The sequence below is a fragment of the Blennius ocellaris genome (genome assembly GCF_963422515.1).
Source record: "Blennius ocellaris genome assembly, chromosome: 3".
NCBI lineage: Eukaryota > Metazoa > Chordata > Actinopteri > Blenniiformes > Blenniidae > Blennius > Blennius ocellaris.
This window is the reverse complement of record NC_137652.1, coordinates 13,859,534-14,002,861: the sequence shown is the minus strand read 5'-3', so window position 1 is coordinate 14,002,861 and position 143,328 is coordinate 13,859,534. Positions and strand designations below refer to the sequence as shown.

The window sequence follows — 143,328 nt, the reverse complement described above, 5'->3', positions numbered from 1 at the left end:
TTGTGTACATTTTCTTGAATAGTTCCATATATTAGCAAAATTGAAGGCGACTCACTTCTTTGCAAATGAGACAAAACAGTTGGACGTGAGTGTGCAATAGCTGGTGTGGCAGGTGCGTTGTGAACTCTTATAGAAATCAATTGATAAATTCATCTCATTGAAATAACTTTAAGCTGTGAATTGTGAAATGGTATATATATAATATGATATAGTAAGAAAGTAACACTGCTGCATTGTAGCTTAGCACAATACAAGCATTTCAATGTGTGTCCTATAAAGGGTTAATTATTAGTTGATACTCTTGTGAAAACAAATTATGACTGATGTAATCCATATCTGCCAAAGAACCCCATCAGTGAATTTAGTTATCTAAGTAACAATCCTGCTTCATGATAAAGGTGACTTTTTATATTTTATTTACATTTTTTATTAACACAAAGCACATCTCATTTAATTCAATGTTTTTTTGTTTGTTTGTTTTTGGGGGGGAGGGGGCGGGAGCTTGCAAGCAAGGGTATAATTAAAAGGAGGACATATATACAGTTAGCTTTTCCAACTCTGCACACCTTTATATAAAAGAAAAGAAAAAACATCCAGATGCAGAGACTGTGAGATGTATATTTAGAATTAGAACCAAGCCACTTAGTTTGAGGTCACACTCAGGGGATTATATTAGATACAGGACAAAATGTAGCATTGTAAACTCTCACCGTCAGGTATCTTTCAGAGTCACACCAGGGTGTCAAGTACAGTGTACAGATCACACATTACTTGAATAGTTTCAAAATAATGCATTTGGAGTCTGTTATTATTAAATGGAAAAAAATAAAAAGAAGTAAGTCCCCGAGGAAAGGATGTGTAACCTCTCTGTGGTGCTCCAGCTGAGGGAGTGAAGGAAAGACGTGCACGACAGACTTCGTCTTGGTTTGAATGTCAAGACGACTCAAAAACCCACCATGTTACCGCTAGTTTACTTTTTGGTTTGTCCGTCACTTTTCTATATTTTTTTAGTGTGGTCCGTTCTGTGTAAATCGAAACATAAGGCTGTATGCATATATTTGTGTGTGTGTGCGCGTGCGCAGATGCAAGTGTTCTTCATAGTTCTGACTGTGATCAAATCCTGCACAGAAAATGAGTCCTTTTTTTTTATATGATCTCGAGAGACGTTAGTGCTCTGAAAAGTGTGTGTGCGTGTGTACATACATGCAAGAGAGCGATAGATATATGTACGTGACTTATGAGCAGATGTATGTACAGTAATAACCAATAAAACGGGCTATGAGCATCATCCTCTATCGCTCAGTGTGCCTGTTTTTATTTTTATTTGGGGTTTTTTAATACAGTATATCAAATCATGGAAGATTTATGGAAGTCCCATTGTATAAAAGTGCAAATAACATAATATTATAGTCTTTGGTATTTTAAGCATCACAATACAAATATACATATTGATTTCTGAACCCTTTAGGGTGAGATTATTTATGAGTAAATACAAATACCAATAACAAGAGGCCAAATAGGTGGAGCAACATTTCAATCTACCTACAACTGGAGGAAAATAACACACTTGCTCACAAGGCTGCAGTGCACAAGGTGATGGATTATAAAACAATTTCTAAACTAAAAGACATTGTGATCAAACATGGCAGGTTCACCTTCAGCCATCCTCCATCTTGATATACCAGTCAATCTCATACTGTTTTCCAAACCTTTCAATAAGTCCTGAAAAGGAGGCCCAACGTTCCCTCGCACTAAGAACATATCAAATAAAGGCTTTTGTCAAACTTCTTCAGTGAAACATCCTAAACTGTTTCCAAAATAGCAAGATTGACGATTGATTCTATAAAGTTCAGATGCTTTATCAAACTAGTTATAGATTCACAGATGTAAGTATATCCAGTGTTTTCCACTCATTTAACCCGATAGGACGAAAAAATACAAATAAAAAAAAAGCTGCCTTCTTGTAGGCTGTTTCTCTGTTATACGTTTTCACAACTGGTGACAGAAGTCTTTCATTGCTACCTTCTTTGTGCCAACGACAACGTGTCTGATGTTAAACTGAGGATGAAAATTCCTGACAAAACGTCCATAACAACGCTGCACCAAAACTAACATACTGGTCAGTTGAGACAGAATATTAATGAGGAGTAAAGAAAGTGGACTTCTCTAGTGTTTTGCCTTCATAACAGTGTGTTTAGTGCATGTTTAACACGACACTTCTAGTTTATTTCTGCCTCCAGTATTACACCAAGAAATAGGATTTCATGAGTTGTGACAATGTCAACCCCATGTATCTGTATTTTTAGAAGATCTTTAATGATTCTACACATAGCATGAGTTTACTTTGATTTAGATTCACTGATTCTTGTTAAAGTTATTTCATTTACAAATTGCTCAAGGTTAAAGTTGTTTGGAGGTCAACCCCACCGACACTGAAAGCTTGCAGTGTTCTCCAGGTGTGATTACACCCTGACCAAAAACAAAAGAACACACACAAAGACTTCGTCCTCTTCCGTACATCAGGAACCTCTTAATATGGAAGAAAATGATTTCGCCTCTGGTTGGGATCATTTGTTTCACCATGTACATTAACTTCATTTGTCTAAGTTCTAAATATGTTGTTGATTTCTGTCAGTAATTGTAGCAGTAATATTATTCCTAAACTGATATATTTTATTTAGGAATATTCCATTCCAGATTCTTGTTTGTTTATCTTTTGGCGACGTTAAGCCACTAGGAGGCAATGACACTCTTTCAGACATCATGTTTGGAGTCACACGTGACAAGACTTTCTGTCTGAGTAATATATTTAATTCTGAATCACTTTGATTTTACATGAACCAAATCTGACACACAAACATTTAAGCTTCACTGACTTTATTATAGCAGAAGTGTTCTTACACGCGAGCTGTTTTCATCATCGACACGTGTCCTTCGTGTCCACGGTGTTAATTCTGCTGCAACTGCTCTATAGCACTGGTGACAATTTTCATCAGGGTCTGCACTCCATTTTCACTTTTTAAAATCCTCTCCAGTTGAGTGATGTCATCTGAAGTCATACTTCCCGTCACATCAATGGCCGCTGTCTCTTGAGACAAAGTTGGATCCGGACAAAAACCTGTGAGACAGACGAGTCTGTTCAATTTATCTAGTCCAGAGGAGATGCATACTAATACTAATACTAATAGTGCAACTTGAGCATTTTCAGATAGTTTTGTTCTGTTTATTGCAGCCAACAAAATGTGTTTTACCACAGAACTGTGTGTGCTCATATACTCACTGAAATATGGCCGCTTAAGTGATGATGAGCAGCTTTTTGTGGAGATTCAGTGTGAGAAACAAAGCCGCCGTTCTTTCGATTGAGGTACAAACACTTTGGATTGCTACGAGTACAAACCTTTTTGTGGGTCCATGATTACAGGTGATGGCAGGCCCAGACACTCCACCTGCTTCTTGAAGTCTTCAAGCTGAGCAGCACTCACCAAACTCCTCCTGCCTGAGCGACACAGCAAGAGTTAGCAACAGGACCTCTGCTCTTAAAATTCGAACATAAATACAGGACTAATGTGGGACACACACCAGTGCATCTGCATTACGCGTCACTTATCACAACAAGGATTTGTGAAGACCTCTGCCACACATAAACCTATTTTCTTTCTGATTTTGGAGAAAAGCGTTTCATTCTGACATATAGACTATAAGATACTTGATGTTTATGGAAATGGGAATTTGTCATTTGAAATATGACAAGATATCCAAACTACTGACCCTGAAGTTTAAAAAAAATCAACTTAAAAACTAAGAATGAGACTAATATAGTGTTCAAATAAGATTTTGTCTTAAAACAGTTAAGACAAACATAAAACACATCTAAATATACAACTTCTTTGGCAAACTTTGAGTCAGACTCAAAGAAGAACAATGGGATATCACATTGAATTGCAGCATACTGAATGATATTTTTTTGTTTTTGCCTTACTCAGGAGCTGGACGCCTTTATATACGCTGGTTCCAAGCGTGTTGTTTGAGTAGATAACAAGGCAGTCAGGACACTGGGTGCTCAGCATGATGGCTGTTGCATAGTACGGTTTCACTGGACACACACACACACACACACACACACACACACACACACACACACACACACACACACACACACACACACGAACAAATGCATTAATATCAGCAATAAATGTCATTGCAGTGCTGACCACAAAGTCCCAAGTTTGTTTGCGGTTGTATTTGCTCGGTGTCATTGACACTCACCCATAGTTAAAGTGTTGTTGCTTAAGGTCATGTCCGTTTTCAACGTGAAGCACGTGCCCAATCTTTGATAAGAAAAAAAAAATCAACCTTGGTTTGTTTGTTTTTTCATTATTTGGACAAAATATCATCATCTATTCTAAACTGGGAAAAAAAAGGTCTGGATTGAAGAGACAACTTTAAATTCAGTGCTGAGATTACATTTTCTGATTTATGGAATTCGTGAATTTGTCACTTTCTTCAGCAGCAGTGATATTCCACCAGGCGCTCTCCACGAGAATCTTTGTGAGTGCCTTGCTTCCCGGCATGTCCGCGCTCTCTCCTATGTGCATCCATTTTCCCAGCAGCTGAAACACACAGTTCAGTAATACACCAGGGCAAACAGCAGCAAGAGCGGACTGTGTGGTAACTTTTTTTTAATGTGAAATATAAAAGTTATCGTGAGTACAGAAGGTAAAGTTATAATCTTTAAAAAATAAAACAAAGCTTTTTTTTTTTTTTTTTTTTTTTTTTCAATTGTCGAGAAAATGGATAACTCGGGAGGACGGTGTGGACTGAGATACTTGGACTCTTCTTCGTTATGGTTTCTGTTCGTTCCCTGTTCATTTTATTCAATGAAAGACAATGAGGATAGGTCCAAGGATACTGTGAAATTGTACGAGTGAAATGGTGTCTATCCATGTGTTTTCCAAATAAAAAGTTAATTGCAAAAAAATAAAAAATAAAACAAAGAAAACTACCTTACTTGATCACTTGATTGGATCTCCAGTGGTCGGGTGAGACTCTCACAGCTGCTTACAGGAGCTGAATGTCCCACAGAAAGCAGGCAGAATGCGGCCACAGCTACACAAACAATCTCCATCGTGGCTTCCCTGGTCTGAGTCTCCTCAGGCTTTGAAGTGATGCTTTATCGTCCCAAGGCTCAGCCCACATGGGGTGACTGACTTCTCAGTTGTTTACTGACTAACTGATTTTTATCAGAGTGAATGATTAAAATCATTAAGGGGTTCAAAGAGAGTTAAACAAATAATCCACACATGTTTTTGTAAGAAGCAACGTTCCTTTACTCTTTGTCCTGAATATGTACGGATTGTGTTTGTTTTGTTTTTTGTTTTGTTTTTTCAATTGGCAGAGAAAAATGCTTTATTTCATAACATTTAAGACAAGAAAGTATTTCATCAGTTGAAGAAAAATGTTTTTAGAAAAAGCACACAGAAATCATATAAAGCATTCCCCCACTACCAGGACCCGAGAAAGAATACAATACTTGAAGTGAAATATACAGAAAGTGATTTTGATGAATTACAGTGTTTTTGACACTTTATTGCAAACAAAGAAAGTCAAGATGAACTTTACTTGTCACCAGTAAAATGAAATTCTCTTTTTGAGCACGGAATTTTCTCCCTCTCCATTGTTGGTGCTCTTGTCTCACAGTGAGAAGCTTGTGGGTTCAAACACCGGCTGGGCCTTTCTGTGTGGAGTTTGCATGTGCTTGGGTTTCCTCCTACAGTCCAAAAGCATGCATGTGAGGTGAAATGCTGACCCCAAATTGCCCCTTAGGTTTGAATGTGAGTGTTTGTGCTTGTTTGAGCCTCTTTCTTTGACTTATGATGGACTGACAACCTGTCCTGAGTGCACCCTGCTCCTCCGTCCATATTCAGCTGGGATTGGTTCCATAGACCCTGGCCAGAATAAACGTATATAAAATATAGATGGGTGGACCTTCTGCGGATATTTTCGGGCAGTTTTGAGGTTTAAATAATTACACTGAGAAACTGATATATTTGTGGAGGCATGCCTGGTCAATTCTTCACTGTGAAACCTTCCAGTGAAACTGAATATTTCCTTACTGTTACATATATTTGTTTTGTTTCATTCATATGAAGTTGCATTTTAGATAGATAGACTTACTCGATGTTTCAAGCTAAAAAAAACAAAAAAAAAAGGTTGAATTATCTTCCAAAACCTTAAAAAAATTCTTGATCCAACACATTTTGTGAAAATAATCATGGATAATGCTACTAACACAGCCATACTAATTCTATTTTATCTACCATCCAAACAGATCAAAAACAGAATCCAGAAGTCTTGCAACACGGTGCCCCATCTTGTTCTCCAACAAAGAGTTGAGGGCGTCGATCCCATCAGAGTGTGGGATGTCACCAGGGCACATGTCTGTGCACATAAAGGCAAAAAAGAAAAAGAAAAAGAAAAGAAAAGACACAAACTGAGCTGAGCAGGAGCAGATAAACATGTGGGAATGAGAAGACGTGTAGAAATACTCACGCGCGTTTGGGTCAGTCATGATGGGCGAAGGCATCCGAAGACATTCAGCTTGTTTTTTCAACAGCTCCAGAGCGACGGGCAAAACAGTCCGACTCCTGCCTGGAGAGAAGATTCAGACAAAATATGAAAAGCACACTAATCAATACAAATAGAGATAAAAGACAACTTTCTTTCAAACTTTTAGATTAACAGCCTAAGAGAACGTCACACTTTTCTACATGAAAACATAAAACTCAGAGAAAATTGCATAATTCTACAAAGAATCTCTGCTTGGTATGGAGTAAATCGTAACAAACTGAGTGTTTCTTACTAAACAGAAGAAGACTGGCAAAACTGTCTTTTCCAGCAATAATTTCCTCGTACGCGACCAAACAGTCTGAGCAGTCAGTGTGGAGGTAGATTTCCTTGAGGAAGAAAGGTTCCTCTGTACAAAATACAAAGGAAATTGACAGGAAACTGCTTGTGCTTGTCAATAAATAGACCATCTTTAGCTTTTTTCTTTCTTTTTTCCCCTCCTACTCACCAATTATCATTGTGCTGTTTTCAAAGGTCACGTTGTAGGATATACTCGAACATGATCCATATCTGTCAACGAGAAAGGGAAGGCTGCAGCAGATTCTTTTCTTTCTTCCATATTTTAGCTACTTTTCTCACTATGTTGGTCTTTCCAGAAGGACACATCCACCAGACGATTCTAGTTTGTCATAAATGCCTGTTTAGTGGGTTACTGGCGACGTGATTAGTGACTTTTTCATCAAAAAGCTTGAGCAAGTAACTTCACCAGACGTTAATTTCAAGGATGAAGAGCTCATGCAGGTAATTCCCCATTGTAAAAATCATAACTGCATCTTTTAAAGCCATACCTTTTCGAACATGGTCCGGATGAAAAATCAAGATTGTTTAGAAATAAAGCCATGATCATTATAAACAAAAGAGGACTTTCTTTGATAAACTGAGGTCCTGTGATCCTCAGAAAAGGGCAGCAGCAACAGTATCTGACGTTGTCCCTACTTGATCTTCTGAGTCTGGAGGATGTGAAGGACGCTGCTCTGGCCGGTCGGGGTAAGGTCCAGAACCACACTGTTGAGCAGGCGGCCCAGCGATCGGCTCCCTGGGATGTCGGAGCTTGCTGCGACGTAGATCCACCTGCCCAAAATCTAGAGAACAGAAACAGTTTGGCACCAATATAAAGAAACAACACGTATTGATCAGTCTGTAAAGCTGTCATAAGTTAAGGCTCTGTAACGCTTGAATATTGACATAAAGGATCAAGATTAAGTGAAGTCTCCAAAGTTAACTCAAATAAAGTTAGGTACTACCTGAAATCTAACCTAACCTAAATTGGTCAGTGATAAACAGTTAATTAACTATTTTTAAGTGGATTCTAAAGTGACTGCATACATTGTAAACACAATTACTAACTTTAAAATTATAGTGATAAATTCAGAGTTATGTTTGCCTCTGATTTGACTCAACCTGCCCTACTTGAATTAGGTATGAGCTTGTATAAGTAGGTATATTAGAGCATTAGTAAGCTGTGTGTGAAAACTGGAGACTATGAACTGGTTGAGTCTGTGGTTTTGCTAAAATTATGAAGAAAAGAAAGGCGCTCCTCGATTGGTGAACTTTTTTGAACAAATTCAATAAATTGCTATGGTGCACTTTATATCTGTGTCCACTTCTACGTAAGTCCAATGTTTATTATTTGGAATGATATAGCTGCCTCTCTACCAAACCACCCTGAGGCAAATGATGTTTACTGTTCGTTCTATTCACCCACATTTTAATTCAGACTGATTACAGCAAAGGTTATTTCACATCCCTTCAAACCTACTAAATCTCGTGATATAAACACAGGATATCAATCACTTTCTCGAGTTGAACGATCACAAACTCTCTTGAGAGTTGCTTGCAATGCAAAGTGAGGCAGTGGAGGACTTACTTCTTCTTTGCTGACGGCTATTGGCTGTAACAAACTCTCACAGCTGCTGAGAGGAGCCGAGTGTCCCAGAGAGAGAAGACTCAGCAACACAAAAACACACTTCATCCTCGAGATGTCTCTCTTCTCCTTTACGCAAAAGGTCTCTATGCTTTCCTCCTCTCCGGTCCGTGTTTGGTCTTCACATCACCACCCTGCTCCCTGGAAGGAGTAAATATATATATATATATATGTGTGCATTCATGACACTGAGAGCTGATGTAAGAAAAGTACACAGCCCAGCAGGAGACTTTGACCCAGGGAGGAATGTTGATCCGCTCACAATCAGCAGGTGATCATGTGGAGGCCGACACACTCACACAGCAGTTAATATGTTTTTCCTAATCACTCTGATAATCCCACTTGATCAGTAATAGACACTAAAGCCAAACGGGGGAATAATCTGTCATTTCCATGTTTCAATCCTCATTTAGAACCACCTACTTTTGTGTTTATTATTGTTTATAACAGTGTGCAACTTGTTATAAATACTGCTGTGTACATTTGTATCTCTCATTCATAAATGTTCAGAAAAAGAAAAGAGTCCCCCAGTTCATTAATTATACATCAGCAAGTGCTGCCTATATCACACTTGCGACCTCCTCAATATACCTCAAAATGGTCCCTATTTCACCACTTCAGCTGTTATTTCAATTATCAAGGGATAAAATGTATCGCCTCAGTATTCATGCTACTCCACAATAGCATGTAATACCATTAAAAAACAAATCCATGTTATTTAAAAAAAAAAAAAAAAAATACAAGCAAAGCTGTAACCTCTCACACACTTACTGTTTTATAACTGAAATATCTCACTCATGCTGTGCTTTTTAAGAAACTGTTATTTTGAACCCTTTCATTGCTATCCTGTCACTGTTGACCAGATTGAGTGTGAATCTGATTCACCAGTGTCACACATGTGTTACACGAGATTCTCAGTGACATCAAAAACACACACCAATATTAAGGTATTGAAAAGAAGTTATCATGGAATAAGAGATAGAGACATTAACTTGTTTTATATTGTTCTGAAATTCTACACATATAAAGTCAAAAATAGATATGGTAGTTGACGTGGAATCTAATTGTAATACTGCAAACTGACGTATTTCTCATGGATTTTGCATGATTTAGGAAGAATTAAATTGAATTTGGTAGAATGAAGTTTGTTGATGTTTTTATAAAACTGTTGTGTATTTATTGCTCTCATGTCCCCCTGTCCAGCCTTGTTTTTCTTTGTTTTATAAGAGATTATTGTGCCAGGACACTCAATGGGTGAGAATGTTAGCACAGTTGTAAAAACATGGTCAAAGAGCCTTTGTTACAAGACCTGTACAAAAGGTTTGCTTTTATCTACACCACATTGGGTTGAAAATCATTTCAGTATCAATATATTGCTTGGAAATTATCCCCAAAAAGGACTTAGTAACAGTATAAGGCTGCAAACCACAGATAGGACATTCAATCTTTCATTGACTTTATTAATTGATGCGGCACAGCTGTGTAGTGGTTTGCACTCTCAATTCAGTTTTCTGGTTCGAGTCCAGGTTGGGACTGGGAGCCTGAGTATGTATGCATAGAATAGATTTTACAGTTTCCTCCCGAGGCCTAGGAGGTGATTCGTATATAGGTTTGCCCTGTGCAGGGATGGCACTTTTGTTTTATTTTTAAATCATTCATGCACTGGTCATTTTCAAAAAGAGTGATCTCTTGGACAAGAAAAAGGCTTAAAAAATTAAGGGAAGAAAAAAATGACTAGAATTTCTAAATTGAGGGCTTTAAAATGAGTAAAAAAGCTCAGAATAAAGTGGTTAAAATTGCTAAAAATGTCCTTCCTTCCTGTGGCCATGAGACTCTATAAGTCCTCTCTGTAATTAGTGTTTGCCCCGTTTTGGTTAATTCCATCCTTTTTGTGCTTACATTAGTCACTATTTATCCTTGTACATATTCTAAATTATTTCATTTTTATCTTGTCTTATTTGGTATTCAACTTTCTTTCCATCTATTCTGTAGAGCAATGCTGAAAGGTATCTCCCTCTTTGATTAAAAGTATTTTTTATTCTAAAACATTATATTGTCCAAAAAATGCTGGGGGGGGGGGGGGGGGGACCTCTAAAACCAGGTAGGAAACAGCTGAAAATGTGATGAAATTTTCACCATCCCAAATAACATTCCGTTTCTGGCACTTTAGAATCTCTCAGCCTCATTTTAAAGTCGTTAAATTTGATTTAGTAGAAAAATCACCAAATTGGCTCTTTTGGTCCTAAGGTTTGCAGACCCCTGATTTAAAGTGTCAATGATAAAGTTTGTATCTCTGCAGATTAATACATGTAGAAACTTACTGATTTATGACACAAAAAGGAGACAAAAAAAGTTATCAAAAGTGTGTTTTTAATCAAACTTAACTGACACTTTCTATAGATGTCTTCATCAACAAAAGGGACAGCAAACAAATGACAGAAGAAGAAAGAGCAAACTACTTTGACATGTGACTTAATGGTCTTGGGGGGGGGGTCCTGTGGTCAAAAACAGACAGAAAGATGGATGAGGAAGACGACCATGCTTCACTTTCACCTCCTTTTCTCTGGAGTGATGGTGAGGATGAGCGACGGCGGGCTGGAGGAAAATGGAGAGTGACGAGGCGCATCGATCACTCGTTGACGTGCTGGTTTTGTTGGTCTCCGGCTCGTTTCCTCTCATTCCGGTCAGCGCGGTGACCGACGGACAGAAGGACAGAGGACAGACGGGGGGGGGGGGGGGGGGGGGGGGGGTCTCGTCACTACTCCATGGGCTCCTGGTTCTCAGGGTCCCCACCGATCTCGCTGGCCTCTTTGCCCTCCTTGCTCCTCTTGCTCTTCTTGTGTTTATGCCTCCGGTGGCTGTCGCCCTCCTCGCTGTCGTGCCTCCGCCTGCTACTGCTGCTAATGGGAGGAGAAGGTTGAGAGTGAGAAAAGGGCAGAGGAGGTGACGGGAGGGGAAATTCAGGGACGAAGGTGAGAAAGAGGAGACGGATGAAGAGGGACGGAAAGATCGATACGGAATAAAAGAAGAGAAATGAGAAGAAACAAAAGGACGAGGAGTGGAGGCGGGACGGTGGTGAATTGGAAAGAGGAGTGAAGAGAGAAGAGGCGTTGACGAAGACCGAGAGAAACAATGTGCACTCAAACATTTTGGGGAAACAGTCGCACAAAGACAGTACTTCCACTCTTCATGATCGAATTTACTGACAACAGCAGATACAAGTCTGAAAATATCACAGAAAACCTTCACTGCATCTGAGAAGACAATATCTCTCGCTGCAAATGAGAAACGATCTCCTCCTCCCTTCATGAGGCAAGTGGAAGTGAAGTGGCAGCAGCAGATACATTTTTAATGAAGCATGTACGTTCGTAGATTCAGGCTGATGAAGGTCTCTGCAGTATCTAAACTTCAAACGTCTTCAAATATATTTAAAAGAATTCTTTAGGACTGATAAGCTTTATAATAAATGCCATGTCATGAGTTCATCTGAGAATCTCAGAGTCCATTGACACCAGCTTGAAAGGTTTCTCTCTCAACAGCTCTGAGGCTTCCAGACCCCCAGAGACCAACGGCAGGAGAGGAGCTTCAAAACAGGAGAAAAAGAACTTAAATATTTCCCTTTCTCAGTTTTTTTATCACTGGTTTTTTTGTGTTTTTACGATTATTATTGTCGTATATTTCTGCAATTGAAGCGCAGTACATATGAAGCATATAATATCGTCAAACTTGTAATTTCACACCAGTCCCATTTGTCTTGACAGCTTTTTAGTTTTTGAGATGATAATATAGTCAAATCCAGAAATATTTAACAGAGATTTTGGGGGGTTTTTATAATCCGACTCCAACGTTCTGAACAGCCTGATACATCTTGGATTTCAGAAACGTGATGGACGCAGTACAGAAATCCTGCAAAGCGATCCATAAACAGCCTGAGAAGTCGCCATCGAAACAACCGGCACGTGACAAACGTCATATAAATACCTGCGGGAGGACTTGTGGCGGCCCTCCTCCTTCTCTCGGTGCCGCCTCTCTCGGTGCCGCTCCTCCTTCTCCCTGCTCGACCGGTCACGGTGGCGTTCTACGTAGCCGCGCTCCTGATACTCACGGTACCGATACCGCTCCTCGTCACTAAGGCGGCACGGAGAACAAATACATTTCGTGACAATCGCGTTCTGCGCACACGGCAAACGGCCCCTTTGTGTTACTGCAGTGGTTTCACAGAATATATACGAACAAGCTACTGTGTTTTACTGGGCTCGTTTAAGATAAGAGCACAGGGAGCTTTTCAAGAGACAGTTGAGGAGCATAAATATTAACATTTTCACCACCCCCCCTCGCCACTTTCTTAAAAGTGCCACAATTCTAACAAAGAATGAGAAGAGAACTCTCACCTGGTGTAACCCATCCCTGGAGGGCTGTGCTCCCTCTCTCTCTCCCGCTCGTGTGTCCTCTCTCTGGGCCGCTCTCTCTCCTTCTCCCTCTTGTCGTCTCGACGGGGATAGTAATCCCAGGGTTTGGTGTTGTCCATCATCGGTGGCCATGGGGGAGGCACACTTCCAGCCATAGGTGGAGGATAAGCACCTGGAAAAGACAAAAACAAAGCTCAGATGTCAGACTTACAAGTAACATGTTGATTCTAGCGACGCGTGTTGTTTAGCACGTCAGACTCTTGCTCTCGTGCACCACGTTTACACCTCGAACGGTGAAAATGGTTTGTAGTTTCACCGACATTTGAATATGAGACATGTGGCTTTATACCTTGGGGGAAAGGGTAAGGAGGAGCAGAGCGTCCATCATAGCCTCCAGGGTGACCGCTGTGGGAGCAAAGGGAAGACGGCTTAGAGTATGGAGACAAAGTACACACGCGTGTTGTACTTCCATCATCGCAGCGACCACAATGAGATGGGAGAAGACGTGTTGATGTCGTAGCAGCAAGAGTTCTCTCTACAATTAGATCAGAGGGTTAAAATATATCAACTCGCATGATGATTTGAAAGACCTTTAGAATTCATAACCGTTTACACATTAGGTGAAGAGTGACATGGACTAATAGCAACTGGGTTTAAGTCTGAGCATGGGTCACGTTCAAATGGCTTTTAGTGTGGAACTACACAAGGTCAAAAGATAATATTTACCCAGTGATTGAATCAATAAAGGGATTTGTGTTTGCAATTCAGGTTCATAGGGAAAAACAAATCCGTCAAGCCTGAATAAAATCCTTAGATTCATAAGAAAGAGAAAAACTATTCCGCATAAAGTTTTGTTTGATATCTGTCAAAAAAAACTGTAGTTCATTCTGAAACAAACAGGTGCTCTGATGTGACTTAGAGGCTTTTGCAGTATTGAGAGTGTGTTACTGCACCAACTGGACTTTTGGCCCTGCTCGGACATCATGACACAATCACTGCAACGTGCACATGCAGAAACAGAACTTCAAACAGTAACGTGCTTTTTGAGGAGCTGAATCAAACAAGTAGAGGAGCTCCAGCTAAAGTCGTGCTGCAGCATATTTGAAATTAGATTTGTTATTACATGTTTTCATCATAATTGTAGGGGAATATTAGGAACATGTTGCTTAGTCACTTGTATTTCCTGGAGAAATGATTGAATTTGAACAACTGTTTTCTCCTAACTCAAGTTTCCTTCTGCTGGTGTGTTTGTTTGAGTGCGTATGCAGCCGAGTTACCCGTCCAGAGTGGGAATAATAGACGGAGGAGGCCCACTGGGTGGAGGAGGAAAACCCGGCGGCGGGACAGTGATGGGCAACCCTACGAGGGAGAAGAAAGAGCAGACCCAACAAAGGAATTGACGGTAAAACAGACTCAAGCGGACACAGAGTGAGAGCGGAAGGTGAACTTACTGAGTGAACTGGGTGGAGGGATGAGTGGGGGCGCGGTGCTGACGTTTGGCGGCGGGGGCAGAAATGGCGGCGGCGGTATGTTTGGGGGAATTGGCCCAGGTGGGAAGAAGGGGGGGATTTTCGCGGGAGTTGGTTCAGACTCTGAGGTCGAGTGTTCAGAAATCACCTGCACAGCGAGAGAAAGAAGCGATGAAGAAGAGCAAGTGTAGATGTTTCCACCGCTCAGGGAGAATTCACATTCCCTCTCGCATACCTGGATGTTGTTGCCCTCAAGATTGTGTCTGCGCCGCCCTTCGACCCTGCTGATGGTGGCCAGTTGTCCACCAATCACATCTATGGTGCCACTTGGCTTCCTGTAATTGGAAATCGGAAAAAAAGAACGACAACAAAAAAAAACTGATGAAGTTGTTGAGCAGGATAAGTTCAATTAGAATATCACTGGTTAGCCAGAGTTTGAAGACATCAATGTGAACCTGTCACTTCACTGTCACCATCAAACGAGTTGTCCGACGTTATTTTCAAAGAATTTCACAACTGCTTCTCTATTCATGGAAGAAAATTCATTTTCTTCAAACACAAAATAAAAACAAACTCTAAAGAAATTACAAAACAAATTGCTTCAAAATAGAAGACTTTTTTTTTTTTTTTTTTACAAAGACCTTATGCAAGACTGCAGTTTAGAAAAGATAGTGGAATAAAACTGTGACAAGGAATTTGTTTTTTCAAGACTAAAACAAAAACAAAATCCAATGAAACCACCCCAATATGGCACAACCATAAATACTGAATCAAAAAAACATGTAAGAAGTTTCAATTCCCTTTCCGCAGCCGTTCTTTTTCCAGACGCATTGTTGGTTTATCGACTCGACAGCAGATGTTTGTTTCCGGATTTTTGGAGGCGGCATATAAAGCAGAAGTGTTACCTGGGGATCTGACCGACGGCAGACTTGTACAGGTTGATGGGAGATGTGAAGTCTGGTTTGGAGGTGTGAACGGGCAAAATGGACAGGTCCTTTTCGTTCCCCGTCCGGCCCTGCTGAACCTGGAAAACAGTCAAAACAAGCTCAGGAACACTGCAGACGTCTGTCCCAGTGGCGATATACTAACCGTTTTTAAGAGCATCTTGAGAATACAGTGAAAAAGTTCATTTACACCAAATACACCAAGACATTTCAAATATTTTTCTGTTTAAATATCATTACTTTAGTAATAAAGTCATGAAAATCACCGACAGATCGTCTAGTTTCCAAGTATTAAGGAGATTTAACATGTTTACAGTGTGACAACTAACTTTTTCCCAAATGAGCAATAAGGGCCAGAATTAATTTACATTTCTGGTAAATAAATCTGTGTTTTCCGATCTGAACTATTACAATACCTTTAGTAGAGGGTGCATTGATGGGCCTCTACTCACATGAAATGCTGCAGAATTTCATATTATTATAATTAAATATGCTGTTTTGGCTTCAGTGGCTGTTATTAGCTTTTAGGATTGATTGTTTCTGGAGCATTCCGGAGCCTTCAACCTCATACGTTCCTGAATGTTCGTACTCTCAGGTCCTCTGAAGCTGTACTTCTCAAATTACCTTCAATAAAACATTAATAAAAGTTTGGTGTTATGCTCTTGTGGCTTGGAACGAACTGCCTGCTCACATGAGAGAAGCATTTTCTTGAGACCATTTTATGAAACGGCTGAATTTGTCTTTTTATGTCTTTTCCTTTAATGAGCCTTCTGGTTTTAATGTTGCCTTCTGCTTGGTTTCCATTGTCTGCATCTGGATGTTTGCTTTTTAAATTACTTTTTATAATTTTTATTTTTTTTATTACCATCTTCAGTCTTTCTTTTGATGATTACGGCTTGTGTTTTACTGTTAGCTTTTTAAATTACTTTTTTCATCATTTCTTAATCTCATAGCTTCATTTGAGACATCGTTTTCTCATTTTATATGGAGTCCTTTATGATGTACTTCTTTTTCTTTAGGATGTATGAGAGGTGCTATGTATTACATATTGATAACTGCAATAATGTACAAAATTATAAGATAAAGAAAACTAAATCCTTAACATTGCATGCAGGTTTTAGAGGGTCTGCAGTATTGAGAGCAGGGTGGTAAAGAAACAACACAAAGGAAGTGGAAAAGCAGAGGGGAGATGAAGGAAAGAAGCCAAACAGTCTTCAGGGTTCGGGGGTGTCTTACAGTGATTTTACTCGTCACGGAGCCAACCGTCGAGACCTCCAGGCCCATCCGCAGCCTCTTCTGTTTTTCACAGTAAGCCTTCCACGTGTCCTCATTGAAGCCATAGTTGAAGTAGTCGGAGAGATCCGCCCCTGCAGACAAACACAGACACCTTTTGTGAAATATCGGGGTCGTCAGAGGTTACCGATTCGCGTTGATCATGGAAGACGTAGTTCATCAATGTTCAAAGAAATCCCAACAGAGACTTATAGGGCATGAAGAACTAGGCAGTCGCTCGGAGTCTTGACAGTTATATTGGGTTTTTTTGCATTTCACTGCTTTCAATCAGAAAGTGAAAGGTGAAGGTAGTGGACGCCACGTCTGATTGGGTCAGGTTGTTTTGGCGGTGAAAGGAAGACCAACACAATATCAGGCAGGTGGTCATAATTTTGAGGCCAGCTGTTTTTCACCCCCCCCCCTTTTTTTTTTTTTAAATAAAGTAGATCAAAGTATTAGCACGTGGTATAAAAGGTGTCAAAATATAAGATTACCGCAGCTGTTAATTGTAATGTAACCATGTAAAGCTAATAACATTTTCAGGAAATGAAAAACCTGAAAGAAAACAAAAACAAACAAAAAAAAAAAATGCAGAGTGACAAACTTTTAAAAGTTGGTTCTGGGTTGAGGCACATAAAAACAAACGCATACCTGGTTTCCTCCAGGGCTTCTCTTCAAATGACTCCATGTCCACCTCCAGCACTGGAACGCCATTAATGTTTCCAGGAGCATCGAGGTCGACTCCCTTCAGTTTTGCAGCTATTGACAAAATTGACAACTGATGTTAGTGGATGGTTTCACAACAAAGCAATGCAGCCGACGTGACTGTGCACTCCTTTTAAAAACATAGTGAGGGAACAAAACAGAACAAGTAAAATTATTCGAGACGCACCTTGTCCATAAGGTCTAGAGCCTGTCGATTTTATGTTGAGGTTGACGGGTGGAGCTCCATAAGATCTGAGAAAATATATAACACAAGTTCAGTTATCATTTTAAGAAACAAGTTTTGTTCAATGTCCTATTATTTCAGAATAGCTTAACAGTTATTAGTGTTATTAGTTATCAAGACTTCACAAAGGAGCTTCTTTACTTTAAGTTGCAAGGCATATATTGATGAGGCAAAGGCATTTTTTTATCAACTAAAAACTAAATAAACAATTAAGTGTGTTATGAGTGACAGAAACATGCTAAAAATGTAACTTGACTAAATCCTTTTCCTATGATTTGGGAAAGTGAATTACAACTTAAGTGTGAACCCAGCTTCAAAACAGTGAAAAGGAGCGTATAAAATATGTTGAAGGAAAAAGTCTCCAACGCAAATCCAAGATAAAATCTCCACTAAAAGCTTCGTTTGATATCATCCATTCAAAAAACAAATTGACGGAGACGTACGTGTATTGAGGTGCTCCGGTTTTGATGTCGCCGATGGTGACGCGGACGTCGTCGTCGTCGTCATCGCTGTCAGAGTCGCTGTCCCCATCCTCACCTGCAGCTTCACCTGTTGGCTGGAAAACCAGAGAACGCAGTAAGACACGTCGTCGTCGGAAAACCCCCAGGACGACAAGTGTGACAGAAAGCAACAGAGAAGCACGAAGGCACACAAACAAAAACAAAGCCGGTGAGAAAGCAAATGTCAAAATACATCAGGGCTGTGTGCAGTTCCATGTCCTACCTCTGCAGCCACCCCATTCCCTGTCGCGTGTGCAGCTGCATCGTCTGTCGAAGTATCGGCAGGTGCACTGCACAGGGGAGACAACATTTATGCTATGTGCAAATACAAGCCAAATAAAAAGAAGAAACACTCAGCTTTAATTGGAAAGTTTCAAAACTATGGAAATACAATGTGATCAAAAATTAAACAACTGTCTTCAAATATTTAGATCCTTCCAGGGGCCAGTGTAGTTTTATTGACCTGTTTTTAACACATAACATTTTTAATGTTATGATTAACATAATGTGTAGTGTGTGATGGCGTCTGATGTCTCTGATTTACAAATTACAGGTAAAACTGTGCTCGCATCACACTTGTCATGCAGAATTAAGCCCTATTGTAGTACTTCAGTCTTCATGACAAATGTGATATGCTTCACAGACACCTGAAATTATACAGACAATAGCTAAATTAAAACACACAATAGCTGATAAACTCTAGCACAATGGAAAACAATGTTTACAAAAAAGTACATTTAAATAACTAAAATATTTGCATGTTACTGTGACCATGCATAGTTGTGCAGATAAACATTTATCTGCTTATTATCAACTATGACTATCAGTGGAAGAATGCATCCATTACATATGCATCAATATTTTGACATTTTGGAGGGAAAATGATAGGAGTTCGGGTCAAATAAACATTTTTATAATGCAATGTCAAAAGACGACAGGCAGAGTGGTTCAGAGCAGGTATTTCTGTGTGGAGATTGGGTGCTCTACCCATAGAGAAACGTGCATTTGAGGGTTCAGCTCTCGTGTCCCGCTGCTCTGAACAGGAAAAAGCGGTATAGAAGATGGATGGACGAATAAACATGATGACTGATTCATATCATGTCTGATATTATCATTAGACTAGTAGAAACATTGTTTAACTATTAATGTGTATGTACAGCAAGAACACAAAATAAAAAATTACCAAAAGTGGAGCATAAAACCAGAGACATAGTCTGATTTAAACAGAGATTTATGTATATGGGTTCTGTTGAAACTCTAACAGTATTGAATTTACAATTTAACAATTGAATTTTGTGTTCATCAGGTTATTGCTACCTAAATGACTCATGAAGAGCGACTTATCACCGGAACAAATATTTCAGGGATGTAACCAGATGTCTTTGTTCCATATTTAATGTTAAATCTAAGGTGTCCAGGTGAGGATGGATGTGTTGTTTACCTGACTGCAGCGTTCAGCTTGGCTTCTTCGTCTTCTTCTTTGCTCTCCGATTCATCTGAAACAATTCAGAGTACGCTGTATCCACCTTATTTAGCATTATGGACGACCAACATATATTTGAGGAGGTGAATCCAGAAGACAACATTAAAACACGTCATGCGGCTGAAGGCCGACAGAAGCAAAGAGGCGCAGCTAGCTTAGCTGTGAGCTAATTCTACCCTCCTCTAATAGCAGGCGGTAGAAACTAAAAGTTATTAGTTCACTAGCAGGTAGCTGATATGCAGGCTCACGTCTCCACCAGTTCATGAGACGGTGGTTGAGGGATGTTTTACCTCCATACAGCCATTCTTCCTCCTCGTCTCCGGCGCTAGCATCACCGGTGGTGGCTTTCTCCGCTTCCTCCGCAGACATGTTGACTGAGACAGAGCTTCACCACCTCAAAGCCCAACAGAGAGCTTCAGCACAGCTTACAGACGCAAATCCAGCAGCACAGGGACTTCCTTTAGCGGAGAAACGGAGTTTGGGACATAAATTATAACTTCATAGATTCATTTCAGACATCTGCGAGTCAATTTGACCCAGGAAGCGACCGTTAGTACCGCAGCGGTCAAAGTGTTGGTCCTGCGAGCGGCGCGCCCCCTGGTGGACCGGATGACTTTCCTCTGTTCAGGTACTGCAGGCTGAGTCAGGAGTATTGTTATTTAGGGGTCTGTTACCATTTGTTTAACTGTTAACTAAATATAGATAAACAACCTTTTTACTAACTGCTTTGTTTTTGTGTTACAGCTCCTGTTTTTAATTGAACTTTATTCCGTTTTATTCATATAGTGCTAAATACAACCATCAGTCGTCTCAAGGCACAGTGGAAAAGACAGACAATTCCACATGAGCAAGCAGTAGAAAGGAAAAACTTATTTTTGACAGGAAGAAACAGAGGTTGCGTCTTTCTGAAGTTCTAATTGAGGTTAAAGGGATCGAAAAAAGAAAGAAAGAAAGACAGGAAGGAAGGAAGGAAGGAAGAACACTATACAACAAAAATTAAAAAAAATATATACTCCTCAAACACTCACAAAAATATGCAATGCAAGCTCAAAATGATACAAAAAGTGGACACAAAGAGTACATAGAGAACATAAGTGACCATAGGGTGATGGGAAATGACCACACAGTACCAACAAAAGAAAAGGTCAGGATGAAGTAGGACATCCTGCTTCATCCTGCTCATGGTTACAGTGCCAATCTGACCTATACCATAATGGCATGGCTCACCATGGACAGGTCACTTCACAGACAAAATGAACACAGAAATGCCAAATGACCTAAAAAGAAAAAAAAAAAAAAGTTACAATCATGATTAAAACACGTTGAAAATAGACATGACCAGAAAATAAAACAGACCCCAAACCATTGCAAATCACCCTCATGGTCCACAATCATCCCAAAGACCCAAAACGGACAGAAAGACACTGTCAAACACACACGAGTGTCTCCAATCTGCAGCTTGAGAGACTCTCTTCAGACCCCCATCCGAATTTAACCGGAACCATGGAATTGATCAGCTGGTCTCTCAATGCGATCAACCAAATTTTTACGACACGAAGATCGGGCGAAGGAGAGCCCACATGTCCCGATGGGACGTTTGCAGCCGGATACATGCTGGATTCCTGGGGTTCCTGGAGGTCCCTGTGTTTGGCCTTTCTTTCCATCGAGGATGTGGAGGACCTCTACATATTGGGATTCATGATAGCAGGTATGCTGCTGATTGGAGCTGGCGGCTTTCTGATCTATCGCAAAGTTGAGAAGACGCAAGCTGCTGCATTGGGAAGGCTGCCTATCGTCACTGAAGGACTGTGCCGAGCTTTGAACGCTCAGACTCATGTGATAAACGAACTCAAGAGTACGACTCTTGAACGTTTACGCGAAATTGGATCGATCTTGGAGGATATTCGAACTCGGTTGGGAAGCTAAAATCTTGCCACAATTGGAGCAGCATTGGAGACCAGAGACACTCAAGGTCGAAAGATAAAGCTGAATCGCCTGAACGAAAACAAACCAAATCTACATTTCGGACTCCCAGACACCTAGTCGCCAAGGCTGTGTTTTGTCTTCAACTCTCCTGGATGTGACTGTGGAATGAAGGCTCTGCCCCCCCCCCCCAAAAAAAAAAAACTTTCTATGCAATTTCGTTGTACCTGTTACAATGACAATAAAGCTTCTGATTGATTGATTGATTGATTGATTGATTGATTGATTGATTGATTGATTGATTGATTGATTGTAGGAGGGGGAATACTGATCACTATCGTATCGACTCTAAATCCAAAAGGAAAGGTTGTTTGGGGAGGTGAGGCTCACATCAATCGTATTGACACAAAACAAATGGATCCACCTCATGTTAGATCACATCGTGCTCGACGAGTGAATCACCAGGAGCCTCGTGATTCCCGAGAAGTGACTGTTAACGTCTTTAAAGCAATCCTTTCACAAGAAATTCTGACTTTATTTGATTGCAAATAGCCCTGAGGCAAGCAAAGTCTAACCGCATGTAAGTTACTTTGAATTCAAAGGAAGGCAGAACGTGTTCAACGGTATGTTGACATGCAAATATGAGGCAGGGTGGCTGATTCAGCACGACAAACAATCAGCTGATGGCCAATGAAGGTGCAGCTTTGGTTTTTTTCTTGAGCACCATTATGAAGACTGCAGCTGCTCTGAGCAGCAGTAAGTTCACAGCGACAGCCTGTTTTCATTTTTTGTGGTTTCATTAAGCTGCTTATACATCCTCCCTCCTTCCATATCGCTTTGGTGGAGTTGAACATGTACAGCGTGCTCTCGCAAACCATAACTACGGCAACGTTAGAGGAGTGCATTTATAAATGAGGAAGTTGCAGAGTTAGATTACAGGGCTGTCAAGAACCAGCCACAATTAGCTGCAGACAACGATAAGGCTGACTCTCTTGACTTTATTTTGTACTGTATGAGCTGTAACTCTACTCATGACAATGATGGGAAGTAACACTAATTATGGATAAATGCTGTTTGTTAATTTCAGTTATTACTCAATTTCACATTTCTACTCATCTACAATTATCTGACTTCTTTTGACACTTCTGTTTTTTGTATGCTGCACATTGGATACATTGCCACATTATACTGCAATGTATTCAAACCAGTACAAAAGATTATATAGTGATTGTACTTATTCAGTATCTGTTGTACCAGTTGCAACAAAACATGGCTGACACCCTGATGAGTCTGAACTGTTCCGTGAATACATCAAATATCTCATTCTCGGGCCCATTATAAATACCTTTTGCATTCTCCAGCAGTATTTCTGTATTTTCCACCACTTATGTGCTCTGTGTAGATACAAAGCTGTGCATTACTGTGAACAATTGACAAAGATTACACACCACGTGATCGATGGGAGGCACATAATACATTGATAATGTGTGTGTGGTTTCAAAAATGGCAGTCTATAAGCCAGAACAACAAAAGCATGATCAGCTTTAGTTCCAAATCCAGACTTAGGAGCTGTGAAAAGAGCTTTTTCCACTGACCTTAATGTGTACTTTTTTCATGTATCGGCTTAGTGGATCTCGGAGTTTGGACTCTGTCCTTTTAATGCCTGAAAAGCGATTCACAATTTTTTTTTTCCTCTGAAAAACAATATTGACATGCCTCATCATTTTTTACACTTTCTCCGACATTTCCGTATCATATCGATCACGTTTCTGTTTACGATTCCTGCTGGTTAAAGACAACATCCCCAGCATCACTTCAAGCCACGCTGTTGTTTTTAAAAACCCATTCATCTCTCTGAGGGCTTCACTCCATCTTTAAAAAAAAAAAAAAAGTTGTTGACGAATAGCTGCTTAAAGGCTCATCACCAACTCACTGGCTCTCCTGATTGCTGTTGTGGTTGTGTTTCCACAAGAAGTTGCCTGTTAATGCAAAGAGGATTGTTAATGCATTTATGGCCTTTGACCAGTTGAGTGGGGCCACTTTAGCTTCGTCACTGAACGACGTGGGAATCAGTGGATTCTCTCGCTCGCTCTTCCCAACACCAATTTGGCTGTCATCACTCCTTCACTGGTGATTACAGCGAGGTGTGGACGGCATTCACACTCTGTTGCCGAGATGAAATAAATTTGGAAACAGTCGTGGTATATGCTCGACCCTCACAGTGAGAAAATATACGCGCACAAGAGAGAGGGAGGTAATATTACAGAGATGGGTACATTGATTTTTTTTTTTTTTTTTATAACTCATTTTCTGTGAGATCCACACAGGGGTTCATATCACAAGCATCTGCCGTATCAAATCATACATGTGAGCTTCTGTGCTTCGCTTTGTCAGTTCACAGCACACTTACACACCAACACCGTGTGAGAGCGGGAGGGATGTAATGGTGTTTCAGTTAAATTGATCATGGAAATTACATTTATTTCATTCACTGTCTCCCCCTCAACTCATCTGTCTTCCAGTCTGTGTAAAGCCTCCTTCTGATTGCAATCCCTTCTTTCTTTCCCGCCTGGTTACTTTCTTGTCTGATGCAATTTTGCTGCATTTCTATGTTTCTTCCTTTTCCCACAGACAAAGTTTGAACATTTAATTAAATATTTATACTTTGACTTTAAGAAGGGAAAATCTATTTTAACCACGTAATTTCAATTGTGAATGCTCTTTAATTACAATATGAAATCAAAATAGTTATAGAAGTGCTTGTTCATACTTTGGACACCTGGATAACATTGTTTTGGTCCTCACAATGATACAAGTCACCCAAAATGAAAAGAGATGAAAAGACTGGATGTACTAAACTGATTCAAAGTGGAGCACAAAGACAAGACCTCCTTTGGATCTCTACCTAAAACACTTATTCAATCAATTTACTAGCTATGTCATGTGTTATCTAATATTCTCTTTCTATAGTTTTAAATTGTCATTTTATTGATTCTGTTTTCTTTTGCTGAGAAACACTTTGTCACTCGGTTTGAACATGCATCTGTTCATAATACCGATGTCTTCAAGATGGATTTCAGTTTCCGGAGTTCTTTAGATATCCTGCAGGCTGTGATCTGTTCTGATGTACCATCCTGTTTCTATTCAACTGTTTCTCCATGACTATTCCTTGTGCCTCCCTCCTCCTCCTCCTCCTCTTCCTCTTCCTCCTCCTCTTCCGGCTCCTTCATATTCTAAAATACACTTCTTTTGCACCATTTATCTTTATTTCCCCTCTCTCATTGGTCTCTCCTTCACCCACTGTCACCCCCCTCAGTCAGTGTGTGTGTGTGTGTGTGTGTGTGTGTGTGTGTGTGTGTGTGTGTGTGTGTGTGTGTGTGTGTGTGTGTGTGTGTGTGTGTGTGTGTGTGTGCGTGTGTGTGTGTGTGTGTGTGTGTGTGTGTGTGTGTCTTGTTGGCTCCACACCCCCGCCTCCCTGGGTCCATCCCTCTCTCCTTACGGTGGATTAGGGCGGCTTACCGCCGAGTCGATGCTAATCAGGTTTATCCAGACAGAGGGCGATCATTGGGCTATCAGTAATTACAAACACTGATATGAGCTTCCTCAGATGTGTGCCCGGGCACATTTTCAATCCACGTCATCTCTTTGGATCAAACATATGCTTGTTTCAACTGTATGATGCCACAAGAGCTTAGCATGTCAGTTTCTACTACATTGTTTTGCAAAACAAAGATCCATCTGTTGTGAAAATAAACATTTATCTCAGACAAAAGATGCTTACAGAAACTGACATTTTGCTAACGCTGTGTAATTGAGGTTTTATATTTGAAATAATTGATTTTACAGTGATTCATTTTGCACCAGAACATCAGCGCCAAAGCAATTTACACACTGCACAATGGAGCTGCAGTGGGCATTTTTTTCAAAATGAGATAACTCATTTTTAACCTTTTTTGTCACAAACAAAATATATGTAAAGGATTCCTTCGCTGTCGATGAGCATCTTTGTAGAAAAAGCCGGAGCCAGTCTGAATCAAACAAACCAATCAGAGTTAGCTTGCATGCATCCAGCCAATGTCAGCGTCTCAGCGGACGAGCGAGCGATCTGGTTTCTATGTGTCTTGGTTTCCTCTCTTCCTCCCTGTCAGGCAGCACACAGCCCTCTTGACTTCACACTCTCTTACATTGGAGTGAGACAAAAATGGTCTAACAGGTGTTAGTTTAAAAAAACACAGTTAATGTTACACTTCCAAGTCCAGAAAAAGACACACTTCTGTTTGATGCCTCAATGATTCTATGAGTTCATGAATCTGTATATTCAACATGTGTACTGCAAGAGTTTTACATTTCAACCAGGGGTTGATTTCAATCCTAAGGCTTGGGTTTTGTTCATGAAGTACATCTAAGAAAGGTGATTTCTCGCAGAGACACAAACTCCATCATGCTGATTGTTGTCACATGTCCTTCTCAGAGCTATCCGAAACGTCCCAGTTTCCCACTTGGAAGTTCTGACTTTGAAAGTGTTGTGAAGAATTTTATCACTCTGAAGCTGGAACTTGCAAACCCCTTCAGAGGTATGTGGAATTTAGTGAACCAAAACTATATCTGATGTCAACATTTACATGGTAGATTGCTTTCAGCAGGTATGTGGCATGCTTGTGCTTAAAAAGCAGCTCCCAGACTGGAAATCATAAATAATAATTTACATTTAATACTTGATTTCAGTTGGATCACTCAGGATTGAAAGATTTGTGATTTTACCAGGATATAAACAGCTAATTTGTGGGTGAAGATTCCTGGTTTGAATCAATCCAAGCTTTCATCAGCCTCCAAACACCAACATTCAGTTCCACATGTAGAAGCCAACATTTTTTCCTGGCAACTGGGCTACAACAAAACACCTAGAAGAATTTCCAGACCTCACTCATGAACACGTAGTTATTCTGATTGGTACATTTTGCATTTTGATCAAGTACAAAGCTAAATTTTGCAATTATGAAAAGGCTTATTTTTCTCGGATTCACAAAGGTTACTTGATGACTTGTTAAGACTCTATAAAGGTGCTCTGTCTGCCCCCCCCCCCCCCCCCCCACCCCCCCAAAAAATAAGAAAAAAGAAAACGAGTGGTATTTACTCATTCATATCTCTCTGACTAGCATTGAACACCAGGTTCAGGCAAAATAGAATCATATTTATTCTGAACCACACTGTACGTTGTTAGCAGGAAACAGTGTAAGATTATGTATTTCTTTAGATTTATTCAAAATATCACATCTTATGTTATTACCGGTACCCGTAAAATCAGGGTTTAAATTGGTTATAATATTTGATCCAGGGTTTGAATGATTGTCAGGAAGCAAAGCTGCATGTAACATAGTTATTGAAATTAACCCTTCTATTTTTACCTTGAATAAGAGACTGAAGGATGGAATTTATTTGAACTATGATAATTATAAAATTTTTTAAAATAGTGTCATGATGAGAGAATTTTTCTGCTGTTTAAAAAAAAAAAAAAAGATTCAGTTTGTGACATCTCTTGCAGTTCATTCTATTCACCAGGTCATAGTTGATATGAAACACCACAATTGAACAAAGGATGGACACTTAACAACCACACAGCCAAGTTTTAAAAAAAACAACAACAACAAAAAAAACATCATTACACTGACTTTATTAAAGAAGCACAAAGACAAATGGACACAGATATCAGGTTTATAATGCTCAGTCAGCAGGAGACGAGTATTGGATTGCATCTCCCAAAAAGGGGTAATGCTGAGCTTTTAGCCCAACATTAGCTCGGTGAAAAACTAGGTGAAATAATGAGGTACTCTACACGCTGAACTGTGTGTGTGTGTGTGTGTGTGTGTGTGTGTGTGTGTGTGTGTGTGTGTGTGTGTGTGTGGCTGTCTTTCTGCCCGTCTTGTGGGATTTTTTGCACCAGTGGGAAAAGAAGCTGCATATATGTGCTTGCCTGAGGGTGTGAAGATAGCTCCATTTGCTGGTGATTTAGTTAGTGTGCGTGTGCCTATGCGTGTGCGTCACTAAAATGAGGAAGGAAGTGAGGGAGAGGGGGGAAAAGGAGAAGGTGAAAGAGAGCAAGAGAGAAGGGAAGGGGGGGGTGGGGGTGAGGAGGAGGCCGTGGAATGTTATTTCATTACGTAATCTAATCTAAGTGGCTATTTTTCTTGTATAAAACCTCTGTTGCCCTCAGTGAGACCGCTGTCCTCATCTGTCTAAAAGCACTGAGTGAGTCACACACACGCACACACACACACACACACACACACACACACACACACACACACACACACACACACACACACACACACACACACAGACACACACACACACACACACACACTGACGCACACGAGTCACGGTGAGTCAGCCCAGATCTGTTAGACACTCACCTCTACGATGAATAATGGAATAGGGAAAGCCATATAAACTGCTCAAATGACACGTGAACTCGGTGGACAGCAGACATATGGATGATCCTGATGAGACAGACACGCAGCGACATCTTCATGGAACATATGAGCAGCTGGACTGTGGGCAGGTGAACAGGTGGATTGTACGGCGACACACCCTGAGATGTGGGTTTTGTTAAAGAGTACCCATATTTATCTATATAATAAAACACTGAATCTGTCTTTGTCACGAAAGTTCAACATTTCGGTGTAATACTTTAATCATCTTGTGGTCTGCGGTTTGAGAGTCTATAATGACAAGCTGTCACTGTCTGTTAGCTTGTAAAAAGACAGTAAACGGCAGGGAACACCAGTTCCAGCTGTAAACCTGAAAACGTATTTATTGGCGTGCATGAATATAAAAATCTCCATCTCAGGCGACACCGTCCTCAAAATCATTCTTCTCAAGCACTTTCATGGCCTCGTGACCCCGCTCATTACCAGGCCTATGGCTAAAAATCCTCCCACCTCCTTTCTACCATCGCCTTTCCCCAGAGGTGAAGGTCTGAGAGTGATCATTACTAATCCTCACTTTAAAGTCCCTTCACACACAACCTGAGCCAACAAGGTGAGGCCGAGACTGTTGTTCCGCAACCACAAACAGCTTAGTGAGCGAGCGGCTCACCCCGCTTTTCTGTACAAGTGATAGAGAGAAACAGGGCACATATAGCTAAAGGGTTTTTCAGACAGTTATTTATCTGCCTCGACGATTTTAAACTGGGACCACCGTCACTAGTCACATTTTTCCAGAAAATTCTTCCACAAACAAATTATGGTTAAAACATCTCCATGGAATGATTTTTCTACTTCCGTTCTAGTTTCTGCAATCATGTGCTGAGGAAGGCATGAACAGCTCGAGGGTGATACAGTGAGGGTTAGAGAGCGATCTCGAGTGAGTGAGAAAGAAAAGAAACAACAACTCCCACTGTATTCCTTTCTCATATTTTCGGAAGCGTGGACGCACGCAGCCCAAAGATAAAAGCACACATGAAAAACTGTCTCGCACGCACACACACACACACACACACACACACACACACACACACACACACACACACACAAAGGCATGAAGCAAATTATGTAGCAACTTTGGGTGTTTCACAACGGGACCAAAAAATTATTTCATTATGCAAATGTACGAAATATAGTTGCATCCTGTATTAAAATGGACAATATGGCTGCTGTTTATGAATATAACATTTAGAAATTACTGATTACTGTTTTACATTTATTTATTTACATAAAGATACCGCCCAGAACAGTACAATTGAGCTTGAGATTTTGTTTTTGTTTTGTTTTTTAAAGTGTGCAGAGTTTTCTAATTTGCAAACACCTGTCTTTCAGGTTTTTAACGCACAAGAAAACAAAAGTGGAAAACTAACATTTTAGACCTATAACATATGAGAGTTTGGACTCTCATTAATTTGTAATTATAAATAGTGATAGAATGATGGAGGCCAATCTGCTGTGGAGGCGTGTTTCCTTGGCCTTAATCCAAGAACAAGTTCCCTAAGGGGACAATAAAGTGTGTTGTATTGTACTGTATCATATACATTTGTAACGGGATATAAATAATTGTGGCACTGTCACCAACAGAAGGCAAAAAAACAACATTTGGTGAATAAAGCGTTATATGAATGTTGCCTAAAGGATGTCAGAGAAGTGCTTTTGGTTTGATTATTTTATCTATCTTTTGATCAAAATATGTAATTTTTGTTATTAATTATAACAAGTCTTTTGTAAAATATATGTTTTAAGTCTATGTTAAAACAATCAGCTTATACTACTCTACTATATTCAGGTGTCATGGGGTAACAGTGGCTGTCAACACTCATCTGTTATATTCCTTGATCCAACAATTTCAGGACAAATGCAGAGGGAAAAAATTGCTCGCACATTTTTGACTGTTTGTAGAAAAACTAAGTATGCAGGGGGAATAAAAAACATATGCATGAGAGAATATGCAAACTCCACGCTCCACGCAAAAAAGTCTGAATTTTGGACTCTAACCCAAAACGTTCTTCGGATGAGGCGAGACATTATTGTCATTATTAGTGTACATAGGGAAATGGAACTGGTTTGGAGTTTGTCTGTTCTCCAGGCCAGAGGCAACATTTTCCTCCATCTTCATTCTTCCTGCCACAATCCAGATTAGTCTTTAGTTATGACTGATTGGTGATCTTAAACTGGACATATTTGTGAGTGTGTGATCTTGTGCTCTGACAAGATAATGTAATGGATTCAAATATTTGATTATGTTAAATTTACTAATGCCAAAAATAAAGTTTTTATACAAGGAGACATGACTGAAGACAATCTTGAACAGAAAGTCCCACTTTGTATTTCCCTGGATCACGTTCCATCTGAACCACATCAATATTAAAAATATACTTGTATATATTTGAAAAATTGAGAAGACTTTATATCTGTTTGATACAGGGGGTCAAATATATAGGCCTTCTCCCTGCACAGTTCCGTCCATCTCAGAGTTGTGAAGTGCTGGATCAGACCTGACCACGGGCAAACACAAAGAGACAAACATAAGTGATTAAGAGTCAACTCAAATGCACATTATTTGGAATATTGGAGGAAACCTGAGTACCTGAAGAAAATATATCATTGGTCCTGCAAAATAAACACATTCTTCCTATGTAGGTGTGTGAATGTCTGTCTGTTTGTGATGGACTTGTCAGTTCCTTCACTTATGACCCTAAACTGGATAAAGCTTGAAACCTACTTCTGAAAAATGTACATCCTGCTCATCACTACATTTTGAGGGTTTATTACCTCATGCTAAGACACTGAGTTGATTAAATCTGGGAAAAGTGAGACCTCTATAATGCTGATTACAGCTGGAAACCTGAGACTGAAGTGCATCACAGCCTGAATGAGCCTCTGCAAGGAAACTCCTGCCTTAAAGGAGAGAGGGAGCTGTCATAACCTCTGCAGGACACACGTGTCCAGAAGTGTGAGATCTGCTATTATCACTCTTCACTGAGATATTTGTGGTAGCTATAGATCCACCATCCGACGACACAACGGGGCACGTTTTCATATATATTTAACTATTAGTCAGCAGTTTCGTTTCTGAAGACTCTCTTTACATTACTTTTGTCGCAATGACTGCGTAAGAAACGATGAGGTTGGCTTGGAATGAAGCTTTTTTGTTTCCCGGTAATAACAGACTCATCGTGCTGGCCAGTGTCCAGCCAATGCGGGACACAGAAAGGAGTGGCAAGGATCCAGGGGAGGGCGGAGAGGCGCTGCACTGTGTCTTTAAGCTCCAGTGAGCTCCGTCAGGGGGAGTCGCAGCCTGCAGGATCGCCGGGTTTGTGCGCTCATTACGCTGGAGGCGCTGTGGCGTCGCCGTGGATGGGGTCTGCTGTCTCTGGCCACAGGATGGTTATTTCTACACTGGAAACGCATGGAGTAGAGTAAAAGACTTCCCCTTCCAAAAAAAATAAAATAATAATAACTGGCTGATCATGAGGTCCCGGTGGGCTGTTTGGGCATCATATTTTATTTTGCTGCCACTTGCAGGTAAGAAATCCACTTGTTTAATTATTGCTGGGCATGATGATGGACGTGTACTCACTTTATTGTGAGCTATTCTTTATCTTTTATTTCAGTTGAGTGGTTAATTATCGTTATCGTGTATTGTCATGATATGAGCGGGGAAAGTTTATTTTTACCATTTTTTGCGCGTTACGTTTTTTGGGGGGGAGTCTTATGTATTGACTTTTAAAGTGCTTTTTTTTTCACTCCTATGCTGTATATTCTCTGGCTTGCCAATAGTAAATGCCATTTCGCATTCAATTAATGTAAACAGCCGAGCATGGAGATAAAATGCGCGTTTTTGCAGTGCGTTTCCTGTCCCCTGACTTCACTTGGTCTGTGAAAAAAACGTGGCTGTCAAGAACTTGAAGTGAAGTTTAACGGTGCAGGAACATCCAGGTCCGCTCAGTTCCGCTGATTATATCCGGGCTCATTTGCATAACCACAGTTTGGTGGAGATGCCTCTGTCCTGCCTCAGCCTGCAACAGGTCTGTGTGTGTGTGTGTGTGTGTGTGTGTGTGTGTGTGTGTGTGTGTGTGTGTGTGTGTGTGTGTGTGTGTGTGTGTGCGTGCGTGCGTGTGCGTGTGCGTGTGCGTGTGTGTGTGTGCCCCAGGTGTGACTACTGTGTGCCTGTGCTGGTGGTGTGTTTTTGTGTGAAGATGATCAATTATTTACTCCTGCAAAATAGGGAGTAGGTCTTACCAAGGCAGCAGAAGGAACAAAAAGAGAAACTGCACACACACACACACACACACACACACACACACACACACACACACACACACACACACACACACACACACACACGCACACAATGCAGCACCCTGACATCGAACAGCTCTCTGTGCTGTGATGAAAACATTTGTTTACAGCCTCAGGTTTTTGTGCTGAACCTTCAACTCATTCCAGTGACACTCACTCTTGACTGCCAAATATCCTCAGTAAGTCTGCACAAACACAGATATTGATGTTTCGGGAGGGGGAGCATCCACATGCTTCCCTTCTTTGCCCTCTGAGCTGCTCTTGGAGCCCCAAGGCACAACAGTCACATGATAATCCTGTTCTTGAAGAAGGCCTCATCATGTGGGAAGAACAGTGCAAAAGAAGAGTTGGAGGGTTGCTGGGGGATTAAACTGGTGCAAAAATCTTTATTTGAGTTTACTCATCTTAAAGGAATAGATATAGGGGCTTTAATGCATGATTACTCAGCGGCTGGTCAGCTCATATCTATTGATTGTTCAATTGAGCTGTGGTGGTTAGATAGCACTCTCTCTTGAGAGGCTGTGCACCAATCATAACATCCTATTTAACCATCACACATATGCTGTATTCTGTTCACTTTTATCAACCTATAAACCTGAAATTAATAATCAATTAAATGGTTTGTCAGTTAAATAGAAAATAGGTACTATTGTAATTTTTCCATCATCTTCCACTCAAAATACCAACAGCTTTTGTTTTTCAGATGCTTTTTTGTCTTATGTGTTTTTATTTTGCTGATTTTAAGTGTTACAGTAGTATCTATAGAGTGACCTCAACTGTCAGTGTGTGTGTGCGTGTGTGTGTGTGTGTGTGTGTGTGTGTGTGTGTGTGTGTGTGTGTGTGTGTGTGTGTGTGTGTGTGTGTGTGTGTGTGTGTGTGCGTGCGTGTGTGTGTGTGTGTGTGCGTGCTTTGTCTCTGCGTTTGAAGCTGTGATGAACTACTGATTTGAAGGTAAAACTTGACTTTCATGGATGGATGGATGGATGGATGGAGCCCGGATCAGACATGTAAAACAAATTATAAAATGAGAATTGTCATGAAAGTAATTTGAACACACACTTGTAATCCAAAGAATATTTTGTCTCAGAAGTACCTTTCATCTTTATCTGTTTTTACTGTTCTTATTACTGCCATAGAAGGCAGCCGTAGGTGTATTCGTTTTTGGCCTGCATATTTACCCGGACCGAACCCATCTCAGCCGTCATAACCATCATACGTCAGCCTTACTGTTTCTCCTCTTCCAGTGTGGGCGGAGCCAGTTATCTCCCCCAGGGGGCCTCACATTGTGGTTCCCAAGAGAGGCAAGCTGGAGCTGCGTTGCTATGACAACAGCACCACGTCTGGATCCCCGTCCAGGTTGAGGTGGCAGAAGGAGAAGGCTCGCAGACTGGAGGGAGAGGTGGAGGAGGGCGGGGTGGCCTATGTCAAGGTGTCCATGGTGCAGCCGTACCACATGGGACGCTATGTGTGTGTCAACAACGGCACGCTGGAACACAGCTCCATCTACGTCTATGTGAAAGGTGGGCCGGCGTGCAGACGTGCGGGCGTGTCAGTCACACCGTCAGTTTACTCACATTATGTTTTTAATCTCACTAGACCCCCAGAATCCTTTCCAGCGCACCATGGTGAACATCATTCTAGTGCGGGAGGGTGAAAGCGGCATCATTCCCTGTCTTGTGACTGACCCTGGGGTCACGATGCTGAGTTTGGAGACGTGTGACGGACACCCCTTGCCCCCTGGTATGAGTTATCGCAGCAGCCCTCAGAGAGGGATCATCATCAACAGTGCCAGAAAAGAATATGAGGGCTGTTACATGTGTGTGGGACAGCTCGGTGGAGTCAAAGTGACGTCTAGCCTGTACACCGTGGATGTTCGACTTGGTAAGTAAGATGGAACAGAGACACCTGTGGTTTTCGTGTGTTCACAAACTTTGGTAGATGTTTGGAAAAAATGCTTTCAGGTGAATATAACATACGGCATCGTTGAAATAAATTGTGATGAAGACAAAAGGAGTAAATGCTCGATGCCATTGGCAGGAAAGAGTCATCTCTATATTACTTATATAGCTAACTTTAACACTTCAACACTATATTTCTTCTATACGATCAGTGTCACTCAGTCATTCACACACACAGTCACACATTCATTCAAACACTCCCACTCATGTAGTGATGGCATCAGTGCAACCTGCCATTCAGTGTTTTAGCCAAAAAACACTTTAACCCATAGAGAAGTGGAGATCAAACCATAAAAAAAAAAAAAAAAATTCAGATTGGGAAACAACTTATTCAAAAAGTTGGTAAAGTTCCACATTTTCAAAAGTAAATGTCCACCAAGCATCAGAAATCTTTAGTCAGATCAGCATCCTTTGTTGCTGCCTTGGATGATAAAGGGACACTCTTGATTTTGCATTTATTTTGTTACATCTATCGTCTATCATTGATGTTTTGACTGCATTGAAAATTGAACAGTTCCACGTTAATATTACAGTTGCTTCGTAAAACTCAAACGTTCAATATAGTATAATTCCTCTTTTGGGCTCCGAAATGTTTCATGGTGATATATCATGTATCAATAATACATCAGGTTGAGGATTGACCACAGTTGCCATCTGTTGAAGAGTTTTTATGCTACAAAATTGACATACAGGTCTATACAAGCCCTCAGTGATCAGGGATGCAAAGTCCAGTCCTCTTAAGAACTATATGTTGTCAATAAAATATAGCATACGAGCCCGTCGAAGCAATGTTAGTGGAAAGTGTTGGCGTTTCTGTTGTCTGCACTACATCAGCATTTTCATGCTAGTCTGCAGTGGAAGACGAGACTCTCTGCAATGTCCTCTGGGCTGATGGAGGGAGTGAGAAGAGAAAGAGGCACAAGGGAGGGGGAGGTAGGATGGAGCGAGGGAGGAGCTGAGGGATTTCAGTTTCATACAGAACAAAGCTTTGTAACAGAGCATGAAGCCTGTGTTTGGGTTAAATAGAATTACCGCAGCACAAACACAGCAGTTGAAGTGACGTCTGCAGGCCACTAATGCTGGAGATTAATCATGTAGTTGATGTGCAGGCCAATATCTGCATATGTACATACTGTATGTTTGTGCACAGCCCTGTGTGTATAAACATGCATCAGGGTGTTTGCACAGTGAAGCATTTCCTCCCCCCCCCCCCTTTCATTTGTAAATTAGCTTTTGTATTTGAGATAAAATCTTGCTTCGCTTTTGTTTTTGTGAGAATTAACTGGTCACTGCTGGAAACCGACTTCATGTTTCAGACATCCAGAACACGCTGTGAAAAACAATGAAGTGATCTCAGACTCATAAATGACACGCAGTGAGAAGAGTCTCTGCTGTGATATGTTGGAGTAGTCGATGACCTCATCAATATACCCCCTGTAATAATTTTGCTTTTGCATCTTCGATCCAGTGCCAGAGAGGCCTCCGGTGATCACGCTATCCAGGAAAGACACCATCATCCTGAAGAAAGGAGAGCACTTTGAGCTAACCTGCAGCTCCACCAACGTGAACCCGGACTTTAGTCTCACGTGGGATTTCCCTTCAACAGCGGTGAGACGATTGATGCCAGGATCTATTTGTAGTTCTTTGTGCAATTGTCAGTTTATACATGTCCAACACTCCACTCTGCCTTTTGTCTTTCTGAGGAAACTTTAGAGTCAATATTTAGATTGTCATTGGCCATGGAAAAAAAACACAAACAACTTTGACGCCATTGGGAAGAATATTTCCCACAAGTCATCACTCACCTCTGCTGTTGCTTGACAGCATCCCAAGGAATCGCAGCACTCACACATACTGGCTGGTTCCCGCGGTTATCATCGTTCCACGTCGCTCACGATCGTATCTGTCAACCAATCAGACTCGGGCGCGTACCGCTGCTACGCCCACAATGAGCGAGGCCGCAGTGAGGCAGAGATTCAGCTGGACGTGCACGGTAAATGTTACAGATCGTTTGCATGACAGTCCTATAGGTAAGATTACTAACCACCAGGGCTGCACAGTATAATACATTTGCAATACGGTTTCATTGTCATAGAAAAGAAGTTGTATGGGGAAAAAAATCAAGAAAAAATGACCAAGAACAGCAAATTTGACAAACCACTTTGTTTTTTTAATCAAAGTGGTTTGGTGGGAAATACAGTAACTATGATGGAGGGATGCACATGCTCAGAAATTGTCACTCAGGTAGTGACAGTAATATTTTTGCAGCCTTCATAATGATCAAAATGGTAGATTTCTGCCCCAGGAAAGTATCATCAATCAATGGTTTATGCAGAAGAATTAAGTGATAAATCAAAAAAAATGGTCTGCTCTTTTCAGATAAGGGGTTCATCAGCATGTCAGGGGTTCCGGGTCCAGTCCAGGCAGAGGTTAAAGAAGGGGAGAGTCTGAGCCTCAAGGTACAGTTCGAGGCCTATCCTTCTCCGAGCTCCATATCCTGGTCTTACAACGGCAAACGTCTCCTCAACACGTCAGAGCACGTTATCACCATCCATCACCACAAATACAGGTAGGGCAAGTTTACTGCACAGTCACTGTATCATCAGATCTTTTTTTTTTTTGTTTCACAAATGTCTATTTGTTTTATCAGATACAACAGTGAGCTCAGGCTTGTGAGGGTTCTTGGCTCAGAGGGTGGGATCTATAACTTCTCTGCAAGCCATGACGATGTTTCTGTTATTCATTCCTTCTGCGTGTATGTCAACAGTAAGTACTTCTCACCATGTTTGCATTACTACCTTGTGGAAAATCAGTTGTGTGGTTAGTTACATTATATCTGTAATTATATGCATGCCTGTATTTATTCTGAGTTCCTGACTGTAGAATTGTCAGAAAACATGTGTGATGATTGAATTCTTTATCCTCCTTTCTCAAACGAACTTCAACTTTGATTATCTGGCAAATCTTCAGAATTACTGTATGTTTTGGATTCTTTATGTTACACATGCATGGCAGGCGAGTGAAAGTTGTCTTCGTTTGGACGGTTGTTTTGTATATTTTCCTGGAACCACCATAATGACTCGTATATAGTCACTTCATACTGATTGTAGCTTGTTTTTGCACATTAATATTACTAATGTCAGTCTATTGTCTCTCTCTGCAAGGCAAGCCGGTTATTGTTGCACAAGAAGGGCCTGTGGACGGACAGGTGAGATGCATCGCTGCAGGTTTCCCTGTCCCAAAGATCAGCTGGTACTTCTGTGAGCTGCCGCACACGAGGTACGTCACATGACTTTGATCAGGAACGAATCCTCCTCCTTGGAGTTTAATTACATTTTGGTGACAGGACATAAGCCATGATGAATTGTTGCTTTTAGTGTCTTTTTATTGTGACTCATATTTAAAATGGAGCTTTGTTGTTTCAACATTATCTGTCTGTATTTAGTGATTTATTTTTTTACTGTGGGATTATGTCATTCTAATGAATTATCAATGAGTACAATAATTGATAAGGTTGTGCTGATAAAGAGTAATAACTATCTATGAAACTTTTAAAATCGGGTTGATGTTATAGATTACTGCACTGTCTTGATTAATATTCCTGTTTGTCAAATTTACTTGTAACAATCAAAGTCAGTGAAGAAAACAGTTCTTCCCATTTTCCTAGTTTCCTTATTTCCTGTTGGTTCGTCACTTTTTTCTTTTCATTTTTATGTCTGTTTTAAAACAAAAAAACAAAACAAAACCCAACGCTGTTAAATATGGAAATTGATACGCTGGCCATCTGACGACAAGACCATTTTTCGTGCGCTGATCTCAAACATGACTCATTTTCAGCTGTTTCGTCTCGCAGTTCTTCTGAGAGCAGGGCGATGCTCTAAGGAACAAACTGAACAAGTCCATTAACAGGTTTATGGACTCATTGGTATTCAGACAAACAAACCAGAGCCTGTTTTGACAGTTGGTCACTCTAAAGAAAAAACAATGCAGAGGCATTGAAGGCTGAACACAAAGGAATTTATAGTAACCATTTTCTTCAAGATCACAAGCAGATTGTGATATATTTTCATTTTACGATGCACAATGACAAGGTATAATCTGATGATAAGATACTCTTCTCATGGAAACACATGTTTGAATAATGTATAATAACATCTGCTATATCAACGAAAAGTAGGAACAACCAATTGGAACAGAACAACACCTTTGGGATTTAAAACCATTAAAGAGAGACAAGCACATTAATGCTTTATAGGGCACTCATCAAAACAATTAGGAATTAAAGAGTGTAATTAAATGGTATTTGAAGACTTTTGGACCACCCTTATGTGCCATTATATAAAATAAAGACTCTTGAAAATCATTGAAGTTGCCGCCAATATACAAATGATGATTTCTGCTGGATACACTCTATTGAGCACCTTGTACCATGATAATAACAAATGATCCTAGAAACGAGTGTCGAGAAAATGCCACATTTTTTATTTATTTATTTTCCATGTTTTTACTGTGTAAAAAGGTACACTTGAGACCCCTTTTAGTGCCAAAGCATGGGTTTTTATGTTCTTTTATATTTCCAGTATAATGCATCAATCGAGTGCAGACTGGGAGGAAGTACAGCTTGTTTCACCAAATGCAATGGGTCAAAACATTACAGCAGCATCTGTCCCAGTGCTTAGGACAACCATTTAATCACATTGTCTTTGATTGTCGTGCATTGACAGTTATTATTTGGACGAAACACAAGAGATCCTGGAGTTGCCGAATATAGTCACTCACTCAATAAAGGCTGAGGTCTGAAGACCAAATAACAGCATCAGGCACAGACAAAAAAAAAATAACCTCTACAAAATATCAATATTTATAAATATGGATGGAGAAGATGGCTAAGAGGAGAAAATTAAATCAACCAATATGAAGAAAAATGTTCCTCTGAATATTCGGATTCTGTCAGCTCATCTCTCTTTTTGATGTCTTAGAATTGAGACCTGCCCAGTGCATGCTTTAAAATACTTGGTTGATCTTTTGAATATTTTGAGAAAATATTTCTGAAAAGCGACTTGTCAACAGGTGTTCCCACCTTCCCAATGCCACCCAGTGGGAGAGCCCAGAGGTGGCCATGCTGACGGAGTCTCCCTTTGGGAAGAGCGAGGTGGAGAGTCGACTGAACGTCAGCAAGGAGCACGCTCACTTCCACACTCTGGAGTGTGTGGCCTCTACGGAGGGGGAAGAGGCCTACAAACTGTTCTCTATCAGTGGTATGAAACACATACACACACACACACACACATACAGTATAGAATATATACCCCCACAGACAGGGCTAATTCTTCGTGTCTGTCGAGGGGGGTTTATCTCTTACACTATACCATAAACACGTTGCATTAGTACACACAGACATACAAACCCATTGACCCTCGGTCTACTGAGGCCAGGTGTGTGGTAACTGGGTACAGCTTGAATGAGATTAGAGCATGCTGACGATGCAGGGTGGGATTATATGGCGTAGACTTGCTAATCCCTGTCACACAAACAAACACCACTGCTGCAGATGTCTGTCTTGATTGTGAAAGCAGGGGAAATGGCCGTTTCTGTCAGTGCGTGCATGCGGAAATGTTTGTGTAACTACCAGAGAAAACCTGCTTATACTCCAATTCTCCAAGTCATTTCTCAGTATGGGTTTGTTGTGTGTGCGTCTGTTTGCAGAACGCATCGTCCCCCATAAACTCTTCACGCCTCTTCTCATCGGGATGGTGGCGACTGGCGCTATACTCAGTCTCACTCTGATGGTGCTGATTTATAAATACATGCAGGTAAGATAGAGAAGACAAAAAAAACACACATGCTATACAATTACTGTTATTTTAATGGCCATAAATCTCACATAGGTTGTATAATTCTACGGCCGTCAATTTCTTTGAAACCTATGGATTACCTTTAAAACTCAAGACATAAATATTGGATCAAGTTCATGGAACGGCATTGATATCCAATTTGCATCATGGAAAAGCGAATGGATGCACTTGTTTCTGGCCAAGAGCCCATTCTCATTTACTAATGACTCATGCCTCCGTCCTGTTAACAGCAAGGTAAAGTTAGAGACACCGTTCTTTCTGCATCGACATTGTACAGAGACGAGTTAGTGTCTTTTCGATCAGCGTGAATGTGTCCTGATGAATTTGAAACGAACCAATCAACCATTCAGAGCACACTGTATTGAAAAGGCGTTTTGACACTCCGATCACGCCTCAAGCCATTAATTCACTTACATTAATTTATCCCCCCCGAGCCTGCTGCTTCACCCAGATGAGTCAGGCTCCTTGAGAACTGGTTTATGAATCTGCAGATTGATCACCAGGGGGAAAGTCTCAACATAGGCAGACAACTGACACGTGCAGGGTGATATATATAATGGGATAAACAAGACACGAGAAAATGCCATAGATATGAATTATACAATAAATTGTCACAATTTAGGGAAGTGTAAATCTGTCCTGTCGTCTTCCATATCTTCAACAGAAACCAAAGTTTCAAATCCAGTGGAAGGTCATCGAGAGTATTCATGGGAACAACTACACGTACATCGATACCAGCCAGCTGCCGTACGACTCCAAGTGGGAGTTTTCCAGGCAGAAGCTACGTTTTGGTATGACGGATTCCACGTGTAGCTATACGAGCAACTTGTATGAATGTTTCACTGACAAACCAGTCCTGTCGGTCTATTTCAAGGTAAAACTCTTGGCTCAGGAGCATTTGGGAAGGTTGTGAGGGCCACAGCGTACGGACTGTGCTCTGCAGACACTGTTACAACCGTTGCTGTTAAGATGCTGAAACGTAAGTTAACTTTGTTGCACCATGTAATGTGTAAGTTTACAGCACTAGGCTACTCTATCATTACACTTTCATGTTTTATTTTTCTTAGCCAAATATGACTACACTGTATTATTAAAGGTTTAGAATTGAATAACGATGCTTCGAGGCCAAACTAGTCACTTTTTGGTCAGTCAAAATGCTGAGGTTGAATTAAAAACCTCAATTGGAAGAGAAAAATAAAGATTATATTGTCTTCTTTCTAAGCCCATTATTCCACTCACAGGGCAACTGGTTTATCTTGTGACAGTGTATCGGGCTCAGGACAAGGTTAAAGCAAGTGACTGAAAACTAATTAGCTGAATATGCCTGAATGTGGTGTAGTGGTTAGAACTGCCCCTCATATAGGGAGAATGTTTTCCTCCAGGTATTAAATGGGCCGTGTATTCAAATCACACTGTCTCTAAATGTTTGTATTGTGGTGGAATGGTGCAGATGTACTCTGTCTTCACCTAGATCCAGCTTGTTTTAAGCCATACAGAGATTGGATGGATGTTTGAACATTTATTGACGTGTAACACCTTGCAATGATTCAAAGTTTTCAAAGTTGGTCTACTAAGAAACACAGAGCTACTGATCATGAGATAATTGGAAGTTATAGTTTAACATCAATTGACCAGAATGAACAAATGTAGCCATTAAAAGGCACAGATTTATGTGTGTAATAATGACATCAATAAAGCGTTAGGGATAATTAAAGAGGTGATGAATCCAACAAATATCAGCAAGCTGTTTTATTCTTGACGATTTTGTTTTCTTTTTTTGTAATGACAAATCAAACAATTATCTGTTGTGACAATCCCTACCACTATCTGCTAGGTTGGACATTTGGCATGTGTTCAAAAGGATATTCTGTGTGCTATTTTGAAATGGTTGTATTTTTGACCGGTTTTGTCACTGAGAGTGTTTATGTTGTGACTCCAGCCAACGCTCACTCCACGGAGAAGGAGGCGCTCATGTCAGAGCTGAAGGTCCTCATCTATCTGGGAAACCACATGAACACTGTGAACCTGCTGGGAGCGTGCACCATCGGAGGTGAGGGCTGTGAAAACATGATGTGTTTTTGATTGGATTTCTACTCTCAGTTGAGAGGTTTGGACCGCCTCGCATCAGCACTCTGATGTCATCTAATCTGTTATTGGTCATATTTACTGATTGACTGTTTTTAGTATTATCTGCGAGACTGACAAGCAACAGTAGACACAAATATGCTCATGTGCTGACTTGCTGCTTTGCACAATCAATACAGGCCATTTATTAAAAGCCAGATATTGGACAATCGGTACCATCCGACTCTGGACGTAAGACAGTTTGTCTTGTCAAAGTTTTACAGCACTGTCAATCAATATTATCTGTCTGTCTAGACCTCGGTATTGACGATAATGCAGCATTTTGATTGGATTCAACACAAATGTATGTGAGAATGTCTTTAACAGGCAAACACTTTCCCACTTGGTGATTGTTTTGTTGCTACAAGGCATGACAAATCCTTATTCACAGCTTTCAGAGACTGATTGATTTGTTCAGCAAGTAGCAGCAATAGTATTGATGAGCCTTGAAACAGCAGCGATAACCAAGCAAAGTGAATCTCTATCACACCTTCTTCCTTGTGTTGAAGATAGTTGTTAAAAATCAATTGTTTCCGTCGTCCTTTCAGCGCAGCTCAGCAGATACAGTACTGTCATGTTTTGTGTCATATCTCATTGTTAGATGCTGTCATTATTTGAAAAACCCAGTGCCTGAGGGTTTTTTTTGTGTGTATTTTTTTTTCTCTGCATCCTGCCAGGCCCGATTTTGGTGATCACCGAGTACTGTTGCTATGGCGACCTCCTCAACTTCCTGCGAAGAAAACGAGAGTCCTTCCTAAAGTCCCAGGTTGGAGATGGTTACTATCGCAACGTCCTGAACCAAACGGAGAATGCAAGGTGTGTGCACATGCTGAACCCGTGATGGCAGCTGAACGTAGCCCCTTTCATTACTTACGTGTGTGTGTGTGTGTGTGTGTGTGTGTGTGTGTGTGTGTGTGTGTGTGTGTGTGTGTGTGTGTGTGTGTGTGTGTGTGTGTGTGTGTGTGTGTGTGTGTGTGTGTGTGTGTGTGTGTGTGTGTGTGTGTGTGTGTGCAGCCGAGACGTGGCCGGTTCAGATTATATGCCCATGCATCCCTCTGAGAAGGAAAGGTCGTCTCATTCAGGTACATACTCTCCCACTCTGCATTTCCGAATCCCAATACATTGCATGGCAACATTAAGACGTCTATATAAACCCTGGGTTAATGTTTCACTGCTGACTGTGCAATCTTCATCTAGATGACATTGATGAGCTGTCTCTGGACCCTGAAGATCTCCTCAGTTTTTCCTACCAGGTGGCCAAAGGGATGGAGTACGTTACTTCCAGGAATGTAAGGCTTTTACACACTGTGTTAATATTTATGGAGTAGTTATAGAATAGATCTAGTATGTAAATCATGTTGTGGCTTAAAGCCAGCGTTCATGAAGAAACCCTGCAGTCAGCACATGGTATACTGTAGAAACAGCCAGTGAAGATGCATTCACTGTCACTGTCACACTCCACACAGGTGCACACTGAAAACTGCTCAATTTGATTATTTTAGAATCATAAAAATTATACTTCTGGTCAAATAGACATTAAGAGTATTAGTACAGTAACAGTTTGGGAATTCCTATAGCAGATGTGTGGCTGTTTTGTAGTTTGAATGCTCTCATCTCGTGAAAACAGGCCTGATAAACCCGCTGTGCTCTCAATGTTCATCTCCAAGCAGCCAAAGGATAAAATTAGCAACTATCTGATGAGCATAATGGAGCCTTTGGCCACGAGAGAAGAACTGGTTGAGATCCAAACAGAACTATAGTAGGAACAATACTGTGAGAATAAAGCCCATAATTTGACAATTAAACTGAAATACAATTTTAGTAACAAAGCTAAAATACTTGGATTTTAGTCATCTACAAAATGGATATCCACTTCACTCTACGAATGGAAAACATAAATCTTCTTTATAAACGGGAGGCAATTCATCAATAACCTTGAGTTCTTGTTTCTTCAGTTCAAATGTCAAAGTGAAACTTATTTCCTGTCACACTATTAAGAAAGATGCTGTCTCGTGGTGTAGTTGATGTTCACACTTTGGATTCACACTGAAAACATTCTATGTTTCTGGGGTGGGGGGGGGGGGTCACTTGCTATTGAATCAACCCTCCAGCCTGAGATTGATGAAGCAGTATAGGAGATATATGGATAGTTTCTGTTCAATGCTATAGTGGATTTGTATTAAACAATTAAATAGATATGATTCCACCTTGACTATGTGTGGAAGGCACAATACACCCTGGATAAGTCCTCGGCTCATCACAGGACAAACACACACTCATATTGAAATCTACTCCGTCATTAATTAGCCTGAAAAGCATGTTTATGGGCTGTGGAACTGTAGTTCCTCTCCATTGAATACACCCGGAGGAGCAACAGGCAAACTGCACACAGAAAGACTCCTCTGCCAAACCGCAGTCTGACACCGTCAAAGTGAAGTTGCACACACGTCAGTATTGTGTTCACATCTTACACCAAATTTCTTCGTGAAGGTTTGTAAACTTTGAAATACACCTGAAAACTTTATGGACTCCTCTCATCCTGTGATAAATTGGTACTTACATTTCTTTTATTGATCGCTGAACAAATTATGTCTAGACTGATTTCTAAGTGTTGTTTTCTTTGGCTGAAAGGACATTTTGTATATTTCCTTTCTGATTTCCATGTGAGACAGAGGGAGGCTATGCATATTATTTAACAACAGTCACCACCCCATCTAGGAAATCATGCCATATTATGACCTCGCAGCATTTTACCATGACTCCTTTTTGAAGAAAGGCATACAATCCTTGGCCGCTATGCACAGATAACAGTGCAGGAAAGCTGAATTTAACACTCAGATGAATACCTCTGATTCGCTTTCTGACCCAGTCCAGGCAAAAAAACCGACGTTGCTTTTTCCAATCGAACCAAACCAGATTTGTTTCTCACAGACACAAATGGGCGGCAGACGTAGTGAACTGTTGAGATTGTTTATTTCTTGGACAACAGCCCCTTTATTAAACAGTGTGAGAAACATCCTCAGTCACAGAGCAAAGAACAGCACACATTTATGTTTGAATCTCTTTATTTCCCTTATGAATAATAAACAAAAGCTGCTAAAATCTTTTACTTATTTAATAATTTGAAGCAGCTTACCTAATTACTACTTCCATATTATAGTTCGCTCCTGACGCTGTTCTAGAAACCATTTTAGATTGTTTTCAATGATGTTTGTATTTACTCTCTTCCTAATCCACTGCATAACACGAAAATACACAAATAAACCCAATTGGCTTCACTGCTTCATCTAATTTGTTTTTGCTTTTGTGGTCACATCCGATGTTGGTTTTTCTTCTTTTGATAAACATGTCAGTTTACTTTTTGTGTTTGTGAGTGTTTGCAGCAGCCTCCTCTTGGCTGAGTGCATTCGTACATGTGTGTGTGTGTGTGTGTGTGTCGCGAGTCGGTCATCCACTGCAGAAACCAGTTACAGTGTGTCAATACTCATTTCCATGTTTGTTTTGCTCGTGTGTGTGTGTGTGTGTGTGTGTGCGTGCGTGCGTGCGTGCTCCTGCAGTGCATCCACAGGGATATCGCAGCCAGAAACATTCTGCTGACTCACGGCAGGGTGGCGAAGATCTGTGACTTTGGCTTAGCTCGAGACATCAACACTGACGCCAGTTACGTGCTCCGCGGCAATGTGAGTCGGTCCTTTTCTCCCTTGGCTTCCCCTTCATCTCTCCGTCTTCCACCTCCCTTGCTCCCTTTGTTCAGTCCCAGTCGATTGGGGAGGGGACACACACGGCTTGTCTGCAAATTGAGAAAGTCAAACTCCCACGCATGTTTCACCTCACTGTGCCTGAACAACACTGCTCGCACCACTTAGATGCAAATAATTGCACATTCTTGCTGCTAAACTATCACAGAATAGAAGAAAATCCATTTAGTCTTGTCTTAACAGCTTCATTTAGCTTGTTTTGTCATTTCAAGTAATGTCTTTCCAATCCCAATCGACCAGAGGTGGTAAATTTGTTTTATAATGCAGTAATGAAAACTAACTTCATTACTGGCAAAATAGCATCAAATCTTTTCTATGGGGGGGGGGTCTTTCAAAACATGCATCCAGAGCGTGTGCTCAAGGAAGCTACCGTTTCAGTTCTTCAGAGAAGTACTTCATTATTTATTCACTATCAGGCTGTCTTTTAAACTGAAATTTAATGTGTCATTAAACTAAAAAGAGACAAAAAAGTAGCACATTTTCTTTTTCTTTCAAGAAAGTGAGCAGTGAGCAACAACAGAGTCCTCTATTTTACTTTGAGAGTAGCTTTATTTTTCAGAGCACTATTTGCAGAATGTCCATGTTTTTGACAATATATATCTTGTGTATTTATATGAGCACTGATTAAAGCTCTCGTTCTTGTAGGCCCGTCTGCCGGTGAAGTGGATGTCCCCCGAGAGTATTTTCGACTGCGTGTACACCTTTGAGAGTGACGTGTGGTCCTACGGCATCCTCCTCTGGGAAATCTTCTCTTTGGGTAACATTTCCCGTTAGAGATGAGCTGTTCGGTCTGTTTCACATTGTCCGAGCCGACAACATCATCCATAAGAGCTGACCGGGGCCTTTATTAGAGGCTCTGCAGCAGCATCACTTGTGAAGTGAATCATACAAAATCACATTAGGCAGCTGCAGAATCTAGTCACACTCTATGACATGTTATCCCTATATATATAAAATGTTGTTCCTTTTGTCATGTGTGTGTTGTTCAGGTAACAGCCCATATCCTGGGATGCAGGTGGATTCTGCATTTTATAAGCGGATTCAAGAAGGCTACAGGATGAGCAGACCAGAGTTTGCCCCCAATGAAATGTAAGTTTAAATACATATATAAAGTATTGCAACAAGGCACACAGAGAGTAATTTCTGCTATTCTCTTAATCAGTTAAGTGGGTGTCATGAGGGTTATTTACACCCAATGATTTAAAAAACTCACAAGGATGCAAATGTCTTAGAAAATCTAAAACCTTCATTAAGATGAAATCAGCAACATGTTGAGCTCAGAAAGTAGTGAGAATGATTTATTGGTTATAAAATACCCGTCAATTAACTTTATTCTAATTAACTAATGTAAAGACTTTTTGTGATTGCATTTGTATACTAAATAGGCCTATATCACAAAGAATTGAATTTCCATTTTTAGCCTTGGATTAGGATTTTCACCAGCTGGTTGTGTTTGTAGGGCCTTTAGTGGTCATAATTCAAAGACAATATGCATGTTACAAATGTAATATACAGAAAGTCCAAAACAGCACCTGGATGACGTGAGGATTTATAATTCACGTATGAATGTCTAAAAAAAGAAAATGAATGTGGTGAATTTGACCATTTTTGATATGTAAAACAGGACATTTGAACAACACTTGCGTGGATTCATATCTTTTTTGTGATAATAAACAAACAGCCAGTTTAATTTTAATGATCCTTAATAGAAGGCGTATCAAAAAACAAACATGTCAAAGAAATACATTCAGTCATACATTGACATTTACTGGCTTGATTTGATTGTCTTTGTTACTTTTGTGTCTCTGTTATGCGTGGATGCCCTCACATTCCCAGATATACAGACTCACGTAATGTCTCTCCTCTGTAGATATGACATAATGCTGTCCTGCTGGAACCACGATCCTCTCAAAAGGCCTTCCTTCAGAAAGCTGGTGGAGAGGACTGAACTCCTGCTGTCAGAAAACACCAAGAATGTAAGAACTACTCTGTTTTAGCAGTTTGTCAAGACAATAAGTAGTTTTTGTTCCAAGGCTTTTTAACCCCTTTTTTTTCCTGACCATATTAGTCATTACAAATGCATTAAAGTCACAAGTCTCACGCACGCCACCCTATTTTTAACGCCACTCGACTCATTGCGAGAATGTTGTGGGTTTAAATCTGGGCTGTTCCTGTCTGTGTGGAGTTTGTATGTTCTCCCTGTGTGTGCACTGGTCTCTCTGGGTACAATTTATTCCCACAGTCCAAAAACAGGAATTTAAAGTTACCAGGAGACCCTGAATTGCAGTGTGAATGTGAGTGTTTGTGTGGTTATCCGTCTCTCTTCACCCATGGCTAGCTGGGATTTTCTCCAAAGCCCTTCGACCATAAACATTGGTATAGTAGATGGATAAATGGATGAACATGTCATTCTCAGATGCTTGTTAGTAACTTTTACCCTTTAGGCTGTCACCACTGAAACAATTTGTCCAGTGTATTTTCTTATATCCATAACTTTTAGATCATTTATGACATCTAGAACATTCTAAAAGTAAAAGAAAACATAGAAAAAGATCTTTGTTGTTCCCATTCATTACAGTGGCCTCCAATAATGAATTAGATATTAAATAATTTTAACTGCTATAAAATTGAAATCTAGCAATTAAAGGGTTATTAAAAAAAAAAAAAAAGAAACAACATGCTTACAACATAAGCCTGTGTTGTTCCCCAGGTCTACCTGACCCTGAGCAATGCCCCAGGTCACCCGGAGCAGCAGAGGGTGCCGTCGAGACGCCTCAGCTCAGTCTGCAGCACAACAGCCCCCAACCAGCCTCTACTGCAGCACACAGCCGACGTCTTCCTGGACTACGTCTGACATGAGCACACTGCCACGACACAACCCACCCCTACCTCCCCGATCGTTCTCGCTGGCTGCCACACCAACACTAGATAACAACCCCCCCCCCCCTTGCCCCCCGCCAACACTCGGACTAACACCTGAAGGCCGGCCTTGCTGCATCTCTCACACAAACACGCACATAACACGAGCCTGCACCGGGCTCTCAGTCTGCATCTGCTCCTCTCATCGGCGCATTGATCTCTGTGGTAGGTATTTCAGGTGCACGTCTATATATAAAGTTGACTCTGGCTCACGATCGGCCTAAGCTAAGGTGACGTCTTTAAGATGCCTTGTGGGAAACAAAGGCTACAAGTACTTGTACATAAATGACTGAGGAGAGATTGAGGAGTGCTGCGATGACAATACTGTATTATATGTCTATTGGATTTCTTTGCTACTGTTTAAGGATGTTGACATTTTTGGAGGTGTAAACGTACATGCTGACACTCTGGTGAGAACATGCAGTGTCGTATTATTGTTCTTGTCGACCTCTCGGTGGGAATGTTTCCGAAATTGTCAAAAACGTTGTTTTGTGTTCATAACCGGATTAGTGGGCGTTTTCCCAAAAACAATCTGAAAAAAATTTGCTTTTGTAAGGCCATGAAAAAAGAATAGCTTCTGTATATGTCTTATATACATAGCTTCTGTCAAGAAGCTTAAAGTGTCTTTGAATAGAAACAAATGAGCCATAATAAAGAGGGATGCAAGGGATCATCCCTAATAAGAAAAAAACAACAACACCTATAGAGCCGTAAGTTACATAAACACTGAATCCCACCTGTGTGCTGAAGCTTTTCAAATGCTGTGACTTATCTTAGGCTAACTGGCATATTGCTGTTTGTACAGTGTGGTTTGGATACATTTGTTGTCTCGAGCAAAGCCACCATGGCCAGAGGATTAGGACTGTTAGAGCGCTTTTTACTTGATTTATGTTGGACATGTATGCAATGTAAATACAATAGAAATGTGCCTTTAGATTTTCTTTTTTGAAATATTGGATCAGTTTGTGACTGTAAATGTTGACAGGGTGTGAAGAGGAGCGCTTCTGCTCTCTGGTTTTGAGGTTCCTGCAGTTTTGATACAGTTGGTTTTGACTTGTAATAATAAAGAAAGTGCCTGTGATGGTAGAAACAACTGAAAAGTGTCTGCTTTTGCTGTCATTTTTCTCTTTTCTGTGAAACAGAAGAGGCCTACAAGTGCTAAACATACACAACAACTCCGGAGTTAAAATTCTGAAGTATTTAAAAAAAAAAAAAATAGAAATATCAGAAAAATAAACAGCAGAGGCTGGAGCGATCAGTGAGCAGTAACAACAATCGAACTGCCAAAACTTTGACAAGAGTCTCAAAGGAGCTGGACTGAAGAAAAGCTGAACACTGCAATGACTCACTACTGCCACCTAATGCATCAATGCGATTACTGAAGGTTTACACACTGCACCGTTAAAGCTTGTTTGATTAAAACCTTTGAATGTTTTGGGATCTATATGAGTGAACTCATTGGATTTTGTTTCCAATTATATTTTAAAAATGTTATTACAGACCTCTTAACAGATAATAAAGTTAAGAATTAATGAATTGTAAATAAAAACCATTAACTGCAGCCTTGGTGATTATATTGCGACGCAATGGTTCTGTAAGGAAAAACAAAAGTAGAAGCACCTTGTTGTGCAATATTTAATGTGTTTTCATTCATGCAGCAGAGACAAACACAACAAATGTCCAATTGCATGATGTATCATGGGTAAGTATATTTGCAAGATTGCTTCTCCATTTTTCAGATCAATTATTGGATGTTTGTTACATTTCATTTAACACCAAGGTGAGGATGTAGCGAGAAGGCATAGAGTTTGGGTTGGGCTGGGGGGGGGGGGGGGGGGGGTGCTTTAAACCCCACATCATCTTCATCACATGTCAGAGAGTCATTGGGCAAGATGTTACACTCTTAAGATGGTTCTGAAAGTTTAGAAAGCTCTATTCCAAACTGTGAACAGGTAAAGAAATGCACTTTGTAGTTTCTTATAAATCATGACATACGGTTTCATAGTTTGGAATTTGTGTGCACACCACAAACCACCGTGGTGACTGGAAAAGAAGCCAAATCATCTTCGATTAACCTCTGGTATAATAGCAGACATGTATAGTTTAACCCTCTTTTCTTCACAATTCACCGCAAAAACACACTTTCCATATCCCTGAAGCTCCCCTGCGCCCCCTCGAGGAGTCCTGCCCCACAAAAGATTTGAGTAAATTTACTGCATTTCAGGTTCACCACCAAACTACGGCTTTGTTCCCGAAACTATGTACATCTCACTTGCTAACATGGTTTCTACACAGCTCCGAGGCTCCAGTGCTGCCAAACAGATTGAAAATGGCACAAAAGAAAAAAAAAAACATCACAACAACTGCAGCAAATGTCACGTTTAATATTTGCAACTGTTTTTATTTTTCAAATTGACCAAGAGGGGAAGGGAGGGGGTTATAATAATAGCAAACATGTTTGCTTCAAAATATTGATTATTATGACATTTGACTTTGGGGTAGATAAAGGAGCACAGTCGAAGAGCATAAGAAGGGATTATACATACATACAGTACAGGTAAGCATAGCACCATTTTACACTGAATACTGGTGTTTTTTTTTTTTTTTTAGCTTTGTGTATGTGTACGGTATTATACTAGTACTAGGACTTTTTAGAACCAAACTGTGTAGTGGAAAGGTGATCTGTGTATCTGTGAGAGAGGGGAGGACCTCGGTGTCTTTTCAACGGCGTCCCATATCGAATGTCGAACAGTCGCCGAGCTCTTTTCCAACCAGATGTCGTCAGAAGCAAACCGATGAAGCTTGTAATGGAGAAACATGCAGGTTCTTTCATGATGTAAAGCCCATGATTACCATTGCTTTCAAGATGATTTTTTTTTTGTTTTTTCTCATGTGGATTCTTGAAGAAAAAGTCCAGTTTGTTTTCCGCCATAATAATTTCACACCCCCTCTTTTTCCTTCATCTTTCCTTCGCCTGTCAAATGTTTTCCATGATCCAACAGTTACAACATCCACGAGTCTCTTTTATAACACCTTTACATTCTTTGGGCTGGGTATCAGTGACACAAAACATTTCAACACTACCCATTATAGTGACACCTTGAACACAAACTAGTCTATACAGAGGATCTATATTCGCTATGTGACGGGTGGAAGACCTGGTTTCAAATAAAAAGACCCTCCGTGTTAAATCCCTCTACTGGTCCTGGTTTGTGGACCAAGCAGAGATGAGGATTAATCCCTGCTTTGTCACACAAATGGCCTTTCGATCTGAACTGAACGCATCTCCGAGGGTTAGTATTTGAGACATGTCTGATGCGTCGTTACTGTGATTAAATGTCCAGCGGGCTGGTGCCCGTGTTCTCTATAGCCTGACAGGTGAGCAGTGCTCCGCATTGCCTTACGTCCATCCTCTCCCAGGCACACATCTCTTTCCATATGAAAATAGAATGGGTTTCAGTGACAGCTAACACGCAACCAACTTAATTTTACACACACGCACACGCACACACACACACGCACGCACACACACACACGCACACACACACACGCACACGTATTTAGGTTGAGCCGTCCCTCAAGCGGACATGCACAATATCGGGCTCAACCAAAGAGGACGTTTCATGACAGTTACAATTATTTCTTTATACTGCAACGCAAGAACTGATTGGCTATCGCCAGGGGAAACCAACGCCGACACCTCCCCCCCCTCCCTCCCCCCGAGTGATACAAGAAGTAGGATCAAGAAAAGGAGATGCTATAATCACACTCACATTAATCCATTCACACCATCTTTACTACAAGCGAGACGAAAAAAAAACAAAAAAAAAACCCAACACATTCAAGCTGCTCCTTTGCCAACCGTTCCACTTCCTCCAATCCAAGGCTTTTCTGTTTGATATGGCTTATCACTGTAGCACACAGGCTGAGCTCAAACCCATTTCTGCTTTTGTTTTTTGTAATGAACCTGGAACCCAATCCTGGTTTCAACTGCTGTTTGAGAACTGAGATAGATGAGAGAATCGAACTGCATGAAGATTTCTGAGGCCAAGGAAGAGACGCAAGGATGACACACTGATGATACAGCAGACCACGGGGCCGTTAGTAGAAATGCACAATTGCTGGTATAATGGAGCCAGCCGACTCCAGTCAGGGGGAAAGCTAAAGGGTTTTGCCTTTTTTTTTTTTTTCCTTTTCTGCTCAGCTGTCTCAAAAACTCCCTCCACCCTTCACAGAAAAGCATATTTCTTTGCTCCCGTCAGGGAGACTCTGCTTCTATTTTGATAAAGGAAACAAGGCCTGGGGAGGAAAAAAGAAAAGAAAAAAAAATGTAGGTCAAATTTGATTCAGTCGCCACGCCCTTTCTGACACTTCTTCCCCCTGGTCCTTGCAGCATCACTGTATAATCCTTCGCAGTCTAGTTCCAGACTGAGGCAGAAGCTAAAACTTTCCACATTCCTGAGAATACAAGTACCGTCCAGCAACTTCAAACCCTTACTAAGTCAATTATTGTAAGACACGAAGGGGCAACAAACACACACACACACACACACCCGCGTACGCACGCACGCACACACACGTCAACCTCAAACGCACTCATGCATACAAAGATTGTATTCTCAAAAACTCACAGAATCACACCACGGATTACAAACAATTAGGGCTCGACAGTGATTTACTGTACACAACCACATCAAGTGCTAAAGTTTCAGGAGGTTGAGGATATACTGTTTTTTTTTTTTTACGTATAGGGCTCTCTGAGTGTTAAAAAATAATCCCTAATATATACATACGCATGATCTTCATTAGGGGTAATATCTTGTTGGAAAATATATACGCCTTTGAATAGTCTGTTTGAAATTAAAAAAAATCATAATTGACTAAGTTATTGGCACTTGGAATCACTAAACCCGTTATACATACAGTAATCATCCTGCAAATAAGTCAGTTAAACTGGTATCTACTTTCTTGCCAAATATAATTTGTGATTAAAAAGTTAAAAGAGCCATATTTGTCTCAGAGACACAGTGTTCAAAAACACAACTTCCACAGAGTAAAACCCAAGCCCAACCATATTAGTTTTTTAAAACACACGGACAGAGCTTTAAAGCCTCAAACTAGGACTTCTCTCTTTCTTTTTTCTGTTTCCAGCGTGGGGGCGGGGATGGGGTTGGCCGAGGGGAGCACGCCGTTGCTCCACCTCTGACCGGAGAACACTTGAACCAAGTAAAAATTCAATTTTCAAAAGCAACTAATAAAAGCTTACACAGTTATTCTTTCCATGCAATCATATAAAATACTACATTTCCGTTTTCTGTTAGGCTATGCTGGATATTTACATGTTGTGTTTGTTTTTTTTTGTCATTTTTTTTTATCATACAGTCAATCTGTACAAGGTCAGTCCATTTTGCCTTCAAAAAGAGTCCATTGTTATCGGGGGCAATAACAAGTTTTTTTTTTTCTTCCCAGGTTTCCACGGAGACCGGAGACCGGAGACCGGAGCTCCCCCCCCCCCCCCCCCCCCCCCCCCACGACCACGAGGATTTTAATCCATCCTGTTGCCATGGTAACAATCTTTGGTGAGTTCCTGGTGGGCTCACAGACGTTCCTCGTTCCTATGCTTCACTTCTTTCGGATGGAGGAAGGAGGGTAACGACTCTGGGGAAGAGGGAGCTTTGTGGCAGCCACACGAGCAAACAAGCCTCCGCAGTGATCCTCCTTGAAGAGTTTTAAAGGCCTAAACCCCCCCCCCGCCCCGCCGGCTTTCCTCACTTATTGTCTTCTCCTGCTGGCTTCACTGCGGCTGGCTGCTCACACTGTCAGTCCTGTGCGACGACGAGGCTTTCTGCTGTTTCTGCGGCTGCGGCTTCAGCTGCTGCTGGTGCCTCTGGTGGTGGGACTGTTGCTGTTGTCGTTGCTGCTGCTGTTGTTGTCGTTGCTGCTGCTGTTGCTGTTGTTGCTGCTGTTGTTGTTGTTGTTGTTGTTGTTGCTGCTGCTGTGGATGCGCTGCCTGCGTGAAAGTGCCCTGTTGTTGGAGTGGGAAAGCTGCCTGCAGAATCAGCTGGGTAGACTGGTTATTATGGAGAAGACGAGTGCCCTGGATGGAAAAAAAACAAAAACACAACACAATAATTAGAAAACCCGTCAACCATTTTTAAACAACCGTAAAATGTGTAAGAGAATACAGAATACCACATTTTTTAAAACTTACTGCCAGGCCAGACAATAACCCATGATTACTCACTGTTCATCGCTGAACCGTTCATGCAATTCCGGGCAAAGTTTTTGCGAAAAGTTGGTGGCATACATACAAACCAATAAATAAATAAATACAAGTGGACAAAAACATCCCCTTCGCTACCGACTTGCGTTGGCGAAGGTAATTAGACATAAAATAATCAAGCCTCCAAACTCCCTGAAGCCCCTGTCCCCTTCTGATTACCTGTAGGAATTGTTGTTGTTGCTGCTGCCCCTGCTGGCTGCTCTGCGCCACCACAGCAGTCTGGTTCTGGCCGTCAGCCTGGCCTTGGGGAGGCTGGGCAGCTTGCAGAGTCAGAGTCTGCGTCTGCCCTCCCTGCTGGAGTGACACAGAAGGTTAATAAAGAAGAAACACAAGACTATTCAACCAACCCTATTTGTAGTTTTACTTTCTCTAACCGACACAGACCAGTTTTATTACGATCCCTTCATAATGAAATCAAACTGTGATATGTGCAAATTCATTGCACACATCAAAATCATTTATTGTATGATGTGAAATTGTGGAAAATAAATGAAACGAAATGAACCTTTTTGGACTTGAGAGATCTACACAACAGAACAGCTCTGTTTTCTTTGTTCTATTTCTAAAAACTTAAACAAATTCCCAAACACTATAACCTGATTTCTTCTCATCTCGCCACATGTATCATACTTTGGCATCACATTTTTGAAAAACAATGCGATAAATCATGAGACCACATCATCTTGTCCAGGCATGCGTACCTGCTGGCCACCGAAGGGGTTGTACGCAGTAACCACCTGCCCCATGAACATGGACGTAGGAACCATGACGGCACCACACGCATGCATCGGAGCCGTCACCAGCTTGGTTACTAGCTGCTGCCCTGCTGGGAATCTAAAGAGAGTGAAATCGACATAACAAAACAACAGCAGTTCAGAAAATTGCAAGTGGACAGTTATCCTTGGTCAAAATGCACTATTTTAAAATGCCTCAACAGCCTCGCATCAGGTGCGATCGGTGTGTACTTGCCGGATCTGTCGGTCCTGTGTGAATGTTGCCACTGCAGTGCCTTGCTGTGCGTTGCTCTGTGGTAAGCTTGTGCTGATCTGCAGCACGTTTGGCTGACCGGGCTGGGAAATCATCATGGTGTTATATAGTGGACCAGATACAGAGCCCTGGGCTTGAGGCTGAGCCTGAGCAGGCTGCTGCTGCTGTTGCTGCTGCTGCTGCTGCTGCTGCTGCTGCTGCTGCTGCGGCTGCTGCTGCTGCTGTTGACGCTGCGGCTGCAAAGAAACAAGGGAGAGGAGAACGTTAATTAAAAATCCCTCTCAACAATTAAGATTATGTCACTTTGTAACAGCCCGTTGGTCTTGGACAAAGATCGCAAATCCTAGTAGAAAGTACCGTAAAAGAAAATGAACACAAGTGAAACCACTCTCAGATCATTGTGTGGTTACGACTGATACACAACAATGATGCTTTTGTTAAGCAGGCTCGTTTAAAAAAAAAAATTACATTTGTGAAATGTGAAAGTGAGTAAGGTAATAATAAGTACGGCTGGTATCCGTAACCACAGCAAACATGGTCTGTGTTGTCTTTGTATGTTTTATGATGCTTGACTACCACACAGGATTTCCTGTGGTTTGACATGATTATGAGCTCAAACCTCATGCCCTGAGGTTTTTCTCTCGCATGTGAATGGAAGTATCATCACAGTGCAGTCCCGCACTGTGGCGTTCTCTACAGAAATGCAAACTCAAGTATCGAAAGTTTGAACAAGATCAGTGTTTTCTGCAGACCTTGAATACAACTCAATTACAAATTATCATTGACACTTTTCATATTGAAGTGACAAATATGGGGGATTTCTTTCTCTCAATAAAAAAAAGTCAAAACAATTTGAACAAAACCAGGAACATAACGTGTGTTTTGTATGTTTGTGTGTCTCACCTGTGTGAGGGTGTTGGCCTGCTGCTGTAAACTCTGCTGAGGGGGAGGAACCTGCTGCTGGATGGTCAGTTGCTGGCTTCCTGAATGGACGGGGTTAATGGTGGTTTGCTGGACCTGGTTGGTCAGAGTATTTGTTTGCTGGACCGACCCAACCTGAGGGAGCTGTACGTTCATCGCTCCACCCTGCTGCTGCAGCAACATCTGTCATCACAGAGATATCAAATGTAAGACAGGTTAACCTTTGGACATTTCTCTGTCCAATCTGCTCAGTGTTCAGAGCAACAACATGAAGGCCTGCTGTGGGAAAATAAGACTCAATGGATGAATATTCAGGCCGTGAAAGTTTATTATTGCCATTTCTTCGAAATAAATAATGCATGATTCCAGTCCTGATCTAGGTCAAGCAAAATAAGTACAACACAGCAGGAAGAGACAAAGCACAATACACCTACTAGTCTTTTAAAAGGAAGAGAGGTTGCAACCTAGTTTAGTTCACTGAAGAGATTTTCTAGATCTGGAAAATACTGTTGGCACGAACCTTCATGTTTGCTGTTTTCAAACAAGAAACCTTTTAATGCTTGTTCAAAAAACGGAGCGAGCAAAAACAATCAAAGCAGAGCAAACCTTGCTGGTTTATCGATTTCTGCACCAGTATCGGAAAAGTGCAGTTTGATCCAATACAACCTTTTATAAACGAATAAAGAAAACTAATCTGTAAGAAGAAATATAGATAAAAAAGATATAACAGTCAGAGTGAAGCCTTTGACTTAATTCAATAATGAATTTATTTCTATTGCACTTGGAATAAAAAAGGAATCCAGAACTGTAAATCATAAAAGCTTTCAGACATGATAAAAAAAACAAATGCACATAAACAACTACAATCAAAATAATATTTCAAATCTATCCGGCTGCTCCTTGACTGCTTTGTCAATCTGACTGAAGTTTTTCTGATTCCAAGATCGGATTGTCTCGTTTACATAAACACTGAATAAAGTAATCGTAATGTCATCCCAGTTCATACGCACCAAGATGTGACCTGATTCATTTCAGTGGATCAATCCCATAATGCTTTGCACTGTGACATTCGCTATCTGTGACATGCACACAGAATCACACGTCTGACATTACCTGGAAGCCTGCCAGAATCAAAATCTCAATTAACTGGAGTGTGTAGGCGTTTTTTTTCTTCAAAGAAACATTCACCTCAGGCAGAGGCGAAAACCAGCCACTTTTTTGCGCGATATAGCAAGGACTACGTCTTCCTCAAAACATCAGCATGTGCACGCAGTCACATGGCAATTGCAAATGGCAATAAATAGTGGCTTATATTTCTTTACACTAGGTGCTTGTTCCTGCTACCAGGATTCAAAGAGAAGTCCTCCAGACTCAAGGACACGACTTAATGTGGAAAAAGCTCGTGCAAATAAAGAAAACATGTCAGCTCCTTTTTGAAAATACTAACATACAATGCCTGGGAAATATCAAACAGGTAACATAACATTCAATAAAGCTGCATTGGCAGGCCTTTAAGAGGAAGGCGTTGATTCATGAAATGATCTATCGGACATCAAGTAGCACATGGTCAAACTTCGTCTCCAATACTGTCATCAGAATGTGCAGAATCCCTTACAGTATAAAACAATCATTTGCTACAGACTGTTGAGTCATGCTGAACCTGCTTCTGTGTGTCCACAGCGTACCTGGATGCCTTGTCCCTGGACTCTCTGCAGCTGATCCTGGATGTGTCGGAGCTCGTCCTGCTGCCGCTGAATGTTCGCCTGGATCAATCTGGTCCTCTGCTCTAGCTGGTCCTTTAGGTGCTGCATTGCATTCACCTGCGCTGAGAACTCCATCACCGGCTGTGGGGTTGGGAGAAAAGAAGAAAGTGAAGCTTGATGCTGTCGATCAATTCATTGCCAATGATTATCATAATGTCCGAACAATAATTAAAAGGCATAGAAGTATGTCGACTTGCGCTTCTTATTAAACTAGTAATCATTATTACACCTGAAGCCTTTTTTTATTGAAAAAAGAAAAATGCGACATTGGCGAATAATTTGTTCGTTGACAAATAGATCGGTCAGCAAACCGTTAACTTATTCATCCATGACAATGTCTCACCTGAACATTAGTCTGGAGTTGCTGTGCTTGCTGTGGCTGCTGTTGAGTGATCATGCCCGGAGTCACACTCTGTCCAGTGGTCTGGGAGCTCATAGACTGCAAAAACAAAGGAAATCCAACACAGGAATTAGACCTTAAGTGCTCTAAAATGCCTTCACTGCTCAAGCCTTCTTTTAACGGCGCACCTCTACACAGATGGTATATAATCTAACACCCATTCACGTTTTTCACAATGAACTTCTCATCCCGTATGTTGACATAACAGTGCAACCCTGTTGCTGGCTTCTGGCCTACTTCGACATCATCAGCATGCCATCCCCACCCGTCTCGTGACTCAGGGTTGAAAAAGGGGACGGCACAGTAACTCACAAGCTTAGTTTTCATTTGACTTTGGGAAACAGAACAAAAAATCTTTCTGCCAGTCATTTGCTGCTCATATTTGTGATTTATTTGTTTAGCACAGTAAAAACGTTTTCTACATCATAATAACAACAACAACAAAAAAACACCCAAAAAAACCGTGGAGACATGTTGCATTGTTGAGCTCATAGGTGGGAATTGAAAAGTGACAAGAGTTTTGATATTCTGAACAAGGAAAAAAAAACACCTTTGACTGCCTGACTAGTCTTTTCTGATGCTTTCCATCAGGGCTTTGTAGTAAATTCTGTACATTTACAGAAACTCTACAAATAAGTTTTTTGTCGGTTAGACATGTTCTCTTCAGCCTACCGGGTCCTTCCCCCAAAATTACAGGTTATTTGAACTAAATCTCTATTCATGTTGCTTGTGTCTCATACAAAGGTTTCTGCAAAGTGACAAACGACAGGTTGCTATGCAACACTGTTTTTTTCCGCCGACCATGTCTCACCTGGCTGCTGATGGAGGAGCGACGCTGTGATGTCATCTCCATGGTCGAGGCCAGTGACTGTCGGGGCGGCGTGGCCGTGTCCATGTGCAGCTTGGAAGCTGTTGCTGCAGAGACGGAATCATGAACGAGTCTTTTTCAGAGCCTGCTCATCACATCGTATCCTCTTACTGCAGGACTTGGTCGTCCCAATGGACACCGAGATCGACGAGTCACTCACTCGTTTTTGTAACATAGGTTGTTGATGATGCATCAATGATGTGCATGTGCATGCAACTGTGTGTGTGTCACTTACAAGTGCAAGTGTTGTCAGAAACATGGGATGAGGACTTGCGCGAACTTCGCGAGGAAGTTGAAGGTGTTCGACTGCGATCAAATCGCTCCAGAGCCTCTTTTAGGCTGGACGTGTTCAGCTGTGACTCCGAGCCAGAGTCCTGACTCTGAAATGTAAAGACAGTATATAATTGTATCAATACTTTTACTCAGTATACATACATATGGTGGAACACAAATAAAGCAAACTGTGATTAAGCCAAAGATCCTCCAGTATAAAGCCTGTGATGGATGAACCTATGTAAACATGTCGATATACATGCTCGCCAACTGTTCAGACAGCTACGATAAATAAATAGTAAATGATGTTTTTTTTTTTTTTTTTCCCCCCCAAAGTAAATCATTGACTTTCTCCCTGATTCAAAGAAAAAAAAAACATTTCCCTGAGAATATAAAATAGAACATTTTAACATTCTTCCCTGGCTAAATGATACACAAGTAAGAAAATGGACGTCGTCAGAATCAGTGTTGGTCACATCTTGGATTGGTGGGTATTTTCACTTGGTCTTCTCCTAGTCTCAGTCTCAAAAGTCTCAAGTCTGCACACACATTCCGCTTTTTGTCTGTAGCTCAGTGAAAAGATTACCATAGGACCCTCTCAAAAAGAGTTAGTAACCCTGAAAACTTGTTCTGAAATTATTCTCGCAGCTGCATGTTACGTCCCACAGTCGCGTCTGAGAGTGAAACGCTCCTGCACACAGGGAGAGGATACTCAGCACCAGTGAACTCAGCAGTAATGCCCTTGGTTTGATAAGCCACAAAGAGGTTATTTGTAGAACAACAAGCAAGAGGAAACACTCGCAGTGTGCAAATTTGGCAGTGCGGATCTCACAGAAAAGGCTGGGGCGACTTCAATCTTTCATCAGCACATTGAAAAGAAGCATAAAGACAGGTGAACTAACAGTTCCCGTATAAATACACTGACAATAGTTTTAGGTCAAAAACTGCATTGCACTGCAGGCCTTCAAAAAGTTTTTTTATTGTGAAAGTCTGAAAACAGCGTTATATTTTACTTGCAGGGGAAATGCTCACCAGAGCAGTTAATTACTTAATATCTGCCAACTCTTTATGACTAAGTTTCCTTCGGTCTAAATCAGTAATTTTCTTTCAATTGCTTGTATTTTTCAGACACTTTGATCTCTGAGATTGAGAACTTAAAGGACAGTGAATGAGATTCACCTGCAAGTCAAATGTTTCTCAGTGCCAGGTGCTCAAAGCAGCACAGCTCAGGCCACATTTCAAGCATCAGAACAAAGATCAGCAAATAGTTTATGAGACTCTGACATTGAACTTATCTTCTCAGAATAAAACCATGACAAATGTTGAAGAGGCATCATTGTAAAACTCCACAATGCCGCAGACTCCAAGTTTCTGAAATACAACTAAGCTTTTCTTTGAATCTTCATTTCTTTTAAAACAATTAGAGCTCCCTCTTTAAAGAGTGTTTATTAACCACATGTTGTTTAGGCTTTGCATTATATAGTTTTCAATTCTTCATTAATTATTTCAAAAAGGAAAGCGTAATTGTGGATGCAACATTGTTGATGTAAGATTTATTTAAAAGCAAACTTAAATTTCAAAATCACTGATCAAACATGGCTATTTTAGATTTTCCTTTAATTCATTTATTATGGTCTTGGTCTTGTCTGGTGTGGTTGTGACTACAAAACTAGAAGAAACTAACAGGTATTTATTTATTCCTTCAAGTTGATGATACCAATTCCTAAATGTCAAATTTCAACAAATTTCTAAAATGTTTTTTTTTTTTTTTGTCAGCACTTGATGAGTTAGGTTCTTTTAATTCATAAGACATGTGATTACTAGTGAGTACATAGCTGTAACTTTCTCACCTTGTCAACAGTAACTTCTGGATTAGACTCTTCAATGCCCAGCTCTCTGCGCTGTTCAGCCCTCACCTCTGCATAGCTGCAATTCAAACAAGAACAGGGTTTTAGGGAGCGGCCGTCAGATGCAGGACTGTCGCAGATGCAACAGATACAAATTAAGTCATTGAAAGACCCGTTTTCTAATTGTACTATTGAAAGCCAAGTTCAACTCTACCTGACTACTGTGTGTGTGCAGACAATGAACTCGGGTCGCGAGTTCCACTGATGGTAGGTGATGTAGTAGTGTGTCTGCAACCAGATCCACTGTTGACCTTTCGTTAGGAAGCGGTAGTAGCATGACTTCCCTTTGCCGTACTGCATCACTACAAACAAGAAACGAAGGGAGCGGCGAAAGCAAACGTATTACACACAACAAGAACAAAAAAGGCTCCGGCCACTAAATCCGAGCTGAATTTGAAGAAGTGCGAGTACTGACAGTGTTCGTGGCATTTGGCTAGCGTCTCGAGGTCATCCACATGGTAATAATCGTACCCTGACGTTCCCAGAACCTCAAAAGGAAGGTAGCCTATGATTGGCGGTGCTCTGAAATAAAAATGAGTGGGGAAAAAGAGATGAGTTGAGTTTTTTTATTTATTACGAATCAACTGTTCCTGAAGTTAGAAGAGGCTGCATAGTATCAAAAGATGTTCGTTAAAAAGATGGAAAAGAAGCATAAATCTCCCATGAGAGTTATGCTTTGGCACCTTTTCATTCAACATGTAGATACATCACCTAATAGAGAATCTTTCGCAACGACGACCATTTAAACATGTGTATCTGTGTTTTTACCTATGGTCTAAGAAGAGGAATTTCCATTCTAAACTGTGACGAGAGGTAAATTCTTCATTGGGCTCCTCCACTGTACACATTTCCTGTAAATATAAAAGCAATAGGACCAGCTTGTAAGATGTGTTCAATCAAGTCAAATGAATGACGGAAGTGGGAGAAAATGTCGACAATACCTTGATAAACTGAGGTTTGGCCAGACGGACGGTGGCTACGAAGCACACCTGGTCATCGAAGGCAGGTTGTAGTGACCGTTGCAGCACCCCTGCCAGACCGTTCCTCGTCACGTTGGGAACTGCTCCACAAAGAGTGAAAGGACGACACAGAAGGACCACGTTATCAAAAATAAGTCCACTTACGTTTATAACCTAAGTGCAAATGCAGCTCCATTGACTTGTACATAACAGCTGGAGTGTCAGCGTGCGTTTCTGTTGCTCCCCGACAGATTGCCACAGATGAAAATAATGCCCTAATACCCTTTAAATTTAAACTTTAAAGCTTTTCATTGTTGTGGTGCAGTGTATAGGTGATGAAAATGTCTATATTTTTGCAAAACCAAACATTTAATACTGAAAATCTCAACATAAAGCCATTTTTCAAATGAAACTTTCAGTTTCAAAATACAGTGAAATAAAAAAAATAAAAAAATGTCGGTTGCTGTTGCACTATGCATGTTTTTACAAACTTCATACAAGATTTTTCCCTTTTAGGCGAGTTCTATCTTGCCGTATTAGAATTTAGCAAGAATTCTACAAGAGACAGGTTCAAGTAAATCACATTAGCGCATGACTACGAGACATACCATTGTTAAGAGACTTGAAGTTGCCGATGAATTTAACATATTCATAGACGGGAGGTTCTTTAGGGTCGATGGCCCCTCGCAGCATATGACAGCAGAACTCCATGTGATTTTTAGCTGGAGACAAAAGAAAAAAAAAAAACATGGCTTCATTACATTGCATTGTTTCTTGTTGAAGACTTGTCACGGTGCCTGTAAGGGAATCAAACCAGTGAGTGGCACTCAAGCAGGCCAGAAAATAAACACAGCATTTTCTACTGTGATAGTTTGACCAAATATTGCAGCCTTTTGTTTAGCTCCTCCGGTCTCATAAAATAAAATACCAGATGTAGGTTTTTTTTTTTTTTATTTGTTCAATTGTATTTTTGAAAAGACATCACCAACATGTTATATTAAGTAAGATTCATTGATTATTAGTTGTCTGCTTTTGTTTCCATCGCTTATGATAAGACAACCCAAATGTAGAAAAGAAAAGTGAAAAACAGAAAATCACATCGCATCATCAGATACATGAGGTAGGAACAAAAATGATGGGGTGTTACTGACTCTTCAGGTAATCAGTGCTAAGGCTCTCCGAGTCGGAGGGGTGTGTGGACAGAGCCTTATACACCTCGGAGTGTTCCCCAATGGGCAGGAAGTTTAACAAGTTCTGGTCCACCAAGTCCGCCTGTTAAGCACACACACACACAAACGTGCATGAGATCACAACACGAGTCAAGAAAAAGCCAATCCCTCTTTTGTTTGCATGTAGGTCATTCTGACATGTTTAATCTCAGCCACACACAAAAAAAAAAAAAAAAAAAAAAAAAAAAAAATCCTGCTTAAGCTTGTTGTTCTACAATGCAATGTATGACTAATACATTGATTAATTCATCCCACACAAGAAGAACAACATGAGATACTCACTGGCAGGTGTTCTAGTAGAGAGGTGACACTCTCAGAAACATAGAGGATGTTCCCATCGGTCATTATTGCTATAAAGAAGCCGTCCAGAGCCTAAGAAAGAGTGTAAATAGTGGAACATGCTATAAATCAAAGCCTTAAAATTGGATCTCACTCACAAGATTAAATGTTGAGAGTGTGTGACATATCTAACCAACCCCTTATCTAAATATATCTGTTGGGGGATAATATAACAGTAGAATCAGTAAAAAAAAAAATAAAGCAGGATTACAAACAATGACATTTCTTACCTCCAGCATGAGTTGAGTGAATTCCTCATTGCTAAGAAATGGAGGTTTCCAGTCCTGCCTGATTTCACTCGACTCTGACTGGGCTGCGATTTCTGATGAAGGAAGCAAAGAAAACGACGCAAGAAAAATGTCAGAGAAGATATAAAAGGACTTTGAGGAAAGTGTTGAGTGAACTAAATATGAACAAAGAACAGACAGGAGTTAAATTGAATAACCAGACATCAGAAGGCATCAGGAGCACCGGGGCCGAGCGGCTGATGTTTAATCATCTTGCTTGGCAACAATAACAACTTGAACCTGAGGAACGAACCTCGGCTAAGGCCTGCACAATAATTCTTTATACTTGAATAAGGTTGTATCAATAAAATGATTTTTAAATTTAGAATTCAATTAAAACAAATATTTTATCAATAGTTCAGAAAAAAAGCCCAGTAAAAATGTTCCTTTCCAATCAAACTTTCTTTTAAACATCTTCCAAAAATACTGCTGAAATAGCCACTCGACAAGGATAAAAAAAAAAAACAGGACTGTCAGTCAAGTAAGGCTGTATAATTAGTTAATAACACATTTTGTGTCCGTGAATCTTGATTAATCAAATGTGTTTTCATGTTTAAACTTCTAGCACTTAACATTTTTGAAGTAAATTTGATTAAAAATATGGGGAATTATTGCCTCCTCAAATTGGAGTTTAACAGAAAAATGGTCCCACAACAGCCTTGGCAGCAGGTAACCCAGGTATATTTTCTCATTTTCATTTGAGAAAAAGTCTCTGCCTCACTCTGTTAGCTGCTGATGATTTAGAATTTTTTTTTTTTTTTTTTTTAAAGCTGGTTTTCTTCCTCCACATGTGTGGCAGGGTGAAGTGAGGACCTGTGTGACTCGAAGGGACAAAACCTCTACTCTTGTTCAGTGGATCTAGCAGAGTACACTGCACTCTGTTGACGTCTCAGAGCGTTAGGTAAATAAGTTCCGAAGATCATGCGCACCAGAGGTTGCCAATCCACCTGATTATGAACAAAGAAACCTCGACTCTATGAGGTGATGGACATAAACACAGGAAGAGTTGTGAGGACAGTAGGGAGCCTTGACCTTTGTGTTTACACAGGAAGTCGATGCTTTTCTGTAGGATGGTGGACTTGTCCATCTTCCTGGTGTTTCCCGGCAGCATTGTGCCGAGTTCCTTGATGAGGACATTGAACTGGTCTCTCCGCTTCTTCTCTGACTTGTTACGGGACACGCTGTGAAGAAACGAGACAGTTCATCTGCTGCCAACAAAGCCAACGCTGCACTTAATTATCTTATAACATAATCCTAGCAATATAATATCAATCACATAATCTTTGCAGCAATCAGCTTCCTTAAGCAAGCCACCAAGCTACCCTGATGAACACTGATGTTAGCCACTGGCACTGATATCAATGTTGCTCACTAATAAAGTAACCTCGGTGAATAAGTGCTGTCGAGCGCCTGTTGTGGTTTGGTTTCTACACTGACAGCTGCCATGTAAACATGCGGTCAGTCACGACGACTTCTCCGAGTTCGCAACAGGGCTTAGCTAAAGCTCAATTTGACTCAAATGCACAATTTTGGATGGAGAAATGAGACCCTGGGGAAATGTGCACACTCCACAAAGAAATGCAGGGACTGGACCTGATCCCATGAAGAGTTCTAACCACGACACCACTACCTAATTCAGTTTCCACATATGTGGGTTAATATAAGTAGATATATTTTGGGCCTTCTTGTTTTATTCCTCATAATTTTACTTCATACATAAGAAAGACACAGTATCTCAAACCTAATTAGAACATTTCACATGATCAGATAGTTTTTTCTTTTTAAATCGAGGTATATGTTTCAGATATATCAGTAATTTTTCTGAGAAGTGTCAATTGAATGACAAGAAAAAAACTGAGCTCCACTGAATAGTCATGCTCTTACCGTTTTGCTTTGTCCTTTTCATCTTCTTCCATCAACCCATCAAAGATGCTACAATCATCCCTAAAAAAAAAACAACATACGCCACACACAGTCACGTTATGGTTTCCTGTGGACACCTCTCTCGACAGCACATATGCACCGTTAATAATAGCGAACGACGAATGTTGACTAATGAGAGGATTCCTACTACACATGCCAAAAGCTGGTTTATTTTTGGGTCAAGAAAAAAAACGGAGAAAAAAAAACCGTGAAACAGAAAGAACAGGAAGGAATGTATTTTGCTTGCCAAGAAGGTTAATCGTATTTGTATAACTGGGTGTGTTCGTATGCATGTTTTAGTGAATACCAAACAAACTGCTGTCATTTGTACTGAACAAGATACAAATCGATGCAATGTGAGTGTTTTAAATGTCTGAAACTGAAAGATTTGAAAGAATGCCAGAGGAATGGTAATTGTGCTACTTAATCCAACAGATACTCAAAAAAGCCTGCACAATAATTCTACTAATATTGTAGTTTACACAACTCCATAGGTCAAATCTAAAAGTGAGGTCTTTCCTTTCAAGCATTTGCAGCTTTGTAACTGATCCATTTTCACACACTACTTTTGATGTGTCTCTTTCGCCCCATCACACCTTTTTAGGCTATCAACTGATCTTTATTTTAACACCATACGCTGATACTGGTTTTTTTAACTCGTATTCCCAGATTCTCCACTGAAAGTTGGAGGCTTCCCCGAGGCGACTTCACAATCAACTTTTTTTTATATCAAAACATTGTCAAAGAAAATCTGTGAATGACACAGTAATGATAACACTTTGCGAGACCACTTCATGTTGAGGCCAAACAGCTTGTATTTATGAGTGCAGGATTATTCTACATTGGCATGACATCGTGAAGTACTGCGATCCTTTGAGAGTGTGCTGCAAGCATACCCTATGCTTGATGTCATGGTGGCTGCTGATCAGGGCTGTGGCTGCAGTGATTTGTTCTTTAGGCGTGAGGTAGGCATTTGGAAGACCACCTGGAGGGAAGGAACAGCGTGAGTTTGAGCATTAACCACCAGTTCATACTGCAGCCCAGCGGACTGAGAACACGTGCTGTCACGCAATGCACTGCAGAGAGTCAAACAAAGGTGTCTCTTTTCTATCCATATCGCTTGTAATTGACTATTTATCCCATCATGATCTGATAAATGGACAGTCAAAGGCTTTTGGTTTTATTTTTACTTTTTCTTTATGTGCAGATGCACTCCTAAACCCATTCAGCTTAAAAATCTGGAAAGCTGATTAGGATGAAGCTCAAGATTAAAGTTGCAAAGTTGGTTTAAATGTCCATGTTGACAATACAAAGCATTCATTTATGCATTTTAGAAGGTTTGCATCCGTGAAATTACAAAAAAAGACCACAAATGGATCCACTCATGCAATTACAATCAAATTAATCACGTTACAGTTCTATGTGTAACGACATGATCACTTCTCACCCCACTGCAGCTTATGCACGCGCTCAGTTGGGGTCTTCTCTCAGGGGTTGTAGAAAGGGTGTGGGGTCGACGCTGACTTGAGGGTAAAAAGTGGTGTTGAGGTCATTGAGGTCACGAGAGGGCACCGGAACACGGGAAAGACATGGTGGTGATTTGAACCTGGGGGGTGAGATCAGAGGAGAAAAATTCAGTCAGTCACAAAAAGGCGCATGGTGTCAGGACGGTCCAATGACCATCATCTCTTACATCCTCTTGTTCATGCAGAAAAGAATGAATGATTTCACCAGGAGAAGGAAAACTCCTCCAACTCCACTTGAATCAAGATGTGAAAATACAAATTATGGACATCCAAGTTCCCAAAAATAAAGTCTCTGGATTTTCTAAGGACTCTGCCCCAACATGTTTACAGTGGGACTGATCTATACCCCTGCAGCAATGGGAACCTGTTATGAAAATATTTATTATGCGAAAACCCAGTTCCATTTTTTAACTTACTTTGCGGAATGTGATTTGTCTGCCAAACGAGCTGTTTCGGGACCTGGCCTTCCAGGTGCTGACAAATCCTCATGTGCAGGCCACACCTGCCCTACAACACAAAAGACCCGGGAGTCATTCACAAACATGCCACGGGCTTCTTTTTAACGTTAACCGTGCGTGGAAATACTGTCAGCCAACACTGACGATAAATAAGTTGCTGAAGTGAAGGTCAAAATGGAAGGAATGGCAGCAAATTATTGACTGTGTAAACTGGTAAGATAAGCTGAGACCTGCTAACTTGGAAATGTTGGCATTTTTAAGCTCAAATGGAATAATGTATCTGCAACGAATATTCTGATGCCTCACAAAACTGTCCACAAAGCATCTGAACATTCAAAAAACATATTTTCTATCTTAAATAAAACTGCTATAGGTGGATTTGATTTCCAAAACTAACCTTTTAGCTGTTTATTGTGGGAAATGACAAATAACATGTACACAATGTGGGACAGTTAATTTGTTCAACAAAGATGACTTGGTGTAAATATGTTAAAACAATGAGTAAAAGAAGAAAAACAAAAGAGCTCAATTTAATGATTCTTTTGCACCTCGGATGGCTACAATCAAACTGTCAGACATCCCCAACATGTTACATTCTCCTGCGATTATGCATTACTATATTATTCAGCTTTCTGACAGGATCCACTCGTTTATAACTAATGATCACATTTCAACTATTCTGTCTTTGAAATCTCTCTCATGATGAAAAATCTTGTTTTGACAGAATCAACAATCCATAACAGAAACACACTTCATTTATCAAGAGAGATGAGGGGAAATGGAGAAAAAGAAAGCCATTCAGGAAGAGACCTACATGTACTGAGCATGTGTACAGGGCCCCCTCACCTCCAAAGGGGGCCCCATTCCTCACATGCTAATTCACACTTGGGGCACATGTTTTTAAACCACTTTTCGTTTCTCATTTATAAACCTATTCGCAATGTAAATAAACCTCTCTAAAGTATGTGCAGAGCATCATTTGGTATTCCACATATGTGGCACACTATGCAGATTATCATTTCCTCGTGGATTTGGACAATAATAAGAAAGGGAAGGAGATCCACAAGCGCAGTCTTTGCAAAGCCAAGTAAACAACCCTGCTGGAGTCTAAGATACATAATGTAAGAAATTGACCACTTAAATAATAATAACCATCAATAATGTCTGACTGATTAGTGTTGTCAATTACCATTATCTGCACAGGCTCCTATACAGCATGTGGAGACCATCAGCTCTCTCTGCTGTCTTATTATGATGATACGATGGTATTTTGGCGTGTGGGGGGTCGTGGTGGTGGTCCCGGGGCTCTAATTCGGGATGCTGACCTATAGTGGAGTATTCCTGACGGCCAATAAGTGCAGCCTCATTAGACTGAGCTCCTTCATTGGGTGAAGAAGAAGCTGTACACGCTATTGCCAATGAACATATTCTCATGTTTAGCAGTACGACCACGGTGCGGAGCCTTGCGGTCGGTCCAAATAGCCGTTTGGCCGCACGGTACCGTTTAAGAAGCCTTTTTATGACGCCACAGGTGTGAGTTATACAACCGACGGAGAGCAGCCGTGCGGCTAGCTAGCAGGCTAACTAAGCTCGCTGCCGAAAACTGCTCATTTACCTCCGGAGATTTAAGGCTCTTACTGCCCCGGTTTCCTCCCCGCTAGACTCCAGTCGGCCCCGAACGGCAGGTAAAAAAGAGGAATTTTCTCGAAAAGGAGGGGAGAAACGAGTCCCTATATCACAGCGAGCTGGCGCCGAGCCCGAAGCTGTCACGCAACAACTGACATTGAAGACAATATAATCTCTAAAATATTACCTCAAACACCGCAAGAGAGCCGGGTCGAAACATCCGAGTGGGGCAAGGTCCCGGCCGCAGCCGGCAGCGGCGTGAATGTCGGCGGCGGAGAGAAAAAGCCGAAAAGCTGCGACGATGGAAACATTTTCGCGGCAGATGTATGTGTACATACGCAACACACACACACACATCTACACACATACACTGGCAGCTGGGCACGCGCGCACACACACAGTGGCAGGGACGCGCGCACGCGCTCGCCCACTCGTACACATAGACACTGGCTGCTCTGAATGTGGGTCACTGGGCCTTGCTCTCCCTCGAGCGTGCGGAAACAGTCCCGAAGCCTGCGCTGCAGTCCGACCGCTTCCGCACGCCGAAAACACCGTCCACAAATCACCGCGGGACGCGCTCGCTTGACGATCGGCCGCCGCCACTGGCTTCGTGTGCGCATTAAAAATGGGCCTTACCTTTACGGACGATCGACGGCGCTCTCCGTCTTTTGCTTACTTGAGCGGTGCACCGAGGCGGTGGGGGCCAGGAGGACTCCGGGTTGGGGAGAAAAACAGGAGGCCGACTTCATATTACGACGTACAGTCATGCGCAATGGAGACAGTAGGGCGCACTATTTTGCAAGTACAGTAAGCAGCAGAAAAACGGAGGGAATCGCTGAGTTGATCTTCGAAAGGGGGAAATGACTGCGCATTTCTGTGGCTTCCACGGTTCAAACTATTTCAGTGGCAGTGCCAAACGTATGCAATCAATATAGAGAATGAGATAACAAGGTGACTATTGTGCGCTTTGGCACGGGGAATGATGCGTTCAGGGCGAAGATGAGGACGCTGTATGAGCCACACAAAAAAATAAATAATAAAATCCGGTTTCCTCGTGTTATGATCTGACAATACGAAACCTTATAATATAGATATCAAGATCCAGATGTCTTCACGGCACCGCTGTATGACATCCACATGAACAGTGTTTGGAGTGGATGTGACATTGGATGATGTCCAGGAGGGTGCAGTGGGGCTGGGATGGCCCTGCCTGATGGCGAGGGGTTTCCCCTTAAATAGACATCCAATCACAAGCTTTTTACGCCGTGACGTTAAACATACATTGTATCGAGGTTCCCCGAATCTTTTGAGTTATGCTTTTATTTCTTTACGTCACAAATGTCTTTTTGAGAGGCAAAACGAGCACTGAGTCAAAATCTGAATATTTTATTGACTCACTGCAACGCAAGAATACAAGACCTACTGCAGTAAAGAAAATTATAGAGAAATACATAGATACTGGCAAACCTATCAAGGCATTTGAATAAAAATATGTGCTGTATGCAAATGTAAATAGGTGTGTATATAGCCACAAACTGCACAATAATATCAAATGATAATGTGAAAATGCCCAAGGGCTACTAGCCCATCTTTGCAAAATTTTAAAGAATACAAATTTTTGCTTGACATCGACAGTCCATGTATCTTCTTCTTTATCTATCTAGCTATCTATCTATCCTATTTGGAAATGTGTTATTCTCTGTGCATAACGTAGACATTACTGGCAGGCACATAGCGACAGGCTGTGACTGATCTTCAGTCATTAGTTGAAAATAGCATTTGCGAATTGCATATATTCATTTCATTCTTGACAAAAAATTCAAACATTTTAAGACCTATGGTGCCGAGTCATATAAGATCTAACCTGAGGCACTAATTGGCCCTGGGGCTGAACTTTGGACATATCCGGTGAAAGTCAACTTTGACCAACCATTTCGAGGCATTTACAACTCCAGATAAACTGAAAACAGCGCCATAATATCAGCACTGCAGTGAGAGTGGAAAGTGTTGTGGCTGCTCACTCAGAGATCCACTCTGATGTCTGGTAACAGGACTTGAACCATCAAACATCTGTTTACAAGCTTGCTTCCCTAACCCCCAGGCCACGACTTCCTGGTAAACATGTTTCCAAGAGCTTTGCAGTATGGTTAGCAACAATCCATTCACTTGCATCAGGTTTATTAGAGCAGGGAGATTTTGATTCAAGGCAGGAAACCTAAGGATTAAGACTGTGAGGGACTGGCTTTGATTCTATTATAATACATGAATGCAATTATTTAAATACATTTACCATCATGCATGTGAACAGCGAAAGAGTTGTAACACTATTGATATGTTTCCAAACTCTGATTCAAATCTCTCAGAATGTGAAAGATGTTCCAATAAATCTATAGTTCTCTGTGGACTTTCTTTGTGACAATCCGGTGGCGTCATGAGGAGTCTTTCTTCAATCAAAATCATAATAAATCAGCATAAAAGGCACTTGGAGAGAATTGACCTGTTATTTTATGTCTATGTCAACAGGTGGAATGAATATGGAAAATTTGTACTCAAGTACTCCTACATTTGCAAAATTGGTTTAGATTATAAGCTAAAATACTGTTGTTGAAAATACTCATGTAAAAGTTTTCTCAGAAACTACTCAGTGAATTAAGTTACTTTTCAATCCGGGGCTGTTTTATTGCATCTGCAGTGGTGGGCTGCATTAAATATCAATGTTTAAATTGCACACAATAATCTATGAAACAAATACATTACTGCATTTTATTTAAACAAATATATATATAATCAGCATTATGCTCTTCGGACTCAGATTTCAGTAGTAATTTAAATAGTGTGTGTGTGTGTGTACTCAGTAGCAATGAATGGTTTTCAAAAGGAGTGACATGGTGTAAGTTGTACTTTGAAAAAAAACAACTATAAAAGTACAACTCAGACACTTTGTTCCAACACTTTAAAATGCACTGAAATACTGGATCATCAGAATTACTTGTGTTTCAGAATGATAATGTTAAAAAAAAAATCTTGTTTTTTCCTTATTCTAATTTAACCACATTCTTAAAATTTAAAGAAGTACCTAAAGTAATCAGAGTATTGCTCTGGTCTTTTCACCAGAAAAGTAACATTTTCAGTCGTTCAAACATCAGAAATAGTAAAGCAAAGTGAAAAAATGACCGCGTGAGACAAACATGAGTCATTTTGTTATAAATGTACTGGTGTATGGTATTTTCAGATAGTCCTTCCTCTTTATTAACTATGAGTCATTTCTAAATTGTATGCTATCATCTAATGCAGCTCATCTGGTTGATAGACTTTATTTCTTTGAGCAATGAGTCCCATGACAGCAGTAGACGTATAATCACAATGCAGGCGAGCACAAAATGTAATTCCTATTTGAGAAAGATGATATATGCCTACATTTTCTCCAAAATATTAAATGTGATAGTATTTAACTGATTATAAAACACAAAATAGAGTAAAAGTTGCCCAATTTGTGGTTTCATAAGCCAATAAAAGAATCATGACATGACATCAGCAGCCATATTACTGTCCTCAGATTTTTGTTGTGTGGTTTAAAACGGTGCAAGCGTCTTTAATACGTTCCTCCTCTTGGTGTCGTTACACTTATGCTGCTTTTTCTTTCTGTCTCCTCTCGCTGCCGTCAGTCTTTTTCCTCTGCACGAACTCTGTTTGCTCCCCTTACTTTTCCTCTCCTCTCTGTCATCATTTTCAGTTCTCCTGTGGCTTGTTGAGATTAGTTCCTATCCGCTTTTAGAGTATACTCCTTATTTTTGTGTCTATTATGTGCTTTCCTTTGCTCAGCACCTCTTTCTGCAAAATCTGTATTATTTATTCTTCACTTCATCTCCACGCGCGTCTCCTCTTCTCATTTTCATTGTGAATCCTCATTTATTTACATCCTTGCATATTTGCATCGCTCTAACTTTGCTTTGTTCTTTTGCTTTTTTCATTTTAATATTTTCCCTTATTCGTCTCAGCACTTAGTAGGCTCCCTCATTTCAAGTTTCATGATAACTTTTAGATGCTTTTGCTCTTCTGTGCACCTTTATGTTCTTCCTATCTCTTTTTCCTAACCACCTCGGCTTTATCAAGGAAATAGATGTATTTACTTTATCCTTACTGCTGGCTTCTCAGACCTTCCTGTACCTCTGTGCACAATGCTTTTCAAAACTCTCAACATTTCCTTCCTTCTTCTCTGTCTTGTAACTTTTAAATTTTCTTAAGGATTGTCCAAGTTACTCATCTGCATCTCTTCTATTGTGTGCAAAAGCAACATACCATGAATGCATGCATAGATATTGGTTTTTTTTCCCCTGCATACAATTGTGGATATGACAAAAAGAATATAAGAAAGACACTGTTGCTTTTTTTTCCGATAAGAAATTGTTATTCTAGCTGATATTATGGATATCTCAAAATATTGTGTGAATGATAATCCTTTCAGAGCTCATGGCAGATGCACTGGGATAAAGTCACGATAAGTAGGTACAATAAACCTCATGCGTTATTCATAGGATTCAACACTTGTATATTTCCTTTCCTCCCTACTTCCTGGCCATCCGCTCATCTTTCCATCTCAGAGGCAAAAAGCTTTTCAAGTGAACACCCACAAAAACCATCAACGTGAACAACAATAAAGCACTTAGCAGTGGAAGGACCCATCTTTGTTTTCACAAATGTGACAAATCCAATGGAGCTACACTCTTCGATGCAAACAAATCCCATCAGTGCTTTTCTTTTGTATTTTGGCTTTTAGAAAAGTCCCCCGCACAGGCATCTGCTAAACTCACAAAACAAACTCAGATGATGCATCATCATGTTCCCTTTGCCTGACAGCAATTATCCTGTGGATTATGATCACTAAAGATGTGTATTATCCTTTTGTGCTTAGACACCCCCCGCCCCCCATATAAGGATATAAGTGCTTCACCCTACTTGTACCTATTCTCAGAGATTAAATTACTAAAGGGTAATGGAATCCATGCAGAGTGCTGTGGGCCTTCCTATTCCCACACAACAACCGTTTAATCACAGATAAACACTGGGCACCGTGCCCATGTATATATCAACGTCTATCTGTATGTGAGTGGAGGAGAGACACAAAGACCACAAAAATTGAGGAAAGAGACCCTGAATGCCCAGTGTGAGGCAACATGTAACCACATTCAACCACAGAAAAACACACCCAGACACATTTCAGCTGAGACAATATGAAAGCAAGAGTGTAATCCATATTTGCTGGAAACCTGCACAACATCATAATGGATCTTAATTGAAGCAGTAAAAAGCTAAAATGAAGATGAGACTGGCCTTTAATTGCCTCCTTTACTTACTCCCTGTTGGCATGAGAGCACTACTTTAATCAACGATTAAAACGGACCATCAAATCTGACTACTACAGAGTGAAATGTGTGTGTTTGTGTGTGCACTGTAAGCACTCACTTCACCACATAGTTTTACACGGTCAGACTGGAGGAAACATTCCCCACCTCCCTCCCCATCACTGCCAGATATCAAGGAGTCGTGATCTACAACATATTTTGCCACATCTCGTTTTTTTTTTCTTTGGGGATTTTCTCATCTGCTGTTACTCCCCGTTCCCCCTCTCCCTGTCATTTCTGTTTTTGTGAAGCCTTTTTGTGAGGTTTTGATTCCTCTCTTCCTCTCTCTGGTGATGTCGTCTCTTCTGAGGGAGGAGATGCAGAGAGTTTTATTCCGACCTGCAAAACAGAGACTCGTGGAGTTTATAGAGATTGAAGAGCCATGTCATGGAAGACACTTTATCTGTGTATCAGGTAAACAGCTCTCTTGTTGACTGAAATCTATCTTCAACTAAGCCATTTATATTCCAAGGATTAATTTCATTACAGTAAGTTTTTTTTTTCCAGCAGCACTTGGAAACTGCACGACTGTAATGAACAGAGGATGTAAACAATTATAAGACTTGGAATTATTATGATCATATAGTACTGCACCTTTTTGAAAATGTTGTTTTTTTATTCTGCAGTTGCCAAAAACAAAGTGGTTCAGTTGAGTATCGTTCAGTGTCAAATATCTAAGACGCCGCTGAAGTCAGGATCCAAAAAGTCCCACACCAAACGTTCCAGCATCCAGGATTGTTACCGGAGGACAGAGATCTGGTCCCTGTATGACCTGACTCTCGTTGATGGTCGAGACCCTGACGTGGTAATCATTTTATTTCATTTTAAGCTTTGATGAACTTTATCATAAATGAAGTTAATGTGTCACTGAATGACTAGATCAAAACCCTTTCTATGATTCAAGTTTGATAAGCCAGTGAAAGGAAGCTATTTTTATTTACTACTGTTATTTAGTCTTTAAATGTTTTGTGTCAACCGGAATACAAAAAGAAACCATCTTAAATGGCTAAAATAAAACACACAAGCATAGAGTTGCAGAAATACTTGAATTTTGGGTTTAAGCTGCAAATAGTACACAATGTACAATGGTAATATTTCAGGGTTGGCAAATTTAAGCTTTGGATTTTTTTTTTTATCAAGTTATTAATCAAATGGCAAATGTTTTACTGAATTGTGTCAAATCAGAAATTCATCATTCAACTACACAATTTCATGGGACCGACAAAAAAAAAGCAAAATCATTGGTTTTGACACTCAAGATGTTTTTTTAAGATAATACTATTTGTGAACTATAAAAACACCAACATTTCTATTGTGTACCACAGATAAACTTGTTTAAACTGTGAATTGCACATTTTTATTTTATTTTTTTCAGGATGACCCATGTTTCCTGCTGCATTTCGACAAGGTGCGCACAATTACAGCCACCAGCTGCTCAGCCAAATACTCTTTTGTGCGTGCCCTGGTTGCCCTCAGCGACCAGCACTGTCAGAGGTCACTGAACCTGCGGAACTTTGACTGGACGTACATCAAGCCCACCTCCTTCTACTCCAACAGAGGGGACTGCATCGTTCTTTCACAGATATGCTTCTATGCATTTAATCTGGTGTGTCTGTCCATGTGTCCAGTGCCACTCGATGCATAATACCATGACGTAATTGTGTGTTCAAATTGTGTGTGTGTGTGTGTGTGTGTGTGTGTGTGTCTGTGTGTGTGTTTGCTATTGTTGTTGAGATTGTTGGATTTACTGTATGCAACTTGTATCAGCGAGAAACTGTGGAGTAAATGTGATCTTGTGGCTTCTGTTGCACTACAAGGGCTCTAATGAAGACCTATACACCAACAATTTTTGTTTATAATTTTGTTGTATAACCAACTCGTTACTGTCTGCGTCATCTACTTTTGTGAATTTTGAATTACTCAATTGTGGAGGTATTCTATTGTGTGTGTAGTTGTGAATGGAAATAAATAAATGGTGGAAAAACCACAGCTTTTGGTTTTCTTATTTTTTTATCTTTCAACATCGATTCATGCACCTTCTATACCTCTTTATCCTGTTTGGGGTCACAGAGCACTGGAGGCAATCCCAACCAGCTATGTGAGGGCAAGGTGCAACCTGGACAGGTCGCCAGTCCATCAAATACAATAACACACTCACATGCATATTTTTGGATCGTGAGAGGAAACCGAAATACCCGGAGGAAACCCTGGCATAAATGGGGTGAACACACAAATTGAACAGGAATGTATGTAGAAATGCAAAGTAAAATCTATTTCATTCGTATAGCACCTTTCAGCTGCATGAGCAGCCCCAAAGCGCTTTACATAGCTCATCATATTCACTAAAAGACAATAAAGCTTCTTTCCTTGAAAAGTAATTTGGGAAATGTTTTTGGTATATTTTAGATTGAATACATATCATTTGGTAAAGATGAAAAAACTGCCCACCTTACCTTATGTTAATACATCGTCAGAATCTGATCCTACAAAAACAAATGCTTTAAAACAATATTAAGTACAGAAATATAATAGGGATTGAATGAAAAGTATCGAAAATATACAGCCCAAATATTATAGAAATATACAACATGAACTTTTATGGGATAGAACTAATCTTAAGGCATTATCTCAAAACAGTAAATTATTCTCTGTAGATCTTATGATTCAAAGTTACATGCAAAATGTATCCTGTCATCCTGTCCAGTGGCGTTTCTAGATGTACATTCTTGGTTAGCCAAGATTTTATTTCAGGTCTAGTAACGTCACTGAATTCCAAAGTAATGTGGCTGCACAACCTTTTAGTATGGTGGCCCAGAAGGGCTAACAGCACAACACACCAACAAAACCCGCAACACAACAACAATGAGCTTTGGAGATAGCCAATCAAAAAAAAATTGGCTTATTGGCTTTTTTAAATTTATTTATTTGTTTTAAAGACAGCTCAATCACTCAACCACAAGTAAAGAAACAAATTCAGGATTCTTAAAATATTTTCTTCAATGCGTCACATAGGTTACCACCAAGTTAGGTACCTTAAGTTTATCTGCTAAAGTAACATTTTCAAACTCGCACTTCGAAATAACGTGATCTGAATGAATGGAGCCACAGCCTGAGCATGCGTACCTACACTTTACTGCATGGTGAGAGAGGGGTGAGCCCCACTCATGCACCATTGGTGTGAATCAGGAGAAAGCACAGCCTGAAACCTCAAGAAACCAATAACCAGGATGTACTGTCCTCACACAGTAATTATGTGCTATATAAGAGGAAGTTTTATTCACAGACAAGAAAATATGGTAGATAATCTTAAAGAAGTAATAGCATCCAGTCGCACCTAATCCTGTCAAATACATCTTGCGCTAAAGACATACCGATCGTGTGTTTTCCTGGTATTGTTTACTTGCAGATGTAGTTTACCTTTGTCTCACCAGATGGCGCCAATACAACAAGCCGTGAATGTTTAGTATCCCCAAGAATTGCCTGATTGCAAATAAATATGCATCGCTATAAGTGTAAAATAATAAACTTCTCAAAATCACATTTTGCATTTGAAATTCAAATGTATGATTATCTCATCAAAACTATTTCGTGTGCACACATTTTAAAAAAAAGATAACATTTATTTTAAAATGTTGCTTCAGGCACGAAGGGGACATTACGAGCGGTGTCTTTGCATGCCGCCAAAATTCAACTGGAAAGAGACGTTTCCCAGCCGTCGGTTGTAAACACGGACTGTGACTCTTGTCTCTCGGATTTTGAGCTTATATACAACAGAGCCCACGGAGGGAAAAGAGTTCAAAGATGCACATCAAGTCGATTATTATCGAGGGATTCAAATCGTACGCGCAGCGGACGGAGATCAACGGCTTTGACCCGCTGTTTAATGCCATCACCGGTCTGAACGGCAGCGGGAAGTCCAACATTCTGGACTCGATCTGTTTCCTTCTGGGCATCTCCAACCTCACACATGTAAGTGCGGAATATCAGTGGTGATCACTAAAATCGTAGCAAGGAGTTACTTGAATACAGTTCATTGTGTGCATATTCTAACTTTGATTGTTTTTGTCCAACACGAAAGGTCCGAGCCTCCAACCTGCAGGATCTGGTTTATAAGAATGGACAGGGAGGCATCACCAAAGCCACTGTGTCCATCACGTTTGACAACTCCAACAAAAGCCAGAGTCCCCTGGGCTTTGAAACCCACGATGAGATTACTGTCACCAGGCAGGTTTGTACAGCTTCACAGTTCTTTCAGGGTGCTACTTTTGCTGTAAGACCGTGTTTGTCTGACTTTAAATGCTGATGGTTATACATTAACATGTTATCACAGCCACTCCAATTGTGGTTTGTTAACTAAGAAAATATCCATCCATGTATCCGTTGTCTCTACTGCTTTATAAAACTAATTGACACAAGAGTTGATCCCAGCCTATTATTATGGACTGGTCCATCACAGTGCAAATACAGAGAAACGGACAACCTCACATTCAGTTGACCTCAAAATGCATGTTGTTGAACTGTGTGAGAAAGCAGATCATTAATTTTCTTTGTAAAACATTGAGGCTGAAATAGATCGCGTTATTGGTATGTTGATTTGATATATATGTATATACTAATATGTTCAATCTTGGCTGATATGGACATGGCCATTAAGTTTTTGCAATGGTCGAACATCGATCTGATGTATTGAATGTTTTCCTCTCAAGGTGGTGATTGGAGGCAGGAACAAGTACCTCATCAATGGAGTCAATGCCAATAACACCAGAGTGCAGGACTTATTCTGCTCTGTTGGTCTCAATGTCAACAACCCACATTTCCTCATTATGCAGGTCAGTGGTGTTTCTTCACGCTTGAAGTATTTTGTACCTTTTTGAAAGTCCTAATAAATGTCATAATGTGTGGTGTTTTTAACTCTTCAGGGAAGGATCACAAAGGTTTTGAATATGAAGCCACCCGAGGTAAAACATGCTCACTCTCTTTACTGATTCATACGTTTTCCTTTTGTGAATTTCTAGTATTGACCCACATTGTTCTTTCAGATTCTCGCTATGGTTGAGGAGGCAGCAGGTACAAGGATGTATGAGTGTAAAAAGATCAGTGCTCAGAAGACTATTGAGAAGAAAGAAGCCAAACTCAAGGAAATCAAGAATGTATGTTGGACACACATGGCCATTTTCAATTCTGTCGCTTTAGTCTCTCAGGCTCTAAGTAGCTGCTTTGTTTAATTTCAGATTTTGGATGAAGAAATTACTCCAACTCTGCAGAAATTGCAAGAGGTCAGTGGATTATATCAATTGGATGCTACTCTTATCGTTTTGAGATCTCGCCCTATTTCTTGCACTCATCTAATAATTTCACGCTTCTCCATCAACAGGAACGTCTATCATACCTGGAGTACCAGAAGCTGATGCGTGAGATCCAGCACTTGTCACGGCTATATGTGGCTTGGCTGTTTGTGTGTGCAGAGGAAACCAAGGTGAAGTCTGCAGAGAATCTGAAGGTGATGCAAGATAACATTGCCAAGATGCAAGCCGGCATAGCGGAGAACGAGAGAAAATTACAGAAGCTCACAGCTCAGATCCAGGAGCTGCAGAAGAAAAAAGATCAGGTGCTGTGACTGGAAAATGAAAGGGGGGGGGGGGACTCATGTTGCTCTTTGAAATCAAATAGAAATTTTTTTTCTTTCTCTGTGTTTTCTCTTTGGTATTTTCTAGATAGTGTGTCTTCTTTGTCTCTTTTATGTCGTACTTGTTTTCCAGAAAAACAATGCTAGACAAACGACATTTACGTTTGTAAGCAATGTTGTCTTGTGTATTCGAACAACTTGAAAACACCGTTTTATGAATTTTGCTCTCTCAATACTATTCTGCTAGGAGGTGAATAGCGTATTAAAGACCCTGGAGGAGACACTTGCTGATGCACAGCGTGTGGATGCCAAAGCTCAGAGTAAGCTCGACTTGAAGAAACAGAATCTTAAAGATGAAACCAAGAAGAGAAATGAGCTTGTAAAGAGTATGGAGGAGGTAATTGTTCAATTTATTTAGATTTCATCTGACTGAAAGCACTGGACTTGGCCTGTCAAAACAGAATTTAAATGAAATTTAAATTGGATCTATTAACAGAAAAGGGACTACGACTGTTGTTTTCCTTCCTTCTCAGGACAAGAAAATGGTTGTGGTGAAGGAAAAAGAGGTCTCAAAGTTGAAGGAGCAGCTTCAGGCTGTACAGGAAGAGGGGCAGAATGATAACGCTGCCCTCGAAGCAGCTGAGCAGAACTTCAAAGCCGTGTCCACAGGTCTTTCCACCAATGAGGATGGAGAGGAGGCCACGCTTGCTGGGCACATGATGGCTTGCAAGAATGACATGAGCAAGGCAGACACTGAAGCCAAACAGGTAAGGAAAGGAGGCGTGTGTGCTTGAAGGGTTTACTTATATAGTGAATGGGTTTTACATAATCAGTCACATCCACATATTCACGCAAATGATGCATGGCGCTCACTCATAATCTGGGACCACTTGGGGTTTTAAGGCTTTGTGTCTTTCCCGATGATATTCTGATACAAGGACATGGTGAGGGTGGCAGAAGACCGCGTTTTAAAACGGAGTCGCATTTTGTGAACCCTTCTCGAATTTCCAATTCTTTAACTCTTGTCGATTTCTTCCCAGGCCCAGATGACTCTAAAGCACGCCCAGGCTGAGCTCAAGACCAAACAGGCAGAGGTGAAAAAGATGGACAGTGGCTATAAGAAGGACCAGGACAACCTGCAGGCTGTCCGAGGAAGCAGAGAGAAACTTCAGGCTGAGCTCACTAAACTCAACTATGAAGGTAGTTGGCCGTTGACATCATGTGGGGAGTCTCTCATAGTGGTGTATGGGGTTTCTTTTTTTTGCTTTCTTGTCCAGTGCGCTCTGTTTTTTAATCATAGATTTGTGCTTGTCTTTGTAAAGATGGGAAGGAAGAAAATCTACTGGAAACTAGAAGGCAGCTGTCCAGAGAGGTCGCCAGACTTAAAGAGACATACGACCGCCTCGTGTCGCGCTTCCCGAACCTGCGCTTTGACTACAAGTAAGGACTTTCATACCTTCACGCAATATGTGTTTTCTAAATGGACCAACTCGCCTTCTTTCCAATATAATATTATTTAGATAGACTTTGAAAGAGAAAGGAGAAAAGTTGTATAGACAAACTATCTGACCGATGTCATTATAATAACCTGAACAACATTGCTCAAAAAAGGCTTGTATGCCTCCTGAGATTCACCCTGACGGCTTTGATTCATGTTGTCTGCTATTTAAATTAGGTGCATTTCAACAGCTATTTCTCGATATTAACCTTGGATGCAATAACAATGGTAAATGTGCAAATGACCATTTTTTTTAGAATCTCAATCAAGAAAATGTTTGGATGATTACCAACAGTTTATCGGGGTTGAATGTCTTTGAATATATAGGCAGCTTGAGGAGAGATTGAGTGTCTAAAATGTAAATACTTGTCAACTTTTAGTTTTTGCACTTTTATGGATCAGTCGCTTAATTCATATGTTTTGTTTTTCCAATTTAGGGATCCAGAGAGAGGATGGGAACGTAGCAAAGTGAAAGGGCTGCTGGCAAACTTGATTACAGTCAAAAATGCTTCCTGTGCAACAGCGCTGGAGGTCGTGGCAGGAGGAAGGCTTTACAACATTGTTGTTGACACGGAGGTACGCTTTAGGAAACGGTCTTTGTTCGAAGTTATGTCTTTGTATTCTTGAGACCATTGTGACCTAACGTGGCCAATTTTTTTGTGTGTATCAGGTGACTGGTAAAAAGCTGCTGGAGAAGGGAGAGTTGCAGAGGAGGTATACAATCATTCCTCTCAACAAAATCTCTGCCAAGACTCTCGGTGACAGAGTGGTCAACGCTGCCAAGAGCCTGGTGAGTAAACGTCAACTGTCTGATCTTCATGAGGAGGAAAGTGTAGCAATTCGGTTCATAAATTGTCCTCGTCCTTGCTGAAACTCCTTTTCTGCACTCTGTCTTCACACCATTTGCCCTTTCTCTTTCCGTCAGGTTGGAGAAGATAATGTTCACACAGCGCTGTCTCTGGTTGGCTATGAATCTGACCTGCACAAAGCCATGGAGTACGTGTTTGGCTCCACGCTGGTGTGCGACACCCTGGACAACGCAAAAAAAGTGGCTTTTGATAGACAAGTGATGACGAAGACCGTCACTCTGGGTGGAGACATCTTTGACCCGCAGGGAACTCTGAGTGGAGGTGAGAGCAGTGAGCGTTCGTGTCCTCCGTTATGTCGATGTGCCGGCTGGATGGGGAGGCAACTAAGCTGATGTGGTTTGTTTTGTCACGCAGGAGCCCGATCTCAGTCGGCTTCAGTTCTGTTAAGCCTGCAGGAGGTGAAGGAGGTTCGGGACAGCCTGAATGAAAAAGAGGCCCAACTTCAGGATACTGAACGACAGCTCGCCGGCCTGAAGGGAACTGCAGAGAAGTATGCACATCTGAGAGAATTTAAAAACAAAGACAACAAATCTGTGCAAAATAAACAGGAATTTATTGTACAATACTGTTAATATTGTGTGTAACACTGAGGACAAACTATCAAAATTCTAACACAGACGTAAGCACTATAAAGCATGTATTAAGTATTTATTTGGCAAAGCCAATTTATTTATGGAGCACCATTCAAACACAAGACAAAAAATAAATAAAGGAAATAAATGCATTACAGCAAAGCAGTTCTTCTTCTTTTTATCTCTCTAATTAAAGTAAAAGCTTTAAGAAAAAGGTAATAAAATAAGTAACCACATACATTCTTTTGATCAATGTTACTTTTGGGATTTCAAAATAGTGGTATTTGGCTCAAATGGCTTATAAAATCACATCTCCTCATTGTGTAGACATGTTGGATGTCTCGTGTGACACCCCTCACTTCATGCCGTTCACGGTACCTTGTCAAATAACACTCGCTCTACGTTCCAACATAAAAATAATACATTTCCACATGAGTGGACAAAGTGCTTCAGTGCATCACATCAAAAATTTACATTTTATTTATGATATAAAGGTAACGTCTATTGTTTATTTGGGAGCCTGTGCAAATAATAATGTTTTATGTCCTGATTTAAAAATTAGCTTCTGTTATTAAGGCATCATTTGCGGTTGGTGAATTTATCCTCAAGTTCATCAGGGAATAATAATATTTACTCTCACTGTGATGTGATTTAAAAAAAAAAATTTTTTTTAATCTTATTTTGAAAGATTGAAAAATTTGAAAGACAAATCGATTTTCCTGTTAGTCAAAACTGTAAATTTACATCTCTTTTTCTGTCGATGCATTTTCTACATTGCTTCGTCCATGGCTGTGAAATGTGGGCTGCAGCTGATCCTACTTGGATCCTGCACAGGTCACCAGTCCGTCACAAACATAGAAACGGACACACATTCACACTTATTGTCAGTTCAGAGTCTCTTATTAGCCACGAGTGCATGTCTTTGGGCTGTGGCAGAAAACAAGAGAGTTGTTTGTACATGCAGATTGTGTCCACGCTATACAGAAAGGCCCTGACTCAAACAGGGAAGTTCTTGCTCTGAGGCGTCTATTCTAACCACTACATCACTGTGTGTTTTCTCGGGTTGCTTTTTTTGTAATTTCGTATTCTTACCCACTGAAATTCCTTCATCTGTTGACCGCGTGCTTGGTCCTTCAGGTACCGGCAGCTCAAGCAACAGTATGAGCTGAAGGTGGAGGAGGAACAGATTCTGCAGGCCAAAGTGCAGCAGAGCTCCTTCCATCAGCAGCAAGAGGAGCTGGAGAGGCTGCGCAAGGCAATCGGTCAGAACACTAAAGCAAATATGAACAATTACAATAATTCAATTCAATTGGGCAGCCTGTGCTTTTGTAAAATATATATATATATATATAAAATCTGCATTGCATTTAAGTTTCCACTATTTAATCAAACTATCTCATCCAAATGTGTGTTTGTTGAACCAGAGGAAAGCGAGGAGACTTTACGCGTCACCAAGGATGTGCAGAAGCGAGCCGAGGAGAAATACAAAGTGTTGGAGAACAAGATGAAGAACGCCGAGGCAGAGAGGGAGAAAGAGTTCAAAGCCGCACAGCAGAGACTCAACACAGCCAAGGCCAAAGCCGATGCCTTCAATAAGAAGTTGAAGCAAAAGCAACAGGTAAATCCACTGACCTTAAAGTTTCAACTCATAATTTAATGTCTATACAATCTTATTTTGTGTGTGTGTGTGTGTGTTGCCTCTCTTGAATGTTCATTTTCCACTGAATGACGTGTGCTCAGGTTAAACCGCTTATATCGTACATTGCTGATATTGCACTCTAATGATCTATTCTGTATTGCATTTAAAGGAATTGGAAGCCACAGATGAAATATCTTTCTTTCATTCTTTCTGCTGTGACTCGTGTGCAGGAATCGGATGCCGTCACTCTGGAGCTGGAGGAGCTGCAGAGGGAGCAGGCCGGTTATGAACAGCAGATCCAGGCTGTGGACGAGGCCATGAAGGCCATCCAGGAGCAGATCGACAGCATGGCCAGCACTGTATCCCAGAACAAGGTATTCTGTTTTAAAGAGAATGACTTAAAATGCCCTCTAAACGTGGAACACAACAAGGCACTTTATGATATCTCAGGCAAAAACAATGCAGCCTGTTTATGCTCTTGGTTGAGATTTTTCTTTTATCTTAATGCTGCTTCAAGAGGGAAGAACAAAGCTTAGCTACTTTATTGTTGGTCGTTTTTGGAATGTATATTTATCATTTTTCTCACACATGTTGAGAAGTATTTTGTGTCCGTTGGTCATTTTTAAAAGTTGATTATTTTGATATTTCACATATGCAATGACATGTAAACGCCAAAGACGAGAATACATGTAAAGTACAATGAACATCTTCCATATTGTGTAGGAGGCGGTGCGTACAGCCCAGGAGGAGCTGGCTAAACAGAAAGAAATCATCATCGCACAAGACAAAGAGCTGAAGGTGAATACAATTACTGCTTTAGTTTTTAGCCAGATTGGCTGAATACATGAAGCCGGATTTTACGATTGATAATCATGCCACAGGAGGTCAAATGGGAAAATTTGTGTCCTGAAAATTCCTGCTGTATAAAATTGAAGCGCCGTGGGGGGAAAAATGTGAATAAGATCTTATGACTGAATGTATGTAATGTGCTTCTGAATGATCCAGGCAAAGAGCTCAGAAGCCAACAGCATTCGAGAACAGAACAACGAAGCTCAGCTGAAGATTAAGGAGCTCGAACACAACATCAGCAAGCACCGCAAAGACAGCCAGGACGCTGCTGACAAGGTCCACTTTTACTTTCCTCCAATTCTTCACTCCGAACCGTCAGTCTTTTGTTGTTTGAGCTAAACATCCCCAACACGCTTCCTTCAGGTGTCCCGCATGCTGCAGGAGCACGACTGGATCCAGTCGGAGCGTCAGCTCTTTGGCCAGCCCAACACCTCGTACGACTTCAAGACCAACAACCCCCGCGAGGCGGGCCAGCGGCTGAAGAAACTGGAGGAGACCACCACCAAGCTGGAGAAGAACGTCAACAAGAGGGCCATGAACATGCTGAACGAGACAGAGGAAAGGGTGAGATACTGTTTGTGATCACAAAACAAAAAAAAAAAAGAAGACATTTATAGCTCAAAGTTCTCAACGAGTTCATGTCTCTCCGTCGGCAGTGCAATGACCTGATGAAGAAGAAGAGGATTGTAGAGAACGACAAAGACAAAATCCTGCAGACCATCGAGGAGCTGGACCAGAAGAAGAATGAGACTCTGAACTTGGCGTGGCAGAAGGTCAGCACTGTGTTTTCTTTTCCCTTCTGAGGATTTAATTTGGTTTAGTAACTCGGTGAATCCACCGTACCAATCTCACCGTCAGCTTTCACATGTCTGTAGGTAAACAAGGACTTTGGCTCCATCTTTTCCACACTGCTGCCGGGAGCCACAGCTAAGCTGGCTCCACCCCAAGGCTGCGGGGTCCTGGATGGCCTCGAGTTCAGGGTCGCCCTCGGCAACATCTGGAAGGAGAATCTTACCGAGCTGAGTGGTGGGCAAAGGTCGGCAAAGGCACTTTGCAATTATCTTTGTCAAGTTTTTGTACCAAAATAAGCTTTGAGAGTGAAAGTGTTGCATGTTTTTGAAGCGGAACCTTTTTCCTCTTGTGTTTCCAGATCCCTGGTGGCCTTGTCGCTCATCCTAGCGATGCTGCTTTTCAAGCCTGCTCCCATCTACATCTTGGATGAGGTGGATGCCGCTCTGGATCTGTCGCACACTCAGAACATCGGGCAGATGCTCCGTGCACACTTCCGGCACTCTCAGGTAAATTCAAACGCTCGCAAATGGAGAGCTGCTGTTCGTTCTCCGAGATACTTTTATTCCGCTGAGGTTTTTTTTTTTTCTCCTCTAAACTCTTTACATCTGTTTGCAGTTCGTGGTGGTGTCCCTTAAAGACGGCATGTTCACAAACGCCAACGTTCTGTTCAAGACCAAGTTTGTTGACGGTATGTCCACGGTGAGTCGTACGGCGCTCAGCCAGAGCGACGCCAACCTCGCACAGAAGAGCCTCGACAAGGCTCGACAGAAAGACAAGAGGAACAAGCAGCTCATCAGCTAATCGCTGCACTGACGAGCGCGGTCAGGTTTAAAGCCACTCTTCTATCATGCCTTTTAAGATCCCTTTTACTCATCAGTTGTGAGTTATCTCTCTTCATTCTGTGAGGTTTATGTTTCTGCCTTTATGATGAACTTGTTTCATGTTCACCTTGTCCTTCATCTCTTTGTTTATATATCAAGTCTTTTTTTTTTTTTTCCCATATGCAGCTATTTAAATAAAGAAACCAGATCAAACATTTGGGTTTTTGGTTCTTGATATGGTTTATTGTGGAGGGAAACAGGTTTGACATTTATCCTACTACTAAAAATTTCAGGCTTCAGTCCCTGTGGATAAACTGACAATACTGGCTACTTCTGCACTGACAATCTCATGGAAATCCAAACATTTCCAAACTTCTGAACCCTTCATTTTTTTTAATTAACCCATGTATAACCTGAATAAGAATCTCATGAAATTCACTACTTGGGACGTTTTCCCACAAAATTAGTCAGGGTGGTGCATTTATTTTTTCTAATGCTGTGAACTAGGCAATCTGCTCAAAAACAAATTGTCGCCTAAAAGAACCGCCTTGGTGATACTAAAATCCCTGCCTTTTTGTTTTCACACACCTCATTAAACTAAAAAAACCCCTGTGGCCTTTTATATTCTTTGTAGAGATTTTCACACTCAAGCCTTAGTGGTAGTAAAAGTTCCTCTTGTAAGTTTGTGTCATGTGAAGCTCACTCATGGTATGGTAAAGAAGTCACAGGTCCAAATTGCCAAGGAGAATTTATTTCATAGGGGACAAATTCAAACAACTATAGCAACACTTTTTTTAGTTAACAGCAGGGGTTCCAAGACTTCACAAAACACGCCGACTTTTTTTCTTTTTTCCCTCATTCATCTGTCAAACAACCACAGCCACACTTTTCAGGACACAACTGATATGCAGTGCCTCCCGTCTTTCACTCAGCAGTGGTGAGAAAGTTTCGCCAGCTGAGATTAATAACCTGCTGCTGACGTATTGATTTTTAATGAGTTGGCAAACCCACAACAGTAGTAAAAGTCCCCATTCTGGGGCTATAGGAATACAGTGTCCACAAAACCAACACATTGACTTATATAGCATTTGTTATCGACTTGCTGTCCGTCTAGATGAACCAGATAAAACTCGACACATTACAACAATTGTCTTGCCTTTTGACAGTGTTGCTCTGGACTCGAGCCAAGAGCAAGTGGTGTTATTGTAGCATCTTCAAACGTCAAGACAAGTAAAGCAGTCGTCTGTCTCACCCTTTTACAGGTCACTGCGTGTATCGATACTGTATGAAACCAGTCAGACGGAGTAGTGTGCTAATGTTTCGTTGGGAGTCACGGGCGGTGAAGGTGATGAGGCTGTATTTTCTTGGTTTCTTTGCGTTCCTGTGAGTGGCGCACGCTCACGGCTGGCTCTGGATGTGCCTGCGCAGCTCCTGGGCTTTATCCCTCAAGTCGGGTCGGTTGTCGGACTGCAGCGTGGACAGAGAGCGCTGCAGCTGCTCCCGGCTCTTCACTGATATACAGTCCCACTGCTCGCTCTCTGTTCAGATCACACAATGAATTATTGGCATATCAGTGAACAAACAAACAAGAAATGCCAAGTACATAGGTATGCCGTATTCGGTAAATAAAATGAAAACTTGAGAATTGAAGATCTGCAGTCACCTCTACTAATGTCACATTTCAAAACATTATGAAGATACTGTAAAATCATGCTTCCTAACATGTGAAAATATCACCTTCTTGGTCACTGTTGAATAGTTTGACCATCAACTATGTGAGTCAGATGCTAAACAAATTTCAAGAAATTGAATTGAAGAAAAGCCGAATCAACAAGCTTATTTCCTGAGCAGATATAAATATCAAATGGGAAACCAGAGTGAGTCAGTCTGTGAGGCAATGACAGCAAACAGTGCTTTAAGAAAAATCTAAATTCAATCGGTGTGCAGGCAAATGTTTTAATGTGCATCAAAGACTGTTAATAAATCACAAGCCGATCAAGAAAATATAACTGGAAGCCATTCAAACATAAAACATCAAACTTGATGGTGATGTGAGAAGAGATCAGATCGTCTTTCAACTAAAAGCCTCAGCACAAAATAACATTTTGTCCTGACTGAAGTGTCAGAAAACCTGATGGATCAAAATATTAGTTTTTTTCGATTGCCAAGGGACATACAATCATAAATCAGCCAGAGACAACAGGAAAAGTCTTCAAACGAAGAGACACTCACCTCCAGTTCTCTTAACTATCAGCTCAACAACCGACAAGGCCTCCGTTCTCACTGAGGAGTAACTTTTGTTTTCTGAGTACAATCAGCACAAATACAGAGGTTAAATGTCTGAAGATCACATAATTCAAAGTATTTTAACACCGTTAAGCTCTTACCTAAAGGGTAGGTGAGGGCGGCACAGGTTTCTGTAAGAATCTGTGACAAAGTACCGACATCCTCACTGTCCTTCTCCAACAGCAATAACCTGCAAAAGCCAAAAGCAGAAATGTCTGAGTTTCGTTTTTCTGTCAGGATTGAACGATCAAGACAATTGGGCTGCTCTGTGTTCGCCTCACCCCTGAAAGTAAGCCTTCATGGACTGCAGCACAGCCAGCTGGACCTTCCAGGTGCTCAGTTTGAGCTTCTCACACATCAGACTGCACACCTCCACCTGGAAACGAGCTGCAGGCAAACACAGGGTCACAGCGTTATGTCATCAAGCAGCGACTGCATTTTGTAACGACATCTTGACGCTGAAACTGTTCAAATGACAGGAGACGTGTTGAGTAAGCGCGCGATAACCCACCGTCTAAATAAGTGTACAAATCGCAAAAGTGAATGTGGAACTCACCCTGAGTCTGTGTGTTTCTGGGCCAAGTCTTTCCAAGGGTGTCAAAAGCACACAGCACCGCTTCAGTCTGCAGCTCCCTCTCCTTCACGTCTCCGTCGTCGTCGTCCTCCAGCGATCGCGGGGATGCCGCACAGCTCTGTTGAGTAATCGTTAGGACAAGCTAAGCACAGATGAAAGGCTTTTTGATGTATTGGAACCTGACACAGAGCGGAGGCTTCAGATAACGGGACGTCACCTTCTTAATGAGAGGGAACAGGATCTCGGCCATGTCGCTAAAACGGTCTTCCTGGCTGCTGTGGAGGACGTCTCCAGCACAGCGCAGTGCGGCCATTTTGTACACCAAACTTTCCTTACGACACTCCTTCAGCACCACCTCCAAAACCTGGGCGATGGTTGGCTGGCCGCTGCAGGGCTTCTGAAGCTCTGCACTGAAAGACACGAGGGGAAACGGAGGCAAGAAAGGGTGAACCAACAGTAAATGGAAGTCACATTAAACTGCTCTGACCTCGAAAATGTGCAGAAGGCCTCACCTGCATTTAGACACAACTGACCCGATGGCTTTCAGCAGCTCCTCCTGAACAAACAAAAATATATGAAACCGTAATTCAGTTTGCTGGAATCCTTGATCCGATACTTGGCACTTTCTGGCCCGTATGGGAACTCGTTACCTTGCCAGCCCAGGTGCGTCCAGAGAGTCCCTGCAATAAAGCTGTCAGCACCAAACCAAGGTGTGGTGCCACCAGCGAGCCCGTCTGCTCCTTGGCAACAGTTGCCATGGCAGCGGCACCCTGAGCCTTCATCTTCCAGGACTGGGACTGCAGTGCTTTTTGTGTGATGGCGATCAATTCGGTCATGTAGAGTCTGATGCCCCCGAAGCTTCCTGACATCAAGGACATAGAACAACAGGTGATCTTAGCGGCAGCGTGCATGAGATTGGAGAATGATCCCGGCCAGATGATCATTTGATCTGTATTTTAACAATCAGACCTTTGATTGAACAAAGATATCGAAAATCTCTTGTGTCTTAAAGCTTGTGATTAAGCAACACACTCAACCAGAATAACAAGCTATCTCAGGATTATATAGTACTATTACTTTTGCTTTATTGGTGATGCTCACCTGGAACATTCTCCTGCCACACTTCAGTCCACAGTGTGGCATCATGGCTCTCTCCTTTCTCCTCGTCGGGACCTGGAGCCTGATGCATGCCCAAGAAAGCCAGTGGCAGAGCCACTCCCGCGTGGCCTTTCAGCACATCTGGGCTGTAGTGGCTGATGGCGTGTACCGTCATTGCGCTTGATGACTTGTACACAGGTTCTAAAAGGTGGGGGGGGGGGGGGTGATCAGTTGAACATGTGGTCAGAAAGTTTCAATCAAGTGAAGACACAAACTTTTGTGACTTTCTACCAGATATGTTTTCTACAGTCTCACCCTCTTTCTCCAAGTACCAGGTGTTGAGCTTCAGTAGTAGTTTTTCTACGCTGCTGTCTCTCGCTGTCTGAAAGGGAAGGGAAATGAACCAATGCTTGAATGAGCCATAGTTTTGAAACACTAAAAATACCAATTCATGTAATTACTATGAGGATTTTATGAATAAATATTAGTGCTTACTCTGACTAAATGTCCTAAAGCAAAGGCAAATGCCTTCTGTACAACAGAGCTTCTGTCGTGAACGCCGTTCAGCAGGGCACTCATCAGTTTACCTGGAAAACAAACAAATATATTTGTGTGTGGTACCAACGCTAAGGGGGAAATTCATGAAGGACAGATGAAAGCTTGCGTCGTACCTGAGTATGGGGTGAGGTCTTGGGGACACTGCACGGTGAGGGAAACTATTACACTGGCACAGCCACCCTATGAAAAGGAGTCAGAACATGAAGGTGAGCTCTTTGAACTGCAAAAAAAGGATATATCAATGCAAAAACAAAGGCAAACGGTATGGAATCAGTTAGTGATACCTTTGTGCCCAGGCCAACTCCACTTTTGAGCAGCTCACAGAGCCGCGGGACGAGCTCTCCGAGCACAGAGACGTCAAGGTGCTGCAGACACTGAGCACAAGCACAAGGACTTTCTTTAAAAACACACCTCACTGGCTTCTATAACGGTTTGGAGACTATGAAATAACAGAAAGCAAGGTTAAAATTCAAAAGTATATTATATAGTATATAGCCTTACCATGTTAACAGTCTCCATCATTGGAGAGGATTTGGCAGCACTCAGCCTGGCAGCATCCATGGCACTCTGCAGAAAAACCAACTTGTGTCACTATGAAGTCTGACACAAGACAGATTTATTGCCACTGGCCTGAATACAGACAGCTGACGTCACCTTTTCCTGCTCTGTGGCTCTGAGACTGAGGTAGTTTAGGACCTGAGGCTCCAGGGTGCTAAGAGCCTCCAGCAAGGCCGGGATCAAACGGGAAGCGTGAGGCTTCAGTCTGGCACCAGCTGTCTTACTGATCTTCACCAAGGTCTGGATACTGATGGGTGAAAGGACAGGTTGAAGAATGAAAACAGACGGCCGTGGAGTCCAAACAGCTACTGTGGTGAGTCACAAAAAGCAGTTCATCTCAGAATCTTGTTTTAGAAACACGATGCAGCACATTCCTCATACACTGACGGAGTCCAATAAATATATATCTATTTTTAGAGACTGAAAACCACAAACATTATCTTGGTTACCAACATTTTCTACATTAACTTCATCTGAGCAGGATCATATTTTCTGGTAAAAATGTTTTTTGTTTTTTTTTAAAACAGAATTCCCAATTTGCCTCAATATTACAAACTTGGGAGGATCGCCACACAAACACCACATTCCTGGGGGGAGGTATTACCTGAGTGCGCGAACCTCTGAGACACTACTAACGATGCCTTTTTCCAGCAGGGTGGGTAATATCACTGCCACAGTTTTCTGGGCTCCGGAACCCGAAGACTCACACATACGAGTGCACACCTGCACAGAAACACAGAAGACGACGTGCTATTTGGACAGGCACACAGGCGGCAGACACAACTGAAGCAATGTTGTGACAAACCTTACTTACCTTACTGAGTGTTTTCAGAGTCAAGTCAGCAGCCTTCCTCACAGACTCCTAAAAGGAGTAAAGGAGTCAAAATATTAATCTAAACCTTTAAACCCCATTGTAAGATTATTTGCAATAAAACATATGGTGTTTATTCAATATGTGAGGGATATACATGAATTCACCAATTTAAAGTAAAACTTTGTGAGCCTGTGAAAAAAAACATGACTGATTTGTGATCGTCGGTTTCTCACCTTGATATCATCAAGGACTCTGAATAGCGTCTCCCATATTTCTGCCAGGTGATCGATTAGGTCGTCGGCCTGACGACCTCGAATCAGATCATTCAAAGCCAGACAGCTGAAAGGAAGGAACTTTTTTTTTTAAAAACTATTTCAACAGCTTCTACCTCAGTTAACGACTGTAAAACACTACATATTTTCAGTCGTCACACTTGAACATCATACTGTTTTAACGACAGTTACTGTAAAAGGTATGATTCCCAGCCATTAAAGACCTCAAGAGAAACATGGAATAAAACTTAATTGCCATTTTATCTTTATGCCAGGAAACCTTCCAGCCAATCATACAGCACAGGAAGTGGACCTCTTTAAAAGCCAGTCATTAAAAAGAGGTGAATGCAAGCAAACACTCCCACCAAGGATAAATGGACTTCAAAAGTGAGTGAAAAGAACAGCAAGAAGCAATTGATCCTCGCTGAAAAAAGGCTTTAAGATTAATACAAAATATATTATAACCAGTTAAGTACACATTAAAATGTAACACCACACATGAAGAGATCCTGGTTTTGAGCATCTGTTAAAGGTATACAGGAGGATTTTCAGGAATTTTAGGAAAGAACCGCCCTCTCCACCGTTTGAAAAAAATGCGCATGCGCAACGCTGTACCTGCTCCCGAGACGGAACGCCTACTAAAACGCGTGCGAGAGACATGCACGAGCCCAGTTCTCCTCGTGCACGCTCTGTTTACAAGTCACAAGTCGGCATCGCTCACATAAGCTCACTTTACAAGAAGATTTGCACCAGAGGGGGTGAAACTGTGTAAAAATGTCCGAGAATAATGCGTCGGGTCGGCCACCGGCATAATGAGAGCCGTGTGGAGTGAGCTGCGCGCAGGGACGAGCACGTACGACGGGCTTACGTCATATATCACCAGAATGATTGACAATTGGGAGGACCAGTTATTTTGATGATCCACCCGGAAGAAGAAAATCCTCTACTATACCTTTAAGTAGCCTCTCAAAACAGTGAACACTACTTTTTTGGGGAGAGCTTTGTGATTACTGTGCATATTCCTGTTGTACCTGGACTCGCGCACTCTCCACGTAGGACTAGTTAAGTTAGAAATGACATCCTGCAGGATCTCCTTCAGATATTTGTCCACCTGGATGAGATAAAACATTTTTGATAGTGAGACAACTTACAGATTTGTCTAACTGTGCAAGTGTACACAAAATATATGTACTATGCAAACCCTTACCAGAGTTTTATCAGTGACTAAGGCATCCCAGATGCTGGTCATGGCCTGACGAATGCTCAGGTTGGGGTCAAACTGGTAGCGATAGAGACGAGGCACTAACTGGGGCAGGAAGGGAGCCAGCTGCTCACCGGCTTTGGCCGCGATCATGTGGAAACCAAAAGCTGCACCCTGAGTGGAGGAAAGAATATGAAAAATGACTTGGGAGAGAACAGACCAAAGTCATGCAGTCATGAAGGGGCACAATGTCGCGGATGTGGAGGTTTGAGCAGAATACCTTGCGCGAGTTCCACATGGCATGGTGATTGGCAAGGTTCATGAATTTGTACACAAGATCTGGTTGGTTTAGGTCGCTGGCCAATGAGCAGAGCTCCTTGTAAGTGGACAGGCCATGACTGTAAAGAACCATCAGTAAATATCACACAAAACAGGTTACGTGAACTGAACTTGCATAAAAATCCAGAAATTTCAGATAATTTGCTATATCTTCTCGACATCTGGAACAGAAAATAGACTGATGATGGCGACATGACTTACCCATCAGGAGTTTTCCCTAAACCTTCTCCTTGGAAGACCTCTGTGTCTTCAGAAACTGCATGTTTCACTCTGCAAAGATGAGAAAGCCTTTAACCTTCCCTTCATACCTCAAAGTTTCTTCTGCAGCAGTGATGTCCATCATTTGACCCTCTCCTACTTGATTTAAACCATTCGCTCACCGTTTGCCTGTCATAAGTGTCTCCACCAGAGTGGACACCAGTTCCTGCTGGTCACCCTCTCCTCCCATCTCATAGACGAGGCCCAGGCCTTTAGATGCCACATCCTGACTCAACTCTACAAGAAGCAAATGATCAAGAAGCATGATGATGGTTGGTCTTGTAAAAAAAACAAAAAACAACAACATTGTATAGGAGAAGTTTATAGGCTGGATTGAAATGTAATCTTACCATCCGGGTCTGAGAGAACTGAGATGAATGCTATTTGAATCTCCTTTAAATGGGACTGTAACAGACAAAAGGAGAGGTTAAACAAAACAAAACAAAACAACAACAACAACAAAAAATCAAACAAAAGTGATTCGACAAACAAAGCGAGTTTTTCATTCTGTGACAAAACTAAAAGCTGCCCTCGGTAACATCAAATTTTTCTCAGTTATAAGGTCACTAAATGTTGCACAATAAACAAAGTTTAAACTGTTACAGAATTCTTTAAATAAAACACGTTAAAACTAGCTTCTAATAAATCATATAACAGAATTTCCATTATATATAATAACTCTCAACCACATAATGCTCAGGTTGCAACTAATTAGTCATTAAGTCTTCACATTCAGGTTTATACCGACTGCACCAGAGATGCACCTTGATTTCCTTGTGATGGCTGAGTTTCTTGACAAGCGAGAGCAGCCAGATGCAGGCCGCCTGTCGGACGTGGGGGTTCTGGCTGGGCACGTACTTGGACAGTACGGATTTGAGGACCCAAGGAACCACGTCATTGTTTTTCATGTCTGATGGAAAGAGAAAGGTATGAATACCAGAATAACTACAATGCCTATTTTAAATTGTCTTCCATTTAAATCTATCCAAGTAAATTTTACAGACACTTCCTTCCAAAAGTACTGGAACAGTCAGAACAATGTCTTTATTTTTGGTGTACACTAAAATCTGTGTTTGATGAAGTATTTTTTTTTTTTTTTTAGAAATCAGGGAGAGAAAAGAACATCGCAGCATTTATCTCAGAACAGTGAGAAAACGTATTGGAACCCGTAACTCACAGGTGTGTCCTACTGGTTAATCAAACAATAAATAGCGCTCTACGCTCACTTTCAGATTTGGGTTTTGCAGTGCAAACTGTGTATTTATACTTGGAGGTGTAACTGACATGGGAACCACAGAACTGTCTGTGGGTGGAAAAACAAGCAACGAAGAAGCTGAGAAAAGATGGAAAAATCAATTTGCACAAGCAACGGCCTGTACAACCATTTGGAAAGTCCCGAAGAAGGAAGAACTCACTGGTGTACTAAAGTAACAGATGACAAACAGGTAGAGCAGCTAAAACAGCAGGTGACAATAAAACCATTGTATGGCCTGTAAAGACAATAAAGCAACTATTAGACCTCAACAGCAGACTGCAGAGAGCAGGAATGAAAGTATCACAATCTGCTATTCAACAAAGATTGCGTGCGCAGAGGTTTCAGCAGAAAATTCAAACTATTAATAGACAACACAACTGGAAGTCCAGACTGGAACTCACCAAGAACTACAGAAGCAAGTCTCTGCAAATATGTATAAAAAACAAAGTCCAACTTAAAGTACTCACTCTGTGGTGGACTGTACTGGTCCTCTGTACAGGTCCATGGGTCTCTGGCTGCTCCAGAGCTGCTTCCTATTGCAGCACTGGTGATGGCTTCTCCAACTGTGAACTGCAGTTCCACTTGTTTGGCCTGAGAGAATCAAAACAAGGGGGTTAAAGGAAACATCAATAAGCCATACCATAACTTTCCTTTCAAAGAGCAGGTATACATATCAGCTTCATGGTTAAAACTTGTTCTTTTTCTATCAGTAGCTTGAATATGCACCAACAGTAGTGTGAGCCAAAGGAAGTCTAAGTGACGAAGTGACCTCGTCGGTTAATTTTTCCTTGAATGTGTAAAAGTCCTGACAAATGGATGTAAACTTCACAATCCTTTAAAATCTTGTATACCTCCACAGAGTCCATGAGTCCCTGAAGCAGCTTTTTCTGGTGAGGGAAGTCTCCATCACCCACTGGTAGGTAACCCAAGGTCATAATCGATCGTTCCTTCATCTGGAAAGGCGTTCGGGTGAAAGAACAAATCATTTAGCTGAAGACCTAATGTATCATCATCAGTAATGTAGAATGTGCACTACTCGTGAACGTTTCAGCTCAGAAAGTTGCGGCAATCACAATTAAGGTTTCCAGGTTACCTTTGTGCTCTCCTTGCCCGAGGGGATCCGTGCCAACAGGTTTTCCACCATGGAGAGTTTGGTGAAGCCTTCACCGTCGGGTGGAATGAGCAGGGAGCCATTTCGCCCAATCTCTCCCAGAGCGATACAGGCTGCCACAGTCAGCAGCGCACTGCTGCTGACCAGGAAGGAGCCTGGGGGCCACACATAAACACCGAGTCAGAATAAAATCTCTATTATAAACAAATATTGTTTTGTTAGACGATAAACGTATTTCAGTCTTTGAACTAAGATTAAAACAATGTACAATGTACTATTTTAACTACAAAATATGTTAAATACAAAAAAAATAAAATACCAATTGTTTTAGTAGCCATGGCAACAATTTCATCATCTTTCTGAGAGGCAAGGCTCATTTGCTGCCCCATGCTGTTTGTACGGTCGCAAGCTTTCTTTCTACTCATGTTCCTTCCCACCATGTAGCCGAGAGCCAATATGGCACCGTGCTGAGTCTCAGGACTCTGTGAATCGACAAGACATTTTAGAAATTTTGTCAGGATGAAAATCCATGTTTTAATATATATATATATATATACACACACACACACACACACACACCCACACACTTGTAGCACTGTAAAGAGAGTAAGAAGCATACATGGTTGTCTTTGGTGATTTTGACCAGGTTCTGCACAGCAGTCTGCAGCTCATTGCCAGTCATGGTGGAAACTACCAAAGCATACAGCTGGGCTGCAAGTTCCCTCATGTCCTCCTTATTTGTGTTCATCAAGCTCTGGAGAAACGGGACCCATGTTACAGTAATTAACAAGGATATTGAAATACTCATTAAGAGTCCAGTTTTCACAGCCTAATTAGACAATGACTACTCATTTAGTTGTGTTAGCGTTCGTCTTTAAGCCAAACTGGAAACAAACTCATAAAACACACGACTTACTTTAATCCAGTCAATTTTACCAGCAAATCTGGGAGCCAGCTTCTCCGGGCAGACAGATATCACCTCCAGTAAACAGTACATGACTGGAATTCCTGGTGAGAGATTACATTTCAAAAATTAAATGTCCATAAAAATGAAAATACCTGTACTCATACACGCAGCTTGATGAAATGCAAGTTTATTCTAGCTGACCTCATACACAGAAGGTATAACCATGATTTACTGTCATTTCTCCGTTACATTCTTAGAAAAGGCACTGCATTTCTATTGCTGCTCAAACATGAACTCCAAAAGCATTTAAACATTTGTTCACCTCCTACAGCAGAGAGCAGCTGATGGAGAAGATCCATGTAGACATGTACAGGATTTGCCTCTGAGCCCTTTGACAATGACAGTGGAGGGTCAGAGGACAGCAGTGAGTGAACATATTGGCCGATGGCAGGAGCGTCGTCTTGCATGTCCGACAAGCGTGTGGACATGGGTGTGGCGCCAGCACTGTGGGCTAAGCACATCCTCAGGTAGAGCATGATCTGGGAAAAACAGAAATACGTTTGCTTATTAAAAAAGGCACGATCCACGCCAAAACATCAGTCGGGATTGTTGGATGGGAAAATAAAAAGGCATTCAATATTCAGAATAATGGATTATAATCAATTCATCTTTACCTCTGCAAACGCAGATGGGTTGAAAGCAATTGTGGCAGTTCCAACAACACACTTTACTGGAGTCTTGATCCTTTGAGCTGCCTAATAATGTGAAGAGTAAGAACATCAAAAAACAATCTTTGTTTCTGACAAGAACAAAGGCCACATTTTAATCTAGTCATCTTGCCTGAAACTCAATGAAAACCATGTGCAGAACCTTACTTTTTCCTGGATATAGGCCACCATATCCGGGAAGGAGGGCATTGTCTTTGGTCCCTCTTTCTCTGAGCTCTTGGTAGAAAAGGCTCTCAGCACCTTCTGGGCCTCTCCAGACACCTCTTCCCTTCTAAAAGACAGAAAGCCAAGATCATCTTTTCGAGGCTCATTAATGTCAATAGTGAATAATAGTTGCAATTTTTCTATCCCCGGAAGGACAATGATTTGGGTTTATGGAACTTACGGGTCTCCAGCAGCCAGCAGCAGCAAGTATCTGGATGGCACGTGATCAGGAGCAAACACGGTGCTGGCAAACTTCATGGCAACTTGACGTACTTGTACCTCCGGCTAAGCCAAAACAACAACAGGAAGGGTCGCGTGTCATGTTCTTGAAGCTTTTCATTCATAAATCCAGCTCATTTAATGCACAGTCACCTTTGTGATGTATGCAGCCACCAGAGCCTCCATTAGGTTGAGCAGTGCCCCCTGAAGGTTAGCAAAAGCTCCAACCATCATGGACAAAGCCTCCTGAATGGCAAGACGGACATCAGGCTCCTCCTAGAGAAGACAATGCCACATTTTAAAGACGTGTAACCGTATTCTTAAGAAAGAAGTGAAAGAGGCAGATCCTGTAATCAAGTGACGCTTGAGGATTTCAGCACAATAAAGTGAAATCTCTCACATACCTTACACATGGACTCAAAAAACTGCTGCACAAGTGCAATATCCTTTGTGAAGAGTTGTGGCATGCGACTAGAACAGAGAATATATGAAATCATTGTTTTTTGTTTATACAGTAAACACCAACTCAGCAGCAATAAATCCAGCTTTTTATTTCTCTACCTGGACAGCTTTCCAACTGCAGAGTAGGCAACACAAAGCAGTTTCGGATCCTGTCAAGGTAAACGTAGTTTAGTAAGGCTCAATGAAACCCAAGTCTGTGGAGGGAAGTTTTCGTGCAGCCATTTGCAGTTTTACCTCTTTGTACTCATTGATGAGCTTGGTAAGACCATTAAGGAGCATTAGTCCCAAAGGCTTATTCGAGTCAGGGCATCTGTAAAAAGAACAAAAATATTTTTCAATTGCACTCCAAACACAGGAACTAGTTCTTGGCTGTACTGGAACAAATCATAAAATGTAAATGTCTTACACCATGCAGATGTGATGCACAAACTGTAAGGTAAGGGACAGCAGTTTGTTGTTGGTGTTGGCGCCAAACAGACCGTCATACACAACCTTGAAAGAGAAGCAAACTGGTGAGAATGGTTGCACACCTCATTGGATGTTATGCGATTGCCTACAAAACAGGGACAGGAAAACAAAATGTATTGATTCCCTTGGAGAAATGACTTATCCAAGTTTATCCAATGGAAAACATAGTTAACAATAACTACAGATGGATAGGAACTGTGGGCGTATGGTTCACCAGGGAGCCGCAGCAGCAGTCTGTTGGCAGTGGGATTTAGTTTTTCCCCAACTGCTATAAAATATCTAGATGCAATATCAAAACTTAGCCGTGACAAGAGAGATCTTACCTGGATATTGGCAGGAAAACACTCTGCAGCCAGGCGTGACCGTAGAAGATGTGGCAAGATCTTCAGTTTGACTCTTGTGCTCACTGGCTCATGTTTCAGCTCCTGCTTCACACTGCCACCCTTCAAAGACACATAACAGAATATTACAGTTACAAAATGATAAAGAATCACGACCTCCTCAATTAATATATGACTAATTAAATGCTAATCTTACAAACCTTTGTTTTCAGAGGAACATCTCCCAGGTAGACCTTGAACATCTTGTTGATGATTAGAGGATTGTTCCAGTCAATGATGCTGGAAAATTCGAGCGAAAAAAAAGTCATTGTGTAAAAAAACAAAACAAAACAAAGTTTAGATGTTCACTTTAAATAGACCCAGTTTATCAACTCCTCAAAACATGCACAGATCCTTTACTCCAAGGTTTACCACAACCGATTTACTGGCGAGTTATCGTCACAGGTTACTGATCTAAAATGGGAGTGGATGAGCACTACCAACCTCTGTTTGCTCCTCAGCTCCAGGTCAGCTGCAGTGGCCACGCTGTGCCTTGTGTCACTGGATGCCACCACCAGGTGCACCACCGTCTCCACCTCCGGGACCTGCTTTGCCTCGATGAACTTCACTATACCCAGTTTACACTGTACAAACAAAGTGTAGGCAACAAGACGTTAGTAACTGGCGCTGAAGACAAACACCACACTGAGCACGACCACCAACATTTAGATCCAAGCACTGTAGTGTCGTTAAAAGACGGGGGCTCAAACGTAAACTGGAAATTGGTTTGAAAAGCTATGAAGGGATGATCAAGAAATGACTAAAGATTGAGAATTAAATTTTAGAGGCCAAGGCAAAATGATGCAACAACTTTGTAGAGATTTGTCATTTCATAGCATTTGGAAAACTTCAAAAGTTTAAGATATACTGTACCTGTTCCAGCTGCTCAGCGTTCCACTGGGATTCTCCAATCACCCTCTTGGCAGCATACACACTCATCCCTGGGGGGGGCTGGGGGAGCCCCTGACCACTTGATGTCACTGACCCATCACCTCCCTGAGAAGCGGAGGGAGCCGGACGGGTCGGCGATTCATTCAGCACAAACCTAGACAAATGGAACAAAGTAACAGAAAGAAGAGAAACGTAGACGCTGATTTCACTTAAGGGAAGTCATAGTGGAGCCGTTGGTCATAATACTCAAAGCACAGAGCAGGAACGCACCCGTAAGGCATCAGCAAGACATCCAACATGAATTCCAGCAGCAGGTGCACCGTCTTCGGCCGCTCCGTTAGGTTAAACAGAGAAGCATTCTTGGTGGAGTCTGCAGGATACTTCATGTGGTAAAGCGTGGGAATCAACAAATGCATCAAACTAAAAAAAGAAAAAGAAAGGAGAAGATGGGAGACACAATCCATTTTGAAAGAAATGACATTAGTTGAAATAAAAAGAGTTGAGTAATAGATGATTCAAACAAACAATAACTAGGCTTTTCTTTAAAAAAAAAAAACAACAACAAAAAACAACTCGTCTTCACTAAATGTTATTATAGAAGTAAATACTGTGCCTGTGTCCACTCACCTGTCCTGCTGAGGCTGCGGCTTTCCTTCCATGGCAGTGAGAAGGGTTGGGGCCAGCTCACATTGTTTACCCACCTCCAGACGAGGGTATCCCATTTTGATGTAGATGATGGTGAAATTCTACACATTTAGAAAAACACAACTACTATTGTTATTCACAGAACCAGTTCAATTAAATGAATGAACCTGACCACATAAACTTCTAACCATTCCATTTTAATTACTTGAGACATAATAAGACCATACTATAATGTTACATTTATAATGACCATTAACAAAAAATTACTATGAATTAAAAATATACTGAATAGAGCTTTTTGCCCACATACATATCATGGTGATGCACAGAAATTATCTTGAGGAAAAAAAAAGGCAGAAGGACTATATTTACAAATCCAGTTGATGTGGTAGTAGAGGTGTTAAAATAAGGTCAAAAAGAGATTAGGATTTATTTTATTTGTGTTTTGGCCTTAACCACTGTTCTTTGATATTCTTACCGTAACAAAGGAAGCCGCTGCAGGGTCTTGGTACTGTACCAATAAGGTTTCCACTGGAAGCTGAATTTTGGGTCTGCTTTTTATCCTCTTATTCAAATGGACCAATAACTCCATGACCTAGCAGGTGAGTCATGATGTGAAAAGTAGTTGCATGAAAAAAGAAGCACAAACATTCCGCACAAAGAGAAAAAGAGCTTGACATGCATCTTAACGGGTAAAAGAAACTGAATCTGTATCAGAACCACACAGTGAAATGCACCAAAGTAATCGTTAAATAAAGAGGTCTTACAGACATATTTTCTTTTAGGTTTAACTTAGCAGCACCGACCCCAGAGTCGCTGTAATCTCTTGAAGCACACAGATAAGCAACACCCTTCTTACTTTCTTTCGGACTCCCTCCTGAACGCTGGACAGCTTGAGGAGAACTGGAGGCAGGAACTTGGAGATAATATCCTGCAGTTGATCATCTGTCTCTGCGTGGCCCAGGCGAAGGAACACCCGTTCCAGTTGATCTGTCAAAACACAAACCAACACCCTTCATCAGCTGCATTGGTGGCCCTTGTCATCTGACGATCCCGTCACCATTATTCCGAGTGTCCCTCCACACCAGGGCAGGAACGGAACCCACCGGGGTCTCTGCAACCACATGCAGTACGAGCGACCTTCAGCTCCACACAAAGAGAGGGCAGAGCTTTAAAACGCACTCGCCTCCATGCAGCTCCAGTCTGGCTGAATAAACTGGTCGTGTCTGCTGTTGTGTTGGTGCAAACCACCGGGCAGCCCTGCCTCATTTCCCCTGCCAATGGCTCTCCCGAGCAGCTAGCACACACTGACAACACCACACACGCATTTCACCGCATCTCCATTAAAACGCCGGCGTTAAACTCGCCGTGACACCATGCGCAGTTTATTCCAGTCGCACTGAATATCCAGGCTGTAAACACACAGAGTAAAAAGTTTGCAGGCATTTCGAGGCTACGTGATAGTTTCATTTCGACCATGACTGGGCAAACGGCCTCCTGACGGTAGCGCCCGGAGCTAGCACTGTAGCTGAGCGACTAGCAGCCTCTTTTAGGAGGGTTTTTAACGGGAAAAGACGCGTTTTCGCTCCCCCCAAAAAACACCCCGAGCAGTCATGGTGGATAAGGTCTGTTTTCGATCATGTTTTCGACACCGATATATGCAACGCTTTGTGAGAAATAGCTCGTTAATGAGGCAGAAAGAAACTTACTGAGTTCATCCTGGGCAGCCATGTTTGCAGAGAGACATCAGCGACCCTCCCAGTTTAGGCTGAGTCACTGCAGGCTGCACTGCCACTCCTCGGCAAGCCTCTCCTCCTCCAAACACATGCACATCGTCCAACGACATAGTCCTGAAGCACATGATGCACAACAGTCTGATCGTGTGTGTTTTAATTCAACTCAATTTTGTTTGCAGAAACTATTTCTTTCATTTTGTAAATATGGTGTATAAACGACCTCTTCAGTCAGTTCCCACTATCAACATTGTTGGGGCTTCTACGTGGAGTTTACATGTTCTCCCTGTGCATGTTTACACAGTCATTCTACATTAAGTATGATGACCTCTCTATGTTTGACCTGTCCAGGAGGTAGTCTTGTCTCCTCACGTAAGATGCAGTCACGTCCATCCATCCATCTTCAACACTGTTTTATTCTGTTCGGGGGTAGGCTGAGGTACAATTTTAGCAGACATTGAATTTATGGAGATTTGCCCCCTCAGAAACATGAATACGGTCCTTCTAAGTGCAATTGTGGTAATGTTCTATCAGTTGAACAAATTAACCCCCATGTAGGTTTGCATCCATGAAACACAGCAAAATTGTACTGCCATATGCAACTGATGTGCGAGTGTCGGTACCTAATGCTTGAGTTGAAGTGTTCTTCTGGTCAGATGGGGCCAGCATGGTCAGTGTTACGGTTAAATCCTGACCCGAACCATGACTCTCCAGTTAATTCCTACAAATATTGCCATTTCCAGTGTGTCTGTTTCTACTGAACAATTCTGTCATAACCAATGGTTATATACATGATAGTTAAGTACTTTAATTAGTTGTGCTTTGTTTTTTTTAATAGTTGCTTATGTCATTTGCAAACTTCAGTGGATACATATATGGGGGTTAGAGTTGAATAATATGCCAAATATTGGTATTTCCCTGTTCAAACAACCACCCACATCACATCAATTTAGGGCCGTCAACTTGCCTCACGTGTATGTTTTTGGACTGTGGGAAGAAACCAGAGTAACCACAGGAAACCCAAACACACACAGAGAGAACATGGAAACTTCAAGCAGAGAGACTCAGCCAGTACTTGAACCCAGGCCTTCTTGCTGTGAGGCAAGAATGCCAACCACTGCTCCAACCTGCAGTGCGTGTGAATGAATATCCCTTCAACTAACTTGTTCTCAGACATCTGCTTCTGCAGTGTTGTTTTTACAGTGATGGAAATCCAAAACATAACGGATCATATGGCTTCTGTTCACATTACTTTTATTTCATATACAGCATATGTTATGAAGGTTATTTTACATGAATGAAGGAGAAATGCCTACTTTAAAATGTAACTATACCCAAAAACAAACACTCTTGGAGGAATTAATTTAATTATTTTTCATTAAAAATAGATCACTTTGCACTTTATGTGATTAAGTTTGATCATTTTGGAAACTAAGAAACACAGTTTACTGTGTCTCTTTACCATGAAAAATTACTTTTAAGGTGCTTGTCTTTCTCTAAATAAAATACTTTACTCACATCTAAATACTGGCTTGCCTGTGTGAGGCATTGGAAGTTAGAGTTTGAGTCGGTTACTTGTTTGTATTTAAAAAATGCTGTATGAAAGGACATTTGCTCTGTTTTATGTGTCTTCATGATTTTACCCATTAAGCATGCAATAAAAGAAAACATTTCATCCAATAAAGATCAAAACATGTTTTATTCAGGTTAAGGTAATTTATGGCTGAGTCTATCTGAGACAACGTGGATGAATGGCACCTGAAAAACACGGAAAAGTGCAGATTTAACAAAAATAAATATGTCTTAGTTGTTTCTACATAGATAAAGAAAAAAGGATTTGTCTTATGTGCAGATGAAATTAAATATGGACAACAGACTTTCATATGCACATCATTAGAAATGTCAGGATTTCATACAAGCGTCACATAATTAAATCTATCTGGAATCTATTGAGGCAGTTAAAAAAAAAGTGAACTTTCATATCATCCATCTTCCATATACAGTATACAATGTTGTCTAATTAATCTCGGGGGTCACCAGTTCATCTCAAAGCAAACATTCATAAGCAATCAGCCACTTACACATTTGTACCCACTGGTATTTTAAAGTCAGCTTTTGAACCTAAAATATTATTGCTGAAGGAAACTGGAGTACAAAGAAAAATCATATGCAGCCACAGAGAGAAAATGTTCAATCTAGACAGATGTGTGATGTGAGAATGCAGCCAGTAACATTTAATTTCATTTGAGATTTTATTGTAACTTTTACCATCTGGCCACAGTGGCTCACTTGGTAGAGCAGTTTGTCTTCAAATCCCTAAAATTGGTGGTTTGATCTCCCATTCTCAGACTCTCTATGTGTTCAAGTGTCCTTGAGCAGCTGTGTGGGTAAATGTCATTTACGGAGACTGATGCAGAGGTGAAAATGTGTTTTAAAGCCGGAGTGAAGTCAAGTTGATTTTCTTTATCTGCCAATGTTCCATCTGGTAAAGATTTTACATAAAACAAATTGGGTTGAAGACATATATCCTACAAACAACCCCAGATTGCACCTCTCTAAAACCTTGAAACCCTTTTCTGATCTTTGAGTCACCGGATCTTAAACCTTTAGTGTGAAGCCACGGATAGACACATCCACTCCAAACACACAAACGTGCAAATGTTCAGAATAAAGACAATGTCTGGCTTCCACAAATCCATCTTATCCATCTTCACATGACTTATGGTTGCATGGTGCTTGTGGTGTACACCCTGGACAAGTCGCCACACCATCACAGGACAAACATAAGTAGACAGACAACCACACGCAATCACAAGCACAATACACAGGAAGAACACGCATACATTGTTTGAGCCCTCTATATTTCCTTTGGGAAAGACACAGGAATTGTGAGGGCATGCTGGGTATGCTGAAGGCTATATGCAATGGAAAAATTCCATTTTGTCCAGGTTCAAGTTGGCCAAGTGTGAGGCTGATGAGTGTCCCGGGCCTGCTATTGAGCCTGGAAAGTCTCTTAAACCAATGCACCGGGCCCTCCTTTTTTTTTTTTTTAATCTCTGGTGCTCACCTGAGGGGACACATAACCCAGGTTGAGAACCACTGCTTTACAAGAGGAACCTCTCTCTCATTAGGCCTGTGGGAAATGTATCGATTGTAGTAAATTTGAGGGGGGGGGAATTAACCTGACGCAAACGGTGAATTGCGAGATAATATAGAAAAAAGTATAAATATTGTATTGAAACTAATACATTCAATATGTATGTGAGCAGTTGAAGATGCAGGTGCACTTTGGAGCAACAAATCTGGCTGCGTCCCAGTTCTTCTTCCCTGCAGCTGGTCCGCAGATCTCGCAGCGCCTGGATGGGGCGCAGCACCGCGGCCGTGCCTGGCAGCACGCCGCCCAACGCGCAGTGGATCCCGGAGTGGAACGCAGCCCTCTCTCTCAGACGCGAAGCATCGGAAGCAGCTGTCATGTGAATCAGCTGGACGAACAAGGAAGGGGATAAACAACAACACGGCTCCGTCTTTTTAAATCTAGGTAAGAAAAAATAAATAAATCACTTTCACCGTCTCTGCGTGTGATATATTGACCGAGACCGTGCAGGTTGGTTTTGTTTTGAGCAGTTTGGGACGCAATCGGAGCGCATTTCGTGACTCCTGAGCAGAATTAGCCGAGCTATCAACAGCTAACACTGAGCCCTGCCTTGGACATAGTGTCAGTTAGCAAGCCGTGTGTCTTATCTCTGCTCATTTTTATGAACCTGAGGCTGCAAGACACCAACAAGTAACCCCACCAGCACCGCAATGCTTGGCTGAACAGTTCGTGCAAACGCAAACCAGTCCAGTAACGAGCTCCGGGCCCTGCGTGCAGCCTCCTCGCGAGGGGCATTTAAACCCCCGTTGACTCCTGCGGTACGAAGTTGGCTAACGGTGCTGCTAAGTTAGCTTATTACCAAGTTATGTGCTGCTCTGGATAGCTACTACACGCATGCTGTTTGCTGCCACTGCGGGATCCACAAACACGCGTGAAATTAAAAGGATCGCAGCGCGAGTCGACCGTGCAAACATACGCGAGCTCGTTAGCCGCTCGCGCTGCGCTGCGTTCAGCCATTGCTTGGCATCATAACAAAACGTAGGCTAGTTGGCTAGTTAGCTGCGCTGGCAGACAACAAAGATGAGCCAAGCTCCTGACGCTCCTGCACCGCTCGAACCCACAAAGTGCGCTACAGTCTGGATCTAAATACACCGGAGTTTCGATAGATTGTTGTTTTGTTTTAATGTAAGTGACAAACAGGCCGCACGTGCGAAGTGGAGATTGTTCATGCTTGCAATACGATCGTGGACAAAGCGTGAAGCTGTAAACATGTTGTGTTTATCGAGCACCGCAGCTGATTTAAGAGCAACTTGTTTCAGCTTGAAATCGCCTGTTACATAACGAGATCGCACGGAGCTGCTGTGAGGTGGGTTTTCGTGGAGGTGTCGTAAGAGGTCGATTGTTGTACCAGCCTGTCTCGGAGGAGGTGTGTGAGTCTTTGTCTGAACGCACACAGTAAAGTTGGGAGTGGGATGGGTGGATGGGACAAAAATCAGAAAAGGGTTGTTGGCATCAGCAGGGATCAAAGGATCAAATCGACATGTGTTGAAGCTCTACTGCCATCTGGTGGTGAAGCGGCCGCGCAGCTGCTCCACAGCACGCGTTTGCTTGTAAATCGTTAACTCACAAGCGCATAATAAGCTCTGTGCATTGAAAAAAAAAATCGTTTTTTTTCTGAATTAATAAGGCCCTTATTCATTTTTGAGTTCGCTTTTATTTAAACAAACTACTCGGTTGAATTGATTTTTATTTGTTGTTTGGGTCTAAAAAACCGGGTTTTTTTCTGTCATCAAGTAATATTGACAACACGGGAACCACGCAATATAAGAAAATTCACCTGAAATATGGTGACACAAAAGAAAAAAAAAATAGACAATTTAACATGATAGTCATGTGTGTGTGTGTGATATGTGTGAGGCGTGTGTGTATGAGAGAGAGACACACAGATCAATGGAGGATTAAGCTAATCCTTCCTTGAAAAATACAACTACATTCACAACTATATTCATCCTATGTAACGAACAAAATAATAAAAAAATGTTGGTGTTTGTGTTAATCTTTCTCTCTGTATGTGTTCCTAGGTTCTCGCTGGTGAAGTTGCAGGATGGCGGGAGCAGAGGTATACACCCCTGCAAACCCCACCTGCAAGATTATGACCTTCAGGCCCACCATGGAAGAGTTCAAGGATTTCAACCAGTACCTGGTTTATATGGAGTCTCAGGGTGCACACCGTGCAGGCCTGGCTAAGGTAGGAGGTGTTTTCGCATTCACATCCTTCCCTTATTGTGAACAAAGTTTCAGCACATTATAATTAGTTTGCTTAGGTTCGTAAAGTTAGGGAGTCATGTGATCGATCAGAATGATGAAGTACGGTAATTGCAGTTGAGTTTCCTCTCTGGTGAGCATACAGTTGGATGATGGTTGCAAATGTTAGCCATAAATAACTTCAAACAAAAGTGTCATCGTGAAGATGGAGAGAAAAGTAGACAAGGACATTCAATCATATAGAAAAGTATATGATTGAATGTCTTATACAAATCTCGAAGTAGTCAACCAAGAGCCTGCTATGTCATGCACTACTTGCAGTCCCTTAATTCACAGAAAGGCTATCAGAGGGATTTGTTCATACAAAGTGATCCTGTTCCCACATAATCTCCAGCAGTAAGCCTTCACTTGCCTGTTTGTCTTCCAGGTAATCCCCCCTAAAGGCTGGAAGCCGCGCCGTACCTATGATGACATCGATGATTTGGTGATTGATGCTCCCATACAGCAGATGGTGGCCGGCCAATCGGGGCTCTTCACTCAGTACAACATCCAGAAGAAGCCTCTCAGTGTGCAGGAGTTCAGACGTTTGGCAAATAGTGATATGTAAGTATTGGGTTTTAATAAATACATTTTATGTAATCAAATCATTGGCATATATGACTTTGTCTGTCTGTATGTCTGTTGGCAAGATTACGGAGTTTTGATCAATATACATGCATTTATACAGCGCTGTAAAAAAGTATCTGCCCCCTTTTCAAATACTTAATTGAATTATATCTTCCACTGAAATGTTTGACACCATCAAGCAAATTAAAAATATCCTACAAAGATAACAAATGTCAACACAAAATGCAGTCTTTAAATGATGATTTAGTGTTTTAAGGGAACATAGGGTTGTCCAAACCTACCGAGCCCTGTGTGAAAAAGTAATTGCCCCCTTGATCAATCATTAATTAACTATCCCGGTTCATTTTCGCTGACCACGCCCACACATGGTCATCTCCAGATCTGTTCAACCAAGAAATCATTTAAATAGAATCTGTCTGACAAAATAAAAGATTCAAATTCAAGACCAGATGAGAAATAAAGTAATTGACATCTATCGGTCTTGAAAGGGTTACAGAGCGATATGTGAAGCTTTAGGAATCCAGTGAACCACGGCGAGAGCTGGTATCTACAAATGTAGAGAATATTGAGCGATGAAGCTTCCCGGGAGGAACCGGCCCACCAAAATTACCCCACGACTACAGCGACGACTGACGAATGTGTCTCGTTACATCTGGCGTGAAAGTAACACAGCGTTTAATCATACCAACAATCAAACATGGTGCCGGTAGTGTGATGGTGTGGGACTGCTTTGCTGCCTCAGGACCTGAAGGACTTGCTGTGATTGATGCAACCATGAATTCTGCTCCGCCAGAAAATCCTAAAGTAGAATGTTCGGCCATCAGTTCAGCACCTCAAGCTGAAGCACGCTTTGGTTCTGCCGCAGGACAATGATCCAAAACACACCAGCAAGTGGACTTCTTAATGGTCTCCAAAAAAAAAAAAAAATTAAGGTCAAAGTCCTGACTTGAATCCAATCGAAATGCTGCGGTATGACCTTAAAAAGACTGTTCATGCTAAGAAACACTCCCAATGTTGTGGAATTCAAACAATTCTGCAAAGAGTAGGACAAAATATCTCCACAGAGATGTGAAAGACTCATTTCCAGTCATAGAAAATGCTTGATTTCAGTTATTCCTGCCGAGGGGGCTTTGTGCAGCCTGCGACTTGCTACATGTTCATGCCTGTTATACAGTGTGTGTGTTTGATCGCATTCAAGAAGTACTAGGCAGCAGCAGCATCAATACATTTCTTTATGTCTATTTAATGTAAAGTGCACTATCCTAATTATTGATAGCATTTTTATTGCCCAAGTGTTCAGATTGATAGATTTCAAAACCATTCATGTCATATCCTACCCTGCCTAGGTACTGCACTCCGCGCTATCTGAATTATGAAGACCTTGAGAGGAAATATTGGAAGAACCTTACCTTCGTCTCACCCATATACGGTGCTGATGTCAGTGGGAGTCTCTATGATGAGGTACACGTTTTTCTTTTTCTTGACATGCTCATCAATGCTGCCTATTATTTATTCTCCTTACAATTATGCATTTATGTTTATATGCTTTTCTTGTTTCTTTAGAAATACTGTTGTATGGTTGGTTTTCGCTTTCGGGAAATCAGAATTCACAAACACATCTGTATGTTGTGCCGTTGCTTCAATATGTAAATATAATGCTCATCATACTTTTCGATGAGGTTTGATCAGGGCAGAAGTCACTCAGAAAATGTACTAAATTGATTTTTGTCATACATCCATAACCACAAATGAGCAGGAACTAAAATGATTGTCTTCAAGTGCACAGTTGATTTACTGCACCTACGTTAAAGGCATAATTGAAATGTAGATATTTCAGTCGGGAAAAACATGAAACACAAAGTAATGAGTAACCCTGGCTCTGCTTTTTGGGCTTTTGATGTATAGAGAGTAATAATCCAAAGAATAGAAGTTTCCATGTCCTCGCGTATTGAACTTCAACATTTTTTTTTTTAAATCCTGGGCAGTGCTTTTCCACAGTGATACTTTAGAAGCACAGTACACTTGACATTTGTCACTAAAATAGAAGCAAAGTGACCATATTTAGCCTAGAGAGGCCTGCTGCTCATCTCATAGGTTCCTGCTGTCATGGTGTGGATTTTATTATCTGTAAATAAAGCCCCACTGTTCACCACCCGTGTATGAAACTGCTTGTTAGCGATGATCTCTGTGTCCTAATGAACCGTACTAGAGGTGATGTGACAACTGAGAGCACAAAGCGGCCTTGTATAGCCGCTCCTGATTGGATTCCATTGGCTGCTGCAACACCGGCAAGGCTGACTTTGACTTCCAGGCCCAGCTCTTAACTTGTGCTCCTAATTTTCCAGGATGTGGATGAGTGGAATATTGGCCACCTGAACTCCATCTTGGATGTCATCGAGGAGGACTGTGGTGTTTCCATACAGGGGGTCAACACTCCATATCTGTACTTTGGGATGTGGAAGACCACCTTCTCCTGGCACACTGAAGATATGGACCTGTACAGCATCAACTACCTTCACTTTGGAGAGCCCAAGTCCTGGTGAGTGTGGGCATTAAGTGAACAAAAGAATACGAGACCATTCATCCAACCTTAAATGCAGTTTTTGCAGGTTTAAAATGCAGTTTTTACATCAACTGTATTATAATTTACATTCACAGCAAAACTGTGAGTAATGTTTGGACCGTGGTTTTTTTTTTTCTTCTTCTTTTGGCTCACACTACTTTCTGGCTCCATAAAACAACATTGAATACACGTTTATTGTTGTTCTGATTATGAATTAACTTTACGGTTAACTTTAGGTATAGCCAGCTTAGCATTGAGATTTGTTCACTATTAGCACTGTGTGGACAAGATGGGCTGAGTCCGATAATCAATATATGTGCTAGTTGTGGTCATCTGTCTGACAGGGACAGACGAAAGACGGCAGAAGTGCCTCACTGTTCGCTCGACTTTATTAAAAACGTCATATCTTGATGTCAAAGAGTGTGTTTAATATACTAACGCAAACGGACGCGAGTCCTTTTAAAGTCATTCCCTACAAGTTGCTGCACGCTATCCTGAGCCACAACAGCCTCGCAAACTGCAGCAGGTCCGCGGGGATCACAGCTATTAACGTCACAGTTTATGGGTGCAGTGTGACTCAAGGCGGCTAATGCACACATCTGTCAGATCGATTTCCTTTATACTGAACATTACATTGCAATCACCTTTTTCTCACAAAGTAGACAATTTACACCTTTTACTGCAAGCAAGAGACATTTACAGTCGATACACGTGTTTTCTGAAAGAAAGCAAAACTGCTAAATTATCGATCTCGGTATCCAATACAATAAATATTGGATCTTTACTATAAAAAATTTTTTTTTTAAATTGAATTCAGGGCCTTATATGATGCTTGGCAAACATTTGGAGATGCACATCGTTTTCGTAATCCACTTGCATATTTGTATCAGACATTTAAAATCCATTTCAACATCCTGCATTGGATTTCCTGATGCAAGTGGTTTTAAATTGTGAATTACTTCCGACACCGCAGGTTTAATTTGATTTGGACAACAGTTCTGTTACAGCCCGGGGGGGTCTTTCTCCCACAGAGGAGGAGGTTTGCTGCAATAAGTGACTATTGGGAGGGTCTAAATACATATGGGACAGTGATACTCTAGGAGGCAGTGTGTACAGAGCTTTGCTATTCTCCAAAGATTAAAGCATCTGCTTAGATATTGTTAGAGGTGTATTTGTGTGCACAATGAAGCTAATCAAGCGGCACAAATTAAATTTAGTAAGTTTGTCACAAACGCATCAAGAATCGTTTGTGTTCTCAAAGATAGAAAGATTAACAAAAGATAATATGTTGTAAACACCTTTATAGGCCGAAGACAAATGCTTTTATGTGACCGTGCAGCATGACTGACTCTTTTTATTGTCACTGGACCTCACAGTCACTGGTCTGTCCCCTTTTTGTTTACATTGAAGGGATTTGAAATTAGAAAAAAAAACTCAATGTTTGATTGGTATTTCAAGTAAGAGTTACTTACTCTAAGTAAATAGGCAAAATACAGTGTTTGTGTCGTTATTAGAAGTTTAAAGCAAAGGGCCCATAATTTGTCTTAATTTTCATAAACTCTCAAAACATCACTATCTTAATGTTTCGTTTAATTAAACCAAGATGGGGATGAGGTCATTTAGAAAAGGACGATAAAAACAAAGGAAGGAAATCCAGGTCTCTTTTCAGACCAACAAAGTCCCGATAGGCAAGCCCTGATTGCTTTTTTGAATATAATCCAGAAATCCAGCTGCAGGAACTCACCAGAGGATCTCAGACTGCATTTGAGCTGATTATGAATTAAACATTGAGTCAGATACTCAAACACTATTTCTACACTTAGCATTTGGATAATCAGAACCTTAAAATCTACTCTGAAATGTACAGTGATACTAAAAATACAGTAATGTGTTTCCTCTTTCTCAGTATTGCAGTGGCATTTTGGATTAATTGAAGTCTGGATAGATTACTGTCTCCGCTAACAATGTGTTGTTTGGAGGTGTGATATCATGGAGCATATCATAGTTTTTTTTTCCGTACACTATATTGGAGTTTGGGCATTGTTTACTTTACATCTTCGCCTCAGTGTTCCCAATCATAGTCTCTACTGAGACGCCTGTCCAAGCTGATAAAAAAAATCACTTTTGGTCAAATTTTCATTACGGTGCTGAGATCCACAGTTTTTTTAATGAACCTTTTTATTCTCATTTACAAGAAATGTGTCTGAACTGGGCTTGTACAGTTCTGACCCTAGTAACGGGTATTGGAGACATCTCTGTGTAAAGCCACTTACATAGAATCGACCATTAACCTGCATGTGAGTGTGTGCATGAGACATTCAGGACATGTCTGGAAGTTGTGATTGCAGAAAAAGCACTGGGTTCGGTTTTCCTTTAAACTATGTCTGGAAGCACACCGGTTACTCGCCACACGACACGGAACGGATTTTTCCGATGTGATAAAGTTGTTCTTTTAGTGATGACGATGACATTTGTTGAAAAGAAAGCACATCACTCCACAGAGTACTGGATTTCAAAACAGAACCCGATTACAAAGCATAATCACACAGGTGTCATTGGTGTGTGTGAAAGGATTTCGTAAGTGAGACGTGTTATTAGGAGGTCACAGTTGAAATAATGAAGGTATGAAATGCAGGTAGATCAAAATGGAGTTTGCTCTTTATTTCTTTGTCAGCTTGGCTTGCTCCATTTCCCTCCCTTGCCCTGGAGGGAGTTTTGCTCATTAGAGCAGTGAGCCCTGCAACCCCACAGGGATCAGTGTCGCAGCCAGACAATCTCTCTCTCTCTCTCTCACACACACACACATACACACACACACACACACACACATACACACACACACACACACACACAGTGGTGTACAGGCTTTTTATCTCACTGCTGTTTTGACATCTCGTCCCCGGAGGGATGCAACTTAAAGATGCACCCCTCTCACCTCTTCTCAATCTCCTACTCCCTCCAACTCCCCCTGTTTACCGCTACCCGAGGCCCCCCACCACCACCTCATCTCACTCTGCTGTGTTTAGATGACAGGTTGATATGATGATAGAAATACCACAGACCTGAGGGAGGGTGGTACGAGTCAAATGGAATGCCTAGTTGAACCTTGAGGGAATTTTGTCACACTTTCTTGGGCTTTTTGTGGATAACTCTGTGAATACTTTGCCTCAGCAGCACTGTGACAAGGCAAAAGCAGAATAAGGCTAACTAACCATAAACTCATAACTCGACAACAATTAGCGGTGGCTTATCTTGTCTGTGTCAGAGATTTAACTTGGTGCGTTGCGTGTTGGATATTTTGGAAGTATAATACAGGAAGAAGATTCTGAAAGGTCAGCATTTTCCTGAAAATGCACTAGCAGCAAATTAGGGAAGGGTACTAAAGGAGGTATGGACACAGACCGGGGATAATAAGTAATACCACTTTGTATGTCATTGCACTTAACCTGGGAAATGTTGGAAACGGTGTATTAGACTATCTGCTATCTTACATCTATCCACCACTTGATGGCAGTCTTGAAATAGTGGAGACTCCTTTCAAAATGTGTCTGCTTGTGCTAAACTGTAAGAATAAGTAACAACACATGTTAACTTCACCTGCACAGTGAAAAAAATAATAGTCTGCTCCACATTTGTTTCTCTAACAGGTATGCCATCCCCCCTGAGCACGGGAAGAGACTTGAGCGTCTGGCTACAGGTAAAAGAGTAATTTATATTCCCTGTGTTGCTTATATGAATTCAGTTGTGCAAGGTAGTAAAATAATTATTGCCTTACGATCTCATTACACAGAGGCAAGTCTGCATCAAACAACAAAGTACAGCTCATAAATTAATCCCAGCAATGAGAAAGCACACATGAGGAAATGGCAAAGCTGTAGATGCAGCATACTAATGATCTCTGACTACATGCGAAAACTGTTTTAGTTGAGGTGGAAACTCTCCAAAGACCAAACACTGAATGCATTTGCAAATACATACGTATACTTTGAGTGAACTGTAAACTTAGTTTAACCATGAATTGCTAATTCAGCCTCAGATATGTGGAAAAACAACAGATGATCATTTTTATTCACATATATTTGGAAGATGATTCGCCAAGTGGCCCGACGGCTGCCTATGTGTTACATGTCAGTCCTGACATTCTGATGAAAATCAAACAATGCCTGAAATACATTTTGTCAATAGGAATATTTTTTTTATAGTGTTTTATTTTGAGAAAATAGATATGCTTAGGGTAAATTAATTAAGCTAATAGATTGAATCACATGTTGCAAATAAGGAGGTATTGTATTTTAGTTTTTTTTTACTAATACTGGAAGCTATAGCAATAGACCTTGTTTACCTTTTACAAAGCTTTCGTGTTATGTCTCGCTCTAATGATTGTGTATGTGCTTGTGTCAGGTTTTTTCCCCAATAGCTTCAAGGGTTGTGAAGCTTTTCTTCGTCACAAGATGACTCTAATCTCCCCTTCCATACTGAAGAAGTATGGCATCCCCTTTGATAAGGTATGCTCTGAAAGCCTTGGAAATATTAGTCTGTCTTCTTCCCATTTACACCCTCATTATTTACCAGGTTTGTGAAAACACCTTTTACTGTATTGCCAATGCATTTTGATTATAGGAATCTTAAATGCTTAATTTCTATTATATGTATTCATTTAGCTATTTTTTTAATTGTCGAAAGGAGAAATTGATGCCTCGTCATTTATTCCACTGTGCAAACCAGCCTGTTGTCCTTTTGTCTTTTTCCCTCTTGGATAAATTGACAGATTACTCAGGAAGCTGGAGAGTTCATGATCACCTTCCCTTACGGCTATCATGCTGGGTTCAACCATGGGTTTAACTGTGCAGAATCCACCAACTTTGCCACTGTGCGCTGGATCGACTATGGAAAGGTGGCCACACAGGTAACATTACCTTTGGCCCATCTCATTGGCATTTTCCTCAAAACTATACATTTGGTATTATTATTTTTTATTAGAATTAACTTTAGGTAAATTGATGGCTGTGTTGTGTCAAAAATGACTAGATATATTGTAATTGGGACTTAAAAAAATACACAATGAGTGTAAACGTAACCACGTCAGTGCATGAACCAACCCATTTGATGGTTTTACTCAAGCAAAAGGGGGGAAGAAAATTGTTTTCTTCTTTTTCTCTTCCAGTGCACCTGTAGCAAAGACATGGTGAAGATATCCATGGAGCCATTTGTGAAGCGTTTCCAGCCTGACCGCTATCCTAACTGGATGTTGGGCAAAGATTTAACACCTATTGACCACACTAACGCCACTCCCAGCACAACACCAGAGCTGCAGAGCTGGGTGCAGAGGCGCCAGAAGGCCAAGTCTGCAACTAAAGGGTAATGCACTCATCTCGCGTTCCATCGGTCACTGGTTACCTTTTCTTACCATCAACAATCAACCTTTGTTTGCCTATTCCACATATGTCTACAGTTGTATTTGTCATTGTTGTTGTTTTTTTACCCCCCATTTGATTGGAGTTTGTTAGTTATTTCTTGTTTCCTTTTCTTGTGTTATAGCAGTGGCCACTCCCGCATGCGCTCCAAACGCCTCCGAACCACAGAGGAGCCTGTTGGCCTGGATGGCAGCTCGACATTGAACACCAGCAAGAGGAAAGGTCTGGGTGGTCCACCTAGTGCCAAGGTGCGAAGGTCGATATCAGGGACAGCGTGTAAGGAAGAAAAAGAAAAGAAAAAGGAGCCAGAGTCAAAGCACAACCTCAATCAAACCTCAGCCCAGCTTCCTGGTAAGCTGACTGATGACATTTGAGAATTAACATATCTATTACTACTGAAATTGCCCCGATGATGTGTTTTTCTGTGTGGAATTGAGATTACTGTCAGTTTACAAAAAGTTGTTGTTTTTTTTTGTTAAACACAACTCATTCATTTGATAGTAATTCTATGCTATCTCTACAAAAGTAAATTATTATCCTTTTATCCTTCGGCAGGTGCTTGCAGACAGATGTGTGTCGTTAAAGTAAATCGAGTGGAGAGTCAGAATTTGGGCTTTTCCCAAAAGGAGCCGTCGCATGAATGTCAATCCAGCTCCTCTATATCACAAATGAAGGATGACCTAAAGGCAGAAACTCAAATGGACCCTCAAGTACTCTCAGGGCCAGTGGTCACAAGCAGTACTCCTGAAGGACTGAGACCAGGGCCAGAGGCTCTGGAAATTAATGAGCCAAATTGTTGCTCCTCTGAACCACGAGACCTCTCAACTTGTAAAGACTGCTCGATCAGGATCCCTCCTCTGGACGCCACAAATCTCAACTCATCCCCCCACACGAGTACTTCCTCTGAGACTGTCACAGCCCTGTGTCCTTCTGACTGTAAAGCTCAGAGTTTTAGTTTCTCATGTAGAGGAGACACTTTACCTTCTAACACTGACAACAGCATGGACACAACGGCAGAGAATGACGCTGACAAGACTGTGAAAACTGAGAAAATGGACACAATTGTTGATCCAAAACATAGCAATCCTCACTCCAATGCAGACGCACTTTATGATCTCAAAAGTGAGCCAGCAGAGGGGGGTAGTTTCACATTGTGTAAACCGTTCTCCCCCGCACAACACAATTACAGTTCAGGGAATGGTGGCAAAGAGGAAAGTCTTTTTCCTCCTTTCCTACAGAAAAATGCTGTGGAAATGCCACAACTTACTCCTGAGCCCACTGACAAGGTTGAAATTTGCCCTTTGCCACCCGTATTGACCCAAGAGATGCCCTCACTCACCCCAGCTCATGATGGGCTTACTGACTTCCCCAAATCAAAATCATGCCATCTCCAGATTGCACCTGTGCTTCAGAGGGAAACGTCGACTGGCTCTCCGTCCTTGCATGAGACCAAATGGGAAAAGAAGGAGTCTGACTCTACGGTGTCAACAGAATCTGGTGTGGTAGAACACGCCAACAACTGGCATTTAAATTCTCCGTTTCAATGTGAAGGGGCCGCAGTGTCCAGTACAGAAGGAAATAAAGCTCATTTAACTGCCAGTGGTCCACACACAAAAACATCTGGTGTTTCCCAGGAAGCACTAATAATGTCTGCAGCCGCAGCAGAAAAGGATCATTCAAACCAGCTAGTACAGAGCGCTGCAGCCCCAGAAGAGAAGGATCCTGATTTACCACTCCCCAAAGACTCAGAGTCCAAAGACCCAGCTGAAACGGACAGTACATTCAGTCTAAACAGTGCTGGCTCACTGTGGACTAGTACTTCAAACAATAAAGTTCCAGCACTTGCCCCAGCATTATACTCTGAGAGTGAGAGCCACTCAACACTGCATCCCCCACATCACACTACATATTCCCCGTCCCATTCCACCTCCCTGAACACGTATGTGGAGCCCAAAACCTTCTCCAGTAGCATCTGGAAAAACCTCAACTCCCCGAGTCCTGCTGTTCTTATTCAGAGTCTGCACCAGGAGCTTCCTAATGACTTCAGCCATGACCCTCTCCCTTACACTATGTGGACAGAACCACAATGTAAAGAGGTTACAGACCTGGAAGATCCAGGCAAAGACCTCCGTGAGTCTGGAGACCGGGACAAAGAGGGTGGGCCTCTCACCTGGGCTCAGCTTGAGCCCACCTCTCTCGTTTCAGTTGGTGCTATTGAGCCTCTTGGGCTTTGTGGAGATTATGAACTGCAAAGGGATGGAGTGGATGCGACTGAAGCCATGTCCCTGTGCACGGAGCTGGTGAGACAAAGGGAGGCAGAGGAGAGTCCACATTCAGGTCCTGCTGTTTCACCTCCCAGGATAGGGGGGGAGCAGGATGGAGTGTCTGATATGGAAGAAGAAGGCTCCGATGGCGAGGAGGCAGAGCAGCAATGTAGTGCCAAGGGAGAAAGCAGTAGTGACTCATTTGATGATGAGGAGGAAGAAGAGGAGGGAAATGATCCAAATAATTATGACTGTGATGAATCAGGCCTGGAACCTGGGGAGGTTTGTGCAGTGAGTGTTTCTCACACACTTATAATAATTTAATCTTTTGCTTACATTTCATAAATGCGGAGATTACGTGCATACTAAATACCATGTTTTTCCATGCCAGTATCCGGCCCGGTCAGTGAAGCGGACCAGTAAAAGCTGGCGTCACCCACTCAGGAAACCCACTGCAAGGGCTGTACCCACTGCTGTGAAGCAACAGACCACTAGTGATGACGGTGAGCACATTAATTTGCATGCACACAGTTCACTGAAAGGTATTGCTACAACTTTACCTTTATAGAAATGCCATTATACTGGCAGTGAAACAAGCTCATAGTGCAAGCCAAGAGTCATTTCAATAAAGAGCCAGGAACATTTCCTGTTGTGGATACTGCTGCAAAACCATTGGCACCTGGCCAGAAACCATGATCCTTTAACTTCTTTGCTTGTATTGTAGGGAACCAGGATACAGTTGCCGTATCATTGTTGTTTTTAAGATTAAAAAAGGCTTTTAGATGAAGGGCCGTATTATTTTCTTTGTAAAAGTCGTGTTCGAAAAATGAAAAAAGTTCAGAAGTAACTTGGGTCACTTTTTTGCTTCTCTACACCAAACATACCATATGTTGAATACCACAAGGACCCATTCGGTTCTGTGCTTCCCCTTCCCTTTTTCACTCATAAATCCATAAACCAAACTTTTTTTAATTCTCAGGACTACCACAGTATATTGATCCTGTGATACTGTTTTCTTGGTTTTTCGGGAAGGGTCCTTCATTTTCAAGTACTAATGTGCTTATTTGACAAAAGTAACATTCACTATCCACATGGTTGTGATGAAGAATGAATTATTCAGAAATGTCCATGGCTCAAAACTTTGTTTATGAGATGAGTGGGTTTAATTAGGTTTGGGCAGTATATAAACAGACAGGCGCACACAGTATAAATGATTAGGTCTGGCTTACAAGCAAGTTCATGCAGGTGTATCAATGCTGCAGAAATCAATTATGAAAATGACAAAAAGTCTTTTTGAAATTGAGGTCATGTAGGGGTTTTTTCCGAGTCCGAAAAGGATGAGCTAACAAATCATCAGGTAGGACAGATGCTCTTGGCGTTGCGTGAATCATTATCTTCACCACAGTAAAAGCACCATTTAAATAGATAAGTGATTGCAAGGTTGTAATGCTTTATTTATTTTTTCTCTAATTAGAGCCCCCTGAAGCAAGCCTGGCAGACGAGGAGGAGGAGGAAGAGGGGCAGCGAATGGAGGCCTGGGCAAAGCCACTCATCCACCTGTGGCAGAGCAGAAAAAGCTGCTTCACGTCAGAGAAGGAGTACAACGCTCATGCAGCCACCCTGCAGCCATACTGTGCTGTCTGCACACTCTTCATGCCCTATTATCAGGTAAAGCGGGTTTCAGCACAAGTCTGTGATTAGAGCTAGTCAGCATATGAATAATCCATTCGAGCATTTTACAGTTTACATCACAAGGTGGCTCTATTGACGAAACTCAACATAATGAAGCGTTATCTCTATAACCGTGCTGGTCACAGGCTGTAATTGGAGCAATCAGCACGTCACAATGTTGTGTGATCTATCCGTCTGCTTGGTTGTGCTTTACAGAAATTGAATGTTGTATGGAAAGGAGCACACACATTTATATTTTGTCACCAACCACAATTATAATGTTTATTACAGCTAATAATAATTTTTGTCCTGAAGAAGAAAACTTGCTTGTTTGTTTTCGGTTTGTATGAATCTTGATGCTGAGAAGGCACACAGTGTTCTTCTAAATGTGTTTTGAAAAAGTACAATTTCAGTTGAAAGAAGTACAAAACGTTGATATGCAATGGAAATAGATTTACCTGACAATGCTTGATGATTTGCAGTGCCTTATTTCCCTCGTCTGTAATAAGATCAGCAGGAGTACGTCTAAATTGCCGTCCCTTCCTCCCATAGGCTGAGGACAAAACGGAAGACAATAAAGAAATCAATGAGCAGGACACCTCGAAATGCTCCTCTCCAATGGAGGGTCCTGCCCCTCCCTGTGGGCAGTTGAGGAGGACCAAGCCCCTCATCCCAGAGATTTGCTTCTCTTTCCGGGAGCAGAACTTCCCCCCAACTCCTACTCACCCTCTGCTGCAGGAAGATGGCACCTCTCCTCTGCTCTACTGTCAGAGTTGTTGCCTGCAAGTTCATGCGAGTACGTATACACAAGAGTAAGATGGCATGTCTACTTGACAGTGGAAGAAGAAGTCCATCCTTAGATATACAGTATGATGCTGTTGACCCCCTCGGAGACTTTCAGTTTCTCTTGACTACTTAACCAAAACAAGCCACATTGTTTGTTGCCACATGTTGTGCTTGTCTAACTGATGTAGTTGTTTGAGGGTCAGTGGGTTTAAGTCTTGACTCACTCTGTCTCAATGTTCCATCTCTTCTACCCCCCCCCCCCCCCCCCCCCCCCCTGTGGTTTGGAGTATTTTATTACCCTCGTCAGCCAAAATTAGGGTGAATCCTTTTCCTTCACCACACATGCTTCCTGTCCAAAAGCCCAAAGCCAACAAGCCCTCACACACACACACACACACACACACACAGTCTTTAAAAAAGGCCCTTGAGCTTTGCTTTTGCATTTTATACATGGATGCAATATATTGAGCGTTATCACAATCCCTCATTCACACATTTATGGGCTGAGATCTCTTTCCCACTTGTGTGCATTTGGCTGATATGTTAAACCTCCAGCCAGCCTTTCAAAACGTCTGCTTTTGCTGATACATTCTGCTGTTAAATGTCTTATATATTGTCCTGAATCCATAGCTTTGAAATGACGTTGCATCTTCTTAAGTCAGTTTGAATCACTCACACCGCTGTCGACTCTGCTCTCAATGTACTTTGCGGTGTCTAGGCCATCATATGTGTACTGTGTGCACCTAAATGCTCGACTACAAAGTTATTTACTTGGTTTTTGTAAATGTGTGGAGGTAGAGCACTGGGAGATGGAGTCAATGCCATTTGACACTGATGAAAAAGCCACAAGTTTGGTTTTGAGACCCAGCAGTAAGTACACGTTGATGTAGCTTTCTCTCTGGGATGTTATTTGAACTCTGCAAAGGAAACGGAGGTGAGCTGAGATTTATTTTTTGGTTTTGTGATGGATAGCGGAGGAAAGGAACAGAGACATACACACATATACAGGCTCTAAGTGTTTTTTACAAATAAGAATTCCCCCCAGCTTACATGTCTAAAGCCTCAAGCCTGTGGATTGTAACCAGCTGCCGGCTTTGACTACAATCACATTTGTTTTACTTAATTAAATTCCAAATGTTTCTCTGTTTCAGGCCACCAGCATTTATTTTTCTTTACCTCTGTGCTGTTTTCCCACACTCAGGACACACACACACACACACACACACACACACACACACACACAAGTAGCAGTACTTATACGGTGTTGCTTTTTGTGAAAAGTTCTGCTCTTGCACAAAGAGCTGGTTTTATATGGGATAAAGTGACACAGTAAAGTAACTTTTCCTCCTGTGCTGTCTGCAATTCCGTCTTGACCACACCAACATTCACGTTCACAGAGGCTGTAGAGCTCTCAATTTCCACTTCGTCTGCAGTCCTGCGCATTCTTGTATGGTACAGCACCGCTTTTCAGTCAACTATCTGGAGAAACAATGTAGACGTATCAGTTCGTTCTGCTCTTTGTAGCTAACAATAGATTTTACATTTCCTGTTCAATTCTGCTGTTGTCTGTTGGTCCACTGATACCATGCAGCTTTTAGTGGAGGGTTGCTACAATTTGAGATGAGAGCTTAATTTATATATATAAAAAAAAAGAGGATGTATGCATCAGTGGTTGTGGTGGATTTGGTCAATGAGTTGAATGATAACTGAAACACATCCATCCATCCTCTATCGGTCTTTATATGATAACAGGCTCCATTAACACCCAGGAACAAGTCATTACTTAACCTGAACTGAATGCGGGAGATTTTTTTGGCGTGTGAGAGGAAATCGGAATTTTCTACAAGGCATGAGTGCAACTCCACTACTGTGTTGGTGTAGATAAATAAATTGATTATTTGTCCCTCTCCTTTAGGCTGCTATGGTATTGCTGCTGATGCCGTCAGTGAAAAGTGGTCATGTGATCGATGTGCGGAAGAAAGCTTCACAGCAGTAAGATACTTTTTGTTTGTTTTAAGTTTTTTTTGTTTAATTTTTTTAACAAAGGGGAATACTGGCAACTAAGCTGTTAATTCCTGAACACTCACTGTAAACTACATATGCAACAGGGACAGCATTTCATTACCTCATAAATTTCTAGCCCGGTAAAGACAAATCTTCCAGAGATATAACTGGAATCCACATATTTTCTGTCTTGGATAAATCTGGACTCAGCCATTTATCATTTTTAACATGTTATCTTACCAAATACAGGCTTGATAGATGACTTAAAAATGAATGTATGCTTCACTGTGCAAGAGGGAAGCCTTTGACATTTGACATACCAATCATTTTACTTGAAACACACAAATAGGATCTTTCGCTCAAATGTTCCACAGTCTTCACTGATCCCCATACTTTTACTCATTTCCAGTTCATGGCTTGATCCCGTTGTGTGTATTTGGCTTAAGGAGAACATGCAGATTTGAATTCAATTAATTGATATGGTAAAATATAACAGCCTTTGAAACATAAGATATTTCACACACGGCTTCCGACCAATTTCACCCAGTCCCACACAAGAAGCAACTTTACATGCCGTTGCGATACGTGAGCATCCGAAAAGCATTTGGCGAAAGAAAGTAAAGTACTTTCTCCTATGTTGCTCACTTGTCTGTCTTTGTTTGCTCAGGAATGTTGTCTCTGTAACCTCAGAGGTGGAGCTCTGAAGAAAACCCAAAACGACAAGTGAGACAAACTTTTGTTCTGTGATGAGCTCTGCATACTTATCCCTGATCCCCAGAGCTCAGCCCAATGAATTGTTTGCGTATCTTAGTCATCACACAGTAGTAATTTGTTTGTTTATATATGTGTGTGTGTGTGTGTGTGTGTGTGTGTATAGATGGGCTCACGTGATGTGTGCAGTGGCGCTACCGGAGGCGAGGTTCGGTGATGAAGCCAAGAGGAGTCCCATCGACACCAGCAGAATCCCCATGCAGCGATACAAACTGGTGAGAAGACAGAAACACGCACACACACACACACACACACACACACACACACACACACACACACACACACACACACACACACACACACACACACACACACACACACACACACACACACACACACACACACACACACACACACACACACACACACACACACACACACACACACACAATCCTTCAGGACCGGGCCGATCTAATTAATGAAGTGTTCACAGTTCTAATTAACAATGTGAGACGAACATGCCCGCAATCAAAGCAAGATAATTAACCACTGGTGGGTGGGAGCGGGGGTTTGTGATTGCAGGGCCGTACGTTGGGCTCATGTTTGTCTATACGTTTGTAGGTGTACAATCTCCTCGTGTGTATTTGCGTGGGTGTGTGTTTGTGTGCATGCAGCTTTTGCGCATTTTGCGTGTGCATGCATGTTTGCTTAATGAGAGAGCTGGAGTGTGTCTCAGCAGACCTGACATGTTGCCACTATAGTTAGCTCTCTGCTGCAGGCACCGTGATAGCTCAGCAGAAAGTGAAGCGTTGGAGAAGCACATCAACACAAGATGGATCACAGAGATGTAGCTTGTCCGATCGCACTCATTGCTTATTGTTTCAGGAGTAAATGTCACTTCTGTGCCATACATTACAGTTAGGGCCAAAGCTGGTATTCCTGATTAAAGTCTAGGCTGTTAGGAAGGAATTGAAAAATTGCTTGTTCAAAATATGCATATAAAATGAAACGGAAACACAGGCCATTTGTATTATTGCAAATGTTCCACAAATATTTTGTCTCTGTTTTCAGAGCTGAAGAGGCTCCGTGCCTTAAGTCTGCCACAAACCATGCTTTGTAGGAGCAGGTGGGGGATACTTATTAGAAATTGTGCAGCTTGTTGCGTGACAGAGAACAGCCTAAAAGTACCACTAAAACAAATACTATATTTGAAGTATCAACATTTTTGTTTCAGTATGGAAATCCCTGGCTTTTAAATTCTGCAAAAGTTATGGGTAAGCAGCTCAAAAATGTGGAAGACCCATCGTGAACTATTCTTCAAACGTAGTTCCAAAAATTTACTGGAAAATGGGTTTAATAAAATGTTTGAATGAATTGACACCAGCTCATAGTTTGGATTCTACATCTTCCAGTTGTTGTCCTGATGAGAGTTTGGGTAGATCATATTTTACAATGGAGAAAAAGAAGTTTCTCTGCATTGCAGAGGGGCTGCAGCTCTTTCATAGCTTCTTATAAACATATTTTATGTGGGCAAACCTGCCAGCACTTCTGACTGAAGCTCCTTGAGTGACCAGCTCAACCACAATGGTTGAATTGTGACAAATGTGGTTCAATGAGTGTATTCCAGTTTGTTGTGGCTGTGTACGGTTGCTCTACACATTAATGACACTCCTACGTGTTAAATTGAATAACTTGTGGAATTGTCAAAATGCCCAAAAAATGTCATAGCAAAGAAAAGCTGCTTGACATTGGCAGAGAACATTTGGCAAACTTTTCATGAATGCAACCCAAATACTCAGCTCTGCTGATCATCCCACAAATGCACATTCCTTCCAACTGTGGCCTTTCAAAGGAAAATAAACTGGCTTTGTAGGGTTTACCAAAGATTTATACTATTTTGCATAGTTGGTTTGCATGAAATATTAGAGTAAACAACCTTGTACTGAAGAAAATCCTACAATGTGATATTCTTTTTATTTTGACTTAAAACTAATGTAAGACACCTATATTGGAGTTCTTTTGAGCATTTATTCATAATAACAAGAGTAACCGTTTTGTGACAGGGTTATCCAGCCAACCTTGAACTGCAGCTTAAAAGGGGTTTATTTCCAGTTTATGCCCCTTGGTGTCTGCTGTTGGTGATTTACGCTGTCTTCTCCTCACCATTTGAAGCATATTTTACTGTATTGCGAGTCTATGAAGCTGAATTCATCTCTTCCCGAGAGACTGAATAAAGCCTTCATCAGTGACACACTCCACCAATAGAGAAACCATCCAGTCTACATTCCTACATTAGTGCTCACGCAAAAATAGTGCAGGGGATATTGCTGTGCCGACACTGAAAGGGACACAAACTTTGTGGACACAGTGACATTACCCACAGGGTATTTACAGGGATATGGTTCATATCTTCACACACCACATTGAAATTAAGCTCATTTGGATATGAAAGCACAAACCACAAAGTCAGTTTCCATATCCACAGGCCAAAATCTGAACAAAATGAAAATTGTAGTCCAGACTGGAAAGGGCGGGACTCTCATAAAAGCCTCTGACATGACCTGTGTGGTGGCATAACTTTAAGGATGTAAAGGACCTTTCTTAAAAAACAAACAATATTTAAAAAAAAAACCCAACAAAAAACGGCCTCAAGCTGTAAAATGCGAAGTCTGTCACAGTGCCAATTTATGCTTGACGACACAGATTACACTCTTTGTAGCCAGAAAGCTGAAAGCAGGTCCTTTGAAAATCAAATGCATATACGTTAAGTATTCCTTCTCTCACAAGATGACACAAAGTTGTTGTCTTTTTTTTTTGTTGGCATATTTTCAAAAAATAAAATGCCTACATATGTAATTCAAGATGGACATTTATAAGATGACGTTTTTGAAATGGCTACTTTGAGTTTTGTGGTGGGTTGCTTGGGGAAAAAAAAAAGATAAACCCCTGCTTCCATACAATATGGGACAAATGTTGCGTAGTGATGACAGAGTTACTGTTTATCGCCATTTGAATTTGAGTTCATTTTCACAGGATGGTTTACCTTTTTTCGAGCGCCTCCACTTCATCATACGTGCATCCACCCCACGGGCCACGTGTTTTTCCAAGTACGCATTGGACCCATCGCCCCTGCAGCAGCCCTGTACATTTATAATTCACTATCGCGCAACACGCACGAACACGCACGTACGCATTCATAATTTACTGTGGGAATGTTCTTAACGCATGGCTCAACACAGGCACCCAAATACACCCTGCAGAAGGCACAGGCGTGGAGAAAAACGCTCTCTGTCTCACACACGCACGCACACACACACACACACACAGGTTTTATTAGAAATATAGTCCGAGTCCAACATAGACTTTTTGTTTTCAACTGATGTGTCTTCATAAATGTCACTCAGACACACAAATCTTCCAAAAAACAAAACGACAACAACAAAGACACTGGATCTGTCGGTTGTCACTCAGAATCTCAGTCAGGCTGGCCTCAGTAGGTGGACGAGACAGTCAGTCCAGTTCATCAGTGCCCTGCTGTCCATAATAAAGGAGGTATGGGAAAAGGCTCTACCAAATGTAGAGCAAGTTAGTCACTGAGAAAAGGACTGACTTTTTCCCCTCAGTTCAGAAATGGAGCAAGAGAGGCTTCATTAATAGGAAAAAAAAAAAAAAGGGATAAAGTTCGGATTTTCTTTGCCCATTTTAAATTAAGCATTTACTTTGCCTTTCGGGTTGACTCGTAAGAAGAAAAGAGCCGCCTCTCCGTTCACAATACCCGCTGATCCTCGGCAGATATGTGAATTAAGGAGGCTAAGCTGATAATTGTGACGACGGGGCCAAACCCCGCAGAAGAGGTTAAATTTAATTATTGCCATGTAGGTTAAGTAATTAGATCAGTTATTGATTTTTCAAAGAAATGAACAAAGGGAATTTATTTCAGAGGCTTAGCTGATAACGACAGACACTTTGAAATGAAGTTTGTTATTCGCTCAGCGCCACCTTCTTTTCCGCCTATCAAACACGCGGCTACTAATTCCGGGACCATCGACATTTTCTGCCAAAGATGTCAGAGAAACGTTTCTTTTGTTGCGTTGAGAACTTTATGTACCTACAAACAGTTAATAAAACTTGTATTCAGTGATAAATATTGACATGACAAGTTGCATGTTATCGCATCATTATGAAGGAGTTTGCCGACCAGCCAATTCCCAACTGAGCTCCTCTGCCATGGTGGGGTATCCGCAGAGGAGTTTTTCTAAATATAGTGGTATGATATGTCAACATGTATGGCTATTTAAGTATGCATTTCAAGGGAATAATGAATAAATTACCTTCAAAGAGAGATGACACATAAGAGGATGGCAGGTTGGGAAGCAAATGTAGACGTTTTTATTAGGAAGAGACTGAAGGAAATGGAGTGAGATGGGAGGCGAGGGGGCGAAAGAGGAATAGCGAGGGAGCGGGGTTATAATGGGAGGATGTCGTCATTTTTTCCCCTCTAATGGGAGAGCGAAGGATTTGTGGGTAGAGGAGGCGGGAAATGGACTTGATGGGCTGCTTGGTGCAGAAAACCGAGGGCTGGTCTTAAAAATGTAGGCACAAGTGTGTTTGTGCAAAGATGCATGGCCGTGTGTGTGTGTGTGTGTGTGTGTGTGTGTGTGTGTGTGTGTGTGTGTGTGTGTGTGTGTGTGTGTGTGTGTGTGTGTGTGTGTGTGTGTGTGTGTGTGTGTGTGTGTGTGTGTGTGTGTGTGTGTGTGTGTGTGTGTGTGTGTGTGTGTGTGTGTGTGTGTGTGTGCGTGCGCGTGTGCGCGCATTGTGTACGGTTGCATATTGCTCACAGACCTCAAGCGAGAGAAAAACGCCACAGCATGCAGGCTGAAGTACTGATTTGTTGTGGAAAACTCAAACGATGTCACCTGATTGGCCTTATTTGAGAGTCCCTTGTATTTTGCAGCAGTACATTAACGTGTTTCTTTAGTTTGTTACGACTGGAAGCTCTCACTGCATGTTTTCTTTTCTCACATTAGTGATTTTTTTTGTTTTGTTTTAATGCTGCCGCATCTAATAATGCTTTGAGCAGATTTCACCAACAGGTTTTATTCGAGTATTTAAATCGCATAAAATGAGCAAACAAGGATTTCCTTCACATTGCTGTTTTTCTAGAGCTGTTCAGTGTCTCATAAGCGTAAATGCATACTTTTGTACGAGGCCTTTTTAACCCTGTTTTATGGATGCATTAATGTCCCACCCTTGGTGTCAAGAGGAGGACACAAATGCTATTATTTTCTTACATGATCACCTGTCTTTTGTGTGATTAAATGTCAAAGCGAACACACTTGTTGTTCCACTATTTACCTTCCACTTTCAGCTATTGGTACATAGTGTGTGACTTCAAGCTGAATGAATTTTTCCACTTTTTTGAGGTGTGATGTTTCAAGCATGAATCAATAATTGGGGAAAAGATACAGCCAGTGCTTACCGTCAGCAAACTCGGCTTAAATTAATGCCTAAATATTAATTAAAAATAAAGAAACACACACCAATTTTTGCCATTTACAAGTGTCCCAGCCAAAAGAAATGTTCCCAATTGTTATTTAAATGTTTTAACTATTCGTGTGTTGCAGGGGTGTCAAACATAACCTAATTCTGTCCCTTTTAATGATGTGTTAATATATAAATCTGAGAATAGCTGCTGCATCGAATTTTTGTTGTTTTGCCGACAGGAATTCAGATCATTCAGCAACCAAATGATTCGAGTAATATCTTGTATGTATGGATACGACGAATGAAACGAAACAAAAATGTACTCAAAAGGATACATCAAGACTGACTGGATATTTTTGTTGTTGTTATTGATTTTTATGTTATGTTATTTTGCTCACCAAGGCCACATTGGAGTGTTTCTTGCTCCTGAACAGAAACAAGTTTGACACCCCTGATGTGTAATGTTGAAACTTCACTGGTTTTTAGTGTGCAGCAGCTTCAGTGAATTCAAGCTGTTGGCACTCAGCTTTTTGTTATTGACAGTTTGGTCTGGTCTGTATGTGTTTACAGAAGTGCATCTATTGTCGTAAACGCTACACGGGAAAGCGGCAGGCAGGGGCTTGTATCCAGTGCTCATGTGGCCGGTGTCCCACCTCCTTTCATGTGACGTGTGCCCATGCTGCCGGTGTAATCATGGAGCCTGATGATTGGCCGTATGTCGTGGCAATCACCTGTCATAGACACCAGTCACGGAGTTCATCAGCTGTAAGTTGTAGGACGGTCATTTGCTCCAGCTGACGTGAGCCACGCTCTGCTCAGCAAGAATGGACATGTCAGTGTGATGGCGTTTTAATTCATCTTGCACGAGACTGACGGGATTCATTGACCCTGTTTTTGCAGTAACATAATCAAAGACGGTCAAAGTTACAGTCACATGCTAGTTGCACCAGCTGAATTGAAAATCAATCTAGAATTCAGAATGAGACTCGGCACCGGTTTGAATCTAAACTCACACCTCTTGTGATTTGCGCCGTCATTTAAATTGAGCATTCAAAACACTGTTGTCGAGAGACGGGTTTATTTGACGCAAGCATGCATTAAGAGCAATTTCTTCTCGTAACAGTTGCATATGCGTGAAATGACGCCAGCAGAGGTTGAACACGCTTGAAGCCATGTTGTACATTGTAGAAAATCCTCACTGGAAGTGAAGGCAGCATAACGTAAGACTGTACTGTAATATAATAGCACAGTGGCATCAGTGCATGTCAAGGTTGTGAACGTGTCGGGATGTAATTTCACAGGGAGGCAGTTGAAGAAAAGCTCTGCTTGGAGCAGACACCACAGGAACAATTCATAATTCATGACTTACACTCAAAGTTTTCAGGCTTATCCTGATTGTACATCGCCCCCAACATGAAATCGCTATTTCTGCTAAATACAAAAAACTTTACTCTGTTCAGAGCCTCAATTTAAATGTACACAATTAGCTGGTGCAACAAGCTGAAGCGTGCTGCATAGATTTTAAAAAAGAAAAAAGTGTTGCAATGATTTATTGTGACACTAAAAAATTCTGTTGTGATGAGATTGATTGGGAACAGGTTGTGCTTGAATGGTGCTTTTTAAAAAAATTTTTTTTTAATTAAGCTTAAAAGAGTAATTCTCCAAAAGACTGAACACATCTTCACTAATTGTTGCTGTTCAAGAATATTTATAATGCCTAAGATTACATGCAATGTATTTATAGTGATCATTCAATTAATCTGCAATATTATATTGAGGCAGCTGCCACGATGAGACACACATTTTTAAAACCTGAATGTGATCGAGCCCAAATCTATTATTTAGTGTGGAATGAAAAGATAAATAAATTAATAATTAGCATCTTGGACTCATTAAACTGAATACAGTTGGCATGAGCACAGTAATCACTTCCCCTGTTAGAGTGAAGTTGTACTTTAACCTGTAGTTTATTTCCCTGGTCTAATTGTGGCTGTCTGCTCCGTGTCGACACCAGAAGCAGCAGGCGTGTCAAGCCTCCATCTCTCTGGGCCAGACGGTGATCTCCAAGCACAAGAATCTGCGCTACTACAGCTCAAAGGTCACGCAGATCAGCTCCCAGATGTTCTACGAGGTCATGTTTGATGATGGCTCCTTCTCCAACGATACCTACCCCGAGGATATAGTGGTGAGGATATGTTTAATTAGACTCGTGTGCAAGAGTTCACATCACAGCTGTACAAGGTAGTATCGGATATTTAAATCCTTATTGCACAGGAGGTGCTTTTTTCTTTTACCCGGACAACCTTACTTGTTCTCAACCATCTCTCTCAGAAAAAAAAAAAGTAATGAATCATGGTAACATTTTAATGAAATAACAGGGATGCAGCAAAAAGCCTTTCAAATAACAATGTCATATGAGATGCCGGCTGTGTTGTCAAGGCAGCGGTGTTATTGACAGGATGTTCGAGATGAATGGTGAGCACATTCACACACTTATGTGTCAGTGTGTGTGAATGAGATCATCCACTGCTGAGCCTTGGCAGCAAATGAACTAGTTTTCTTTAAATCTACAGCCAACTGAACACCCACTTCCACTGAAGTCTTTCATTTGCTATTACGATGGTGTACACGCCACAGATGTAATAATGACATTCTCTTTATATCAAAAAACATGACTATTGTATTTTTTTTAATTTGATTTGATAGACCTTCGTCAACATTTCATCATTTAATTATTTTATAACATACTGTGAACATTATCAGTAAAGCTGAAATTTTTATATATATATATATATATATATATATATATATATATATATATATATATAAATAAATGTAATGTAAAAAATGTATGTAGAATGACTTGAAAACAAATCCCAATTTGTAACACAATCCTGTTTTCCGTGTTTTTTATGAAAACATTGCAAATACAGATGTTGTTTATGTCTTAATGTTCTTAACACAGTGTGTATAAAGCGCAAGCAGCAGATCATGTAACTCGACGATGTCTGGCTACTTTTAGTTCAGGTCCCACACACACCCCAGTTTGATCTCAGGCTGGACAGTTTAATAAAATAGTTGCATAATAACCCTAAAATACATTTTTTTTAATTTTTTTTGCTCCAACAAGAGTCCATTAATGTGAATGCAACAAGGTATGAAATACTTGAAACACTTGAAAACCTGAACAATTTCAAGCTATTTGAGAAAAATGTCCATTCTATTAGCTATTATACACTATCAGATACAAGTGTCTCGCAATTTATTAATTTTTTTTTCAATTATTTTCATGTAAGTGACTATCATGTAACGCAAGAAAACATTTTTTAAAACTCGTTCTTTCTGGTCACTTGACTGATTATGAATGTCATTTGTCTAAAACTTTGATATTTGCATCTTTAAAAAAAAAAAATCATATATTTAATTGAGCTCAAACAAGCATTGAACAGCAAAAGAGAGAGAGCGCCTCTTTTTGGAATACTCCCAGCCCTCTTCAGCAAGAATACAAACTGAAGGTTGCTGCTTTCACTTTCCTTCATTCAGCGTTTATTCAGACACTTGAGTGCAGGATTGATTCACGTATACATTCATACATTCATACATTCATACATCTTTCATTAACCACAGACACAATGTCTAATTGAGACTGGCATTCATTTGTCAAAATAATTCTCTACCCAGTTGTAAAGGTATTAGAAGTAAATATATAAAAATGGAGGCTGTCTGATCGGCCGCTGCCTGTCACAGGGGGTCACAGCAGGTTAGTTTTTAATGTTCATGCTGCTGCAACAGAGAAAAAAATGTCATCCAAAGCCAAAGAGTTTAACATTACGCACCACAAAGGGAAGTAGAAACATTGATTTGCCTCGCATATTGAAAATAAGTTATGAGAACAGATAAATTCTCCATGGCTATTTCCGAGTTCATATTTAGTGATCAAGTAATTTGGAAAGAAACTCATTCAGTTCAATGGCTGGAAGGAAGACTTGAGTTTGAAAAGTGCAGTGACACAAACAACTCCAGCAGCAGGTTTTGTTTTTCCAACACGGTGCCAACTTTAAAGGACTCCTAAAGAAACCCAGATGTTTACACACACCAACCGTTCCTCTCTCGTGTTTACAGAGCCGGGACTGTGTAAACTCGGGTCCTCCTGAAGTGGGAGAAGCTGTTCAAGTGAAATGGCCTGATGGGCTGTTCTATGGTGCCAAATACCTGGGATCCAGCGTCTCCTACATGTACCAGGTAAACAAACCAGCCGTGCAGCGGATAAATACTCAGTCAGGGTTGGAAGGGGAAGGTGTGTGTGCGTGTGTGGTGAAAAAAGGAGAAGAGGTGACCCAGATTTTCCTGCAAATGTTAAAGTTGCAAGCACAGAGTAAGTCAGAGCAGTTCTGCAGCAAACTTGTTGAACTCCATCAACGCCGGAGTCATGATGACTCCCCGGACACTCCCAGGGTCCGCCCGGGCTTCTTACGTATCGGAGGGAGGAAAAGAGGACGTCCTAGCGAGACCGAGGGAGGTGCTGATGTCATGGTGACTGGAGAGGAGATTGAAGGTGATGGGAGCGTAAAAAGACAGATGTATAGGAAGCAGAAAAGCTGTACGAGCGCGCAGAGCGATGGCGAGAAAAGAGATGGAGGAGGGAGGACGGGGCGGATGAGCAGGAGGTGACAATCTGCATTATTCAAACTCTCTGAAATATTCACCAAGTGAAGAGTCATGCAGCTCCCACTTAAAGCTTTATTTAGTCGAGCTGGGCGTCAACCATTAGTTATGCATAAATGCATCCGTGACGCACACAGTCGGTTTAAAGAAGGTCAGATTAGAAAAATAAATAAATGAAATGGGGGCCAAATAAGAACTTTCCATTGTCAAGGTGTGTTTGGCTTTGAAGTGTGTTCAGTCTTTTATTTCAAGCTCCACACAGCAAGCAAAAAGTGCTTCAAATGCAAAGAAAACATTGAAATGGGCATGAAAAAAATATTGTTGGTGGAGAGAAAGCACCAGAGAGGAACACGCCAGGGAGAATGTGGGGATCAAGGGGAAACCTTTTACCAGCATCATTCCCTGCTCTGCTCTCAGGTGGAGTTTGAAGACGGGTCTCAGGTTCTGGCGAAAAGGGAAGACGTCTACACGTTAGATGAAGACCTGCCTAAAAAGGTGAAACGCAGACTTGTAAGTATTAGACTTAGCGGGTAACAGATACTCTTTAAAACATATGTTTTTAGTGCTTAAAACAGCAGAAATATATATTTTTTTTAAAAAGAAAAACATTAAAATACCTCCTGCCACTTGGAACATTTCCTTCTCACTCACATGTGTTTTCGCCTGTCTTGTTTTCCAGTCAACGGCCTCCAGCATGCGTTTCCAAGACGCCTTCTTCACCACGCAGGGGGAGAGGAAACGACAGAGAACACCAAATTCACGCTTCCAGAAAGACTATGTGGCCCTGCCAGGCCTCCGTACTACTGCCAAAAGCACATGGGAGCAGCGCAGCCACAAAGGGAAATGAAGTCATGGGGGGAGGATGAATGACAAATGAATGCACTGGATGAACGGTGGATGTGTTTTGGGGAGGCCGTTTGTGTGTTTGAGTGAGTGTGCGTGAGTCTGTGTTTTCGGGGCGCCCACTCAGCTCATTACTTACTTACTCCTGTGATCGAAGTCGAGGGAAGTTGATGATGTGCGCTGGTACGTCGGCGCTCCAGTGTTGTGAGGAGGTGGAGGAAAGTCGCAGTTGGACAGTTGGACTCACACAAAATGGGTTTAACGGAGGGCTTCGATGCCTCAGTGACCTCGTGCTTTCACATCCGTCAGGGAAAAATAAAAAACGTGGCAAACAATTGTCACATCGCCCTTTTTTTGAAATAAAGTTTGTTTTTGTTTAGTTTTTTTTCTCCTTTGTAAATGAACAATTCTAAAGACAGATTTTTCTAAAAAGCCTGCCCATGGTAGTGTTTTGGGAGGTCTGCTATTTCCAGTTTTGATTTTTTTTTTTTGAATGTTTCTGTACTTTGATTGTAGTATTTTCCTCATGTCTTACTTGTCTCGCATGTTCCACATCGTCTCCTAACTGCTTCTGCCGGACCGAGTCCAATCACTCTTCGATGGCTTCCTCTCGACACGTCTGCTAGAGCCATTCAGACACAACAATGATGGACATTTCAAATAAATGACATTCATCCTGAGCATCAGATGAATCAAGCAAAACAAATGACCTGTCGACAGTCACTGAATCCGAGGAGACTCAGATGGGAAGCCATGCTTCTGTATTGGATCTTGTGTCCCATTAACGTGAAATGCTACTGTTGTTATTTTGAATGAATACACGTTGAAATTATTTAAAGTTTGTATTTATTTTTGGCTTGCTATAGTTAAAATATTGCTAACTGCTGTAATGAAAACAATAAAACATTACACATTTGTTCTTTTCTATCAGAAGTGGTCACATTTTTGGAAGTCGGGCTCAATTCCTTACAAAATAATTTACATTTCTGGCTGCCGAGGAAAAGATTTACACATTTTTCTCGTGTGATAAGTTGTGGGTTGAATTTGTCATTTAGCAAGCATTTTAATCATGTTGATGTCCACTATTATTACAATTTACATTCAAACTGTTAAAGTTCTATAAGTTAATACTAGATTTCTCCATTTTTTATGTAGTTATTTATGTTTACCAGAAGTTACTTACTATAGATACAACGGGTGTAGTTGTTGCTGTATAGACACTTAATATAACTTTGGAGCACACAACAGCAGACAATAATCTGTGGATCCCAAACATGAAAAATTGTGTGTTTAAACAGCATATCATGCTTCCTTCAGACTTAACCTGCCTTGATGTACTTATATGGCACTCCATACATTTGAATATGGTAAAAGTTTATTTCCTCTGTATGAATATACATTTGAGTTGTATACTTAATATATATCAATGTAAGCAAAGGCACAAAGTGAGATATGCTTCTTACTTTTGATTTATTATGCCAAAGATAATCTCTCTTCAATGTCTCTCTTTCCTAAAGCCCTATTGTTAAGTCTTACTGGACCAAAACACAAATTAAAAGTTTTCAGTGATGTTTTGAATAACTACCCTGTTTTTGGAACTCCAGCTTTCACTGAACTGTAGTTGTAGCAGAGCTTGAGAACCAAAAAAATTATGATGGGATTCTGTGAAAGGTGGCAGTCAGTTTAAGTACATGCCCTTTAAAAAGCAATGAAGTGAGCGTATTTTAATGGGTTTGTAAGCAGCCCTCTGATGTTTCACTCTCGATGTATGGGTGTTGGCAGCCCGGCTCCACCTACAAGAATTTTATCTGACACATTTTGTGATTTTATGCAAAGCTGCATTTGTTTCTTCAACAAGAAGAGGAGCACACGTTAGTTTCGAACACCAATGCCGTGTGAGAATATTGAACAGACACGCCATCCAATGCTGTTACTTTGCCCTTGTCTGAAAAGGTTTCCCACAAAAGCACCACCAGAAAGATGTGGTGAATATTCAGCAGCTTACACTGACTTTCTCTGCTGCGTAGCGGATTCCTTCTTCATCTTGGTAACCCGATCGCAGCACAGAGCAGGAATTCATTCTTTTATTTGACTACCTGTCGTGACCTTGTCTGGCGGACAACTTGTCTCGAAAACAACGACAATAATACGAGTTTAATGTGTTTGTTTATTAGCACCACACCCAAATCAAGCTGAACGGTCATAGACTCTTTGAGGATGCAATAGCACAACTTTTGCAAATCTGAGGAACTGTGTGGAAGTGAATGTGTTGGTCAGTTTTTCAGGTCCGTAAACATCTTTACGAACAATCTAGCCAGATAGAAAAAAGTCTGCGAACCCCTAGTTTAAAGTCATAGTAAATGGACTTCACTTATATAATGTTTTTCAACTGTGTGAGCAGTCTCAAAGTGCTTTGCATTGTTAATCACATTCACATTCACACACACACACACACACACACACACACACATACACACACACACACACACACACACACACACACACACACACACACACACACACACACACACACACACACACACACACACACACACACACACACACACACACACACACACACACACACACACACACACACATACAGTATATATAACACCAGAGCACCAGAGTCTCTCTGCAGCCTGATAGAGATGTTGAAGGATCATTTTCTGTTACTCCACAATGACGAGTCAGATGTGAATGAGCGCCGGCTCTCTGGCTCTCTACCTCTCTGGCTCTCCACTTACAGCCTCAGTCTGTTTCCTAATATGGAATCAACAAGACTAAAACAACAGCAAGAAGCCCTGTGAGGCTGGACTACTGCTCATTACACATCCAAACCTAAAGTTGCTGAAAACTAGCTGGATGCAAAATGCTGGAATACAAAAGACAGAGGCAGAAAGAGAGAGAGAGAAAGAGAGAGAGCGAGAGAGAGAGAAAGGTAGAACAGATAATAGCTACCCATTAGCAGGGGAGAAAATATTCAAAGTATAATAACTTGGGGGGGGGGGGGGGGGGTATGGCTGCTCTGTGCAGCGGCCATATCAGGACATCTCAAACTCAGATTTCAGTTTCAACTTCTGCAACACGCTGTGGCTTAATTCTTTTCATATCTCGGTTGTAAGGACTGCCTGTTAACAGTGGTTTGTCTGGTGAAATATTTGAACAGATACGGAGGAGTTTTATTTTACTCTGTGGAAGAAAAAAAAACTTTGAACGGGACTGAAAATGTCATTATGTATCTCCAACTATTAAAAACGATACTTTTCTTTAACACAAGGGACCAAATGGAAGCTCACAAAAACATAATCTTAGAAACAAATGGACCAAAGTAAGTGATCATCCTGGCAGGATTTACCACCCATAGAAGGGAAAGTTCTTCGCGTGCAGCCTGTCTGCTTCTTTGATCAGGGAGGATTTGTCAGAGGTGAGCTGGCTCACTGGGGCTCCACCCACACAGGGAGCAGGCTGGGTCGGGTGGAGGGAGGCCAGAGTGGGAGGGTGCCATCTGTACTTGTGGTTTGTAGGAGTAAAGAGATCACACAGGACTTATTACAAATGTTTGTTTGTTTTATCTCCTGTAACAAGATCCAAATTCCTGGTCCTCATGTTTTGCCCGTGCAAACATGAGTTTCCTCCAGCTTGCGGTTGAGTAAAGTTGGACCTGTCCAGGGTGTACAATGCTGGGATCAGATCCAGCACACCGTCACCCTAAATCGAATGAAGTATCGAGGTATAGAAGATGGATGGGTGGATAAAACTCAGCCTAATCATTTTAAGTGCTAATTTAGCATCACTAATGACACATGGAAGAAGAAGTAGTTATGGCAGCCAGCTGGAAATCAGACAGAAATAGCACAGTAACTTTTAAATTTGATGAAAAGACACATTACGTAATCTAACATGAATATTGACATTTTAACATGACAGTCAAGCCAGAAACCAGACCCAGTGGTATTGGGAGTATTGATATTTTGGTATTGATCTGCACATCACTACCAGACATGTGGGAGTCGTGCTGATGGAGAGTGGGCCACGGCAGGAAAGGAATGAAACTCATAGAACTCGTATAGAAGCAATCTGTAGTGAAAAAAGGATCAAGAAGCTCTTCATGGTGAGATCCACCAGTTTTTATAATGTGTCCTGATAGGAGCTCAGTCAGGTGACACGTCTATGTGAACATTCATCTCAGGTTAATATTTGAATCTAAATCTGCGGGCCGGTGCCTCAACTGAGCCACAACGAGACAAAACCCATCAAATTAAACTGTGTTTAAAAACCCAATTCATGCATGGCTGCAAACTGTGACTCACCAACATACATGAATGTATCATTTTTGTTAATGAAACAAACTGTCTCTAGATATGTTCAGCACATTCAAATAGTTTTCAAATGTTCTCCGCAGCTAATAAAAAGCAATTGCTTACAATTGATAGACAGTTTTGATTGTTAAAGTGTATTGTATGGTCTGTAGGCCACATGTGGCCGGAACTAATCAGCCTGCATCGGGTCAGCAGGAAAATATTGATCATAACTTAGTGCATGAGGCATGTCATACTGGACATACACCAAGTTGGGAATTGTTACTCCATAAAACAAATCAGCTCATTGCTGAATGCGGAGTCGTCACCAAATAGATTTGGAAGTTCAAGTACTCATTCACTCATTTCAAAGTAAACTTGTGGTTAGTTGGTGGAGAATTCTGTTCAAATAGTGCAATTGAAATCATCATTATCAGACAACATATGCAGAGAAATGCAGTAGCTCAGGAAAAGCATGTGTTTTACTACATTTTAGAAACATTTGCTGACATTAAGTAGAATTTAGTTTGACTTATGAGCCGGCCCTCAAAAGAAGGCATCATTTGTCATAACCCCCCTCTACCCGGAATCATAATTGCCCACCGGCTCTCCACACTCTGACTTTGGCAGATTGAACATCACTGCTTTCTACTGGCTGACTGATGTTACGCATTGGTCTGTAATAAATTCTGGAGCAGACGTACATGTACGCAATGCTACACAGATCACAGTCATTTAACCACATTAGTGGATGAGTTACCCTGTAAATATACTTCTTAGTTTCACTTGTATTCACATGATCTAACATTTCAAACAAATCAAATCTCTTTGCTGTGACCAGGAAAACAAATAACACAAACTTTAATATCTTTAATGTTTCAGCCCCTGTATGACTTCAGCGACAGCGACATTACTCGACTTCAATCGCTCCTTTTTGCTGTGAATCTCCAAGTTTTCCCC

At 41.2% G+C, this 143,328-nt stretch overlaps 7 protein-coding genes across 14 annotated transcripts; 4 read left to right on the top strand and 3 right to left on the bottom strand.

The window, feature by feature from the left end:
* Window positions 1-10,939: 10,939 nt before the first annotated feature.
* fip1l1b (FIP1 like 1b) lies at window positions 10,940-20,100 on the bottom strand. Of its 2 annotated transcripts, none has more exons than XM_080494297.1 (15): window positions 19,865-20,100; window positions 19,533-19,587; window positions 18,315-18,381; window positions 18,035-18,147; window positions 17,535-17,599; window positions 17,294-17,401; window positions 16,607-16,737; window positions 15,332-15,450; window positions 14,662-14,761; window positions 14,409-14,574; window positions 14,235-14,316; window positions 13,307-13,362; window positions 12,940-13,129; window positions 12,530-12,676; window positions 10,940-11,448 (listed from the first exon to the last, which is right to left on the bottom strand). In XM_080494297.1, the coding sequence occupies exons 1-15, from the start codon at window positions 19,941-19,943 to the stop codon at window positions 11,307-11,309; spliced, it is 1,620 nt and encodes a 539-aa protein (XP_080350423.1). In that variant the 5' UTR covers window positions 19,944-20,100; the 3' UTR covers window positions 10,940-11,306. The 2 variants fall into 2 exon arrangements, with proteins under 2 accessions (XP_080350423.1, XP_080350424.1); XM_080494298.1 differs by having other exon boundaries at window positions 10,940-11,445.
* Window positions 20,101-31,452: 11,352 nt separating this feature from the next.
* On the top strand, window positions 31,453-49,968 carry kitb (KIT proto-oncogene, receptor tyrosine kinase b; the record flags this gene model as incomplete). The annotated part of the gene is made up of 21 exons (XM_080521059.1): window positions 31,453-31,507; window positions 33,529-33,804; window positions 33,881-34,165; window positions 35,711-35,850; window positions 36,067-36,235; window positions 36,622-36,811; window positions 36,893-37,008; window positions 37,407-37,521; window positions 39,313-39,500; window positions 39,949-40,055; window positions 40,762-40,888; window positions 40,972-41,076; window positions 42,037-42,147; window positions 42,899-43,037; window positions 43,236-43,303; window positions 43,419-43,510; window positions 45,779-45,901; window positions 46,625-46,736; window positions 46,969-47,068; window positions 47,850-47,955; window positions 48,690-49,968. The coding sequence occupies 21 exons, from the start codon at window positions 31,453-31,455 to the stop codon at window positions 48,831-48,833; spliced, it is 2,868 nt and encodes a 955-aa protein (XP_080377185.1). The 3' UTR covers window positions 48,834-49,968.
* Window positions 49,969-54,470: 4,502 nt separating this feature from the next.
* Window positions 54,471-71,345, bottom strand: clockb (clock circadian regulator b). 3 transcript variants are annotated; one of them, XM_080520793.1, is made up of 24 exons: window positions 71,284-71,345; window positions 68,980-69,070; window positions 68,485-68,643; window positions 67,934-68,022; window positions 66,999-67,058; window positions 66,147-66,295; window positions 65,058-65,149; window positions 64,771-64,860; window positions 64,411-64,531; window positions 63,868-63,981; window positions 63,242-63,360; window positions 63,069-63,151; window positions 62,716-62,822; window positions 62,455-62,602; window positions 62,244-62,319; window positions 60,356-60,500; window positions 60,064-60,167; window positions 59,196-59,291; window positions 58,775-58,933; window positions 57,072-57,272; window positions 56,151-56,404; window positions 55,883-56,015; window positions 55,341-55,475; window positions 54,471-54,995 (listed from the first exon to the last, which is right to left on the bottom strand). In XM_080520793.1, the coding sequence occupies exons 4-24, from the start codon at window positions 67,948-67,950 to the stop codon at window positions 54,693-54,695; spliced, it is 2,706 nt and encodes a 901-aa protein (XP_080376919.1). In that variant the 5' UTR covers window positions 67,951-68,022; window positions 68,485-68,643; window positions 68,980-69,070; window positions 71,284-71,345; the 3' UTR covers window positions 54,471-54,692. The 3 variants fall into 3 exon arrangements, with proteins under 3 accessions (XP_080376919.1, XP_080376921.1, XP_080376920.1); XM_080520795.1 differs by having other exon boundaries at window positions 55,341-55,472; XM_080520794.1 differs by lacking the exon at window positions 71,284-71,345 and adding an exon at window positions 70,835-70,937.
* A 4,997-nt stretch (window positions 71,346-76,342) lies between these two features.
* Window positions 76,343-77,694, top strand: exoc1l (exocyst complex component 1 like; the record flags this gene model as incomplete). The annotated part of the gene is made up of 3 exons (XM_080520812.1): window positions 76,343-76,463; window positions 76,676-76,854; window positions 77,425-77,694. The coding sequence occupies 3 exons, from the start codon at window positions 76,343-76,345 to the stop codon at window positions 77,692-77,694; spliced, it is 570 nt and encodes a 189-aa protein (XP_080376938.1).
* Window positions 77,695-79,850: 2,156 nt separating this feature from the next.
* smc2 (structural maintenance of chromosomes 2) lies at window positions 79,851-88,726 on the top strand (the record flags this gene model as incomplete). The annotated part of the gene is made up of 25 exons (XM_080521062.1): window positions 79,851-80,018; window positions 80,128-80,277; window positions 80,756-80,878; window positions 80,969-81,007; window positions 81,089-81,199; window positions 81,281-81,325; window positions 81,424-81,657; window positions 81,923-82,072; window positions 82,209-82,442; window positions 82,716-82,875; window positions 82,998-83,115; window positions 83,611-83,749; window positions 83,844-83,963; window positions 84,099-84,303; window positions 84,397-84,532; window positions 85,752-85,876; window positions 86,039-86,232; window positions 86,484-86,627; window positions 86,977-87,051; window positions 87,259-87,378; window positions 87,466-87,666; window positions 87,759-87,875; window positions 87,978-88,138; window positions 88,253-88,400; window positions 88,510-88,726. The coding sequence occupies 25 exons, from the start codon at window positions 79,851-79,853 to the stop codon at window positions 88,693-88,695; spliced, it is 3,603 nt and encodes a 1,200-aa protein (XP_080377188.1). The 3' UTR covers window positions 88,696-88,726.
* A 289-nt stretch (window positions 88,727-89,015) lies between these two features.
* ecpas (Ecm29 proteasome adaptor and scaffold) lies at window positions 89,016-105,680 on the bottom strand. The gene is made up of 49 exons (XM_080519347.1): window positions 105,653-105,680; window positions 104,803-104,933; window positions 104,422-104,538; window positions 103,926-104,044; window positions 103,569-103,718; window positions 103,281-103,452; window positions 102,852-102,991; window positions 102,569-102,647; window positions 102,351-102,470; window positions 101,966-102,051; window positions 101,794-101,869; window positions 101,659-101,708; window positions 101,502-101,568; window positions 101,251-101,373; window positions 101,060-101,163; window positions 100,822-100,945; window positions 100,621-100,701; window positions 100,269-100,485; window positions 99,956-100,047; window positions 99,659-99,793; window positions 99,359-99,521; window positions 99,022-99,194; window positions 98,780-98,881; window positions 98,396-98,519; window positions 97,438-97,583; window positions 97,024-97,078; window positions 96,796-96,910; window positions 96,617-96,685; window positions 96,357-96,474; window positions 96,083-96,250; window positions 95,907-95,986; window positions 94,837-94,942; window positions 94,604-94,651; window positions 94,394-94,512; window positions 93,886-94,036; window positions 93,733-93,798; window positions 93,516-93,605; window positions 93,345-93,411; window positions 93,169-93,260; window positions 92,989-93,055; window positions 92,677-92,874; window positions 92,226-92,437; window positions 92,088-92,131; window positions 91,793-91,985; window positions 91,558-91,693; window positions 91,283-91,388; window positions 91,103-91,191; window positions 90,948-91,019; window positions 89,016-90,253 (listed from the first exon to the last, which is right to left on the bottom strand). Exons 1-49 carry the CDS (start codon window positions 105,672-105,674, stop codon window positions 90,114-90,116), a joined length of 5,514 nt encoding a protein of 1,837 aa, XP_080375473.1. The 5' UTR covers window positions 105,675-105,680; the 3' UTR covers window positions 89,016-90,113.
* Window positions 105,681-109,132: 3,452 nt separating this feature from the next.
* Window positions 109,133-138,922, top strand: kdm4c (lysine (K)-specific demethylase 4C). 5 transcript variants are annotated; one of them, XM_080520482.1, is made up of 22 exons: window positions 109,133-109,214; window positions 110,852-111,018; window positions 111,463-111,638; window positions 113,009-113,123; window positions 114,008-114,201; window positions 117,873-117,922; window positions 118,627-118,730; window positions 118,994-119,131; window positions 119,390-119,583; window positions 119,767-119,990; window positions 120,195-122,194; window positions 122,295-122,406; window positions 123,378-123,571; window positions 124,127-124,370; window positions 126,276-126,352; window positions 127,032-127,087; window positions 127,242-127,350; window positions 133,130-133,324; window positions 134,574-134,744; window positions 136,682-136,801; window positions 137,642-137,734; window positions 137,904-138,922. In XM_080520482.1, exons 2-22 carry the CDS (start codon window positions 110,875-110,877, stop codon window positions 138,069-138,071), a joined length of 4,878 nt encoding a protein of 1,625 aa, XP_080376608.1. In that variant the 5' UTR covers window positions 109,133-109,214; window positions 110,852-110,874; the 3' UTR covers window positions 138,072-138,922. The 5 variants fall into 5 exon arrangements, with proteins under 5 accessions (XP_080376608.1, XP_080376609.1, XP_080376610.1 ...); XM_080520483.1 differs by having other exon boundaries at window positions 119,764-119,990; window positions 120,195-122,185; XM_080520484.1 differs by having other exon boundaries at window positions 119,764-119,990; window positions 137,642-137,719.
* Window positions 138,923-143,328: the final 4,406 nt, after the last annotated feature.

What these genes read in the sequence shown, in the direction of transcription:
- fip1l1b (XM_080494297.1), bottom strand. Translation starts at nt 19,943, where the DNA reads ATGTCTGCGGAGGAAGCGGAGAAAGCCACCACCGGTGATGCTAGCGCC. An exon ending in GCCGTCGGTCAGATCCCCAG is followed by an intron (nt 14,762 to 15,331) that starts GTAACACTTCTG and finishes TTCCAATTACAG; the next exon opens with GAAGCCAAGTGGCACCATAG. An exon ending in CCCTCCACCCAGTTCACTCA is followed by an intron (nt 14,317 to 14,408) that starts GTAAGTTCACCT and finishes TCTCCCTCGTAG; the next exon opens with GGTTGCCCATCACTGTCCCG.
- clockb (XM_080520793.1), bottom strand. An exon ending in TGCACACACACAGTAGTCAG is followed by an intron (nt 62,320 to 62,454) that starts GTAGAGTTGAAC and finishes TTTGAATTGCAG; the next exon opens with CTATGCAGAGGTGAGGGCTG. An exon ending in AGGCCAACACCCTCACACAG is followed by an intron (nt 56,405 to 57,071) that starts GTGAGACACACA and finishes GTTTCTTTGCAG; the next exon opens with CCGCAGCGTCAACAGCAGCA.
- ecpas (XM_080519347.1), bottom strand. Translation starts at nt 105,674, where the DNA reads ATGGCTGCCCAGGATGAACTCA. An exon ending in TTTTTGAGTCCATGTGTAAG is followed by an intron (nt 101,374 to 101,501) that starts GTATGTGAGAGA and finishes TGTCTTCTCTAG; the next exon opens with GAGGAGCCTGATGTCCGTCT. An exon ending in GAGTCCTTGATGATATCAAG is followed by an intron (nt 94,652 to 94,836) that starts GTGAGAAACCGA and finishes TACTCCTTTTAG; the next exon opens with GAGTCTGTGAGGAAGGCTGC.
- kdm4c (XM_080520481.1), top strand. Translation starts at nt 110,875, where the DNA reads ATGGCGGGAGCAGAGGTATACACCCCTGCAAACCCCACCTGCAAGATT. An exon ending in TTGCCTGCAAGTTCATGCGA is followed by an intron (nt 124,371 to 126,275) that starts GTACGTATACAC and finishes CCTCTCCTTTAG; the next exon opens with GCTGCTATGGTATTGCTGCT. An exon ending in AAGAAAACCCAAAACGACAA is followed by an intron (nt 127,088 to 127,241) that starts GTGAGACAAACT and finishes GTGTGTGTATAG; the next exon opens with ATGGGCTCACGTGATGTGTG.